This window comes from Taudactylus pleione, unplaced genomic scaffold (genome assembly GCF_031769625.1).
Source record: "Taudactylus pleione unplaced genomic scaffold, aTauple2 ptg000178l, whole genome shotgun sequence".
Taxonomy (NCBI): domain Eukaryota; kingdom Metazoa; phylum Chordata; class Amphibia; order Anura; family Myobatrachidae; genus Taudactylus; species Taudactylus pleione.
Genome location: NW_028284580.1, coordinates 596,446 through 740,624, shown reverse-complemented (window position 1 = coordinate 740,624; position 144,179 = coordinate 596,446). Strand labels below are relative to the sequence as shown.

Genomic DNA, 144,179 nt, shown 5'->3' with positions numbered 1-144,179 from the left:
GCTGCTACGTAAGGTATTAACAACTTCCTCTATGGGTACAGAGGAAGATGGCGGCACCACTCGTGATTGTGGTGATGCAGCATCTATCATTTGCACAGCATGGGAAATGGCAGACATTACAATAGGCTCATCATCCACATCATAAACATTTTCTTTATGGTTGCTTAGGAGAGGGTACAAATTGCTTGTTACATTTTTATGGGTATTTTGGGTAACTGTACTTGCACCTCCATCCACATAAGGTGGGGGTGGTGAGCGTGAACTGCTGGCAATACTCTCCACAATGCTACCTTGCTGCACGTGCGCGCCATTTTGCGGCTCGCCCGGATTGCAGTTAAGCGTCGTGGATGTATTCTCTGGCAATGCGCTCGCAATGCTAGTTTGCGTCGCTTGCACATGTTTAAGCCACGCATCCCCTTCATGCTGCCACCACTTTAAACATTCATAATATTTTACCTTTTTCTCTTGGGAGCGCATCAGACTGATGTGATCCCGGACATTGGGCCTGATTCAGAGCTGAACGCTCTGACCAGAGAGCTCGCTCTGAATCAGGGCCCTCCTACCTTTTTTTGGAGCGTCCTCATGGACGCTCGCATAGCTATGGGTTATCACCCACAGTTATAGCGAGCGTCCATGATGATGGTCGCGATGGTCTTGACCATCGCGACCATCCGGCTTGCAACAGAGACCCTGAGGTAGGGTCTCGCTGCCGCAAGCCCTGGAGTGATTTTGGCTCTATCAGAGCCAAAATCACTCCCACTGACATCACTAGTGATGTCAGTGGGGCCGACTTGAGACGGTAGGCGTTCCCATGGGGACGCCTCCGTCTGGCAGGCATGCCCCCGGCACGCCCACCAAAGGGGGCGTGCTGTCAATCAACATCGACAGCACACCCCCTTTGGTGCAAGACCCGGAGCGACAGCTTGGCTGTCACAGTCCGGGTCTCGCGCATGCGCACGACGGAGCTCCCTCCGTCGTGCGCATGCGCAGTGGGGCAACATTGACCCGTTTGCGAGCGTCCTTTGCTCGCGAACGGGTCTGAATGACCCCAATTGTCTAGTACATTTTTATCAAAACTACCAATTCTGGGAAACGGTCTAACACTCTTCGTCGTCATTTTAAACCATACATCACAATAACTTATCGCATAAGTACCATACTTAGTATGCATGATACATCGGGCCGATCCAAACGGCGCTTCCACTAGCAGCACATCATTGTCTAACATCTCTATTGTTTGCATGGCCCCCATTCTGAGACAACTGCTATGCTTTTCAATAAAGATTTAAACTGGTGAAAGACAATCAAGATACTTTCACTTACCTGTGCACGATTTAAATTTAAACGGCAGCGCCCACACACCTGGATAAGATTTGAAAAAGACAACTTCCACACCCGGATAAGATTTAGTAAGGCAAATTCCACACCTATGGAAGTTTAGGTCGGCTACTTCCACGCACCTCTCTACAACAAAGACAACATGTACACCAGCTACTGTGTATAGAACGGTAAGCTGCTTACCGAGCAACTAGCACTTAGCCCTTAAAGGTCATACGGTACCTCTAACTGTAGCGAACAAGTTACCCCTACCAACAAATACTCACTGTTACACACTTTTTCCTGCGCAGAAAAATACATGTTAACCCAGATATTGATAACAATTGAAAAATGTAAACCTCAACGGCTTTAAACACATGGCAGCACAACCGGAAGTACGTATACGCTATTGTGCGACCAGTCACATACACAATAATGCGACTACCACACAACCGTATGACAACTTTTTAGCTGCGTATGCAAAAGTGCGTCTTTACTGTGCGCAAAACTGCGACTCAGCCACATGCTCAATACTGCGGCACCCCTTTAAACGTTAGGTTCTATCAACAAAGGAAAACAAACTTTTTCCTCTCTTGTCCCTGGATTCTAGTCAGCTTCCTTGGCTCACAGGAAAATGGATAGCGATCTTTCAGCACAAAGTGTTTGCAGGTAAACCCTGCATGTGGCCACTCCACCCTTTGCTGAGATATCGATAACCGTTTGTGCCGTGTGAGTAGGTAAGTGACTTCACGATGAACCCCCAACTAAGGATACTGCCTTTGAACCTCTATATACCCCTGCCTATACCTTCTAATATCCTACCTATAAACCTCTAAGGATGATGCTAATTTGTGTACACAGTCATACAGTAAATAAAGACTCCAGACCTAGAATCTGTGGTTCCAAAGCACAAAGTATTATTCAAGTAAAAGTACAGCAGTTACATGCTATGATCCTCATATAATCTTAGCGCAAAGAGATTATACAGACCCAAGTACAGTTATACATATGCAGCGCTCTCTGGTCCAGATGTTAGGCATCAGCAAGAAACCCCTCGTCAATCAGCATTCAGTACAAAAAAACTAGGAACCCAGGGTCAGCACACATATTTATACCCCCCAGAAATAAACAACACAATAGAGAAGTTTGTTGCTAATACCATTGGTCCTAAAGGAGAGGGCATATGTTACAAAGCAATTAACAGGTAGATTCAAATAGACACAACCCAGCCTCTAACAACTGGGGGTCTCTGGTTTCCTGCCTCATGCTACATCCTAACAGTTGTTCATATAATGTACATTTTGTTGTTTGAAGTCTCTGCGGTCCATAAGTTGAGAATGCATGATGCGATCTCCACACCGATGGTACCGGAATACTGTGGAAAGAGTACGCATCAGAACAATACCAATCACGGCTTACTTATCATGTATAAAACCTTAGCTACCAAATAATCTTTATTTCACAGCATTTATGCTAAATGAACAAACTTAAATCTTATACTTTAAAGCTTATTAAACCTTTTATGTGAATATGTAATGTGTCAGTATACGGGGTGTGATGTAAAGATGCTAGTTAACTTGGGGAAGATGCATGTGCATGGAGCTAATATTCAGCGTTTTCATACAGGGTCTTATGCATTCGCTAATATGCGACTAGTTAACAGCGCAATTGTGCGTATTTCTGTGTGTATGAGAAATGGTGCATTTAAATCTCACTTAAACTAAGTGAACACCTAGCAGTGTGGAATGCTGAGCCTTATAGTTCCATGACTTGCTCATGTCCCAGCAGCCCCCACCCTTTTCAGGTTCCAAAATACTGGTCTTTGTTCTCCCAGGGCCTGTGTGGATGCAAATTAGCACAGCTACAAGACCCAAACCTCAGATAACACTCTTGGCTTTGAAGGTATTTTGTTGTAGGAAGCCTGCTAATGTAAGGTGCTACAAATGACCCTCTTGCTGTATCCTAGCAGGGCCACCTGGAGTGAGAGCAGACGTTATGTCTATGAAGCTTGTCTACACAGGCTAGTTGTCACGTGGCCATTTGCTCTGTTTAGCTAATGCAATCCAATTTTGACATACTGTACAGCCATTTCTGAAATATATCCTTTAGGGGAATTATAATAATATACACACTTTATCCAGAGCACTCAAACTATGTAAAGTCATGAAATGGGCTTTTGATGAATCGCCGTAACTTATGGCGATGGTCACAGATGCAATCGCATGATGCTAATAGTAATATCGCCACATGTATTAAAGTGTGAGTTTATCTAAAATGGCGCTTAGGCGGCCATTCGCAAAATTCCAGCTTTGACACCATGAGCATCACAGTAGAGATCGGGGACTTTGAAGGGGTTGTGGGACCTGGCCATCAACTGTGTTCAGCCTGCACAAATAATTGTTGTTTTTCAATGAAAAATGTGGTTATTAGTAGATTTTAGCTTTCAAAAATAAAATGTGGCTCTTGAAGATGTCTAATTTTTCTCAAGTGACTCCCACCCATATCAAGGTTGGAGACCACTGATGTAAAGCATGGGTTGGCTAAAAAATCCCAGCTGTCAGTATGCCACTGGTCAGAATACTGGCAGCGGCATCCCGACAGCCAGAATACTGACACACACAGAGAACAGCGGTGAGTATTTTTCTAACCCCAACCCTAACCCTAACTCTGCCTCCCCAGTGCCTAACCGTTTCCTCCCCTCCCAGTGCCTAAACCTAACCTCACCCTCCCTGCACCCTAATCATAACACTCCCTACCAGGTGCCTAACCCTAGCCTTCCCCCTAATGCCTAACCCTAACCCTGCTTTCTAACCCTAACCTTCCTCTAACACCCTGATTCTTACCTTCTGGATGCCTGTGTTCAGGATACTGGTGCCAGGATCCCAACCTGTCAGGATTTCAACACCGGTGTTCAGACCATTGGCATCCAAAATTCCGGGATGTCAACTACATCCCATAAAGCATATACTCATATCCCTAAACAAAGAAGGCACACATTAGATCCCAAGTCTCTCATGTATTATGTTTGGATATTGTCAATAGAGGAAAAGATACAGATTCTGGGACAATGTCAATCAAAAGCTCATGAAGTCAAGAGACATAGGGGCATACTCATTATGTAAATTTTTAGGAGGTGGGCGGCCTATGATAATTAATGTTCTGACTTGGATCTGCCTCCACAAATCTTTTCAAAGCTACTTTCATAGCAGTGAAAATTTTTCTTGCTGAGTATGACTTGGCAGTGCTAGTACACCCTAGTTCACGCAGGTGCACAAAGCTCTGGCATCTGGTGAAAGGAGCCAGATGGGCAGAGGGATCTTAAAGGCTCCATATTTGCAACCCACGATTTCTTCCTATAGGGAAGGAGCAGGGAGCAGAAGCAAACACCATCTGAAGATGGCAAATGTTCTTACAGTCAAGCTCTGAAAATGTTGTATTTTCGGAGCTTGTTGAATTTAGGTCCCCATACACTAGTGTATGGGTATGCCAGGCCAGAATGGGAATGAAAGGCAAGCAGGAGATATCTGTGATATCTCTTGCGTTACCTTTATGATGAATGACCCCAAAAGTAAATTTTTACAAAAGTAGGTGAAAATGTTAAAAATTATGATGTATATGGCCCATAATCTTTCTTTACAACTTCAAACAAAAGTAAGCTGAATGTTGCAACACCACAAGGGTTTGTGATTCTAGACATGCCAAAAGCTGGAAGTATCTCAGAAATTGAGACTACAGATACCAATGATTAACCATAGAGCTGTTTCAGCCTTATAACTGATGGCATCTTTAAATTTAGCCACAATCTCTCAGAAAAAAAGAGATGGCTCTGTAAAATTGGAATCTATTAAATAACCCCATAGGTCTGAGAATCAAGCAAAACTTAAATGCTCGAACTGTTACTATTGACCAAAAGGGTAGATTGAGGCAATGCTCAACAAATTTGGTATGGCAGATGCTAAACCTGTCAGCACACCAATTGACTAAAGCACAATGATATCAAAAGGAATGTGTCCAACTCTATAGGCAGAGATAGAGGAAATGAGAGAAGTTCCTTATCAAAGTGTCATTGGCATTGTAATGTATGCAAGCAATGACACATGTCCAGACATTATTCAGTCGGTCATGTCAGTCAATTCGCTATCAATCATGGAAATGATCATTGGATTGCTATTAAGCGCATTTTGAAATACCTGAAAGGTACAGGTTGCTTGAAACTAAAGTTTGAGAAAATGGAAGTTTGGATCTACAGACTTTCAGTGATGTTGACTGGTGATTAGATGAGGATGACAGTCATTCATGTTTACCTTAGTGGACACAGCTGTCACCTGGGCTGGCAGAAAACAGCCTACTGTTGCTTTGTCTACTACCATAGTTGATTATATGGCACTCACAGCATCAATCGAAGAAGCATTGTGGCTGAAGGAGACTTTGGGCCTGATTCAGAGCCGTTCGCTATTTGCGGTCGTTCGTTCAAAAACAAGGGGTGGCTATTCAAATGATCAATTCGCAAATTGCAGTCTGTTCACACCTCTAAGTCTGAACGAGCGAGCAAAACATACGCTCGTTTATTTGTTAAAAACGCCCCCTGGCCGCTCGCACCATACGTCATGTCTGCTATTTATTAGATTAATCGAGTACATCGACCAGCGTATGAACTGCTCGCTATTCTTGTGGTTGGTTTTTGCTACCACAATCTTGCGAGCAGTTCTGGCTATAAAATAACCCAGTGACGTGGTCAATGACGCTGCTGTATTAATTATGCACACCCATAAAACGCCCGTTTTGACCTTTAAGCATGCCTGCGTTCGGATCTCCACTCCCCATTTTCAAGCACCTTCCCCTGTTACCACCCACATACGCCTCATTCTGTCACTCAAAATAGCAGGCATTCGCTATATTGCGAGCACATGAATTTCGGCCGCAGTGACTGGTTCGCGCATGCGTATAACGATCCGTACGCATGCGCAGATGTGCGAACATCGCTCGGAACGAGCGTACTGCCGCTAGCGAGTGGCTCTGAATGAGGGCCTTTGTGTGAATTGAGTATTCTGTCAGATAATACAATCAGCATTGTATGTGACAATAGCGATGTACCAAACACCATGGTCACTCTAAGCACATTGCTATAAGACACCATTTCTTAAGAGAGCTGGTAGATAGCATTGTGGTCAGTGTGAAATATGTAGTTAGTGGGGAGAATCTTGCTGATATGTTAACTAAAGGTTTGACGTCATATGTACTAAATACTTACCAAAATGAGGGCTGGAATGTATTTGAAATGTTGATGTGTTATGCTTGTTTATACCCTCTTGTGTTTTTAGTTACAGATGGAGCGTCCAAAATGTGGCATGTCTTGTGTTGTTAATGTAACCAGAGACAGCCTTCAGCGAGGAAGTGGAGGGTGTTAGGAGAGAGCACCAGGGCCGCCATCAGGGGGGAACTGCCGGGACTCCAGTACCGGGCCCGGAGAGAGGGGGCCCGGGTGGCTGCGGCAGCAGTGCGGCCGGCATTCAGGTAGAAATATCATTGGCAGCACTTCAACATAGGTCAGCGGCCGCGAGCCAATCAGAGCTTGCGGAACGGCAGCCAATCAGGAGCACCCGCTCCTGATTGGCTGCCGGCCCGCAAGCTGTGGATTGACTTGCAGCCGGCACCCCTCTCTCTCCGGCAGGGCCGGCGCTTGCGTTAAGCACCTGTAGGGTGGCCTGCTGAAGCTGTGTCGGTCTTGCCTCTCCTGGTGAAAATGTCCTTACCCCAGCGACCGCACCCGTACACACTGTGACAGCACCCAGCACCTGTTTACACTTGCCCCCCAGAGAAGGCTAGAAAAATAAAACAGTCTCACTGTCTCACACAGTGAGCTGCGGTGGATTCGGGGTCTGCAGCAGCTGGGCCCGGCGCCGGTGACATCACTATGTTACCGGCCGGCCTACTGCAGCTCCGCCTCCAATGCCGTCAAGACAAGCTCTGCAGCTGCTGGGCCTTGCGCGCGCCCTTCCTCTCTTCCAGTGCTCCCCTGCCCTGACCCCTGAACCATGGCACAGACCTGTTCCTTGAGGACATCACCCAGCGGTAAGTAGGCTGGGTGAAAATACAAGTCAAGAAGGTGCCATCTGTAACTAGAAGTGTACGTGTATATGTGTGTATATATATATATATATATATATATATATACATATATATATACACACACATATGTGTATAAATATATGTGTGTATACAATATATATGTATAATATGTTTATACATATATAATGTATAAATATGTGTTCTATCTATATCTCTTTATGGGCCTGATACAGGGGTGAAAAGTGTGTGTGTGTATATATATATATGTATATATATATATATATATATATATATATATCCAGTGGTCGAATTGGGAATTTTATAGTGGGGGTATGGAAAATTTAAGGTTGCACTCATGTGCGGACCGAAGGCTCGCTTGCACCGGAAAAGGGTGCGTGTCCTTACGACGCACTCTTTTTCAGTAGTATAGTGTGCCACACCATAGTACCCCTTATACACATTATGCCATACAATAGTAGTGCCCCCTATACAATGCCCACAGTAGTAGTGCCCTTTATGCAATGCCCACAGTAGTTGTGCCCTTATACAATGTCCACAGTTGTAGTGCCCTTATACAATGCCCCCTATGCAGTGCCCACAGTAGTAGTGCTCTTTATACAATGCCCACAGTAGTAGTGCTCCTTATAGTAGTGACCCCTATACATTGCCCCACAGTAGTAGTGCTCTTATACAATATACACAGTAGTAGTGCCCCTATGCAGTGTCCCTAGTAGTAGTGCCCCCTATACAATGCCCACAGTAATAGTGCTCTCTATACAATGCCCACAGTAGTAGTGCCACTATACATTGCCCACAATAGTAATAGTGTCCACTATACATTGCCAACAGTAGTAGTGCCCCCTGTAATAGTGCCCCTATACATTGCTCACAGTAGTAGTGCCCCTTGCAGTAGTGCCCCCTATTCATTGCTCACAGGAGTAACAGTGCCCCCAATACATTGGCCACAATAATAGTGCCCCTTGTATTAGTGCCCAAAGTATATAGTAGTAGTGCCCCTTGCAGTAGTGCCCCTTGTAGTAGTGCCCCTTGAAGTAGAGTAATAGTGCCCCTTGTAGTAGTGCCCCTTTGTAGTAGTGCCCATAGTACTGGTAGTGCCCACAGTAGTAGTAGCAGTAGCGCCCCTTGAAGTAGTGCCCATAGTAGTAGCAGTAGTGCCCCTTGAAGTAGTGCCCATAGTAGTAGCAGTAGTGCCCCTTGAAGTAGTGCCAATAGTAGTAGAAGTGCCCCTTGAAATAGTGGCAATAGTAGTAGCAGTAGTGCCCCTTGAAGTAGTGCCAATAGTAGTAGTAGTAGTGCCCCTTGAAGTAGACCCATAGTAGTAGTATTAGTGCCCCTTGAAGTAGTGCCCATAGTAGTAGTTCCCCTTGAAGTAGAGCCCCCTTACACATAAACACACATAAAAACATACTCACGTGAAGCCCCGCTCTGGTGCCTGCCGCCTTGCGCCACAGTACACAGTGCATAGTCCTCTCCCGTCAGCTCCGCGCTCTGCACTGTGGGAGAGGGAGAGACGTAATGGAGATGTCATGATGTCTCTCACGAACACGCACTGCAGGAGCTGGAGCTCAGGAGTGAGCTCCGTCCTCCAGCTGCAGGGAAGGAGGCGCCGGGGGGGAATGACTATTATGTCAGTACCGGGCCCCATAATTTCTGATGGCGGCCCTGGAGAGCTCCATGCATTGTCTCTGTCCAGTGTTTGAACCATGGACTACCGGAGGGGTGTCCTCTAACCTTGTGCTCTACTGTGCATACGCATTCATATAGCACGTCTTCAGCTCCATCCTCCATAATGAAAGGATGTACCCCTAAGAGTCCACAGTGGAGTGTATAAAACAGTGTTACAGTGACCCTGCTAGTTCCACTGCATCACACCGGCTATACTTTTACATGCAAATGAGCTAGTGTGCATACTCCAATGCCATATCTGTATGTATGTGGGAGATGTGTGCTCCCATTTGTCTGCACATCATCTGTGCTGCCCTATACATTCCTGGGTTGATCTGGTATATACATTATATGTGCACTGTTTACAAATTGTACTTACCTGCTTCATTAACCCTGTGTCATCTTTCAAATCTGTTCTACCTGGTTAATAAACCAAAGACCTGGTTAGGTTATCTACCATGTGGACTGACCTCCATCACACACCGTAGCGAACTATAGGGTCTGCCAATACCCTTCACCCTAACTAGATTTTGAGAGGAAGTAAACAAAATTTAAATTCATTGTTGCTAAAAAGTATAGTATATTCTCCATTGTTGGGTTAATCTCAGCCCCTTGTCCTTGGCATTGTGTCAAAATAAATAATTGTATGTATGTCATATGAATTGACTGGAAACTGATCTACACAAGGAGAGTTATAATGACTTGCTCCCTGATACAACAAAATTGCAACTTAAACATGGTTACAAGACACTGGCTGCAAGAAATCGGTACAGACTCTCAAACTCAATTAATCCCCAAAGTCTGACAATTTCCAAACTGTTCTCAGTCCATTTAAACCCTGGGTAAGACCTCTGAGTGATGTAATGCACAGAGGCCCTGATTCAGAGCCGGACGCTCTGACAGAGTGCTCGCTCTGAATCAGGGCCGTCCTTCTTCATTTTTAGAGCGGCCTCCTGGCCGCTCGTACAGCTGTGGTGACCACCCACAGCTATAGCGAGCGGCCAAGATGTTGGTCGCGATGGTCAAGACCATCGCAACCATCAGGCTTGCGACAAGACCCTTGTGGTAGGGTCTCATTGCCGCAAGCCCTGGTGTGCTTTCGGCTCTATCAGAGCTGAGAGCACTCCCACTGACACGTCATAAGTATACGCCCACCCATGTGATGTGTTCCAAATAAGTGGAACGCATCATGAAACTACAAGTCCCCGCTGTTAACAGGAAGTCAGGTGATGCTCTCCACGCGGTGGAACGCACCACGAGGAAGCGCTACTGACATACAAGATTGAATGGAGCTGTCCAATCTTGCAGGAGCTAAGGGAATATGAAGTAAGTGGGAATTATTTTAAAGAAGTTGCAGTGTTCAATTTACCACAGCCACACCCATGACTTGGAGGAGGGGCATATTGGGACCCTATTTAAGTTCTCGTTATTTGATTCATCACACACCTTGACAAAGACCTGATTGAGGGGTTGAAACGCGTTGGTGTTTTCTCTGATGGTGACTGCTGACTGATAAGTACCTGCATTGGGAAAGGTAGTGCTCTATAGGGGGAGCCAAATACCCCTATATGCTCTACATTGTACCTTTCTTAAAAGGTCTATAACGGTACGCGGCCATCTGTTTTATCTGTATTATTTTAAATAAATGTTTATGGTTTTATGCTATGTTGGCATCCCTTCTTTTATATCTTCTATATATTGGGACTGAGAACCTATATGAAGGGAAGGAGAGCCATAGCGAGGAGCCATTACAGTGAGAAGTGAAATAACCAGACACTTTTGAAGAATACAGCATTTGGAGTACTACTATCCATAAAGACTGAGTATTTTTGGAACTTTCATACAGTTACCTTTGTGAAAAAAGAGAACTATATTGGGATCATTACCATTCCATAGAGGCTGAACATTTTTTATTTTTGTCTATTGAGACGGATTATATATTATATATGTTAACTACTATTGGCCACATAATATTGGTACAATCCCTGATACTTGGAGCGCTTGAGACTTTGTTTGTATTTTGTTATTTGTAAGTAATTTGTGAAGATTACCATTCTGTCTTGAGCTGCCCGAGGTGGCGTGGATCGCATTTGTTTTTTATCTGCTCTACTCTCACTGACATCACTTGTGATGTCAGTGGGGCCGGCCCCAGAAAGTAGGTGTTCCCATGGGAATGCCTCCATCTGGGCAGCCATGCCCCCGGCACGCCCACCAAAGGGGGCATGCTGTCACTCACCATAAACAGCATGCCCCCTTTGTAGCGAGACCTGAAGTGACGGCTTGCCCATCGCTGTCCGGGTCTCACGCATGCACACAATGGAGCCACCTCCATCGTGCGCATGCGCACTGGGCCAACATCGACCCGCTTGCAAGCGCTCAGCGCTCGCGAGCGGGTCTGAATTAGGCCCAGAGCTCTGTGAGCGGCTGACTGGACTTCTGACCAAGTTTTATGGTCCTTTCTTTAACTGTTACTTAACTGTTAACTGTTACTTTTTATTTATTATATGCTAGCTGAAGCACCCAACATCGTATAAATCTTCAAGTTATTGCATTTTATTATGTGATGTCATCCAAATCCATCCAGTGGAAGGTCCAGAACAGGCTCCCTGGGTCAAAGTTCTGCCTGCGCACTCCACTGTGATATCCGACCAAGACTCCAACCACTTCAATAGTAATCCAAGACCAATTGCCAGCCCTCTGTTAAGTTTTCATCCAAATCCATCCAATGGAAGGCCCAGAGTAGGCTCTCCTGGTCAAAGTTCTGCCAAGCATACACAAACAGGAGGGCCGACCAGGACCTCAATTCCCTAATATGTTTTCTGGGATCCAATGTTACCACTCAGTGAAGTTTTCAGCCAAATTATGTGATGTCATCCAAATTCATCCAGTTGAAGACCCAGAACTGGCTCCCTGGGTCAAAGTTCTGACCAGCGCACTCGCAGTGAGGTCCTCCTGAGACCATAAGAAACTCCATTTGGCACCCCAGACCATTTGTCACCCCTCTGAAGTTTTTTCATCCAAATCCATCCAGTGAAATGCCCAGAACAGGCTCCCTGAGTCAAAGTTCTGCCCAATGTACACCAAGGGAAGGTCTGATTGGGACCTCAACCCCCTAATATGTATTCTGGGATCCAATATGACCACTCTGTGAAGTTTTCATCCAAATAATTTGATGTAGTCCAAATCCATTCAGTGGAAGGCCCAGAACAGGCTCTCTGGGTCAAAGTTCTGCCTGGTGCACTGCTCTGTGAGGTCCGACCAGGACCTCAACCACTCTATTAGGCATCCCAGGCCAACTGCCATCCCTCTGTGAAGTTTTAATACAAATTCAAGTGGAAGGCCCAGAACAGGCTCCCTGGGTCAAAATTCTTGCCAGCATCCCCGGGTCAAAGTTCTGCCCTGCATACACCAACGAATGATCTGAACAGGACCTCAACTCCCTAGTATGTCTTCTGGGATCCAATGTTACCACTCTGTGAAGTTTTCATCCAAACTATGTGATGTTGTCCAAATCCATCCAGTAGAAGGCCCAGTACAGGCTCCCAGGGTCAAAGTTCTGCCCGCCACACTCTGCCATGAGGTCCGACCAGGACCCCAATTACTCCATAAGCATCCCAGACCAATTTCCACCCCTCTTTTAAGTTTTCATCCAAATCCAGCGGATGGTCCAGAACAGGCTCCCCGGGTCAAAGTTCTGCCCAGCATCCCTGGGTCAATGTTTTGCTCACCTTACATAAACAGGAGGTCCGACTGGAACCTCAACCCCCTAGTATGTCTTCTGGAATCTAATGTTACCACTCTGTGAAGTTTTCATCCAAATCCATCCAAACCTGACCCTCTTAAAACCTTGCCATGATCCAACTTGCGTTGGTTTCATCCCAATCAGTGCAGGGGTGTTCGAATTCATAACCAGACAGATAAACAAATAAACAAACAGACCAATTAATTTTATATATAAGATTGATTCACCTGAACATTAAAGAAACATAATGATACTCTTGATGGATCAGCTATCAAGTTACCTTGCATAGTTATCACACATCACCCTCTCCTGGTATTCAGTATGAGAAATAAGAACTGCCATGATTATTAATATTCCATATCGGGATGGATATTTAAATTTTTAATGAAAATATCCCTGATATGTACCAAGAGGAACTCGCAGGGACAGTGGTTGGATACACTTCTGAGGAAGCCGCTGAGTGTATAAGAAGGCGGAGAAACATGTAAAGGACTGTGTTATTTGAAAACGAGTTGATATATACACCATTTATATCTCCTGGGAGAATTGTGAGTACAGGGTCGATTAAGAGCTAGAGGATCTATTTACTATCTGTATATTGAACATTTTGAGATAACTATCAGCTCTTGAACAAGTACTGATAACAATGAAAGTTCCATTGCTTAAAATGCATTTATGTTTTTTGGAATCCTACTAATGCTCTCTGCAAATGCTAACAGCTTTCTGCAAAAATGTAACAAGAGCTTCTTTTTCCTCTGCGAACAACAACACTGTTGCTTTTATGCCTCTTAATAAGCTGCTTGCCTGTCTTGAACTCCATCTGAAAGTAATTTCAATCATAACAGCTATATGCTATTGAAACAGGAGTTTTTGGACTGATTTAATCCCTAAAGTGGAAGAGCTATAAGTGTTTTTATGGGAATAAAAATCCAAAAATACTCACATACTCTGAATTATTGAAACAGCAGAGTATAGTTCGGGACTGTTTTTATCAATTTTTCTAAAGCTTTTTTATGCTATAATAAGTGGATATACCGGCCAGTGAAATATCAGCATTTATTATGTTGTTATATTATTATTTTTTATTATTTGAATATTAGTTTTTAATATAATTTAAATAAATTCTCTTGTCTATTAGCACTGTCTATATTTTTATATATGTTGTGGTAACCATTGTTACTGCGAGTTATATCCCCAGCTGTCCCTGCAAATTGTATCCCCAGTATTATGTTAAAGGGAGAAGCTGATGCTGCTCATGTGCATAAAGACAGCTTCCACCACCGTCTGGAGGCTGCGGGAGAAAGATTGGAAGATCTCTCTCTTACTCCTAAGCCTCCATAGGCATAGAGCAGTTTATACCATGTGAAGATGGTATAAACCAACAGGGCCAAACTCCGAAAAGCTTCACTTTTTGGAGTTTGGTACATAGGGCTGAGATTGTAGTTCCCATTGATAATTATGGGGACTGTGATCTGCAGTGCTAATTAGCACTCTGCCTGAGATTTTGCATTGTGCTATTAGTACATAATTTTACATATTTTATGAAAAAATAGCTTGATACATAGGCCCCTAAATCATATGGTTTTTGTATATGCTAAATGTGTCTATTTGGCATATGACTAGGCCCTGGTCTCTAGATAAGAAATATACTGTACATGTTGCTAATATAAAAATAGACCAGAATTAGTGCATTCTATGAAGTTAGTAGTTTTAGCTTTGTACTAATGCTAAAACGTGGATATTGAAGCATCTGGCAGTCCTCCATCCCTTTAGTGTCTGATTACTGTAACTGGTCTCCCTACTGAGAGATACCTGTAGTCACTTGGGTTAGAGATATATCAAAATCATCTCTAAAAGGATAATACCTAGCCAGGACTCGAGGATTGCTGCATGGGGAAAAGCTCCTGGTTTCACGCCTAGAGCTATTCCATAAAACTTCCTTTTCCCTGCAGTTTTATTGAATCCAAAAAGGTGCAGGGATTGCCGCACGGGTAGAAGCTCTGGGTTTCACGCCTGGAGCTATTCCATAAAACTGCCTTTTCCCAGCTAATGCATGTTAAACCCCATGAGGGAGCTTTTTATCTTGGACTTTTTCTTGCAGCTTGTGAAGCTGTGAGGAATAGCCCACCTCTGGGTCTTAACGCACATGGTAAACCCCGCTAATTGAATTGGCCGGCTTGGGTAATTAGCTACGGGGTAAACCCAGCAGTTAATTGAATCTCCCCCTTGGGTATAATTTTAAAATGGGTTCCCTGATGAAAAGACAGATGCTATGACAGTAATGAACTCAACTCTTGACTAGTAATTACTTTTTTCATTTATTATAATAATAATAATAATAACAACAACGTATCTATATAAACATTTCACATTAGGGAAAAGCCAAATTGGTATTAGTGAAGGACAATTTTCATGATTGGCTATGTTCTAATCGTTACAGATGTTATGACCTGATTCAGAAGTGGATGGAGATGCGGACACTGCTGCGTCTTTTGACAGTCACCCATCTGCGACTTTATGCAAATGCCACTACAAAATCCTTCCCTGGTGTACATCTGTGCATATGATTGTGTAAAGACTGAGATCCCCACTGTCAGCGTGGTATGCTGTGATGATATTAAAAAGAACCTCTATATACCCTGACTGTACCTTCTAAAATCCTTCCTATAAACCTCTAAGGATGACGCCAATTTGCGTACGCAGTCATACAGTAAATAAAGACTTAGACCTGGAATCTGTGGTTCCAAAGCACAAGTGTTATTCAAGTAAAAGTTCAGACAGTTATACGCAATTGATCCAGACACAATTTAGGCGCAAAAGGAATTATACAGACCCAAGTACAGTATACATATGCAGCGCTTCTGGGACCAGATGTTAGGCATCAGCAAGAAACCCCTCAGTCAGCATTCAGCAAGAAGACTAAAGACCCAGTGTTGGAGCACACATATTTATACCCCCCCAGAGTAGACAGGACAATAGAGAAGTTTGCTGCTGATGTCATTGGTTCCCAGGGGAGAAGCATCTGTTGCAAAGCATTTAACAGGCTGGTTCAAATAGACTCTCCCTGCCTCTAACAGCTGGGTGTCTTTCCCTTCCCGCCCCCTGTAACATCCTAACCGTTGTTCATGAAATATACATTTTGTTGCTTGTAGCCTCTGCGATCCATAACTCGAGAATGCATGATGCGACCTCCCCACCGATAACACCGGAATACTGTAAAAAGAGTACGCATCAGTACAAAACCAAACACGACTTGTTTAGCATGTATAAAACCTTAGTTATCAAATATCTTTATTTGACAGCATTTATATTAACTGAATAAACTTAAATCTTATATCTTAAAGCTAATGGAACCTTGTAAGTGAATATGTAATGTGTGAGTGTACGGGGTTTCAAATGAAGATGCTAGTTAACTGGGGACAGATGCATGGGCATTTAGCTACTAAACGGTATTTTCATTCGAGGTCTTAAGCATAATGGGCCTCATTCAGAGGCGGTCGGAGGATGCAAGCAGTCGCTCAGAAACTGGGTGGCCACTTGCATCCTGACCGCCCGCCTCTGTTGCGGTCGTTAGGCTGTGTGTTAACACCCACAGCTCTAACGACCGCTCGGGTGATGGTCGCGATGGTCAGAGACCATCGCGACCATCGGGGCTTATGACGAGACCCTAGGGTAGGGTCTCACTTGTCGTAAGTCCCGAAGAGCTTCTGGCTCTGTCTGAGCTGGAAGCTCTCCACTGACATCACTAGTGATGTCAGTGGGACCTCCCCCAAACGGCAGGCGTTCCCATAGGAATGCCTCCGTTTGGGCTGCCACCCCCCCGGCCCGCCTTCCAAATCAACATCGACAGCTCGCCCCCTTTGGAAAGAGACCAGCTACGACCAGCGCTGTTGGTCGTAGCGGGTCTCACGCATGTGCACGAGGGAGCTGGCTCCCTCGTGCGCATGCGCACTGGCAAAACATCAAGGCTCTGAATAAGCTCCAATGTGTGTATGTAAAATGGTGAAAGATGCAATCGCATGATGCTAATAATTGTGCATTCGCTACTGGGCGTCATGTTAGCAGCTCAATTGTGCGTAATGTGCGGTGTTTATGTATGAGATTCCATCTATGATGGACTTAACATATATATATATATATATATATATACATACACACACATATCATTCCTCATTCACAGTTTCAGACTGCAATGCAAATGTGACTTCCAGCTGTGAAACTAAACCATCCTGTCTGGGTATGAAACTAAAACCTGTTTGGATTCAGACAAATCCAATTGTGTAGATCAATGCCTGGATTATATTACAATTGCCAACAGGGATTCCCAATTTGTATGTAAATCACTCACAGTTTCTGGTGCATTGTCTATTCTATTTAGATTATCAAAAACATTGCCATCTGTTCTTAGCTTGTGAATTGTAGCTTAAAGTGATGCTGGTCGCAAAATGGCGTCTTGCAGATTCTTGTTTCTAAAATGGAGTCTAGCTGCCATTCGCAAGATGGCGTCGTGCACGCTTCAGTTTTAAACTGATCTTGTCTCAGCCAATTATCCAGCTTTGACAGTCCACCCTTTGATAGCAAACAACATGCTATCACAATCTGCTATTAGAATTTAATTTAGGCTTACATTTACATATTATTTAGTGTTATTATGAGATGGCACAAGGTGGTTCTTAATCCATCAATAATGTGTCTCTGGGTGGGGACATAAAACTACTATTATACGCACACCGCGGATCTTGGAAGATCATGTGAAAGGTGTGGGAATGTACCAGTCTTATAAAAGCAGTCTTGAAGGGGAATTGAGACTTTACATTATCTGAGGTGTTCTTATAAATAACATTTCAATAATACATTCTATGCATGGCTAAATATAATACATTAAATGATGGTATTTCCTAGCTCAGGGTTGTAATGCAGTTCTGTATTTACCTCGGTATTCATACTGGTCACCATCATAATTTCATTCTTTCATTTTACTCTATTTTTACATTTTCCACACTTCAACACAATAGGAACACACCGGACGCATATGCCAATTATTATGATGACAATCAGTATAAGGATCAAGAATTTGCCTATGCTGGCGATCACTTCCTGGACATATTCCCCTAGACCTGAGAACCATTTCACTGGGTTCAGCCATGACACCCATCCTTCTATCTTTTCCCCTACTTCAGCCACTGAAGCATTATGGTTCTTACGAAATTCCCATTTTAGCTGCAGAATTTCATCCATCCTCCGGTCTATCACCTCCTTAGGGTTGCTGGTATCATTGGTGACATAGGTGCAACATTTTACTCCGAACTGGGTGGCTAACATTACGCAATACCCTCCAGTAACAGCAGTTAAATAATTCAGCACTAGTCTGTGTTGCACCAGTTCTTTCTTGCACGCTTGCAATTCTCTCCCTGTATACCTGAATGTGTCATCGGTCATCTCGGTGATATTACCTATCAATTTAGCAAGTTCCTGAATATATCTAAAATTTAATGTACCCCGAGCAATCCTGGTGGGATCCAATGCGACTAAAACTTGAAAGGGGGTTGTGTCACTGATTAACTGAGCGGCTTTATGCACATCACCAGGTATCATGTTTCTTTTGCCTCTGTGTTCATATTGCGTGTGAAGATATGGTGATGGTATGTTTTGTTTTTTTTACGTATACCAAGCATTTCAACATGTGTGAGGGTCATAAGTTCTGGAAGTATTCTTCCCAAATAACATAACAATTACAATACTAAGACTGGTCAGACACTCCCCTGGTTTGGTATAGCACTCCTCCTCCTGACTCCACTCCATCAGCTCTGCCATCAGCTCACATTTCCTTTATCGGTCCTCCATCACAGACACTGGGTATACCCAAACAGATCATCACGACAGAAACTCTGGAAAAACAGAACTAGGATGACCACAGCAGACCACTCCATTGCTGGAAGCACTGATCTACACATTTCTTTAGCTCAGATATCTCACCGTCACCTTTTTAATCCTTCCGGCACAAGCTCGCAATCGACAGGTCCACGTTACTGGCCTTGTCTCCGCCTTGTATCTCCACCGGTTGGTTAACCTCCCTATAGTGAGTGGAATGGACTCACGTATCTTCCTCGGCCACCCTTTGTGGATGTTGTATCGTCAGATACGGACCTTTCCACCGATCAGTCAAACAACCTGAGCTAAAAAAATTTGGTTTATAACATATTCTCCAGATTTGACATCATGACAGCTTGCATTAAATATGTTAGTTAATAACACTTTCAATTTCTGTTATTCGCATTAATCTTCGTGAGACCAAACCTCAATATCATATTTTCACATGAGGCTGCCTGTTTGAACAGTATCTCAAAGGGGGGCAAATAATGGAAAAGACAGTCTGGGATAATCTTAGTGTTGTTACCCATCACCTTACACATGTTCTTGGAAACGTCACCTGTAAAATAAGTCCCCCTATCATTTTTAATAATTCTAGGGATATAGTATCTGCATACAGGTTCCTGCAATTAAATTTTGTTATTATGAGCTACTGCTCTAAATAATGCCTGGGCCACTGGGTTGGATAATATTCCGAGTAGTCAACCTTAGCCTGGCATGGCTGCCGTTTATCCTTATCAACCTTGTGTCCTGTGAGTGGGAGACAAAGCACAACAGTTTAATATAATTTAAACATGACCTAAATACAACAATAAATCGTCCACATTCTACACTAGAACAGATCCATCGGCAGTTGAAAAGATTGTAAACAGTCATATAAGGCCTGGGAGAAGATACTGGGGTTGCCTATGAACCCATGGGAAACGCGTGTTCCTTTGTGGTGTTCTTTACTTTGCAGTACTTACTTATGTGTCCCACTTGGTTGCAGTTAAAACATGTTTTTGAATGGGTTGGATGAAAGGATTGTTGTGGGAGTTGAGCAAGAGGGAAAGGTGGTGGGTATGTGTAAGGATGTGGAGGATAAGGGTATGGTGGGAGGTATGAAGTTTGTGGTTAGTATGAGGCCTGTGGTTGTGTATGATATGTGGGGTACGGATGTGTTTGCTGTGGTGTGGGATTGGTGAGGACGTGTAACTGTTCAGGTGCAGGTGTGTGTGTGGGTGCAGGTGTGTCTGTTGGCTGTGATGTTATTGTCATTCCCTCCAGAGCTTGGATACTGACAGCCATTAGTTTTTCACTCTGGGTCTCTCTCTCTTCTTTGTGATATTTTTATCATGCTCTATGGCAGATTCTATGAGTGTATATATTGTGACTCCCCTCCAGCCAGGTTGTGAGGTCTGAACCCGGGTTTTTAAACTCTCCTTCTGCTTAATGGTGAAAATTTTGTTCCAGTTAACTACTACTGGAAAATATATACCCAATTGAGTTACAATGCGGGAAATGTTACCTTGGTTTACTTGGTCTGTTATGGGAACGTCACCATCCAATACACAATCCGTGATAAATTTTGTCACATCGGTATTGCGTGGCAGACAGGCCCTTAACACCACACGCCAATCTTTATTAGTGGGTTCATGTGAACTACCCAAATTTCTCAAAAATCTTTGACATTTGGCTAATTCCTTTTTGGGATCGGGGAAATAATTTATGATGGAATTTAGTTCTGCTCTTGTCCGAGGACAATGAATTACTACTTCCCTCGTGGGCACTATACCGTTCGCATCTGCATTTCCATTCGGAACAGTTATTGTCCGAATGGGATGCAGACCGGTAACGCTGCTACCTTTGACCTGGTTACCTGGCTGGGGGTTTAGTCTGCTGCTGCGTATGGTATGAACAACTTCCTCTACGGGTGCAGAGGGCATTAACACTTCCCTTGCTGTTACTGATGGAGATGGCGGCACCACTCGTGATTGTGGTGATGCAGCATCTATCATTTGTACAGCATGGGAAATGGCAGACATTACAATAGGCTCATCATCCACATCATGAACATTTTTTTTATAGTTGCTTAAGAGAGGGTACAAGTTGCTTGCTACATTTTTATGGGTATTTTGGGTAACTGTACTTGCACCTCCATCCACTTAAGGTGGGGGAGGTGAGCGTGAACTGCTGGCAATACTCTCCACGACGCTACCTTGCTGCACGTGTGTGCCATTTTGCGGCTCGCCCATATTGCAATTCAGCGTCGCGGATGTATATTCTGGCAATGTGCTCACAACGCTAGTTTGCGTCGTTTGCACATTCTTAAGCCACGCATCCCCTTCATGCTGCCACAGTTTTAAACATTCAAAATATTTAACCTTTTTCTCTCGGGAGCGCATCAGACTGATGTGATCCCGGACATTATCTAATACATCTTTATCAAAACCACCAATTCTGGGAAATGGTCTAACACTCTTCATCGTCATTTTAAACCATACATCACAATACCTTATTGCATAAGTACCGTACTTAGTATGCATAATACGACGGGCTGATCCAATCGGAGCTTTCATTAGCAGCACATCATTGTCTAACATCTTCTACTGTTTGCATGGCTCCCATTCTGAGACAAAATCCTATGCTTTTCAATAAAGATTTAAACTGGTGAAAGACAATCAAGATACTTTCACTTACCTGTGGACGATTTAAGTCGGCGGCACCCACACACCTAGATAAGATTTGAAAAAGGCAACTTCCACACCCGGATAAGATTTAGTAAGGCAACTTCCACACCTATGAGAGTTTATATGTCGGCTACTCCCATGCAGTTCTCTACAACAAAGACAACATGTACACCTGCTACTGTGTATAGAATGGTAAAGCTACTTACCGAGCGGCTAGACTAACCCTTGCACCTAGCCCTTAAGGATCATACGATACCCTTAACTTTGTTCAACAAATATTCACTGTTACACACTTTTTTCCTGCGCAGAAAAATAAATGTTAACCCAGATATTGGTAACAATTGAAAAAATGTAAACCTAAACGGCTTTGTTTAAACACCATGGCAGCACAACCGGAAGTACGTATACGCTATTGTGCGACCAGCCACATAAAATAATGCGACTACCACACAACCGTATAATGACTTTTTAACTGCGCACGCAAAAGTGCGTCTTTTCTGTGCGCAAAACTGCAACTCAGCCGCATACTCAATACTGTGGCACCCCTTTAAACGCTAGGTTCTATCAACAAAGGAAAACAAACTTTTTCCTTTCCATTCCCTGGATTCTAGTCAGCTTCCTTTGCTCATACGAAAATGGATAGCGATTGTTCAGCACAAAGCGGTTGCAGGAAAACCCTGCATGTGGCCCATCTGATGATATTAAAAAGAACCTCTATATACCCTGCCTGTACCTTCTAAAATCCTTCCTATAAACCTCTAAGGATGATGCTAATTTGCGTACGCAGTCATACAGTAAATAAAGACTTAGACCTGGAATCTGTGGTTCCAAAGCACAAGTGTTATTCAAGTAAAAGTTCAGACAGTTACACGCAATTGATCCAGACACAATTTAGGCGCTAAAGGAATTACAGACCCAAGTACAGTATACATACGCAGCGCTTCCAGTACCAGATGTTAGGCATCAGCAAGAAACCCCTCAGTCAGCATTCAGCAAGAAGACTAAAGACCCAGTGTTGGAGCACACATATTTATACCCCCCCAGAATAAACAGGACAATAGAGAAGTTTGTTGCTGATGTCATTGGTTCCCAGGTGAGAAGCATCTGTTACAGGGCATTTAACAGGCTGGTTCAAATAGACTCTCCCTGCCTCTAACAGCTGGGTGTCTTTTCCTTCCCGCCCCCTGTAACATCCTAACAGTTGTTCATGAAATATACATTTTGTTGCTTGTAGCCTCTGCGATCCATAACTCGAGAATGCATGATGCGACCTCCCCACCGATAACACCGGAATACTGTAAAAAGAGTACGCATCAGTACAAAACCATACACGGCTTACTTCGCATGTATAAAACCTTAGTTATCAAATATCTTTATTTCACAGCATTTATATTAACTGAATAAACTTAAATCTTATATCTTAAAACTAATGGAACCTTGTAAGTGAATATGTAATGTGTGAGTGTACGGGGTTTGATATGAAGACGCTAGTTAACTGGGGACAGATGCGTGCGCATTTAGCTACTAAACGGTATTTTCATTCGGGGTCTTAAGCATAATGGGCCTCATTCAGAGGCGGTCGGAGGATGCAAGCAGTCGCTCAGAAACTGGGTGGCCACTTGCATCCTGACCGCCCGCCTCTGTTGCGGTCGTTAGGCTGTGTGTTAACACCCACAGCTCTAACGACCGCTCGGGTGATGGTCGCGATGGTCAGAGACCATCGCGACCATCGGGGCTTATGACGAGACCCTAGGGTAGGGTCTCACTTGTCGTAAGTCCCGAAGAGCTTCTGGCTCTGTCTGAGCTGGAAGCTCTCCACTGACATCACTGGCTCCCTCGTGCGCATGCGCACTGGCAAAACATCAAGGCTCTGAATAAGCTCCAATGTGTGTATGTAAAATGGTGAAAGATGCAATCGCATGATGCTAATAATTGTGCATTCACTACTGGGCGTCATGTTAGCAGCTCAATTGTGCGTAATGTGCGGTGTTTATGCATGAGATTCCATCTATGATGGACTTAACATATATATATATATATATATATATATATACATACATACACACACACACATATCATTCCTCACTCACAGTTTCAGACTGCAATGCAAATGTGACTTCCAGCTGTGAAACTAAACCATCCTGTCTGGGTATGAAACTAAAACCTGTTTGGATTTAGACAAATCCAATTGTGTAGATCAATGCCTGGATTATATTACAATTGCCAACAGGGATTCCCAATTTGTATGTAAATCACTCACAGTTTCTGGTGCATTGTCTATTCTATTTAGATTATCAAAAACATTGCCATCTGTTCTTAGCTCGTGAATTGTAGCTTAAAGTGACGCTGGTTGCAAAATGGCGTCTTGCAGATTCTTGTTTCTAAAATGGAGTCTAGCTGCCATTCGCAAGATGGCATCACGCACGCTTCAATTTTAAACTGATCTTGTCTCAGCCAATTATCCAGCTTTGACAGTTGTTATACCTCCTGGTGCAAAGAAGGAGGTTTGATGATTTCCACATCAATTATTAATTACACTTACCACTATTAAAGTATTGGTCAGATACATGTTTATCTGGTAAAATTTAGATAGTGGTGGTGCTTCCCAGGACCAATAATATTATACTTAGTCAAAGTAGAGAAAAAAAGGGACTCTAATTGAATTCTAGTAATTAAAATGTAGCTTTTATTAGTTATTCCAATAATATGTATTTACATAGACAACATACATTGTGAAAGTATTAGTGCTGAAAAGCGTGCAGGGTGTCACATGTACCCAGCCTGATAGGCGTGGTCATGTGCAAAAATGGATAGAAAATATAAGAAAAACATAAATATAATATCCAATATAAATATTAAGAAGCATATAATAAAATACACCAGGTACAATAATGAGGCACTGTCCTCAAAATGAATTGCTTTGTTGTGTATCAAAAAGCAATATTGCTGCAATCTCAGTAGTAATCAGAGATTTAGTGATTATGTCAATTGTACTGCCTGTTTGAACAAAGGAGTATAGTAGTATGATGTTAGTTGCGTTCCGCATTCTGCTTCTTGTTGTGTGCCAAATGCAGTAAACAACAAGTGAGAGATCTGTACAGGCCACCATTCATAGAAACAAAAGATTGACTAAAGTTTACCAATCCTATGGATTCTGCTGTCGGCTGTTGCTGGGGTAGTGGCGGATCTACAGTTTTGGGGCCCTGAAGCTTGAACTGTTATCAGAGCCCCTTTGAAAACAGCAACCATAAGGCAAGGTCCAAAGGGCCTTGCTGCCCTTGCAAGGACCTAGATGGCCAAATGACAGAGATGTAGAACCCCCCCAGACAGTGAGAGATTGTAGATAGATATATGTAGAAACCCCCCAGAGAATGAAAAACTGTAGATAGAGCAACGTCCAGCAAGGTCCAAAGGGCTTTTCTGCCCTTGCCAGGACTTAGATGACCAAATGGCGGAGATGTAGAAACCCCCCAGAGAGTGAGAGATTGTAAATGGATAGATAGATAAATGTAGAAACCCCCAGAGAGTGAGACACTGTAGATAGATAGATGTAGAAACCCCCCAGAGAGTGAGAGACTGTAGATAGATAGATAGAAAGATAGATAGATGTAGAAACCTGCCAGAGAGTAAGAGACTAGAGATAGATAGATGGATGGATGAAGAAACCTGCCAGAGAGTGAGAGACTGTAGATATACAGATAGCTAGACAGATGTAGAAACACCCCAGAGAGTGAGAGATTGTAGATTGATGGACAGATAGATACATGTAGAAACCCCCCAGAGACTGAGAGACTGTAGATAAAAAGATAGATAGATGTAGAAACTCCCAGAGAGTGTGAGACTGTAGATAGATATATTTAGAAACCCGCCAGAGAGTGAGAGACTGTAGACAGATAGATAGATGTGGAAACCAACCAGAGAGTTAGAGACTAAAGATAGATAAAGAAACCCACCAGAGAGTGAGAGACTGTAGATAAATAGATAGATGTAAAACCCCCCCAGATTGAGAGACTATACATAGATAAATGTAGAACCCCCCCGAGAGAGTGAGACACTATAGATAGATAGATAAATAGAAAGATAGATGTAGAAACACCCCAGAGAGTGAGAGGCTGAAGATAGATGTAGAAACATCCAGAGAGTGAGAGACTGTAGATACATAGCTAGATAGATGTAGAAACCCCCCAGAGAATGACACTGACAGCAGCTCTCTATTCTGCACCCGGCCAGCTCATAGGAGCCATCCTCTGGTCGGAGCTGTAAATAGAGTGTCTGCTGGCCAGTACTGATCAAGGTGGGGGGGGGATTTCTGGGTACTCAGAAACCCCCCCTACATGCACTACTGTAGAGCATATTCTAATGTCAATATTAAGTACTTCAACCCATTGGCTTATGATTCTAACACTAAAAATAGTGATAACTACACACACTTAAAAAACTCCATTGATTTTGCTGAAAAATTCACTCATTTAAAAAAAATTGCTTCAGGGACCCTCCGGGGTTAAGGGCCCTGAAGCTTAAGCTTCATTAGTTTCACAGCAGATTTGTCTCTGCTCTGGGGTATTGAACAGCTGATGAGAGATCTACACAGGTGGTCGTACTATAGTCAAGAATGTAAGGTAGGTGTCCAGACTCTAAATAAATGCTATATGATACATACCTTGTACACATCTCATTTAGCAGCTCAGCACATATTTTGAATTACCATTGTAATTGAGTACAAAGAGAGAATTCTGAACAGAGAGGTTATGAATAAATACACTGAGAACAATAAATGATTATAATATAGAGGAGGGAGATCACATCCAATGGATGGAGGAATTAATATTTTGTGAATCACTGATACCTGATATATATCGCAGTTATTATTAAATATGCTATACCTGCTAAGCTTAGCACCATTGTTCAGGGTATTTATAATTACAGTAAGTAGGTTAATTATGTTACATAAACAATATTGTCTTGATGTTATGATAGCAATTTAAACATAGTCCCACCAAAGGAATTATACCACATATAAATAGATGGCATGCATGATGTAGTTATACATTTGAAATTGCTTTGTTTTTAATACAAGTGTTTATGCATATAATTCACTAAAATAAGCCAACAGTGCCTAATAATTCAAGGTGTGGTATCAGAATCTCCTTGTGAGTATGATTCCTGATCAATCAACATAACAATAACATCATATATAATTCAATAAGTAAAGACTAATCAAGTAAATGTCAGGATTAATCTCCCAAAGTAAAATTGTGCCAAATAGATTTATACAAGAAGATAAAAAAGAAATAAACACATAATAAGTTTTCATCAATCTGGTTTGTAATATAATTGTTATTTAAATACTCTAATGAAATATGGATATATGATCACAGGTGGTAAAAAAAACTATAAAGTGCATTTAGTGCAAAAGTGGACCTAAGTGTATACATGCGTTAAAATGTAACTAGTGGTAAAAGTGGATAATGATTGATGTCCAAAAAAATTGATAACTGGTTGTACATAGTGTGACCTAAATAGTGCAAAAACAAATTATGAAATTTAGACTAAACGTGCAAATGTGGTAAAAAGAAAGAAAAGATAAAGTGCTTGATAGTAAAAAAACATTTTTATAAAAAATTTGTTTGGCTATTCTCAAATTATTACAGTATGTAATGCGTATAAATATGAAATGTATTAAAGTATATCACTGTAATTAAAGAAAGCAGAAATTGAAGGTGTATTTTGGAGAGTATACTAATGTAGGATTATTTAACCTAATATAATAACATCATACTTTACATAAAAAAATAAAAAATAAAATGTAGCCTCCGTAGATTTAATGTTACATATGTCACAAATCATTAGGATATTATAAATGGACCATAGTTATGAGCTTCATTTAGGCTATAAGGCAGTGGTTCATAAATTGGGTGCCTCAGGTTGATGGTCCAGTACCAAATAAAATAATTTTTAGTCAGTGTGATAGGCAAAACCAGTGCTAATGGCTGTCAATTAAAAAATATGTGGTAAAAAAAAGTCCTGTCAACCACCACATAACTGAACCCAAGAGTGACATATAAGCACAATTTACTTCATTTTATATTGCTGAATTTCTCAATTAGAAACTTTTGGCCCAAGGGTGCCGTGGAGAAAATGCTGATACTCTAGGGCGCCTTGATTTGGAAAGTTTGGGAACCACTGCAATAAGATGTTAGGGTATTAAGTTTAAAAACTGATTTATCAGATGCCCTCCCCTAATACCTAGCTTAACTTGTTCCAAGCCGAATGCTCTCAAGTTCTGTGGTTCTCATGTTTGAGTAAAAAAAATGTCTCGCGACAGAAGTTCATTTCTTAATTTTAGAAAGATGTGAGCGAGTGTTTCTAATGTTCCCAATGCGTTGTTTTAGGGAACTTGTGGTCATCCCTAGGTACCTAAAGTTGCAATCACCATTGTATTGCAATTGATGAACTCCCTCATCTTTATAATGTTACCATATCTGTCCTGTATTCGGTCTACTTTCTTGATATGATTGCAGGCTTTACATGTCCCACATGAATATGTGCCTTTTGTTTTTGGTGGTTTCTGAGGTACAAGATGGTCTCTAAGGTTCTTCGCTCTTCTCCAGCTCATAGACACCTCCTGGTGCGCCTTCAGATGCTACCATACATCGCATCATTGAAACTTGCACCAGCCCTGTGACCATCTGAGTATGGCCCCCAGTGTACATAAACACTTACAGGGCAATACAAACTATACTCCACATCTAAGCTATATAAATAACTACATATAAGCACAATTAGAGCTCTCAGGGAGCGCTAATAAGAATCATTTGTATAATCATTTAATAATTAAACATACATATAAACAAATAACACTATAAAAAAACATAATTAAGCTGAATAATTAAAATAAATACATAAAAAATGTATAAAACATATCTCAGTTGTAAAATAATCTCCACTTTAGCTATTATGCTCAAATATGATCAAGATAATCCTCTTTATATTAAATTGTAGAAAACGTCCCAGTGGTTTGAATACTAATACCAGTATATGCGTCCAAATACTGGTGTTGAGCTCTGGGTACTTCATTATGAGGAAAAAGTCTCTTTAGACCGGCTGATGAAGAGAAATTGTTTCCAATAATGGAGCAATGTAGCAAAAAAGCATCTTTGGGTATAATATTCTGCTTAGCCTCCCTGCAGTCGATTGAACTTATTAAGCCAATATAGAGAGTCAATCACACATTCCAATAATTGTACAGCAGTGATAAGATAGTAATTCCTCTGTGGTTTGCACTCCCCGTGGATATGGTAAGCACCCATCTGTAATAATAATGGGGCAGCGTCCTTGGGAACAACACTGCGTCCAATCCCAGTGGCAGTAGATAGCTGTTCCACAGTGAATTACACTCCCAGTGGATGTTAAAGTAGCCCACCTGATATAATGATGGCGCTTTGTCCGTGGGAGCAACACTGCGTCAGGATGGTATAATGGTAAAACTTCGTCCGTGGGAGCAATACTGCATCAGGGTGGTGAAGGAAGATGCTATCCGGTACTCAATTGTGAGACTTATTAATCCAAAGTTCAAATCGATCACCAGAGCAATTTAACAAATTTGTGGAGAAGCCTGTCAGAAGTCCTTTAACGTGTTTCTCAGTTGTGGCAGTATAACGGTTTCATCAGAAGGTTATATAAATAACTGTTAATAATAAATATAATGACATTGTGTGCTATATAAATAACTAGTAATAAATAAATAAACAATAAATCTAAGGACATGTAAAACTAGGTTATTTGCTAGGTTAAGGATGCTCTGTGATCACACGCTAAAGGCCTGATTCAGAGGTGCATGCAGTCACATCACAAGAGCAATAATATGCAAATACTAGTGTTAGCCTTCCTCTTGTGTACTAGCATGCGCCGGAATGTGTTAGCTCTGAGACGCCTACATTCAGTGCCCATGCACACTTTAACACCGCCGGTGGTTCTGGACATGCCACCATCAGTGCACCATTGTGTGCACCATTGACACTTGCACCTGCCCCATGGCTTGGACTTGGTTTAGATTCCCAGCAAGACTGCAACTTTGTGGAGTTTGTATGTTCTCCTCATGTTAACGGGGGTTTCCGGTAAGTACTCTGGTTTTCTCCCAAAATTCAAAAACAGACTGGTAGGTTAATAGAATTTGGGCAAATAATTACCCCTAGTTTTTATTTGTGTCTTTGTGATAGAGAATATAGGGGTCTATGTACCCTTGGATAGAGTGGATGGAGATAAAGTACCAGCTCCTAACTGTCACTTTGCAGGCTGTGTTTAAAAAATGACAGTTAGGAGCTGATTGGTTGATACTTTATCTACATTTACTTTATCTGTTTCCAAGGCATAGTACATATACCCCATAGATTGTAAGCTCCTCTATGGCAGGAACTGATGTGAACTGCCAAATACTCTCTGTAAAGCACTGCATAGTATGTGTGCGCTATATAAATAAATTGTTACTTTCTTTTATAATGTGCCACAGGGACTCTGCAGCACCGTACAGGGATTAAACAACATTGTATTAGCAATTCCAGGAAATATCAACTCAACTAGAAGAAACAAGAAATAAAATAGACAGAGAGAGAGAGAGAGAGAGAGTTATCTATGTAACCTTACAGTTCAAAAGAATTGACACTATTACAAGATTTCCATATACAGTATCACATAGGAAGCAGCAATGTCATCTGGACAAGGTTGCTCCCCCGCACAGCCGAGCACTCATTGAACACTTGACAGGACCCATTGCATTAGCCCATGCTTGCTGCTTGTTTTGGTCCAATGTACTTTCTTTCCATAATCACAGTGTTGTTTACTTTCCTGACAGTGAGAGCTTGCACGCTTCTTACAGACGTCAGCATTTGTGGGGATTTTTTCCATAGTTCAAAAGTCTCTCTCTCTCTTTATACTTCTATGAGCTCCTGTTCTGATAATCAACGTCTCCTCCTCCAGCTCCTGCACAAGTTACTTCCAGGATGTTCTCAGAGCCAGAGAGAAAGGTAAAACATATTTATCACGTTTCTCCTGGTCTATCTCGTGTGGTCAGTAATGTATACTTCTCTATCATGGCAAGATTTATTTCCATTAAGCTTTTAGTTTATGTTATACTAGTGATAATTTCTGGTTACCCTATTTTATTTTAAATAGTCTGTAATTTAATATATTACATTCATTTTCGGTAGCCACACATTTCCTTATCTTTTGCTGTGGTAATAATTAGTTTGCTGATATGGTATGCATGATAACATACAGAATTATAGATGTAGCTATGCTTTTTCTAAATGCTACATTGCTGAAGTGAAAATTAAAATTTTTTAGTATGTACAATACATTTTATCTATGGAAGGGGAAAATATACAATTTTATAAGAAAGATAGCACTAGTGTTTAATCACTTAGTGTAGTGCTTCAGCATCATAATAATAGTAAAGTTTACCTCCTATTCAAACTTATCTAGTCCTGGACAATCTGGGAATCTCCCGAGTTTCGGAGGACTATCCTGGACTCCCGAGACCATAGGCCAGCCTCCCACATGAGTAGTGATGATGTTGCAGTGCCACGCCCCCTTCTTGCACCTCCCACTTGGTCACCCTCCTGTGTGGATTCTCCCGGAGTGATAAGGTTCAAAGTCGGTAAATATGCACCAACATGAAGAACTTTTGTAGATGTACAAATGTGTATAATTTTACGTCACTTGGCAAAATTGTAGACATTACTGTTATTTTCAAGAGAATAGAGCATTTTCCCTAACATCTCAGAATTGTTCTAAAGCTGCTAATTGTGCTATTTATAAGGAGTTTTATGAATTAGCCCATTGGTGGGAGTTATATGGCACTGTTGTTGGCTGCAGGCGTCATGGGGTTTACTTTTGTCTTCCTGTCTAATTACAGGATATTCCCCCTCATATACCCTCATATGCCCTTTCTCTAGTAACCTTATTCCTCTAATGCCCTTTCTCTAGTAACCTTATTCCTGTATAGCCTAGCATCAATCAGTCATGTATTAATCTATGAGTAGTAGGAGAAGGGAGAGTGTCTCCGCAGAGGTAATTAGATACATAAATTATAGCCAGAATGCAGTAACTTACATTATAGATATGACACAGTAAAGCTGGCCACACACTAGACCAACTTTCATCCAACCAGCCAACTAGTTGATTGGTTGGAATGAAAATCTGGTAAGGTATGAAAGCAAATGACAATCAGCAATTTGCTCCCAAATGCCGGAAAATGGACAAAAACTGTTGTTTGAACAAATTGTTTAGATCAAACATTTAACAAATTTGTCTGAAGACCATTTTCACCTGTTTTCTGGCATTTAGGAGCAAATTGCTGATCATCATTTACTCCCATACATTACCAGATTTTCATTCCAACCAATCAACTAGTTGGTTGGTTGGATGTAAGTTGGTCTAATGTGGGGCCAGCTTAAGTGTATTAAGTTAAGAATATCATCACCATATAAAACTGACAGTGCTCCCCTAGAGTTTGGATACAATATCACAAAAAAGGAGAGAAAGAAACTCTTTTTTCTGGGGGCACAAACTTAATCATATCTGTTAAAAACATTTTTTATTATGTTTCATTAAAAATAAATTCATATAAACTTTACATTTTGGCACATAGAATGTCTCACAACTGAGAAATAGTTTATCAGCATATACTCATCATACCAATTTTTCAAGGCAATGTTTACGTCAGACATGAATATTATTAATATATAAATGCTTGCCTCTGGAAGTATTGTACTCGTGATCAGTCAGTTGTCAGATGGCGAAAAATAAATTTTGTGAATACATTAATAATATAGTATATTTGATATACCACAGTAGAAATGCATATAAGAAATTAACATTTACTTACATTTTATGTTTGTTCATCGTACGGTGTAATTTCAACATGTTATTAAGGCTGGTATATTGGAAGCATGCTTATACCTCTCTCATACACAAAGGTAAAAAGAACAGCATGGTATAAAAGAACTGCTCATTCAGAGGAATTAAATTCTGCTTTCCATCATCTTCAATAGGGCATCAAATGATGAATGAGTGCTCTCACTCCTAGGTGGCAGTTATAACAGTAGAAAAATAACAGTGAGTAGTAGATAATCAGGAAAAGAAAGAAGTGGAAGAGTCATGCATCTGCTTTCAAATCTCTTGCGTGCAGAGGAGATATGATGAGAGTACATTAAAGGACTCAACAGTTCAATTTAATGAGTGTTTTTGCTGTCAGTAAAACTGTATCTGGCTCCTGCAGACCAGTACCGTTGAGAGTAAACAGAAAATAAAGAGTACCTTTGTATATGTCATATAACAAGAGGGAAATAAGTGGTTACAACACTGTACAGCATGCAGATCTCTTGCCTCTAATTGAACAAATAATTGAAACCTTTTTGGTATAACACATTGCAGTCCACATATCACATATTACTTAAGGGTGGCTGATTGTACTGTCTAATAATCTGGGTGTATTCACTATCAACACCAGGTATTCCGCATTTAGGGCTTGTTTCAATATTTTTCATCACAGCATAGTATTTGCAACAATGTATTCTTGACAAGACACAGTATCCAGAAGTAATGTAGTACATCTAAGAGCATAGAATAGTTACATTGTTTTAGAGATCAAATAGGAATCACCTATACAACATAAATATGTCATATGCATTCCATGAACGATGACAGAGGTATTTGCTACATTTTTCCCGGGCACCTTCAGTTGCACCGGCTGAACAAACCAGGTACAAGGGATGCCGTGGAGAAAATGCTGATACTCTAGGGCGCCTTGATTTGGAAAGTTTGGGAACCACTGCCATAAGATGTTAGGGTATTAAGTTTAAAAACTGATTTATCAGATGCCCTCCCCTAATACCTAGCTTAACTTGTTCCAAGCCGAATGCTCTCAAGTTCTGTGGTTCTCATGTTTGAGTAAAAAAAATGTCTCGCGACAGAAGTTCATTTCTTAATTTTAGAAAGATGTGAGCGAGTGTTTCTAATGTTCCCAATGCGTTGTTTTAGAGAACTTGTGGTCATCCCTAGGTACCTAAAGTTGCAATCACCATTGTATTGCAATTGATGAACTCCCTCATCTTTATAATGTTACCATATCTGTCCTGTATTCGGTCTACTTTCTTGATATGATTGCAGGCTTTACATGTCCCACATGAATATGTGCCTTTTATTTTTGGTGGTTTCCGAGGTACTCTTTCGAAATCACTATGTACAAGATGGTCTCTAAGGTTCTTCGCTCTTCTCCAGCTCATAGACACCTCCTGGTGCGCCTTCGGATGCTACCATCCATCGCACCATTGAAACTTGCACCAGCCCTGTGACCATCTGAGTATGGCCCCCATTTGAGTATGGCCCCCAGTGTACATAAACACTTATAGGGCAATACAAACTATACTCCACATCTAAGCTATATAAATAACTACATATAAGCACAATTAGAGCTCTTAGGGAGCGCTAATAAGAATAATTTGTATAGTCATTTAATAATTAAACATACATATAAACAAATAACACTATAAAAAAACATAATTAAGCTGAATAATTAAAATAAATACATAAAAAATGTATAAAACATATCTCAGTTGTAAAATAATCTCCACTTTAGCTATTATGCTCAAATATGATCAAGATAATCCTCTTTATATTAAATCGTAGAAAACGTCCCAGTGGTTTGAATACTAATACCAGTATATGCGTCCAAATACTGGTGTTGAGCTCTGGGTACTTCATTATGAGGAAAACGTCTCTTTAGACCGGCTGATGAAGAGAAATTGTTTCCAATAATGGAGCAATGTAGCAAAAAAGCATCTTTGGGTATAATATTATACTTAGCCTCCCTGCCGTCGATTGAACTTATTAAGCCAATATAGAGAGTCAATCACACATTCCAATAATTGTACAGCAGTGATAAGATAGTAATTCCTCTGTGGATTGCACTCCCCGTGGATATGGTAAGCACCCATCTGTAATAATAACATCTGTAATAATAATGGGGCTGCGTCCTTGGGAACAACACTGCGTCCAATCCCAGTGACAGTAGATAGCTGTTTCACAGTGAATTACACTCCCAGTGGATGTTAAAGTAGCCCACCTGATATAATGATGGCGCTTTGTCCGTGGGAGCAACACTGCGTCACGATGGTATAATGGTAAAACTTCGCCCGTGAGAGCAATACTGCATCAGGGTGGTGAAGGAAGATGCTATCCGGTACTCAATTGTGAGACTTATTAATCCAAAGTTCAAAACGATCACCAGAGCAATTTAACGAATTTGTGGAGAAGCCTGTCAGAAGTCCTTTAACGCATTTCTCCGCTGTGGCAGTATAACGGTTTCATCAGAAGGTTATATAAATAACTGTTAATAATAAATATAATGACATTGTGTGCTATATAAATAACTAGTAATAAATAAATAAACAATAAATCTATAGACATGTAAAACTAGGTTAATTAGGGCTTGTTTCAATATTTTTCATCACAGCATAGTATTTGCAACAATGTATTCTTGACAAGACACAGTATCCAGAAGTAATGTAGTACATCTAAGAGCATAGAATAGTTACATTGTTTTAGAGATCAAATAGAATCACCTATACAACATAAATATGTCATACGCATTCCATGAACGATGACAGAGGTATTTGCTACATTTTTCCCGGGCACCTTCACTGGCACCGGCTGAACAAACCAGGTACAACAGAGCAAGGGATTGGTTGTAACCTTTACATTATTGCAGGGGACCTCCTCATAGTGCCCTAATCTTCCCTTTCTGATACGATCCACAGGAGGGAGGTTCATGAGATTAGATGATTAACCCTTGCCATATGTGTGGTATACATTTTTTCAGCTATGCCTTCTGACTGAATCTAATTGTGTAACCAGAGGTATATGTTTAAGTAATTGTATTTAGATATATTTATGTTGTATAGGTGATTCCCATTTGATCTCTAAAACAATAGAACTATTATATGCTCCTAGATGTACTATATTACCTCTAGATACTGTGTCTTGTTAAGAATACACTGCTCCAAATATTATGTTGTGATGAAAAATATTGAAACAAGCCGTAGATCCAGAATACCTGGTGTTGATGGTGAATACACCCAGATTATTAGCCAGTTTAATCAGCCACATTTAAGTGATATGTGATGTGTGGACTGCAACGTGTTCTACTAAAAAGGTTTAAATTATTTGTTCAATTAGAGGCAAGAGATCTGCATGCTGTACAGTGTTGTAACCACTTATTTCCCTCTTGTTATATGACATATAAAAAGGTACTCTTTATTTTGCACTCTCAATGGTACAGATCTGCAGGAGCCAGATACAGTTTTACCAACAGCAAAAGCAATCAATAAATTGAACTGGGGAGTCCTTCAATGTACTCTCATCATATCTCCTCTGCACGCACATCTGAAGCAAGAGATTTGATAGCAGATGCATGACTCTTCCACTACTTTCTTTTCCTGATTATCTACTACTCACTGTGATTTCCCTACTGTTATAACTGCCACCTAGGAGTGAGAGCACTCATTCATCATTTGATGCCCTAAAGCGGATGATGGAAAGCAGTATTTCACTTCTCTGAATGAGCAGTTCTTTTAGACCATGCTGTTCTTTTTATCTTTGTGTATGAGCGAGGTATAAGAGTGCTTCCAACACACCAGCCTCAATAACATGTTGAAATTACACCGTATGATGAACAAACATAAAATGTAAGAAATGTTCATTTCTTATATGCATTTCTACTGTGGTATATTAAATATACTATATTATGTATTGACAAAACTTATTTTTCACAATCTAACAACTGACTGATCATGAGTACAATATTTCCAGAGGCAAGCATTTATATATTAATAATACTCATGACTGATGTAAACATTGCCCTGAAAAATCAGTACGATGAGTATATACTGACAAACTATTTCTCAGTTGTGAGACATTCTATGTACCAAAATGTAAAGTTTATATGTATTTATTTTTAATGAAACATAATAAACATTGTTTTCAACAGATATGATTAAGTTTGTGCCCCCAGAAAAAATTGTTTCTTTCCTTTTTTTGTGATATTAATCCATGAGTACGCTGAACTGGTTTAGAGGGTGCTACACCAAAGAGCAGCAGTGGTGGATACTAAAACACTGGAGCAATTCTACTTTGCTCTGGTGCAGGGACAGCTGATCTGAAAATCACCGATCTCTATCACCACAGTTAGCACTGCCAAGTCTGACTTGGGTTCACGCATGCACACAATGATCCAGGCATCCTACAGAGGGATCCAATCGGGACCCATCTTCGCAAACCCGAAAGGTGTGGGGTTGTGGGAAACAGCACCATCTTCAAATTTCAGGTTCCCCTAGGCAAAGTTTACTGAATACTAAAATAATGAATACATGAATAATGAAAAGGCCAGTTACTTAAACCATGCAGAAATTCTGCATGTGTAACATGCCCATTAGTGATAATAAATAGGCCCCTAAGCATGCAATTAATGTTAGAAATATATCTAAAAGAAGGAATGAATTACAGGCACCATTTTAGACCGGGACTTCACACACAGAGCCATTGTCATCACTTTCTTCATCATAATGCAAATTTATTAAAGTTTCCTCACATCATCTGGCAAAGGGTGAAATGGTGGCACAGGAGAGGATCTAAGCAATAAAGACAATGGGCCAGATTCAGAGGTAGACGCAATGTCAATGTTTGAATGGTTTAGCAACTAGTGCTAGTGTAAGCATTCTCCTGAGTGTATGAAAAGTCCGCTATGTGTCCGGAGGTGTTGGCATTAGAAGCGATGAGGCAAACACAAGGGCATTCCTGGATGGTGACTGGGAGATATGCAAAAAATATGGTTATCTCATGGGTGTGTTATGGTAGTGCCGTGGGCATGTCAATAAACCTGGCTGCATTCTCAGAAGCAGAGACACTGCCACATGTTTGGCTGGAGTTCTGAAGAAAATATTGCACCTGCCATAGGCTGTTGCAAGTGTTGATGGTGGACGTGATGGTGCGCCAATGGTGGAGTGTTTGGAACCACCAACGGATTTGCACTGTCCATGGGCATTGGAAGCGGGTGTCTCAGGGTGTGCATTGTCCAGCACATGCCAGTGCATAAGGGGAAGGCTGAAACTAGCATTCGCAAATTACTGCCGCTGCGACTTTGCAAGAAATCGCAACTGCGCATGCATTAGCAATTAGCATGCACTTCTGAATCAGGTCCAATGTCATTTCAGTTGTCTCAATTCTCAATGATCAATAAACTTAATAGGGGGCTAGCAATATGGGTGGAAATCTGAATAGTCAGCCAAACATTCCTCTACTGCTAACTCGCTTACTCTTATAAACTTCTGTATTCAAAGTGTCCTAGCACCATAGCAGGCCATTATTGCCCTCCAGACATAAAGTTAAACCAGGGTATAATCCACTTTGACCAAGGTACATACGGGGGCCATATTCAATTAGTGACGAACAGCCGTTTTTTTGTGAAAAAGTTTTGCCAGTGATGTCATTTTGCCAGCGGAAACTTATCCCCGTATTCAATTGTTGCAACTTTCCGCCGGTGCGAGAACGCAATGCAATGTACCCGGCGGAAAATTTTGCCTATGAATAGCTGTCGAAAAAAACTGCAGAATTGCGGTTTTGGGGTGCAAAGGTGGGGAAACCAACCTGCACTCTTAGGACAGGTCCCCAAAGGTAAACTGAGTAAAAAAAATCCAAAAAAAAGCACCCCAAAAAAAGACTTTGAAAAAGGGGGTGAAAAAGTTCAAAGTTGGGGTACAAACTTAAAAACTAGCGAAATAGACTTGGGGGGGGTCTGAAAGTATGAGGGAGGTGTTTTTTTGATTGCAGATGCTTGCTGAAGGTGCGTTTTAAATTCTTTTTAAGACTTCACTTTAGCAATTTTTAACCATGCTTCCACCCATTTTTATGTACCCCAAATTTGCTGGGACTACTTATTTTTGCCAAGAAAAAATGCAAAATGCTATTTTTCACCACTTGTGCAAACATGCAAAATAGCACCAATTGAGAGCATTTAAGCACCCCAAATACCTCCAGCAGGGCTATTCGGAGGTATCCATAGTGATCCCCCATGTCAGTGCATCTTTTGGGGGGTGTCAAGCTGATCTCCCCATATCTGACAGCACTTTTTGCCTGTTTGAGTTATGCCAGGACGCGTTTTCGTCCTTTGGAATTGAATATGGGGATAAGCGGGGATGCAGGCAATACTTTTTTTGCATGCAAAACCAGCGATGTCAGTGAAAAGTCCAGCATGCGAAAAGTACAGGACTTTGCTTCTAATTGAATATGCCCCATGGTATTAAACATGTAACAACAAGTATCATATGACACAGGGATAACATAGGTCTATCAGCGGTATGCAGAATATATATATCAACTCCCGGCTGCTTATTGTGAGTTCTTTAATCGCTATTCCAGCAATGTATATAAATTGTGTCATTGTCCTGCACTGTAACGTACTGTAAGTTACTTGTTTCTTATTCACCTATTAGTGCTATGTACTATATAAGGCGCTGCGGAACACTTGTGGCGCCATATAAATAAAGGATAATAATAATAATATATAAGAGCAGCATTGAACTTAGAGTGTTGGTGGGCGTGATTGCGGTAAATACAACTGCGGATATTAATACTAGTGGTTTTATATTGTGGCTCTGTATGGCTGTATATGCTGTGAGTACCCTGGTTTCGAATGTGGAGGCAGCGCATGCGCATTAGCGCATGTCAGGTTTGTCTGATTCCGACAGGTCCCAGTGACTGCCAAGTCAGCCTATCTTGTTAGGGTACTGGGAAAAGACTACGCAGGAGCACACTCCTTCCAACACCTTCCCTACCTCACTTAAGACTACTGTCCATCACAGGATACAATATGAGCATCACAAATATCTAACATCTCTGTCCTTTTAATGAAAAACATTGAGGGTTAGGTAAAGACATTCAACATATCAAACATCAACAAATACGTTCTAGTCTACATTCCTGCCAGAAAAGATACTGAGCATGAAAAATCAGACTTTTGGTCAACATTTCACTGGATGCATAAATTGCACTTACTAAAGCATTCCCCAATCAGATCCCTGATAAAGTGGTGTTTAGTAGCAAAGTTGATGACCCTCTCTAAACTAGACTCAAATTAGTCCCACAAGTGAGAAAAGCAACTACACAGCACATGATGTTCTCATGCTCCTTGAACACTCGCATTGGAATTCAGGACCTATAGTAGAATTTAAGTCTTGTCAATCATAGCTTGGTTTAGGATCATGAAGTATCTGAGGTATACAGCAAACAAGTCCAGCAAACTCCTCACTAAACTTTCTTGGAGGTTCCCCCTTATTGCTCCTCATGGAACTCCTGTTCTCCGAATACTTGTTTGCTTTTGTTATTTCACTTTCTGACATGCTTTCAGCTGCAGGCATATCCAGCAACACAGGTCCATGTGGCTGTTAAATTTAAATAAAGTAGTCTTGTTAAACACAAAGTCCTTTGACAGTATAAACTCTCTGTTGTTAGGGTCCCAAAGATGATAACCTTTACTCTGATTACAGTATCCTAGCATGATGCACTCAATGGACTTAAAATCAAGTTTGCTTCTTTTGTTTCTTTTCTCCTTGTGTTCGTGAGCATAAACTCTACTTTGGAATAGATGTAAGTGGCTGATATTTGGCTTTTTACCACTGCATGCTTACAATGGTGTCATCTCCTTGACTGCCACTGTAGTTGATCAATTTTTTAGGTAAACATCTGTTCTCACTGCTTCAGCCCAACATTTCTTGTTGAGAATTGCATCATTCAGCATAGCTTTTGTTCTCTCAACTATTGTTCTATTTGCTATTTCACTGACATTATTTTGTTCTGGTGTATAGGCAATAGTTAGCTGATGCTGTATGCCATTTTCTTTCAGATACTTACAGTAGTTAACTCTCTTTTCTCGTATTCTGAACCATTGTCAGATCTTAGAACTTTCAGCTTCTGTCTTGTTTGGTTTTCAACTAGATTCTTGTACAGTTTGATCTAACTTGTTACTTCCCTTTTGCAGCAGTAGCAATCTTTTAGTAAGCAAAACCAGGTTGATTTTGTCTATTAAAAGACAGCTACTTTAAAACATTGGCAGTCATGCACGGAAGTCGTCGATGTCTCAAAGCCGCAGCCTATTACATTTACCCCCATATAGTTTCATTTGAAGTAGCATTTTTTGCTCTAATATATTTTAAGGGCATTCTGCTTTATAAAATTGCTTTTGCAATTAGCTGTTTGCCCTAACAGCATGATCTGCTCTTGTTTAATGCATTCATTTCATTACACGTAGCACTAGTAAAATTGTAGCACCATAGGTGCTCTGGCAGCACATAGCTAACTGGTTCCAACCAATATCACTGTAACTAAATAAATGTCTTATAATTAGGCAATCATAAATACACAATATTGAAAAACAGCTCAGGTGGTTTGCAAGTTTTGTTTTCACGTGTAATAATAATTATAACAACAATAATAATAGTAATAATAATAAGTATACAGTAGTTTGCTAAACAAGAATGCTAATACTTGAAATAATAAATAGTTCACATAAAACATAATACGTCCTTGACAAATGTATTTACAGCCCATATTAAACATTGATCCTCAATCACAGGCATAGAAGGAATTAACAGATTGCTTGCATATTTTGTGATCCATGTTCTGAGACGTTTGGACACAAAGCTTCTCATGTTCTCCCTTGTAGTATACCAATGTCCTGTCAATGAAGGTTGGTTTCCAGGAGGGCCGTCACTAAGAGATGGTTGAGGGCCTTGGTGTCATGCACTGACGTGAGATGTAGAAGAAGGGGTTGTCATGGCAACTTACCTGAACAAATATTGGACAATCTGCTTGGCCTCTGTTTGCCTGTCACAGGAAGTATGAAAGGCTCACCTGGATGGATAAAATTATTTTAATAAACATATTGTAGCATCTAACAACAAAAACAGCATGCATATTGAAAGTATTAATAATTCTACTGCTGATTATAATGAGGATGACTGAATGTCTTTACAGCAGCTGACCATATATCATAAAGTCAGTTCTGATATAAACATAACTAAGTACATTGGTCTGCTGACCGGGAGGATATTTTACTTATTTTAGTCTCCATATGTAGATTATATTTGTAGAGAAGGCGAGATCCTGTCAAAAGCACAAAAACAATATAAAACTATTTTTAAATTAAAATCTGTTCTGTAAATCCAAAATGTAAGTATATTATTTTGCTTTTACTCCAGGAACTGAACATATGGATTTTTACCATTCGGAGAGGGAGCTGTTTCAAGCCTTAAAGAGAGATAGAGATGTTGTAAAATCACCTTATAATGTGAGAGAAACAGACGTCTCTGTTATCTCTTCTGAAGTATTTTGACATCATAACTCAATAGAATAGTATAGATCTATACATAAATAAGAAGTATAGGCAGCAAAACCAGTGGCGCCACAAGGAGGATGTGGGCCACACCCTGGTGTCTCCCTAAGAGACACCAGGAGCCGTGTGCTGCACTGTAGCTTTACATGCGGCACTCGGCTCCTGACACAGTGAGGGAGCTGGAACTGCAAACAAACTGGTTTCCAGGGTAGCCCACATCTCTGGACCCCCAGAGTGACTAAAACTGGGGTTTGAGCTGCAAGGTCACGCCCCTACCCACGAGGCCATGCCCTACCCACAAGGCCATACCCCCTACCAACGAGATTACGTCCCTTTTTTGCCATGCACACTATAAGCATACCTTACCATAACCACACTGGGTGTCCCCAGAGGAAGGGGATGCCACTGAGCAAAACCTGCGTACTTGCTCTGTCTCACTGCTGTGTGCAAATTGCAGTGAACAGCTGTGTTATACCCCTTTCACATCACAATGTTGGGTCGCACCCAGGATTTTGTACACGGTTCCATCCCGGGTGTGACCCTGCTGAGACCCCTTTCAGACTGGCGGCCCAGCCCGGCTTATTGCCGAGTCGATGACATCATAGCCATCACAAACTGAGACGGCACTTGGAGATGAGGTCATCTCCAAGCGCCAGCTCTTCCTCGCTGTGAATGGGACCCGCATCGACCCGGGTTACTCATTCACACTGCATCACAAGCCGGGTTGAAAACTCTACACAGTAATGATGTCGCCAGCTGCACATGAGCGGTGATGTAATCAGGTCGGAGGTTGCACCTTGATCTGACTCTGGGTTCTAGTGTATACTATAGAGAGGAAACAGTCCTGGAGCCCACTGCTCTCTAACAATTTAAAGATGGTGTAATGTGGGCCACACATCTATGGCCCCGATTCTCCGTTTTGTTGATCCGATCTGCCGATCCACGATCCGTTTCGCCAATCGGCATTCATCAATAATCTGCAATCCGTCACCAGATCTGGGAAATTCAACATTTTAAAAATCCCTGACTTGCAGTTTCTGACCATTTTTGGGTAGGATTTAGAGAATTGAGATTGTTCAACATGCTGACTTTCCCCGATTCCCTGACCATGGCAGAATGGGTAATACAGGACAATGCATCTCAGATGTATGGGCCCCATTAGCTAACGGGGGGGCCAAGCTGCAAAAGGCTATGCTATTTGGATCTTGTTAAATTCTTTCAGAATGTGGTCCCTATTGAGAATGGGAACTGCAGAATCCTGCATTACTTAGTAGGAAGCAGGAGATGTCTCTGATATATGCTGTGTTCAGTCTTTGCTAAATTGCAGGGGTACTAAAACCATGATGTTTACTCATGGTTGTTGCCTTAGCAAATAGGCCCCTTCATCACAAACATGTAGATGAGGACTTCTTCTTGTGGGCATTTGTGATTAGTGCGATCCTTAGATAGCAGCAGTACTTGCACTTGATAGATCTCCCCACAGGTATTAGTCATGGCTGTCTATGAGTCAGTCACAGCGGTGTCCGTGTCTGCGTCTTTTGCCAGTCACATGTCTGCAACTTTATGACAATGTTGCTACCAGTCCTTCCCCGGTGTACAACCGTTGCCAGTCCTTCCCCGGTGTACAGCCGTGTGTCTGCATTAGCAAGGATGAGATGCCCACTGAATGTCTTTAGATGTTGAAATACTGCTTTGTGCATTTTTAGGCGCAACCATCAGTTGCACCATCCAAACTTGCTGCAGCCCCATGCTAGATGCAGATTATCCGTCAGAGTACACGCCCACAACACTCCCATAAAATGGACCATCCCCTCGTGTCTGCCTGGCCACCTCCCTGTCACCGCCCAGGAAAGTCCAATACATTAACAAGACATTTCTGAAATCGTTCGTCTCGATCACAACTGCAACTCTGTGCGCACAAGCTATGGACGCATGCGCAGGATGACTTATAATAAAAATGCTCAACTGTGTCCGACATCGGAAGTGTCTCCCACTTGTGGTTAACCCCATAGTGTTCACCACCAGGGGGTAGTTTAATAAATAGGCAGAAGCCCTTAATCCAGCGAAAATTGTTCAGTTTCTGCAAGATTTATGCCTTTTTACCTGTAGGTCTATCATGTTATGGGTTGAGGTTATTTTTCTTTTTTATTTATTTATATTGCCTCAAAAGGAGCAGGATTTCATTGGATAACAGTAGCAACTGGAGACAACTCTTTAAAGGAAGAATGACTTGGTTTACTATGGTAGCAGAGTACTAAAATAGAAGCTATTTCCCAAATACACTGGCCTGCGCTACGGTGTAAATCTAGTTATTTATGTTATGCTAACATCCGTATTCAGCTTTTTACGGCTCAGACTATATTATTGTAATAAATGTTTCTTTCTTGATGAAGTTGATGCTGTCAGCCTTTTTCCCACAGTCTCAATGGCTCAACATGCTACCAAACAATAGGCAATTGTGTTACTACTGTATGATTTAGCTTATAGTTTATAGCTTAGCTAGCTTAGGACAGGCTAATTGAGTGAATGGAACAAGAAATATCAGTGAGATAAGACCTCAATAGAATAGAGACACAGTGGGCTGAGAGTCACAATGATTCCAAATGAATAAAATAATGAGAAAATACAATTTTGCAAAAGTAATTACAGAACACTACCTTACATTTATGACATGACATGATAATGTCTCCCCAAAAATGCCTAGTAATGTTCTTGAACTGTAGAACTTATAATGAGTCTGTATAAATGGCTTTTCATACTGCCAGTGCCTGTTTGGACAAAATCCGTTCCAGAGAAGCCGCTGGCAACAGTGTATCTGTGCTGGTGCCAATATAAGCAGCTTATAATCATATTGTCAGGTGCTGAAGTGTTGAGCATCTATTCACCTGCTGCATGCAGAGCAATAGTGAAAGTGCCCCCCTCCATCCTTAGCTACCTGCGGGACACTGCGGCCTGCGGGTGGATTGGCAGGACGGTGCCTGAAATGCTGACTGCCCCGCCAAAATGGGCAAAGTTGGGGTGTATGCATTTAAGGAAGGTACTATTTTTTTCAGTCCCAGTCAGTATTCAGAGACCATCAACCTAATAGTAATCTTCCATCAGATATTGTCACATAATGTACAATGTTAATTGTGGTATGTCTAACAATGATCCTCTCTTCTCATATGTAGCGCTCCCTTCAGTTCCTGGAGTTCTCTTTCTGGGAGGTCAGAAATACAAAAAGTCGTCTGTCCACACTGAGAAAAAAGTTTAGAGCTTCTAAATCATTCTACATCAGCCGCTCACTGGAGAAGAGGGAGGTGAGAAATCACTTTAACTCAATACCAAGAAGTGTTTGATCTGCACTTTGCATAGCACACAGGGTTATCTATTAATACTGAAGCTAATGAAGGCACCAGTTTCAAATATTTTAGACATAAAGGGCTGTGTTGAGAGCAAAGCAAAAGAAGCAAGTAACTTTGTAAAAAAAAGGACAAAATAAATAAATATATATAAGTGGGCGCTAGTCTATTTCAATAATTAATTTCACAGACTAGTATAGCAGCCCCCACAAATGTGGATATGGAATTCCACCTCAAAATAAATAATAAAGAAAATAATGGGAGCACTTATACACAGCTGCTGGTTTGAAAAGCAATAAACAATTTATTCAACAATCAATAAAATACAATAACATACTTCTATATTATGGTACGCAGATGGAAATAATGTATAAGGCCTATGGCCACAATAGTATTTATACAATATTGCACGGATCCAGCTAAAAGCATAAACATTAATAATAAAAATGCTAGTATTAACAGGTTAGCACAATTGACCAGTCTTGTAAGCATAAAATTTGCAGCAGAGCATGAACCTAGGTCTTTGTACAAAAGTCCAGTGACAGCAGGTGTTAATGCAAATAAGCAGGTTCTAATTGTTGATGTTAATTAGCAGCAAAGCTTGGAGGTTAGTAGTATCATATACAGAAAGTTCAGTCAATATAATTGCACGCTATGCAGCTGCTGCTTCTCACATCCGTAATACCTCGCAGTCCTGCATATACATCAGTACCATCAGAGCACATTGGCCTGTAACTCCCAATTACAGCAGGTCTTACCTGTCGCAGAGTATGCCGAAGTCTCGTCTCACGCAGAGGGCTCTCAAGCTGCGTATGCAATTGCAGTGCCTAATTTATGTATGCCCATGTAATGGTGTTCAAACAGACAGGCACGCCTGTATTTCTCCAACCACTCCCCCTTCACCACCCCCAACGCGCTCATAGCCAGCGGTGCATACACATGCGCAGTGCTAAACAATCGGCTGATCAGCGTAGCAGTTGCGTCCGCTGCTGAATCAGGCCCTAATGCCGGCCATACACGGAGCGATTGCACTGTGCGAGGCAACAGGGGATCCGACGTCCGACATATCGGGTGGTCCGCATGCACGGTTCGATCGGGTGGCCGATCGCCCGATATGCCGGTTCCCCCCTCCCTCACCTACATAGTAATGCATGGGATAGCACTTCGCATCCCCTGATCGACTGATCCTGCAGTAAGATCAGGGGGTGCGATGTACGACCCCATGGGAGTGCGCTTTGTCCGATATCATGGCCATACCCGGTGCGATATAGCAGCCGAATCGTACCAATCAGTCGGATCGGCTGCTTTATCGCACCATGTATGGGGGCCTTAAGTGTGACATTGAAGGAGGTTGCATCACCCATGTTTATTCAGATGCAGTTTGTAATCAGGTCCTAATTTGCCACCAAATGTTTGCAAGCATTCAATCTGCTAAAACAAATATTACTTTGCTTTGAACGTAATCATTCAGGATCTTTGTACTCAGCAAGTAATATTGGAGACCACCAGTTATGTAAACATATTAAGCTGCAATGTTATGTGTGTGTGATATCACAGGCTGGTATGTGTTTCCTCCAACTGTTTCTTCTTTCTAAATGAACATTGAGCACATGTTGGAATTCTTTAAAACACATTCTAGGCTGCAGGGGCCTGGAGTCATTTTATGTTCTCCTGCTCTTCACTGAAATGAGCTGTTGCAGCATAATTCCCTCTTCACCAGGTCCCTTTATTGGCCATTCTATTAAGTGATGCATCTACAGCAATCACATATCTTGCTCCTTTAGATGGATTAATTCACTGTTCCTTACGGTGTATATAATAGTTATTTACTACTGAGGGGCTGATGCAGTGACGGGCATAGTGGCGATACAAATCGCTGGTGTAAAATGTGTTTACTAAAAAGGCCAAAATTTCCGTTACTGTAGCAAGATGTGTGCAGGTCAGCAACCGGGTTGGGTAAGTGATGGAGAACTGAATGTGACAAAATAAATAATCCTGTACCGATACAAATGTTTGTTTGTTAACCTCTTCGGTCCTACACTTTTCTCATCAATAGGGTTTTTAAACCTTTCTTAGATGTTTCTTAGACCCTAGATGAGGTGCTACCCACTACACCACTGAGACCATAAACATCAACACAAAAAAGAGAGTACTTGTGTAGGTGCACGAAAGACCTTACTAATATTAAAAATTAATGAATCTTTATTGATATACTTTAACATATATATATATATATATATATATATATACACACAGTCAGGTGCAAAATATTGGGACATTGACAGAATTGTCATATTTTGGCCTCTATTCACCACCACAATGGCTTTGAAATGAAACAAACAAGATGTGCTTTAACTGCAGACTTTCAGATTTAATTTGAGGGTAATTACATCCAAATCAGGTGAACGGTGTAGGAATTACAACGGTTTCTATATGTGCCTCCCACTTTTTAAGGGGCCAGAAGTAATGGGACTATCAACTCAAAAGCTATTTCATGGACAGGTGTGGGCTATTCCCTCGTTATTTCATTATCAATTAAGCAGGTAAAAGGTCTGGAGTTGATTCTAGGTGTGACATTTGCATTTGGAATCAGTTGCTGTCGACTCTCAAAAGAGCTGTCACTATCAGTGAAGCAAGCCATCATTAGGCTGAAAAATCAAAACAAACCCATCAGAGAGATAGCAAAAACATTAGGTGTGGCCAAATCAACTGTTTGGAACATTCTAAAAAGAAAGAACGCACCGGAGAGATCATCAACACCAAAAGACCAGGAAGACCACGGAAAACAACTGTGGGGGATGACAGAAGAATTATTTCCCTGGTGAAGAAAAACCCCTTCACAACAGTTGGCCAAATCAAGAACACTCTCCAGGAGGTAGGTGTATATGTGTCAAAGTCAACAATCAAGAGAAGACTTCACAAGAGTGAATATAGAGGGTTCACCACAAGATGTAAACCATTGGTGAGCCACAAAAACAGGAAGACCAGATTAGAGTTTGCCAAACAACATCTAAAAAAGCCATTACAGTTCTGGAACAACATCCTATGGACAGATGAGATAAAGATCAACTTGTACCAGAGTGATGGGAAGAGAAGAGTATGGAGAAGGAAAGGAACTGCTCATGATCCAAAACATACCACCTCATCAGTGAAGCATGGTGGTGGTAGTGTCATGGCGTGGGCATGTATGGCTGCCAATGGAACTGGTTCCCTTGTATTTATTGATGATGTGACTGCTGACAAAAGCAGCAGAATGAATTCTGAAGTGTTTTGGGCAATATTATATGCTCATATTCAGTGAAATGCTTCAGAACTCATTGGATGGCGCTTCACAGTGCAGATGGACAATGACCCGAAGCATACTGCAAAAGCAACCAAAGAGTTTTTTAAGGCTAAAAAGTGGAATGTTATGCAATGGCCAAGTCAATCCCCTGACCTGAATCCGATTGAGCATGCATTTCACTTGATGAAGACAAAACTGAAGGGAAAATGCCCCAAGAACAAGCAGGAACTGAAGACATTTGCAGTAGAGGCCTGGCAGAGCATCACCTGGGATGAAACCCAGCGTCTGGTGATGTCTATGCGTTCCAGACTTCAGGCTGTAATTGCCTGCAAAGGATTTGCAACAAAGTATTAAAAAGTGAAAGTTAGATTTAGGATTGTTTAGTTTGTCCCATTACTTTTGGCCCCTTAAAAAGTGGGAGGCACATATAGAAACCGTTGTAATTCCTACACCGTTCACCTGATTTGGATGTAATTACCCTCAAATTAAATCTGAAAGTATGCAGTTAAAGCACATCTTGTTTGTTTCATTTCAAAGCCATTGTGGTGGTGAATAGAGGCCAAAATATGAAAATTCAGTCAATGTCCCAATATTTATGCACCTGACTGTATATATATATATATATATATATATATATATTGAGTTACAGAAATACAAGAATACTGGCGCAGAAGTTTTGAGTTCCTTCTGTGAATAGTCTTATGGCAAATTGTCATAAATTGTTTCTTTATGACACTCGTGAACAAAAATGAGAAAGGGGGGAAAAAACACACTCCTGATGATAATAGGTGGCTGCAATCTTCTAATGGTCCGTGTGGCAACGGGAAAAATGGGTGCTGAAAAATAAAAGACATGCGCCTAATAGTGCAGTATTTAAAGTAAAGCAATCTGTGCTCAAATTAAGTAATGTGCGTACCAAAAAATAAAATTCAAAACGCTTATCTGATGTCCGGGTCACACTTCTATGGTCGCGAAGCAAGTAGTGCCAATAAATTCTGGATATTAATCCAAGGAAAGGTAACCTCTTAAATGGACCTTGAAAGAGAGAGCTCCAGCCAAGTCCATAAACACAATATAGTGTAGTATTTCCTTATGCAATTATAGTGGATAAAAAACGTAAATGATTCTGCGTACCAGACGATGCAATATATAATGCATATAGAGATATCACTCCTTCCTGTTTCCCATGTTTCAAAGGATCACTCTCACCTTCATAAACCAGGTGTACCAGGCCTCAAACCATAAAAAGGAGAGTGATCTCCCTAAATAATATTTTATTAACCAAAAACATGTACACAGACAAACTGATAACAGGAATAATAAAAATTAATGACTTTTTATTGATATACTTTAAAATTATTTATATATAGTATATCAAAATTGAGTAAGGTTAAGCAGAAAAGAGTCCACTATGTTGGAGGTGCAGGAGAACCAGTTTCAACGCGTTTCGTCCTATTTGGACTTCCTCAGGGGTGATGCCCAGAATTTGGTTCCAACACCTTTTCAATCAAACATTTCATGAATAGCAACACTTGCTCCATGATTTATAGATTAGAGTGTACATGTGGTTTAAAATATGTTGGTCAGACGAAAAGAAATTTGAAACTTCGTATTCATGAGCATGTGAGGAATATTAAGAATAAGGTTGAAAGTCATTCTATCTCAAGACATTTTAAATTACATCATGAGTCTAATCCAGACTTAAACACATTCAAATGAATTTAACTTGTCATCTTAGGACCTAGGGGAGGTGATTTAGCCATCAAATTATCACAGAGAGAAATGTATTGGATATTTGAGCTCAATACTATGTTGCCTAATGGCTTAAATGATTATTATGAAGTAGCTCCAGGAAGGAGTGATATCTCTATATGCATTATATATTGCATTGTCTGGTACGCAGAAACATTTACATTTTTTATACACTATAATTGCATAAGGAAATACTACACTATATTGTGTTTATGGGCTTGGCTGGAGCCCTCTCTTTCAAGGTCCATTTAAGAGGTTACCTTTCCTTGGATTAATATCCGGAATTTATTGGCACTACTTGCATCCCGACCATAGGAGTGTGACCTGGACATCAGATAAGCTTTTTGAATTTTATTTTTTGGTACACACATTACTTAATTTGAGCACAGATTGCTTTACTTTAAATACTACACTATTAGGCGCACATATTTTATTTTTCAGCATATATATATATATATAATCAATATGGTGAAATATTAAAATATAGAAAGTGTAGAAAAAATAGAATATGTATATTAAAATATATTGTAAATCCTGTGGATGCTGCCTTTTTATCTGTTATTCTTTTATAATAAAGGCTTAATAGCTCTTAATGTTTAATATTGTCTTGTCATTCACGTTATATATATCCGAGCACTGCTATTTCTCAATGAGGAAAAATAATTTTAGTTTCAGTAGGCATATTTACTTAAGTGTGGGTTTTTGGAAGTGGAGATGTTGCCCATAGCAACCAATCAGATTCTAGCTATTATCTTCTAGAAGGTGCTAGATAAATGTTAATTAGAATCTGATTGGCTGCTATGGGCAACATCTCTACTTCTAAAAGCTTGCACTTTAGTAAAACCTCCTAGTTGGTCATGTGTTATATTCAGGATATTTGTTATAATAATATCTTAATGGTTTAAATATGATATCCAAGACTCTAGAATACATAATATTATTATCCTCTGATCTTAACAGAGCAGTGTAATTATAAAGATACACTGAATTGTATCAATGCAGTGCTAGTTGTAAACACTACCTAAAAGATTTCAGCCCACTTATTATTTATAGAAAGAGAAATCTGGTATTACTTGTCCATTGAATTTGTTCCTTATAGTAATTTCAATAAATGTTTCTCTTTGTTATTTATGTTGCTTATATTCATCAAACATAATTAGATGGTAATTCCCTTTGTGGGTCCTGAATTCTAATAGGACCTATCCTTAGATTATAATTGAGCCACAATGTAGTGTTTATTCACATAATTTCTATAATAATAAACAACAAGAAGCAAAATCTATTTTGTATACGTGTATTATGAGCTTCTATTATGTTAGTAAGATGTACATAATCATTCCATAATCTTAGGTACACTGCAGTATGAGTGTATCACTGCAGTGTGCAATTTCTGGCTGAAGCTATCTTTTTAACTCGTGTTATTAGCTTCTATTTACTGCTGGTCTGTATATAGCGAAATGGGTATGTAATGCCGGCTGTCGGGATGCCTCACTGTCAGAATACCGACAGTGGGATCCCGATGGTTGGTATCCTGACGGTTGGTATCCCGACAAGGGTCGGGTAAGTATACTTACCCTCCCCCTTCTCCCTCTAACCCTCCCTTCTTGTAGACTAACCCTAATCCTCCCCATCCCGCACTCTAACCCTCCCTCCTTTCTGCCTAAACCTAGCCCTCCCCATTAGTGCCTAACCTTGACGCCCCCCCCCAGTGGTGCCTAACCCTAACCCTCCCCCCTAGGGGTGCCTAACCCTAACCCCCCAAAACCTAACCCTAACCCGCCCCAGTGGTACCTAACCCTAACCCTCCCCCCTAGGGGTGCCTAACCCTAACCCCCCCAAAATCTAACCCCACTACGCTCCCTAAACTTAACCCTCTCTTCCCCTGGGCTAATGCTAAGGGCATCCCAAACTTACCTCGTTCGACCTGGCATCCTTCAGCGTTCCGGCGTCGGGATTAAGATAGGTATCGGTATTTCAACGCCTATCTTAAGTCCCTTGTCGGGAATCCCCTGACGTTATTGAGACGGCAGCATCGTGGCCACGGTCTCATAACTACATCCCGTATATAGCCATTACATGATCTTGGCAGTGCTGTAATACAGATGTATATATGCGACGTACAGTCTAACTGAAGCTCTCACTGCTGTGCTGTAATATCTATGCTGTTGCTGGCGGTCAGTGTAAACACTCGGTGTGTGGCTGCTAGCTCAGTGTTTCCCAACCTCGGTCCTCAGGGCACACTAACTGTCCTGGTATTAGTGACATCCATGCTTGAGCACAGATGGTTAAATCAAAATAACCGAGGTACTAATGAAGACACTTGCGGTCAAGTATGGCTATCCTTAAAACCTGGACTGTTAGTGTGCCATATCTAGATGAAGCTTTCACAGCTATGTTATGTTACCTCTGCCGCTATACACTGTATATAAATATATTTTAATACACATATTCTATTTTTTCCATACTTTATATATTTTAATAGTTCACAATTTTGATATACTATATAAATAATTTTAAAGTATATCAATAAAGAGTCATTAATTTTTATTATTTTGAAGGTCTTTACTGCACCTACACAAATCTTCTCTTTCTCTGATGTTGGTATATGTGACTGTTTTATTGCCCACTTTTTACTGTTAAACATATAAACAAGAGAATAAGGTGCTGATTTGGAGTTTCATGCAAAATGTCTGCAGATGCGGGCAGCCATGTTAGCCTCATGCATTGCCTTATGCTAACACCAGTATCTCTTTAACCCATGCAGAGCGTGCATGTGCAAGCAGAAAGCTGTGTTGTCGATTGCCACAACCGTTTATGCACTTGCAGCAGGCTAGGTGCAGGAGATACATCAGATACATCCCTATGCAGGACTCACAATCACACAGAGCTTGGGTACATGCCCAATACACTCTCATGAGACTCCCACAAGTAAGGGTGATTATGGGCGATCACATTGTCACCGCCCAGTTTCACAGAAACGCTGATCCGGCCAAGTTGCATCCGACTCAGAATAGGACGGACATACGCAAAGTTTGTATCTGCGCAAGCACTCTATGCATAAACTCACCATCACGTCCGTTAAGTAATGTTCATGTGACTTATGCTGCATACACACGACCAGATTTTCTTAAAAATATGATTGATAACGATTGTAAAAATTGTTCATATCGTTGACATGTAGGGCATGCATCAACCAGCGATGCGCGTTCCCGAATGTCAGATAACGATATCTGACATCGACTGTGTTTGCAGACAGATTTGGACGATTTCATTCATTTTAACACTGTCAGCAAGCTTGGGAGCATTGCATTTAGTACAAGGATTATACTTTAAACTAAATGCCTTTATTAATAATGCTATCCTAAACTAGCGTTATATTAATACTCTGGCACTTGAATACTCTGATGTTGTAGTAGTAAGTGTAATTTGCTAAACTAGTTTTAAAACATACTGTATACTGTAAAATATACTGTAATATAGGTTTTAGCCGGCAAGAATCTCTATAGTGGACCTCATTTACAAAGAGCCCTGGTAGAGTATTGCAGATCCATTGCAGGAAGCGCTGTATCAGGATGGCAATGCGCCCTGTGCCGCACTGCAGCCGTCACCCCCTCTCCCCGAGCGCATACCATTACCGTCATAAATTCTCGCCCAGGCGGTGGGTGGAGAGGGAGAAATGGCGGTACCCACCCTGTGCGGCAGCACCATCCATCCTATGGCCCTGTCAACGCTTTCTTCCCTGGTGATGCCCCTGCAAACCAAAAGAGAGCCTTAAAGGAGAAGAAGCAGGAAAGTATGACAAGGTGCCATCTGCAAAGTGTAAAAGTCACATCAGAGTCTAACCCACGACCACTTTAGGAGCACTATTTTTATACATTAAGCTTGTTTTTTTATTAGCACTGCTTGGTTTAAATAAATCATGACAGTTAGAGGATATCTTGGTTGTCTTTATTATATGTGACCTATAAAACATTGTGGCATTGGCAAGTAACTGGATGAGTATAAGAAGGGGTGGAAGGTTTATTGCTGGTGTTACCCTATAGAAGCCTACGGGCTTCTACCGCATCGCGGTGGTATGAGGGATCCGATTGGATCCCACCCAGCATGCCCCCCGGCCACCGCGTCACTCTGTGCATGCATAGATGGACTCACGGGTCATAAATCCGGAAGTCCAGGGTGCAGCGCTGATCGCAAAGGACAGCTCTTATCAGAAAAGCTGTCCTTTACGGTACTGATCGCAGTACTGATCGCAGATGTTAGTGCATATGTGATCAGTACGAATGCGATGTCTGGCAGTATGTACTCTGCAAGGTTAGTACATCCCACCCCGGATTTGCTAATCAGTTTTATTGGTTGGCACTTATGGCAAACAGACAAATTCAAACTAAAATGTAAATACAATTGTGGCCGGAGCTCTCGCTCCGGTGGTCAAGATGGCAGGTTATGCCTTGCACTGCAGCCCCATTTTCATATGAGCCATCAATGCTAGGCGTCATGTAAGTGTATATTTATGTTTTGGTCAAGTGCGCGCAGCAGCGCCGAACTACGTCTCGCAGCTCTTATGCGTGGTATGTTAACCCCCAGGCTGTTCCTCAATTTTGCATCATACATCGGTTATAGTTTTCTAGGTACTAAGGATTACTGTTTTGGCGAAAAGCTATTTGGTGCGACTTGAGGATCGGTGTATGTGGACACATCTGTACTTCCTGGACTTTTATTAGATTTAGGTGGTGATTAAGAGGCCATTTATCAAGATTGTAATAAATGCCCAAAACCTAACGTTCCTATTCACATCGATTTTAGAATGGGTTTCAGGGTTATTTATCATTGCCCCCACAAGCTGTTCCAATAACTGTGCTGATGAAGCTTAAAAGCTATACTTTCACCACTAATAAAAGAGCAAAAGCTTACACTGCCTGGTTCTGTTCCAGCAGTGTTACTGCACATACATAGTGTGATAGACAAAGGCCCTCATTCAGAGCCACTCGCTAGCGGCAGTACGCTCGTTCCGAGTGATGTTCGCACATCTGCGCATGCGTACGGTTTTTAGTACGCATGCGCGAACCAGTCAGTGCGGCCGAAAATCATTTGTACGCAATATAGCGAGTGCCTGCTATTTTGAGTTACAGAATGAGGCGTATGTGGGTGGTAACAGGGGAAGGTGCTTGAAAACGGGGAGTGGAGATCCGTTCGCAGGCGTGCTTAAAGGTCAAAACGGGCGTTTTAAGGGAGTGCATAATTAATACAGCAGCGTCATTGACCACGTCACTTGGTTTTTTTTAACTCAGAACTGCTCGCAAAATAGCGGTTGAAAACACCAACCACAAGAATAGCGAGCAGTTCATACGCTGTACGATGTACTCGATTAATCTAATAAATAGCGGACATGACGTATGGTGCGTGCGGCCAGGGGGCGTTTTTATCAAATAAACGAGCGTATGTTTTGCTCGCTTGTTCAGACTTAGAGGTGTGAACAGACTGCAATTTGCGAACGGATCATTTGAATAGCCACCCCTTGTTTTTGAACAAACGACCGCAAATAGCGAACGGCTCTGAATCAGGCCCAAAGAGGCTGAAGTATTTAAATACAGGAAACTCCCAATTTTTCAGGTAGTCCCACAAAGACTGGGTGGATCTCCTGCATCTCCTAGTGAAGTGCACAGGATGGGGAGATAATACCAGGGATCAAAGGTCTGTTGAAAAGGGGCGGGGCCAATATGATGCAATTATAGAAGACCTGGGGCAGGATGCACTAAAGCAAGAAATGCGGTCAAACCGCCTAAAATACAATGCAATGTATTCCAGGGCTTGGATGCAGTGGGTAACGTCATCTTTAGATGACACTACCCTATAGAAGTCTATGGGCTTCTCTTTGCAGAGTGATGTGAGAGGGGTCCAATCGGATACCTCCCAGCACCCCCTGCGGCACATGTGTCATTCTGCGCAAGTATGATCTAAATGGATCCCTCTACATGCTCTGGACCTTCTTCCCATAGGTAAGAGCTGTTGGATGAGGAGCTCTCTGGTGCTGCCTCAATCCATAAGCAAGCAGACAGGCTTATTCAGCTGTAAGTAGGGGATGTAGTTATGAGACCGGTGGCCGCAATACCGAAATACAGATGCCGGAATGCCCTTAGCGTTAGCCGCGGGTGAGGTGGGCTAGGTATAGGGACCATAGCTGGGTTAGGTTTTTTAAGGGGGAGGTTAGGGTTAGGCACCCCTAGGGGGGAGGGTTAGGCTTAGGGAGCGGTAAGGGGGAGTTAGGGTTAGGCACCCCCGGGGGGAGGTTAGGGTTAGGCACCCCTAGGGGGAGGTTAGGGTTAGGCAATAGGGGGGGGAGGTTAGGAAATAGGCACCACTAAGGTAGAGTTAGGGTTGGGGGGGGAGAGGGGTAGGGATAGAGTCATTAGCTGCCCTGTCCGATCTTCTCCCTTCAGGCTGCTGGCGTCGGGATATGGGACTTCATACCCATTCCGTAAGTAGGACCTGCCAGGACGCAGCCAGTAGGCTCGACCTCTGACATGTGGTACTGTGCGGTGTTTCCATGCATTTTTCTCCCTGGCATCCATACTGAGTGGAACCCTTGCATTTCCTTGTCTGTATATTGACACACACTTAAGATATGATAAATTTTAGAATCTAACAATTAGATGACAAAGTTATCTGTAAGTGGTGGGCATATTTTGCATCTACACCCCATTACTGGACTACACTATAAATGATCACCCCTGTTGTGTCTCTCCAAGTGTGAGGGGTTGCATGTGTGCAGTGTAGCAAATTATACATGAACCATAAAATGATGCTGTGCAAATGCATCTCCTATTCACCCAAAATGTGTCAACCTTAGTGCAAGAGAAAGTGAGATGCACACTGGTGTGTAGACCACCTGTTGCTCACATAACATAATTATGTTATTCATGAAAAAAGGAATATCTTTTTCATGTGAGAACACGCCTTCCTGCTGTGGTTAGGTTGCCATAACAACACTTCCTGTGGCTTTGATGGAAAGCGGTAGTGCGGATTTTGAGGATGTTCTGGGCTCAGTTGGGTGGTGCTATTTTCACCTAGCCCATCAACACTTTAGAAATTAGAAACATTGTAAATAGGGTATGAGTGGATGCTGGGGAAAATGAAATATCTGGAAGTATCTAATGGCAGATTGGTAAGTGAATCCCATCAGTTCAGGTGTAGTTGGATTTTGTCACTATGAAATGTCCAGCCACTCAGCCTTGGTCTATGCTCACACAAGGTTGCAGCTCAGTTCCAAGGTTACAGCTCAGTTAATGCGGGATACATGTGAATTACACAGGTTCTGTGGCTGATTAAAAACAGGAGAAATTGAAACTTTAAGTCTGTCAGATACAGAACCATGTAATTCATATGTGTTCCAAATTAAAGGGATGATATAGTGAATCTATATACAGTATATATGTGTGTGTGTATGTGTTCATTTACCTTTCATGGAATAAAATGATTGTAGTTTGTTGTGTTCTAAGTAATATAGGGATATAGGGACTTAAAATCAAATATTTTCTAAGAAACTAGAGGGCTTTGTTTTATCACTGATAATATATATTTGTGTATGTATTCGGTGTACACTTTTGTATTACTATTGATTATGTTAGTAATACATTTTCAAGTTTTATAGTATGAATTAATAGAGACACTGCTGTGTGGTTTTATCAGAATTTAAAGAATATACTGTACAGCTAACCTGTGTGTCTAGTAGATAAAAGCTGTTAGTGAAATGTTGTTGTTATGTACTGATTGCTTCAACATTGTTATTCCAGACAACCAATTACATACACATCCACTGTTTGCAATCTGATTATTCTTATCTACTCAAATTTATGTGCAATTTAGATTTTTCAAATGATGATAATTATTTTAGGACCTGATTCAGATAGGAACGCAGTTGGTAATGCGCACGCAATCGGCCGATAGTTGCATACTGCGCATGCGTATGCATCGTAGTGCGGGTACTAGTCATTGCAATCGGACTGCGATCACAGTGACTACGCAGACCCATCACAGAGTGATTGACAAGAAGTGCCGTTTGTGGGTGGTAATGGGGGGTGGTTGGCCAAACGCAGGCGTGCCAGTGCGTTTGAACGCTGTTGCAGGAGCATGCATAAATTAGCCACTGCGATGCCCTACGCAGCCTGAGGCCTCATAGCATGTGTGGAAGTTAGCAATTTCTGAGTAAGGTCTGACCTTGTGCAAGTGTGCATGCGTGTGGCTGTGATGGTACTCGACTGTACCAATGTTTTCGCAGTCATTACGGCTGTGTGTAAGGTAAAGTGGGCGTCCTTATGTAGTGCTGTGTCGGCATTGCAATCACAATGAATTAGTATACCATCGCATACCTCCCAACTGTCCCGCTTTCAGTGGGACAGTCCAGTTTTTCTGGGACTGTCCTGTTGACCCACCTGTGGGCCGCAGTGTCCCGCGGTGGGGGGAGTTGGGGGAAGCATACACCGCTGCTCTGCATAGCTGAACAGTGGGTAAGTGAAGGAGAATAGATGCCGTGTGCATGTACACAGCATCTGTTCTCTAGTGTAGGGAGAGGTTGGGGACTGCCCAGCATCTAAAAGAGTGCTGGGCACGCCTCCACCGTGATGTAAACAGGGAGGGGGGCGCGATGCTCCGCCCTATTTCCCTTTTCGGCGTGTGCGCCTCTGGCGCGCCACCTGACCCCCCTTGCAAGATGAGACTGTTGGGAAGTATGCTATCGCAGTTGAACTGAGTGCATAATCGCTATTGCATCTGCAGTTGCGTTCCGTTGTGATTTAGGCCCAACTGCATGCTGGTGTTTTCGTGCATTAAAGTAAAGCCATTATTGACATTGCTATATCTATATAAAAGACAACCTGTTCTCTATAATACAATAACAACAAACAATTTAGATACAATCAATAATATTTGTGGTGTTTCCACCACACCTCCTGGAAGATTGTCTGAATGACAGAGACCCTGATTTAGAGCCGAATGCTCTGACAGAGCGCTCGCTCTGAATCAGGGTTTCCTTTTTTTTTTAATGGAGCGGCCTCCTGACTGCTGTCATTGCTGTGGGTTGCCACCCACAGCTAATGCGAGCGGCCAGGATGATGGTCGTGATGGTCAAGACCATCGCGACCATCGGGCTTGTGACGAGACCCTTGAAAGCTCTCATGTGAACGCCTCCGTCTGGGCAGCCACCCCCCTGGCCCGCCCACCAAAGGGGGCGTGCTGTCACTCAACATCGACAGCACGCCCCCTTTGGTGCGAGACCCGGAGTGACGGATTGCCCGTCGCTATCCGGGTCTCGTGCATGCGCACGATGGAGCCGGCTCCGTCGTGCGCATGCGCTCTGTGCCACCATCGACTCGGTTGTCCGACTGTGCATGCCGTAATGCGCACATGCAGCGATTGAATTGCGAATTTGCTAGCCCAGAGCAATTATTAGCAAATGATTGACAGGCAGGGTTTATTTTGTGGGAGATGAGGGGGAGTGGGGAGAAACGTACCAGCCATCAACTGCACGCAGGAAGCATGGCTCCGGCATCTCAGTTACGGTGCCCATTCTGAGTGACCATAGACTCACTCAGGAAGTCGATGCTTGCATGATCTGCATCTGGTGCGGTGTATGTGTGCACAGTTGAGGACACCTGTAATGGCTCAGGTGGGCGTCTCAGTATATGTCTCGGGCGCTGTTGCATTAGTATATTTTCCCCCCAAAAAAATCACAGCTGCAGTGTTAGCGTGATTCAGAGGTGGAAATAAACTTTGTGCGACTACATCCTCTTATGCAATGCATCTGCATCTTTATGTTAATGTTGCAGCTGGTGGTATTCATACAGAGACGCCCATCCATCAGATTCACATCGGTTGCACCATTGGATATTAGCCCTATGGTTGCCTAGAATATCTGTTGGAACATGGCCGCGTGTACCAGTGCATCTGCAAAAAAGACGCAGTCGCTGGCTGTGACACGTCTGCGTCTAGCTAGTTACCCCACTGTTACCACGGAGGAATGCCTTCACAGTGCCACTCAGACACATGCACAGAACATCAACTAAAATCAAAACTGCTTCCACCTCTGAATTAGGCCCTATATGCCCTTCCCTGGGAAAGCTGTGAAGACAACAAACCATGTTGGGTGACTGGCTGGACTGGACCCCGCGAAGGACTAAGTACCTACGTGTCGGACTGCCAAATCCATCTGTTTCCATAGAGGTCTTGTTACATGTTTATGAAAGTTGTTTTATATAAGGGTTTTTAAACCTATATATTTTTAATAAAAACTTGAAATACTAAACTATGAAAGTCCTTGGGCCTCTTTTGTTTGGTACTTATAGGTGTACAGCTGTTATACATTCCACCGTGTTCCCTTTCACTGTCTGCTCTAGGTTTCCATTTTAAGAGATAGTAGAGGTACTTTTTGATCTATGCCAACAGAGTGTGAGTGTGGGGGACAGTCTCGTATCCCCGCTCCAGAAAAATATGCTGGGTTGATTGATGGATTGGCAGAGACAGGGACAGGGATATCACAGCAGCTTTACTGACTGAATGTAAGGAGCATTTTAGAAAACTATTTTTGGAATAAAATATTTTGATAAAAGAGGATGTGGGGCATGGTGACAAGAGTCACATTATCATGGTCCTGCCCTCAGCAGTGCAGGGGCACAAATCATGGCACCAAGCAGCAGGGACAGGACCGTGATAAAACATTTTGTAGTGAATTACATTATCAAGCCCCTGCACAGATCTCTAGGAGGGTTCCCTATTCTCCCAGGAGTCAAAGAGTAAATGCTGGAGTCTCTTACACCTTCCGGGAGACAATGTAAGTATGGATTACATTCCTGTTGCTCAGAGCAAAATAAATAGGGAACATTTTAAAATGCGTCAGCAGCAACTTTTACACAACGATTCACGCAATTATGGCACTAATCAGTGGTGGCTCCTACTTTTATGAAGGAGGGGGGCTCTCTGGGTGCAGATTTAGTTGGCCTGAGACTCGTATGCATTAGACATGCATGAAAAAATCTAGCAGGGAAAAGAAATTGATGCAGTAGGGACTGCATCAGTTGCAGCCCCTTGAAGCCAGATTAGGCAGCGGAGTAGCATCCTATTGGAAGGACTCTATGCTACTTTTCAGTCTGGTCTGTCAGTCCCAGAGGGAGAAAACACATCCCCCTGGAATTGGATGAGGCTCTGACAAAGCATCAGGTCTTACTGCTGTCTTTTACCTCTTTTCCATAAGATCGCTGGGTCGCACCCAGGATTAAATTCACGCTCCCATCCCGACTGAGACCCCAGACAGGATAGGTGACCCAGGCTACCCGTTCACACTGCTTCACGAGCATGGTTGAACACATGTTCAACCCTTCTCGTGACCAGGGTTGAAATGCTGGGTCACTCAACCTGGCTTATTTCTAACCAGTCCTTTCACACAGGACAATAACTTGGTTTGCTGCGCGCTCACGTGCAGTGGAAAAGGGCTAATAGTGAGAGGCTTCAGGAGTATTCTGTTCATCTGTTGCAGTAACAGGTAGAGCACTCCAGCTAAAGGATACAGCTTGTGTATGCTCTCTGCTGCACTATACAACCGACGCTGCTGCCGTCCTTTCACTACCCAATGCAGGAGCACTAGTTGCGGCTGGAATATATAGGGCATAGGGCTGCACATCATCACCACTACCATTGCCGCATGGAGCATTATACATATTTACCATCATATTGTACCCTCACCACTGTTTCTCCAGCCCTGTGGAGTTTTCTAATCGGTTTACAAGCTGTTTGGAGATCCATCATCTGCTAATTTCACCTTTGCTAATTGGAACTCTGGCTTGTAAGAACTATATATTGGCTGGTAAAGTAACTTTTTATAATTGGTGGTAAGGGCGGGATGTACTAACATTGTGCGGTACATTCCGTCAGACATCGCATCCCTACTGATCGCATATGTACTAACATATGTGATCACTACCACAAAGGACAGCTCTTCTGATAAGAGCTGTCATTTGCAATCAGCGCGGCGCCCTGGACTTCCGTGGTTATGACCCGGGAGTCCATCTGCACATGCGGAGTGAAGCGGCGGCCGCAGGGCATGCCAGTGCGATGCAGTAGAGCCCATAGACTTCCATAGGGTAACGCCAGCAAAAGCTGGCATTACCGCTGGCGTTGCCCTCTGCATTGGAGCCCCAGCGACCACCCAATAGTAAATATGGAAAATACAGTAAAACCCCAAAAACTGGGTTTTTATTGCTTTTTCCATTTAGTACATCCCGCTGTAAGGAGCATATTTATTGTTAAGATTCTGTACATACTAATGAGATGCAATTTTTAATTTAATGATTGGATGACATTTATGTCCAGTTGCCATTTCGATGCCATTAATTTTTTACTTATTTTAAAGAATACTAAACTGTGTTTTCACTACCAGCAAGTTTCCATTTACTATTTAAATTTTATTAATATAAACCAGCGCTGCGTTTATATACTTTGCTATAACCCCTGGAATTGCCTGTCCGGAGTGTGAATAGCAAAGAGTGGTTTAATAGAAAACCTCAAGCCTGCCACTGCTTGGGCTGCGGCACACTGGGGGTGGTGGATTTTACTGGGGTAAAATCCGTCACTGGCACTAAAATCCGCCACTGGCACTAAGTATCGCCATGTCAGGCCTGATTTAAGACAAGCACAAGGCCCTAGTTCATTGTTTCCCAACTGAAGAAACACTAACAGTCCAAGTGTTAGTGATATCCATGCTTCAGCACAGATGGTTAAATCCAAATAACTGAGGTACTAATTAATTCACCTGTGCTCAAGTATGGCTATCCTTAAAACCTAGACTGTTAGTGTGCCTTGAGAACCAAGGTTGGGAAACACTGCCTCAGCTAATTAACATTTTATAAACTGTTTTTTAAATGTTGAACATTTTTGGCTTACATATAGCACACAAAACAATGTATTTTTCCTGGCATTTGTCGGCTGATTAGTGGTGAAAATCTAAAGCGGCACTCGCATTCAGTGTAAAGCACTCCAAGCTTTACACTGAATTTTTCAAACACAGCCTGTGAGATGTCAGTTGGGAGCTGATTGGCTGGTTCCTTATCACTTTTCACTCTGTCTCCTAACACTGCTTAGTAAATAGAGCCCTAAGCTCCAACCTAACGAGAAGCGGTGATTTGCAAAAAACGCCACTTTGTAAATATAGCCCTTTGTCTTTTGATTTGGAACTGGTATTTTATCACCTGTTCTGTTTTGTGTATTGCTGACATATAATAAATGGTGATGATAATTGTGCGAAAAAGTTTCAACAAATATCTTTTGGTGTATTGATTACAATGTAAGAGGAGCACGAATGGGGTGCAAGTCTGCTGCCATGCAGGTGTAGTCAGCTGCCTACCTTGCTTCTTACCCTTGCCGTGTATGTAGCAGACAGGCTTGGAATGCAGGTCGGGCACGAATAATGGAGAAAAAATTCCGAGCTCTAGCTCCTGCAATATTAAACAGATTCCTACTGTAAGCCTGGATGACCTCCAAAGAAAAATTAAAAGACATGGGAATCAAGAAGGTCCCTGCTTGATACCGTGGGAACACCTTGCTTTAGTGAGAATCCCTCCTCAGGGTATAGTGGAGGATCATCACTGACACTTTTGGCCTCAGATCCCAAATTTCACCAATGGGTGAAGAGGGACTACACAAACACAAAGTATTTCATCAAAACAACTCTTGGGGCTTTCACTCGTTGATTAATAATCTGATTGTTGATCTCTTCCAAGGCCCTGTAAGAGAAGATAACCTCACAGGAGCTCTCTCTCTATCCTACACGTGTACCACACAAAACTAACTAACTGAACAAACCAAACCCTAAGCTCACAGGCCTAATGAAACATACAGCAATCTAGAACCTGAACGCTTTCTTTCTTTTTTACTCTCTTGCGCAGACACACAAAGACAAATACACAAACATACACAATCTACATTAATAGTCTGAATCAAAGATAGTATTTGGCAAATACTCCTTCCTACTGCCGGCTGGCCCTTTCTTACCCTAGGGCCTAGTGCCCTATTGTCTCCTCCGTGGGTAATTCAGGTAAAGGATATCGATTTGGTTGGAAAATTGTTTTGTTTGTGTGGGGCCTGCAAGCCCTCATACCCTTTTTGGATGATTCCACATCATGGCCTAGTGCCCGAATCTATTATGGCCACGGGTCTAACACCCAAATCTATTAGGGTGCCTTTTCTTGGGCCTAATACCCAAGTTCACCAGGGGTGCTTAGCTACTTGACCTTGTCCTAATGCTCAGGTTTACTTAACATGGATTCAGGCCTTGTGCCCACCTAATTGACACACAGTGGCCAGAGGCCTAATGTCCAGGGTCACTTACAGGGGCTTGGGCCTTGTGCTCACCTAAGTGTTTCTGGTGCCACAGGCATAATGACGGTATTTATACCAATGCCCTACGGGCCATTTCCCTGAATTTATCAAGTGCCCATGGCTCACCACCTGCCTAACAGATTCCACAGGCCCAAGGTCTGACTTTGCTCACGGGCCTCGTTACCAACAACCATTGTGGTCTAGGAGGATTATATCGAGGTAGTAGTGGCCCAAGGCAGCCTACCGGTATCGCAGGGAGAGGCTGCAGAGAGGAACTTTGTGTAGCTCTTTTGATTCCCACCACTGCAAGCCCCTCCAGTCCTCAGCTTTACTCTTTTTCTCTTCATCCAGTTGCCGTCATTCATTTTCGATCTTCTTTGACCAGCTCTTCTGTCTACATTTCTTCAGGAGGTCTTCTCACCTCCCTCTCCCCCGGCAATTTTTTTCATGCCACTCTCGACTGTAAAATACAACCGGCACAAGTGGGTGGAGTGATGACACAGCGAGATGTGATTTGCTTGCTGCAGCCATTGCTGATTGGCTTCTGGTCCACTAGCTGCAATTGGCCTGCAACTGTGCTCTATCTCAGAGAGATTACCACTGTTTCAGGGAGAGTAGGCTAGTGTGCTATTTGCTATACAGTATCTTTCCTTTTGTTTAATACAGCAGAATTTGTTGATGCTTTTTAAGTAAATTACACTAATAGGTACAACTTGTGTCTTTTATGTTCCAATGTTTACACCATTTTTTTTCCCCCCAATTTTTTTTTGTTGAAGTACCATAAGCATGACAAAGCAGTATCATGACAATACAAGTGGTTAAAAGAGAAATGTTGTAAAACATAGATTATGGTAATGTTACAAGTAACAACATTAAATCGACAGTATAAAGAAAATGATGTCTTTCAAACTATTATTTTTGTCACAGAATATAATAGTAGTCATTACAGCAAATGATGATTCTATAAGAGGATAATACATAAACTCAAAGGAAAAAAAACCCCCAGAAATAAACACAAACTCTTTCTCCATTACACTACTTTGATAACAGTGAAATCATAATTAGCATATTGAAATAACATGGTAGAAAAATTCAGGTAGAAAAGACAGAGCTGAACAGAAGTTCATATTCTCTCACTGTCATCTGAATCGCTGTGCCATGATGACAAAGGTGGCACATAGATGGATGTAGCCTCTAAACATTTCACCTCTGCCCCTGAACATCTACATTATGTATTGTGTGCAAAAATATAATTTAGGACCCAAAGTAAACTACAGCAGCACAAAAGGTCTATCATATTCCAGCAAACATGCTTCACACATATACAATGATTATTATTTTTTAAATCTGTTGTTTTCCTGTTTCAGGTGCTTGCTGTGTCTGATGGAGGTGAGTCACAACTTTGATTCAGTCTTGATATTTTTAAACAATATGGAATTGATCATATAAGAAACTATATATAGGGGAAGAATAGGGAGTGTTAGGAGGAATAGGAGAGATGGGAGTAATAGGGGGAAGAATAGGAGGAGACAAGAGGAATAAGGGTAATTATAGGGGGAGATGGGAGGAATAGGGGAGACAGGAGAAATATGGGGAATATAGGGGGAGATAAGAGGAACAGGGGGGAAGTATAGAGGGAGATGGGAGGAATAGGAGAGATAGGAGGAACAGGCCAGGGGGAAGTACAGGGAGGAGATGGGAGAAATAAGCGAAGAGAGATGGGAAGATGGGGAAAAAGTGAGGTAGAAACCCTGCAAAATAGCTAGCGACCCAGCAATATTCTTATACAGGGCCGTAGCTAGGGCAGTGCGGTCAGTGCCATCGCACAGGGCACCACAGGTCAGGGGACACTGTTTGGGCCTGTCAAATTTCTGTTTATTATGATTATTACTTGTAGCTTACTCTTATTTCATCCCCAGCATCTCCTATCTCTTCCCTGGCCCTTCCCCATGAAGCCATGGCCCTTTTTTGGGTGCATTATGTCCTTTTGAAAATGAGGGGGGTGCCAATGCTCTTTCTGGCACAGGGCACCAAAAAGTCTAGTTACGGCTCTGTTCTTATATAAACTTAAAATGCTCACTTCAGGGCTATGGACTTGAAGGTTGGTGCAAAGCATACACTGAAGTGCCAAAAGTCATGGGATAGATGCCTAGTATCGTGGATTACCCCCTATAGCCTGGCAAAGTGCAGCAAGTTGACGTGGCATCAATTTCACAAATGGATAGAAGACCTATGGAGAGATGTTGACCCATGAGATCTGGTTAGCTTCCGACAGCTCCCTGATTTGTAGGTGCAGGCTCTTGAGAGTGAATGGACCTCTCCACCACATCCCATAAATGCTTGATTGGGTTAATGTCCGGCAAACATGGTGACCACGCCATTCTTTAGAATTATCGAGAATACTCCTCAAACCAATTCTGGACAAATTGGAACTGATGACACAGTGTGTTATCCTGCTGGAATATTCCATCATTGTGGGGGTACATGAAGTCTATGAAGGGCTGCAAAGGATCATCAAGCAACGCAACATAGTGGTTATTGGTCAATGACGTGTTCAGGTGGACCCAACCCATGCCACGTAAACACACCACACACCATTATGGAACCACCACCAGTCTGCACAGTGCCTTGTTGGCCCATGGCCTCAGGGGGTCTGCATCACACGCGAACCCTACCATCAGCCTGAAACAACTGGAAACCTGACTCATTGGATCACACCACATGTGTTCTCCAGGGTCCAATTAGCGACATCATAAGCCCAGGAGAGGTGCTGTGTTTGGTGATGTAGTCTTAACAGGGGTACTCTGGTGGGTCTTCTGCTCCCATATCCCATGGAAGCTAAAAAACATTGCACTGACCTGTTCGATATGCATTTGGTACCCCCTGCATTGAATGTGGATGTGATTTGAGCCAGTGTCGCTTATCTGTTTTCACGGACAATTCTGGACAGATGCCGCTGGTCATGATCATTAAACACCCGTCCACGGTGGGTGGTATTGTGTTCCATTAGGTATTCCTGGTACACACTGTAGAATGAGGAATGTTGAATATCCACACAACTTCAGAAATTGAATGTCCCATCCGTTGAGCATCCACTATCAAACCCCGTTTAAACTCCGATAATTCAGGTCACCTTGCCATGAGCAGCCTAGCCGGTGTTCAAATTGACTCGCGAGATGTCAGGTTACAACTGATGCAGGTCTGGGCATTTCCAAGAAGTCACAGTACGATGCGCCACCTACCATTACCTTTACATATAGCAATCCCATGACTTTTGGAACTTCAGTGTAGACTGAAAACACAAAGACTCCAAATACTCAAATTAAAGTAAAAATGAATGAAATATAGTTTCAAATATGTATTGTAGAAATATATCATTTGTTCTGGAATTTACTGAAAGATGTTGTATTAAGGCTTGTGACCAATAGCAAGTCATGGAAAATAAATGAATACATTAATTGACCACAGGTAACTTGCCTAAGGTCAAATTCTTACTAGTCAACTTACAGCAATTTATGTCTCTAAACACAGAAACTATTGTTTCTGCCATTGTCCTGACAGTGTTTTGGAGATAAGAAGTAACAAACAGGTCTTTCTCAAATGCGAGTCCTCATGTATTCTTCTGCCTGATTTCAATGGGTCTTACTGAGATTTGACTGTTCATATCGTCACTTGCTTCCAGAACCTGCTTTCTAGAATAATGGATGGCATCTATTATATTTGATCAATAGTACAAAGTGAAACATGATTCCATCATTTCTTATGTGTTTAGTGGGTTTTTGGAAATTATCTTTAGTGCATAACCATAAGAAGCATGTAGGTAAGTAGGTGACCATACCTTGTTTATATCCTTAGCAATGTTAGATTTTGAAAAATGTTTAGGAATAAAAGAGAGCTGTAATATGTGTCTTGTGATACATTTAAATTTGTTTTGTAGAACTGAATAAGACTCATTTAGACGGACGGGGCAGTGATCAAAGCATTAACAGCTTGCCCAGTGTCCAGAGTGCTGGACTTACATCAGAGCGATCGGTCGCCAGCTGGGCTGTATCATTTGATAGACTTCTTAAAGACAAACTTGGAATTGAGTATTTTACGGTATGTTAAACGAACTTAGAAATGTAATTAAATAAAAAAGGAGATAAATGTTTAAAGCATACAGTATGCATGTTTCTTAGTATGTATAGTACATGTGTATAATTATGAGATCATTTGCTACTGCAGGTCATACTTACCAACTCTCCCTCATTCTAAAAAGGAAATGAGTAGTATTACAGTGCACTAGTCGGAAAAATATCAATGTAATATAAAAAATAACCTTAATTAGATATTCATTAAAAATATATGTATGTTCCCCTCCGAAGGTAGAAGTAACGGCGAAGTAATTAAAAATTATAGATCAAAGAGATGAGAATAAAGATTAAAATAATATGCCAAGGGTGCTTGCACACACTTAACTCAGAAATATACTCCTTCAATTATCAATGTGTAAGGGGTATTATCTTCCCATATGCAAAAGACACAAACAGAGTAGAGTCAATAAATATGTATAAATCAATCAAAGCTTATTGTTCTATTATGAGATTATGAATTGCAGAAAAAAATCTTATATCTGAAAAACTGTGTATTGAGTGTTGTTTATATAATTTTAAAATGAAAGAGTAACCAGATTAATATCAATTTGATGACTGGAATTAAAACACACTTTAAGGGGTAATCCTGTTATCAATATCTCAGGAGTGAGTCATAAGCACACCTAAAACTATGTACTGTGATAAATCGATAGGATGAGCTATTGCAGTTTTGTCTGGCTGACAATCCAACAGAGAATAATCGGACTGATATCAGTTTGATGACTGAGATTAGACCACAATTAAGAGGGTAATTCTGTTATCAATCTCTCAGAATTAAGTCATAAGCAGACATAAGCAGACATGTCTTGATAAAAGCATTTGTTTGCTGAAACGTCGGCAGAGACACCGGCTCCGTCTGGTTCATTTTATCTAAAGCTGTGCAAGTCCCGCTGAGTGCCCCCGATTATCTCTATATATCTCTCCCGTTTGGAGTGGCACCAGGGCAGTTATTATATTTAAGGAGAGTGCCAGACTTTATTTCTTTGGTGTGTGTATATATATATATATGTATATATATATATATATATATATATATATATATACTGTAATGATTAAATATAACAAACTACTACAATGTTGTCTAGTTGAAAATCAAATATTTTTATCCTAATGGTAAACTAAGTAATGAATATTTAGACCATTAAATGTTGTTTCTGTCATCAAGTAGTAGACTATAAACAGTATCAATTCTGCTTTAGACACAGTATGTTCAATTGAGATGTTGAAAATACGATAGTTCACAGTTAATAGCAGCTTATGATCAATTCTTCAGTATTGGAATGACACCCTTTATACCAATGATTATTGTATATTCAGAGAGGTATGCTCTATGTGGTATACCTCAATTGTGTGAGAAAAGGATAATTTAGATGAATAAGTGCAATTAATCTTAAGCACTCATAACCATTTTATTATTAATGGCAGTATTTGTATCACTCCAATTAAATTAGTGAAGTAATATAGTGTGGCTTTCAGATGGCATATGTATTAATCCATATATAATTTATAAATATAATATGTGACCCTGTTTAGCTAAGACAAGTAACAATACAACTCTATGGGGCCAATCCAATTAGCAAAGGGGGCGAATTGGTGCGTTATAGAAACACCCGCAACGGCACGGTACATTTTTTCTCGCAGCCCTATTGCAAACAGAAATGTGCGAGTCCGGAGGTAGAGTAAGTGTAGCATATAGTCGCACTTACTTGCAGAGTGAGAACATCGCCCCTAATTGGATTGACCCCTATGCATTATTTTTCATCCTTTTATGGTGTAAACTTAAAAGTATTTGTAATTGGATATTCTGTTGCACTGTCTGCTTTACTGTATAATACTTTCAAAGGTGATTTCCTGTAGGACTTTTCAGCTCCACTGAAATCAAGTATTTTGTTACATTGTATTCACAGAGGTATATTTACTAAAGTGAGTTTTTAGAAGTTGAAATGTTGCCCATAGCAACCAATCAGATTCTAGCTATTATCTTCTAGAAGGTGCTAGTTAAATGTTAAGTAGAATCTGATTGGTTGCTATGGGCAACGTTTCCACTTCTACAAACTCTCACTATAGTTAGATATGTGGTTGATCTATTTTTAAAATATTTTTAAGATTATTTTAAGGGTATAAAATGCAACTAGTAAATAAAAACAACTAAATGCTGTAGCATGTAAGTAATTTGTGGACGTGGGAGAGACTTTCACAGAAATAATGCAATGTACATACTGTGATACTATGCTCCTATTAAAAAGCTGCATTCAAAAAAAGGCTAGGCAAACTAGTTCACCTCTCTCTACAAAATATTAAAATAGGTATGACTTTAATAAAAGGGTGTACAAGTTAATGTCATATTTCCACTGCCAATATGGGTTGCCAAGGCAATATTCTAGGTGAGATACATTAGTTCCTGTAATCCATGTCTTACTGATATCAAATTATTGCTTATTTGCCAGAACACGTGAGGGCCTGGGTCAGTATAGACTACTTACACACACTTTACCAGCACTCATGCCTGCAGCTTTTCTTATATCCAAAAGTGAAACCTCTGGCCAAGAAGCTTGGAATGAGAGAGACAATGCCTGCTATATATTTTGCACATGACTGTATGGTTGTTAACCTGAGTAAAACGAGCACTAACCTCCAGTGTTGGAGCTGAAACTTGGGAAGATGTCACCCCTCTTACTAGCTTCTAGGGTGCTATCTAGAGGAAATAACACAGAACAGGAACCGCATACCTATCTGGAGTTACGTGTGTGCAGTATGATGCTTTCAGATGTTCCACTCCTGGCTTAAAGTAATGGACAAGTTGTGACAAGTAAATGCTAAGCAAATGCTATATTGAATTTACCTTTTTTCATTACGAGTTCCTATGAAATGCCTACCCCTACCATAGAGGGCACTAATGTCACTAAGCAGAGACCCTGGTTCCCAAAGTCAGGACTATGAGTTCTTCTTCTGTAGGTGTTTGTACGTTGCTCTGTCAATACATAATTAGTTGGGATTCTTACTGACAGGTCATCGCCAAGTTTTCTCAATCAAATTGCTCTTCTGCTGCAGGAATTTCTAAAGAAAGAATACAGTGCTGAGAATATATATTTTTGGAAATCTTGTGAAAAGTTCCAGGCCATTTCACCAGATGATACAGAGCAGGTAACTAAAATATGAGAAATATATGTTTAGATATCTAATCTATACACCTGACTTAAATATCTACTTTGACAGTTGTATTGAATTTATTTTAGCTGTTATACTAGCTGTTTACACTAGCTGTTGCTTCTGCCAACATTTTTTTATTTTTTATTTCAGGTGCTCTAGTTGTATTGCTTTGCATAGGGACCCTGTCATAGGAAAGGCCCATGTGACCAGCAGCTCTATACAGATTGGTGGCAGCAGCTCTTTCACCCACCACTCACGCCAATGTCACTGTGTACCCTGTGCACAGATGGTGATGTAGCCTATCCTATTCACCCACCACTCACGCCAATGTCACTGTGTACCCTGTGCACAGATGGTGATGTAGCCTATCCTATTCACCCACCACTCACGCCAATGTCACTGTGTACTCTGTGCACAGACGGCCTATCCTATTCAAGTGCACACAGGCCCAATACACCTCTCCCCCCCACTCCTTACTGGCTTCGCACATGATGGCACACCTATGTCTTGCATTGATGATGTTAATACATTTTGTTTTTGTTATTGCTCGTGTTTTAACTTGACGGATTGAGATGAAACAAAGTGCAGGTTATTTCTAGGAGTTTCCACTACAAAATCATGAAACAAAAGCTAACACTAGTAATACCACTTGTAAGTCAATACTAAACATGGAGCGAGGGAAGTGCAATAGTGCAATATATTTATATCTGAACACGTCTATTACTTCTATTTTTGTTTTTAGATATAGTCAGTAAAAGGTGGAGGCTGGACAAATGTAGAGATTCGAACTTACAGTAATTTTCCCACATTATCTATTCAATAACCTGTATGACGCTGTGCCCTAAATGGTGATATGATGGTCTCAATCCCGACATCGGTATCCTAGCAAGGGATTTAACATAGGCGTCTAAATACCGACGCCTATGTTAATCCCGACGCCGGAACGCCGAGGAAGCCAGCGCGAACGAAGGTAAATCCGGGCGCCCTTAGCGTTAGCTGCAGGGTGGGGGATAGGATTAGGGAGTCTAGTGGGGTTAGGGTTAGGTTTGGGGGGGAGATTAGGGTTAGGCACCCCTAGGGGGGAGGGTTATGGTTTGGCACCCCCAGGGAGGGATTAGGGTTAGGTACCCCCCCGGGAGGGTTAGTTTTAGGGAATGGTAAGATGGGGTTAGGGTCAGGCACTAGGAGGGGAGGTTAGGGTTAGCACCACTAAGGGAGGGTTGGTGGGGGGGCAGGGGAGGGTTAGGGTACTTACCTGCCCCAATCAGGATCTTCATTCTGTCAGCATTTTTCAATCCCATTCCGATTATTGAAGGTGTGACAAGTGACTATAATGTAAGTTAATGTCATACTTGCCTATTCTCCCGGAATGGCCGGGAGGATCCAGAAAATCGTGTGGCACTCCCGGCCGCCCGCAAGAGAGGGCAAGTCTCCCAGACCGGCCGCCACCCACGCAACCACCCTCCAAAACACCCCTGCACCCTCCCACTTACTGAGTAAAAGTGGGAGGTCCGGGGGGGGGGGGGGCAGATAACGTGTCTTCGTAATCACACCCCATGCTTTATTATGCTGGTAATCTCAGCATTTTATAGCAGGAGGCTGGGCCGCAATTACATGATTGTGCTGCCATGCCGCCCATTGCCGCTGTAATGCCCCCTGCTGCCTTTAAATGGCAGTAAGTATGGTTAATGTTTATACTAATATGTGTGTGGGGGGGGGGGTCAGGGTGCAATCTTAAATATAAAAATTTAGGCGCAGAAAAAAAGGTAAAAACTTTATCACCTATGCCATGTAATAAAGAAAAGGGTGCCAGAAGAAAAAACATATGGGCACATTCTTTAATTCCTCCAATACTCTATGGGTTTTTATTTTTTTGCTCATTTTATGACCCTTTGACAGGCTATAAAAGATAGGGACAATCGGCACTCTGCAGTTATGTTAATGTTGACTTTAGCAAATGTCTTTTATTTTCTTTATTGGCACATGTGTGGTTACCCCCCTGTGTGAATGACCCCACGGAGACATAAAAGGTTTTCATGGCATTTGTCATGTCTGTCTAGTTTCCTGATTATAGAAGTACAGTAGGATACACAGCTGACATAGCTGTGCTTTATTTGCATTCATCAACTTTATACAGAGATCAAATTGAATGGTTTCCTATTCCTAATTATCCTCTCTTGCATATCCTTTGTAATAACGTATATAATGTAAGATTCTCTATTTAATGATACTTTGAACCCTGGGCAGGAAAGACCTAAGGCCCTGATTCAGAGCCGCTCGCTCTGACCAGAGCTCTCGCTCTGAATCAGGGCCCTCCTCCATTAAAATGGAGCGTCCTCCTGGATGCTCGTATAGCTGTGGGTGACCACCCACAGCATATACGAGCGTCCAAAAAGATGGTCGCGATGGTCTTGACCATCGCGACCATCGGACTTGCGAGGGAAACCCTGCGGTAGGGTTTCCCAGCCACAAGCCGTGGAGTGATTTTGGCTCTATCAGAGCCAAAATCACTCCCACTGACATCACGAGTGATGTCAGTGGGGCCGGCTTCAGACGGTAGGTGTTCCCATGGGAACGCCTCCGTCTGGCAGGCACGCCCCTGGCCCCTGGCACGCCCACCAAAAGGGGCGTGCTGTCAGTCACCATCGACAGCACGCCCCCTTTGGTGCGAGACCCGGAGCGACAGCTTGGCTGTCGCAGTCCGGGTCTCGCACATGCGCACGACGGAGCTCCCTCCGTCGTGCGCATGCGCAGTGGGGAACATCGACCCACTTGCGAGCGTACTGCCGCTTGCGAGTGGGTCTGAATGACCCCCTAAGGTTGCAGCAGTAATATTATGTTATCAGACATGAAGTACAGTAGTTTTACATGAAGTTTCTACTACGTTAGAGGAAGTGGTAGTATTTCACAAGACAGGATGTGTACAATTACTTTTGTCAGTTTTTTTGGAACTCTTGTTATTTATTACTGAATGAGCTTGTATGCTGAAGTTTAGGATCAGTGTATCCTTATATAGCCTAACTGGCGGTACTAGTGTACATAGGGCCTGATTCAGCTTTGGGAATAGAGGGCCTGATTCAGACCCGTTCGGAAGCACCGTGTGCTTGCAACCGGGTCGATGGTGCGCATGCGCGAGACCCGGATAGCGACGGGCACTCCGTTGCTCCGGGTCTAGCAACAAAGGGGGCGAGCTGTCGATGTTGAGTGACAGCTCGCCCCCTTTGGTGGGCGGGCCGGAGGGGTGGCTGCCCAAACGGAGGTGTTCCCATGAGAACGCCTGTCGTTTGGGGGTGGCCCCACTGACATCACAAGTGATGTTAGTGGAGATTTTCCGGCTCTGTTAGAGCCGAAAGCTCTCTGGGGCTTGCCGCCATGAGACCCTACCACAAGGGTCTTGTCGCAAGCCCGATGGTCGCGATGGTCTTGACCATCGCGACCATCATCATGGCCACTCGCTGTAGCTGTGGGTGGTCTCCCACAGCTATGCGAGCAGCCAGGAGGCCGTTCTAAAAAAAAAAGCCCGGCCCTGATTCAGAGCGAGCGCTCTGTCAGAGCGACCGGGTCTGAATCAGGGCCATAGTGGAAACAGCAAGTAACTGATCATCTTGGTGAAACCATGCTGCACTGCAGGTGGGTCAGATGTAAAATGTGCAGAGAGATTTAGATTTGGGAGGAATGTGTCCAAACTGACATCTAAATTGCAGTGGAATAATAAAGCTGTGCAGTACTTGTGGGCTACATGTAAAAGCAGCCAGTATTTACCCTACATGCAAAATAAAATGTATGTATTTGCACCCCTTGCATTGCTAAATGGTTTGTCCTTGTTCAGTTTCAGTACGTGCTCATTCTCACTCTGGGCCTGATTCAGAGCCGGACGCTATTTGCGCTCACTCGTTCAGAAAAAGGGGCCGGCTATTTAAATTGAGCGCTCGCTCTTTGCGGTCTGTTGACGCGTCTATGTCTGAGTGAGCGAACGAAACATGCGCTCGCTATTTTGTAAAGACGCCCCCTGGCCGCTCGCATCCAACGTCATCTCCGCTATTTATTAGATTAATCGAGTACATCGAAAGGCGTCTGAACTGCTCGCAGTGCTTGTGGTTGGATTTTCCTACAGCAATCATGCGAACAGTTCAGGCTAAGAAACAACCAAGTGACGTGGTCGATGACGCTGCTTTGTTAATTATGCACACCCATAAAATGCCCGTTTGGCACGCTTGCGCTCGGATCTCCACTCCCCATTTTCAAACACCTTCCCCTGTTACCACCCACAAACGCCTCATCCTGTCACTCAAATTAGCAGGCACTCGCTATTTTGCGAGCGCTCGATTTCCGACCACAATGACTGGTTTGCGCATGTGCATTACGACCCATGCGCATGCACAGTTGTGCGAACATCGCTCGGAGCGAATGAGCGGCCGCTTACGAGCCGCTCTGAATCAGGCCCTCTATTCCCAAAGCTGAATCAGGCCCATAGTGTACAAGGATAATGGCAGGTACAGAATTTATTTGCTGTAGCTCACAGATTATTGATGATTTATTCACTTGAATTTAAGCAAAGTATATTATACTGTACTATTGATATTTCTTTGTGCCGCTTTCACTATTACTAATTTAGCATTTATTGTATCTGTCTCTACAATTCTGAATGCGAAAATTTATTGGAACATATATAGTTTACAGTTCTTGAAATAATTTTGTTTGCCTATCAGAAGCTCCTAATTTCACTATGATATTTCAACTACCTATCCTGGAAGAGTTATTGCTACTACATGAGTCAGTAAAACAGCCAGCACAAATGCTTTTTGCTTAATCTAGCATCATTTACTAGAAATAGCAAGAATGAATGCATCAATATGGCGATGACTCTGGCATACATCATATGATTACTATGATAAGAGGGATTTGACAGAGGAAAGCCTGGTGGAAATATGCCCTGATGGTGATGACAGTTACTTCTCAGAGGATTGGAGTAGTGCAGTCCTATAGATGCAGCAAAGTTTTTTTCATGAGCATCCGAAAAAGTGGGTGTGGTCACATGTAACTAGGGACGTGGTCACTGGAAATGAGGGCGTGGCAACATGACACACCTTCATTTCTCATCACTCTGGGAATGTTCCTTCCCAATCCATATGCACCTTAATGCCCTAAGTAGTAGTGCCCCTCTTCCAATGCCCACTGTAGTAGTGCCCCTTATGCAGTGCCCCCTGTAGTAGTGCACCCTTATACAGTGCCCCCAGTAATGAACCCTTGTACAGTGCCCCTTATGCAATGCCCCCAGTAGTGTCAATTATACAGTGCCCCTTATACAGTGCCCCCAGTATTGCTCATTATATAGTGCCCCCAGTATTGCCCTTATACAGTGCTCCAGTAGTGCCCCTTATATAGTGCCCCCAGTAGTACAACGTATACAGTGCCCCAGTAATACCCCGTATACAGTGCCGCTAGTAGTGGTCCCCCTATGCAGTGCCAACAGTAGTGGTCTCATCTATGCAGTGCCCCCAGTAGTACCACTTATACAGTGCCCCCCAGTAATGCCCCTTATACAGTGCTGCTAGTAGTGGTCCCCCTATGCAGTGCCCCCAGTAGTGGTCCCCCCTATGCTGTGCTCCCAGTAGTGCCCCCAGTAGTGGTTCCCAGTATGCAGTCCCCCTTATACAGTACCCCAGTAGTAGTTCCCCCTATGCAGTGCCCCCAGGAGTTGTCCCCCTATGCAGTGTTCCCAGTAGTACCCCCGGTAGTGGTCCCCCCTATGCAGTGCCCCCATTAGTGGTCCCACCTATGCAGTGTTCCCAGTAGTGCCCCTTATACAGCTCCCCCAGTAGTGGTCCCCCCTATGCAGTCCCCTTTATACAGTGCCCCAGTAGTAGTCCCCCCTATGCAGTGCCCGAAGTAGTGGTCCCCCTATGCAGTGCTCCCAGTAGTGCCCCCAGTAGTGGTACCCCTATGCAGTGCCCCCAGTAGTGCCCCTTATACAGTGCCCCCAGTAGTGGACCCCCTTATGCAGTGCTGGTGCACCTTATACTGTGCCCCCAGTAGTGGCCCCTCCATGCAGTGCCCCTTATATAGTACCCCTGTAGTAGTAGTAGTTGTAATATTTGTAAAAAAAAAAAAGAAAATCTTTTTTTATTTTGGAACATCGGAACACCACCAACACCCTGTTTATCTGACTGGTCGAAATATTGCGACCAGATCAGATAAAGCACAGCCTGGTGTGGTCACAAAAATGTGACCATATCAGGCAAGTGGTTAATTCCCTTATCAATATTGTAATGAGTAAGCAACAAACAAAGTTTCTCTCGGCAATTAAACACGCTGTTAACTTTAGCTGCTGTAGTAACTCTTGGCTATTACTAAATAGAAAATGCAATTGTTCAATTACTTCAACATGTTATACACTGAATATATATATTTACAGGAACATTCACATAAACACATATAATGAAATACCAAATTATATTATCATACAACAGACTGCTCAGTCATTTACTTGTATATGAACACAGAATTATTTTGTTGGAGTACTCTCTTGCTAGGTGGTCACTGTCCTATTACATACATGTATTTGTAATCCACAATAGGCACATTTAGCATCTAATGCTGATCATCATTGTTTCACAGAAAACAACAGCTACTCTCTGGTAATAATGTATATATAGCAATAATTATCTTCAGCACTTAGTAATAATTATATCTCAGTCTTTAGTGCACTCTCCGCTAACTAGTTTTATATCTCTCTAAATAGTTCACTCTCAGGAGATTAGTGTCTCAGGGGTCTATTTACTGAGCAGTGTTAGGAGACAGAGTGAAAAGTGATAAGGTGCCAGGCAATCAGCTCCCAACTGTCATGTCACAGGCTGTGTTTGAAAAATGACAGTTAGGAGCTGATTGGCTGGCACCTTATCACTTTTCACTTTGTCTCCTAACACTGCTTAGTAAATAGACCCCTCAGTCTTTCGGTTTAAGCATAACTCAGTCGGCACATGTATCACACTGTAGGCATATATATATATATATATATAATATATATATATATAACTCAGTCTCTGGCAAATATATCACTCTTAGATTGCAGCTCACTTACAATATCAACATCTCCCTTGCTCAGCACAACTCATTGTCATCCTCCACAGATCCTGCTGCAGTCCTCATGGCTGCCACGCTGCCTGCACATTGTTTCTCTCACACTGCTGGGACTCTGCTGTTTTCAGCAGGGACTTAGGGGCCCATGTATTAATGATCGCATTTTGCAATGCGATCAGGGCATCCAGTACCGCCCATGATCGCATTGCAAAATGCGATCATACCGGCTGAATGTATGTACCGGCACATGCAGGGAGACGGGCTCCAAAAGGAGCCCGTCCCTGCGATGTGGCCGGAGTGCATGTGGGACTGCTGCCCATGCGCAGTCCCGTGGACTGCACATGAGCGGCGCCCATTGCCGGCGGAGGGATCTGGGGGATCCCTCTGCTGGCTGAAATGCGGTAAGTCCCCATAGACTACAGCGGCTAACGCTATCTTCAGATAGCGTTAGCTGCTGGGGCCAATATCGGGAATGTTTTGCATTCCCAATGTTGATACATTTGGCAGCATCGCATCCCCCATAGAAACCTATGGGGGAGGCGGCTGCCGGCGGCAATGGAGGTCCCTCCTTCATACATCCAGGGGATACTTAGTATTTGAGGTAAACCCCCGAAAACAGGTGTTTTCGGGGAATTTACCTCAAATTAACTTTGATAAATTTAATCCTTAGTGGCTCAGACTCTCAGCACCATTTCAGAGATGTTGCTTGCCCGGTACCTCACCCCGCTTTCCAACTTCACTCCTCTGTGCATGTGCAACAACCAAGTCATTTTTTGTCAGCACGCCTCACCTGAACTCTACAGCTCCACCAAGCATCGACCTCCGAATTACAATGTCCATAGGTTTCTATGGAAGCCAAGGGCATCACATATACACTGAATGTGCATTGTGGTGAAAAGGAGTGCATTCACTTCACATTCACAGGTTTGCAGCTTCATATATGACCCTCAATTACCACTTATTCTAGAACCTCTTTCAGTCACTGGGTATAGAGCAGGGGCGTTTCTAGAGAGGAGGGGGCCCATGTGCAGTCTCCAACACGGGCTCCCTCCTCTCCGCCCGGCGGCCAGCAGCGCACTAAGCTGTGCGCGGCCACCACCGGAGTTATAGACTCTGAGCACACTAGAGTGTGCCCAGAGTCGATAGTGTCTGCACAGGTCACCGAGAAAATGGCCGCGACGGCCATTTTCCCTGTACTGCGCATGCGCAAATGATGGGAAAATGGCCACCGCAGCCATTTTCTAGTCGTTTTACAGCGCCGGACCACGCGCCGATGTGAGACTCCGGAGAGGTAAGTAAGATTATGGGTGCAGGGTGTGCGGTGCGGGGCCCCCCTGGACCCAGGGGCCTGTGTTCCCCGCACACCCTGCACCCATTATAGATACGCCCCTTGTATAGAGATCCTGATCCAGAGTTGGGAATAGAGTAAGATATAATAAGTAACTGTGCATCTTTGTAATACCATGCTGCACTGCAGGGGTGACAGATGTAACATGTGCAGAGAGAGTTAGATTTGGGAAGGATGTGTTAAAATTGCAGTGTAAAAATAACACTGCCCAGCATTTGTGGGCTACATGCAAAAGCAGCCAGTATTTACCCCTCATGCAAAAAAGCTGTATGTATATGCACCATTTGCATTGCAGCATGGTTTGTCCAGGTACAGAGTTACTTGCTCTATCTTACTCTATTACCCACTCTGAATCAGGCCCACAGTCTGCCTATGCCCATGAATGTTCCCCGCGTTATTACTACATTGCTTACCTGCTTTATAGTTATTGTGAGATCATCACAACCTAGTCATCCTCGGTGCTGCATTTCCAGCACAGTACCCTGGCTGAAGATTTTTTCTCAAGTTATATTACACCTAGATACAATGTTAAACTGCTCATCCCTGCTGTGTCCACTCCTCAGTAACTCCTCAGTAACATTGTTTGTGAGCAGACCAGTAACATAATGTTGTAAAGTAGTAAAAGCAGATCATGGAAATGTCATGTGGTAATTTAACTGTTTGTCAGCTTTTGCAGGAGTCTCGGTGGATCTACAATGAATATCTCTCAAGTAGCTCCCTGTGTCCTGTCAATGTGGATCATCAGGCCCTTATCACAGCAGAGATGCTGGAAAAGCCATCACCTAATCTTTTCAAAGCACAGCAACAACAGGTAACAATATCTGCATTTATATAACTCAGGAATAAATTACAAATTCATCAGGGTCATGTTTAAAGCCGTGCCTACTTACTCATCCTTGTGTTTTTGTTTTCATTCAATAATTTACAAAAAGAATTAATAATAGAAAATCTAAATATAATAAATAGAGCAGAATAAAAGCTAATATAAATAATAGACAAGGTCTCCCAATACAACACTGTGCGTAAGGTGAATGGCAGCTACATGTAATTCTGAAAACAGAAATCAGTAAGACGCACATGCAAAGGGAACATATTATAAATGATATATCTTAGGAGTGATATCTAGCTCTTTAATGATCAGGCACCGCCTACAGATGTGTCCTCCTCATACACCTGTGCTCTAATCGTGCCAAATAGCTCAGATTGATGGGATCCAGTCATAATCCTGAGAGTCGGGATACCGGTACTTAGAATCCCAGCGACGGCATCCCGAAGGCAAGTACTGGGATTAGGGGTAGGGGTAGGTCTTAGGGGAAGGGTTAGGCACTAAGGGGGAGGGTTAGGTTTAGGGTTTGGGGAGGGAGAGTTAGAGGTAGAGGTAGGGAGAAGGGGGTAGGCTGGGATACTGACCGACAAGTATCTATATCCTAATCCTGTTGGGATGGCGGTATAGGGATTATGACCGCCGGGAACCCAAGCGCTGGCATCCCTTACGTTTGGCACGCCACAGAGTTTGCGACTTTGCCACGACACATTGTTTTTTATAAAATGTGCATTATATTCGCATCGCTAAAGTAACAGTACCACACTATAAGAGTACACTGACCACCGGGGCTTGAAACTTGTACTTTTGGGGCTGGAAACTTGTACTTTTGTGTGCAGATCTGTGTAACAGAAGGTTCCAATACGAGCAGCAGCGGCTTTTCTTCAGGCCACGTTTCGTTACACTTAATCTGTGATTTAATACACGTTACACTAATTCCTTTCTGACAAAGGTCATTACCTATCATGCCTGGTGCAGCGTGAGCGGTTGCGTATGTGGCTACGACTAATGTAGGAAAAAGTAGAATTCGCTACCCGTGGCAGAGCGTCTAAGTTGCGTGAAGTGTCTCACGCCATATGGTGAAAAGATGCTAGGTGTATCAGGACACATCTGTAGGTAGCATAGCTGCTTTGCTGGTGGGTTCTAAAATGCTGTACAGTGTGTAATGTGGGAAGTTAATATTTAATAAAGAAATCTAAAATTACTTACACACATTAATACAACGAATTACAAATGAAATGCAATCAGCCCCTAATTCTAAATATTAAATTACCATTATTTATTTTTGTACATAGGAGCCTGTTGCCAAATGTCATGTTTATCTCATCCGTTGAGACAGGTCCAGGTATTCACCACTTTATATCTACAGTATTTGATTGATGGTTTCTGGTACAATATTTAAATATTGTGTGGGTTTTTTTTTTGCTATAATAATTATCTTTATCATTACACAAACGTTTTACCTTGTTTTAGTATTCACATACTTATCCTTATCGCATATTGCCACAAGGAAAGCACTTGTCACTTTGGGCCTGATTCTGAAGTGGATGGTAGCAGGGAAGCGGCTATGCAATACCTTATACCGTACAACTAAAATTCAAATGCAGTGGGAGGCGTCTGTGGAAAATAGACCCCTCCTTCATGCATCTGTGATCTGAGTGCTCCGGCCTAAGGCGCAGTATCGGATCACCATCACAGCTCTCCGCCAGTCTGCCTAAGCCGAAACTGGTCGGCCGGGTCCAGGAAGTCTGCGTCTGACGACATAGACCCTGGGCTCTGCACGCCTACAAAACAGGGGTGACGAGTCTGTTTTTAGAACGGTCCTGATCTCCACCCCCCAAACGCCTCAGAATGCCAATCATACTGCGGCTTATGGGGTACTGTAAGCGATCATGCAGGACCTCATCTGCACATGCGCAGATCCCAAAACATCAGATTTGTACGTAAACCATTGGGATCAGGCCCTTTCTTCACTTATCTTTCTTTTCTGTATACAGTATTTTATCCATATATAGGGCAACACAGCTCATTTTATGTGTGAGCTCCTTCCTGATTTTCATTTAAATCAGGTTAAATTAATTAGGAGTCCTCATATACAAAACTTTCTTACCTTATCCTCCTGGAATATTTATGTTTGTTTTGTTTGTATATGGCATTCACTATAGATTGTAGCAAATGTAAGTGTACAGTAGTTTCTCTCTGCACTGGTACTAATGATAGTGTAAGCCAGAATATCAGGACATCATAAAGCCCATACAGGAAGATATATCTTTATGTATTAACAATCAAACGTAATAGATTTCTTTGGTGGTGCTCCCACAGAGTTTAAATCAGGGATGGAGAACCTCAGGCCTGGGGGCAGTATAAGGCCTGTAGAGTCATTGGTCTGGACCTCTGAGCTTATCTCTGCTAGCCCCATCTGGCTAGCAGGGTGTCTATAATGGCACCCTGCAGCCAGAATCTATGCAGCAGTGCTGCCAGGAGCATCCTTAGGATGCTTCAGACGGTCACAGCGCTGCCCTTACAGCTCCCCGTAGCATCCTCAGGATGCTCCAGGCTTTGCTGTAATCACTGGCGATTGTGGCCCCGCCCCCATGTGATGTCAAATGGAGGGTCGTGGCCGCAAATAATGTTATATATATCAAAATGGCCCTCGGCAGAAAAAGGTTCCCCACCCCTGGTTTAAATTAATACAATTGCACAAAGAAGAGGGAAATAAACTCTTATTGTGGGGGTATTTCTTAATTATATACAGTTAAAATCAATCTTTATTATATTCCATTAAAACTCGAAATCAACACACAACAAAGAAAATGCAAACCGCATGAAAAACTTTCTGTGATTAAAACATATTCAAGACAAGAGAAGTGTATAGCCAGTCCTCAGGCTTCATAAAGCATATGTTTACAAATATATTTCTACCAGATCTGTTGCCCAACAGGATACAATGTTAGATGTAATATCTCTTTTCTTTGTGCAATCATATTTGATTTCAATATTAAAATGTAATATTTAATAAAATAATACCATAGGGTACCCTATCCTACAATTACCCCCCATAAGTCATTTGTCTCTTGATAACTTTACAGCTCTATGGAGCTCCCCAAGTGACTCAGGGATCTATTTAGTAAGCAGTGTTAGGAGACAGAGTGAAAAGTGATAAGAAAGTGATAAGGTGCCAGCCAATCACCTCCTAACTGCCATCTCACAGGCTGTGTTTGAAAAATTACAGTTAGGAGCTGATTGGCTGGCACCTTATCACTTTTCACTCTCCTAACACTGCTTAGTAAATAGACCCCTGGAACTCCTGAGGCATTCTGTAGAAATGATTATTCCTATAATTAGGTGGTAACAACAATTGCATAAAATTGTTGGTGTAATTAATCCTGTACGATAGATGACCACCTTCTTCCCTCTCGTATTTTGGGAAGTGTACATTTTCAGGTTTAAATAATGTGTAAACAGACATGATCTGTATGCTTACCAATGTAGGTGGCTGTGCAGCTAAATGTTTACATTATGTACATGCTTCAGTAAATTGACTGCTTTCCCTACTTTCTGCAGAGGCCCAGGGCAAAACACTGTGGGTCGCAAATCCTAGATCATTTTATATGTATTTGTTTATTTAATTGTTTATTATTTGCTTATTTCCTAAAATTAGAATCCAAAATGCTTACATTAATATATGTGATGTAGTTAGTAAACCGGTGGACTAAATGCTGCCGGCTATATCCTGACTGCTAAAGCCCAACAGGGGACTTAAGATAGGCTTAGAAATACCAAAGCCGATCATAATCCCGACGCTGGAAGACAGACAGACGCTGGACCGAACAAGGTAAGTCCGGGGCATCTTAGCACTTAGCCGCCGGGGGAGGTAGGTTTAGGGACTCCCAGGGGGGACTTAGGCTTAGGCACCTCCCAAGGAGGGTAAGGGTTAGGCTAGGGGAAGGGGGGTTAGGGTTAGGCGCCACTGGGGGGGAGGTTAGGGTTAGGCACTCCCATGGGAGGGTTAGGTTTAGGGTGCGGGAACGGGGGGTTAAGTTTAGGCAACCCCATGGGGGACTTACTTAGGGTTAGGCACCACCCCGGGGAGTTTTAGGGTTAGGCACCACTAAAGGAGGGTTAGGGGTGGGGAGGGTTAGGGTACTTACCAGCGCTAGTCGTCATCTTGTCCTGTTGGGCTTCTCCTGTTCGGATTTCAACAGGCAGCTAAAACAGCCGCCATTATTTCTTATCCATTACGTTTCAAAGTCTGTATATAACATACATGAAAATCTGAAGTACTTATACTTAACTTAATATTGTCCATTAAGCTTCCTTTCACCCATCCTCTGAACATTACCATGTTATTAGGTGCTTCTCTAGCCGAGCAGGTAGACAGTATCTAACAGGTTTGCACCCTTGTCCTGCATATACACACTGTTGGTAGATTCAAACTCAGGTAGGGCTATCATAGCAGTTCTGCAGACATTATTTTCAGCTTTTGCAGTGGAATGTTAGGCTGAAACTATTTATATTAACTCATTAATGTCATGGTTCTTATATAAATATTTCCGTTTTGGGGTTCGGTGTTACTTTATGTGTATACGGTAGTTTACATTACTACACCGTGATGAGAAGTGAACTTGATAAACTTAACTCTTTGCTCATTTAAAAAGTTTAAAGCATCTATCTTTGCTCTCTAGAAATTCTGCCTCTAACAACAGATGTATGTGCTAGACATGGATAAGTTGGAAGGTAGATGTATGTGCTAGACATGGACATCAAATTGGAAGGTCAAGTCTAGGTTAGATGAGGATGTATTTAGTCAGTGTCATGAGATGGTTAGAGACTTGGGGCTTTGGCTTGGAAAGCCTATCAGGGGGGCTGTAGAGATTAGAAATGCTGTTAGAACCGCGTTTTTGGTATTTGAATAAAATTTGTCTGTGTGAAATACAAACAAAATGTGCTAACAATATGTTTTAATAAAATTGTATGAATGTTCACTCTATAATTTTATCCCAATAGATATACAACTTGATGAAGTTTGACAGCTATGCTCGCTTTGTGAAGTCCCCTCTATATCAAGAATGCATGTTATCAGAGGTGGAAGGACGCCCTTTGCCAAATCTTACCTCCGATCCTACTGGCTCCAGCTGCTCTGCCGTTAGCTCTGGAGCAGTGAGGGTAAGCAGGGAGCCATGTCAAAAGTATTGTTGCAATTTTATCTACTACATTATTACATCCATTTAACCGATATCACCTGGGGTAGGCCACTTTCAGTAGGTGGATATGGTTGGAAGTCTAAACAATATTATCTATGTATAGTGCCATGAAAGTTCTTAGCCCTATTAGAGTATAAACACCAAATTTGTGTTTATTTAATATTGTATTTGTAATGTAACACTTCCCACGTATTGAATGCAACACAGTTGGAGCAATGATTATGGGCTGTAGTTGCTGTTTATCAGATTGAAAAGGTTTCAGAACTCTCCACTGTCAGTCAGAATATCCACATGAAGATGGTGAAGAACAGGAGTCAATATTCCCAGGAATTTTGCCTTTATAGGCACATTTTGAACGATATAATAAAAACATAAAAACCACCAAACACACAAGTGACATGTAAAAATGTCCTATCACTTTAATACAGGGTGTCCTGCATGGCACCCCCAACCTTTTTTGAAGTGGTGCACTTTCCCCACTTTGAATGAATGTGTTCTCCCCCAGAGGTGGAGCCCACCATGCTGCATATTGCTTTTGTAGGCAGGGGATGGCATACTCTGCTTCTGACAGTGGGATTGTGACAACATAGCTAAGAGCAACACTCCCAACATAATACTGACAGCTGGTAGTTGTTTCGCATGAAGTCAGAGGGGGAGTCGGAGGTTCCACATGGGGGAATGAAGGGGACCACAGTGGCATACAAAAACAGGATGAGTGACATTATGTTACCGCCTAGATAGGGCCAACATTAGCCCTGAGTGTCCCATCCCATGAGTAATGTTTTGGGATATACTTGCAAAAGTTGTAATTAATTGGGGGTGGGTCCTAAAATAGTAGATAGATGGATTTTAATAAGTCATTTATACTGTTTCCACCATCAATAGTTCCTTCTAAATTCATAAACCAGCTTTTCATTTGTTCCAAAATTTGGAATACATGCTATTGTGAACAAGCTCTCTGTTATGTGTGCTGCAGACATTTATTTGCATTTTCACACATGGGTATGTACCGCACCCCTACAAATTTTGTGATTCATATCCATTATTCGGTTTAATTACTTTGTCACACAGGGCGATTCATATATCTCATTAATAAATAATAAATAAGCAATAAATCCTCAGTTATTTGTTCACTCTTTTTAGACAATATAACTTTGATTACAACGTTGAAAATAATGTTTTGATTGGAAATCCGATACTTCCAATGTACACTAGGAAAAAAATACTCAGCAATGTAGTTCTTGGCTATACTGTAATTAAATACACCTCTCTTAAGAAAAAGAAGCTGAGACTGGGGAAGTCCCTGCCCATTGATGTTGAGGCAACTGGAATGGACAACTTAATGGATGGCCCCAAACACAACAGGAGATCTTTCAAGAAGAAGGATAGGAAAGAAAACATCACAGGTGAAATTTGTTTATCTAATTGTATTTTAAAGGAGATATTTTGAAAACTAACATCTCTCATTGGGTAAAAAGCATAGCATATAAGATGATATACGAACATAGAAACATAGAATTTGACAGCAGACAAGAACCACTTGGCCCATCTAGCCTGCCCTTTTTTACCTTTTGGTAACCTCAACCCTATGTGATCCTCAGTTCTTTGTATGGATATTCTTATGCCTATCCCAAGCATGTTTAAATTGTTCTACTGTCTTAGCCTCTATCACCTCTGATGGGAGGCTATTCCACTTACTTATTACCCTTTCTGTGAAGTAATTTTTCCTCGAATTTCCTTTGAATCTACCTCCCTCCAGTTTCAGTGCATATCCTCGTGTTTTAGTAATGTCTCCCTCCTGCACCTTGTTAAAACCCATGATATATTTGACATAAGGGCTTCCTTACTGTACTATCATATCATGTTGATGTGTGTGTATATACTGATTATATAGGTAACAATTAGCACCAAAATTCTCAGTACACAATACAGCTGGGAAGATGAAGGCTGTCATAGAAGTGCTAGAGAAGAGGGCTCTGATAACAGGAGGGAGGAGGACCCTGCTCCTAGGAGCTTACAATCTAGGGGACAACAGCTTCTCTGCACCACTAATGGTTGAATGTTTTGCAAAAATCTGCAATATTGTTGCAACAAACTCAAAAACTAATAGTGGTTATATTGCTGATGTTAGAATTAGGGATGAAAGATAAAGTGAGAACACAGATGACCAACCATATTCTATAATTCATAGTTATATAGAAATACCTAAAATCTGCATCTTACAAGTAAATAGGTTAGAATCAATAATAAATATATACTTATTTTGATTTAGAAAAGAACTGCAATGGTAATAGTTTGCATATTATGTTATTTGGGCTATGATTCTTGAATATAAAAATGGGTGAAGATCCTTTTTAAGTAACAGCTCACATTGGACCTCATTCAGAGCCGCTTGCAAAAAGCGAGTGCTCGCTCTGAAAGAGTGCGGCCGTTTTTATTTTTTAGCCGGCCTCCTGGCCGCTCGCTAAGCTGTGGGTGACCACCCACAGCTTTTGCGAGCGGCCAGATGATGGTCGCGATGGTCGCGACCAACGGGCTTGTGACGAGACCCTTGTGGTAGGGTCTCGTCTGCTGCAAGCCCCAGTGAGCTTCCTGCTCTAATAGAGCAGGAAGCTCACTACTGACATCACGAGTGATGTCAGTAGGGCCGCCCACAAACAGCAGGCATTCCTTCAGGAACGCCTCTGTTTGTCCAGCCACCCCCCCTCCCCACCTACAAAACGGGGCGAGCTGTCGATCAACATCGACAGCCGCCCCATTTGTAGCAAGCCCTGGAGCGAGTGAATTTCTCACTTGCTCCAGGGCTTGCCCATGTGCGCGGCGCGTACGCAATGCCCCACCATCGACCCGCTTGCGAGCTCATAGCACTTGCGAGCGGGTCTGAATGAGGGCCATTGTCCAACAACAGCATCTGCCTGTGTGACCATTTTATACTAGCTAAAACACACACATGATAATTCATATAAAAACAATTACCAGAAGTATTCTGCAGTAACAAACTAATATCTACTCTTCTGTCTTTGGCAACAAGTAATCAATTTAGACATGTAGATATATATCTGTGGCCATTTTTTTTTATTACTGTCAGCAAAACTAACACTAATGAGAGTTACAGCAACAACTGCTAATGACACAATAGCACATAGGCATACAGTACCATCAACATTTCCTAATAATGAATATGGGGATAGTTTTGTTATGAGCTATAGAAGTATTCATTGTATAAGAAGAAGACGGCAGTTGCTGACAAACTGACAGATATGAACTGCCCAATGGTCATTCTGGGTCTTAGCAGCCACAAAATCTGCATTATGACCATTCATTGTAACTAAAGCGATATCTGACTTTGGCTCCATTTACTAACGAGTTTGAGTTGTTCAAATGCGTTAGTGAGGAAATTTAACAGTTATAGAAATTCATTAAAAAGTATGGAATGATATTGGTTAGAATAGTGCTATTTAGTAGCGCATCACCCATGACATGAGATCGATACCTTTATTTAGTAATGAGCAGTAAAGCTAACTTACCGTTCATATATGTTAAATCAATTCTCCAGCCACTGGCCTCAGTTACAAAAAGCGCATAAGCGCTGAGGTCCCGACAGACAGCTCCGGCATCATAACACAAGGGGGGCTGGGGCAGAGGCACACAGTGGAGAGGAGGCAGAGGCACACAAGGAGGGCTGGGGCAGAGGCACACAGTGGAGAGGAGGCAGAGGCACACAAGGGGGGCTGGGGCAGAGGCACACAGTGGAGAGGGGGCAGAGGCACTGAAGGGGGGCTGCGGCAGGGGCACACAAGGGGAGCTAGCAAGGACATCCTCTGATGCGCATGTGCAGGACAACTTATATGAAAAAAAAATTGTCTGCGTTATCTGGATAGGAAATAGCGCCGAGAAGGACTTTGTTCACTAGCAGTGGCAGTTCTAGGGGCGGGTTAACAGGGCCATCGCCCGGAGCGCCTGCCCCTAGAGGGCGCCACTGAGTCCCCTAAAGGTAAAAGAAAGAAAAAATCCCACAAAAAACGAAAAAAAAAAGCGCCGGTCTCTGAACCCCACCCGCTAGCCACCGCAGGGAGGCTCCATTTGCCGGATGCCCACTGATTTTTGTTATCAGTGGGCATCCGGCTCCCTCCCTGCAGCAGCAGCCGAAAGCCGGCGCTCACTCCTGAGCTCCGGCTCCCGCAGAGAGCACTATGGGAGGGACGTCATGACGTCATGATGTCTCTCCCATAGATCCGTGGTGGAGCCGCTGTTGGACAGAACGGCTATAGTGGGCATTACTACTGGAGGTACTACTCTAGGGGGCATTACTATTAGCGGCACTACTATAGGGACATTCCTACTGTGGTCACTACTATTGTGGGCATTACCAATGGGGGCACTACTATAGGGGACATTACCAATGGGGGCATTAACACTGTGGGCATTACCAATGGGGGCATTACCAATGGGGGCATTACCACTGCGGGCACTACTAATGAGAGTACTGCATGGGGAGTACCACTACCGGGGCCATTGTGTAAGGGGCACAACTGCTGTGGGCATTGTATAAGGGGCACTACTACTGTGGGCATTGTATTAGGGGCACTACTACTGTGGGCATTGTATTAGGGGCACTACTACTGCGGGCCTTGTGTATAAGGGGCACTAATTTGGGCATTGTGTAAAAAGGGCACCACTTTGTGTCATAACATGAACAAGGGACTACTGTGTGGCGTAATTTGAATTGGGGATAATGTATTATAAAGGGAATTACTGTGTGTGGCACAATGTATTATATAGGGCATTACTGCATGTGGCATAATGTGTTATACAGGGCATTACCGCGTGTGGCATAATGTGTTATACAGGGCATTACTGCATGTGGCACAATGTGTTATACAGGACATTACTGCGTGTGGCATCAGAGCCGCCATCAGGGGGGGACTGTCGGGACTTCAGTCCTGGGCCCGGAGAGAGAGGGGGCCCAGGTAGCAGCGTGGAGGTCTCTGTAATGATCACATGCTCCGGCGCCAGCAGCATTTTCTGAGAGAAAAGGGACACGGGTGGCAGCAGGGAGGAATATACGGGCGGCAGGCAAAAGGAACATTGGCGCAAGACGGCAGCTGCATTTAAAATAGGGATTCAGCCGCGAGCCAATCACAGCTCGCGGAACAGCAGCCAATCAGGAGCGGCCGCTCCTGATTAGCTGCTGTTCCGCAAGCTGTGATTGGCTCTCAGCCAGCTCCATACTGCTCCTGATAGGCATGTTTCAAATGCCGCTGATGCGTTGATGGTCTGTCTCTCTCCTAGTGCCTGCCACCCGTATATTCCCCACCCGCCGCCACCCAGGCCACTTTTCTCTCAGGAAATGCCGCTGGCGCCGGAGCCTGTGATCATTACAGAGAAACAAGGTAATCTAACTTTTCCCTGTCCAGCCAGTATTTCCTGCCCCCCCCACCAGTCCGTCCAGACAGCCTGCCTTCCCTTTTAACTACACCTGCCCAGTCCAGCCAGCCTTCCTTGCGTCCCCCTAGTACAGCCAGCCTATTTTCCCTGCCCTGACACAGTCCAGCCAACCTTCCCTGAGCCCTCCTAGTCCAGCCAGTCTACATTCCCTGCCCTGCCCCCTGGTCCACCCAGCCTTCCCTGTGCCCCCCTAGTCCAGCCAGTCTGCCTTCCCTGCCCCTTCCCTAGTTCAGCCAGTCTGCATTCCCTGCCCTGCCCCCTTGTCCAACCAGCCTTCCCTGCATCCCCCTAGTCCAGCCAGTCTGCCTTCCCTGCGTCTCCCCCAGTCCAGCCAGCCTTCCCTGCGTCTCCCTAGTCCAGCCAGCCTTCCCTGCGTCTCCCTAGTCGTTTTACCTGCCCTACCCCAGTCCAGCCAGCCTTTCCTGTGCCCCCTAATCCAGCCAGCCTATCTGCCTTGCCCCTCGCCCAGTCCAGCCGGCCTTCCCTGCCCTTTTTCCCCCCTAGTCCAACCAGCCTTTCCTAACAACTGCCCCCACAGCCCAAACTTTGAGAATATTTAAACTGGTGTACACAACACAATTGATGTCCTGCTCCCAAAGTAGCTCCATCACAGCTCCGTCCACCTCTGGGGGGCCTACCAATTTGTCAGTACTGGGCCCCGCAATTTCTGATGGCAGCCCTGTGTGGCATAATGTGTTATACAGGGCATTACTGCATGTGGCATAATGTGTTATACAGGGCATTACTGCATGTGGCACAATGTGTTATACAGGGCATTACTGCGTGTGGCATAATGTGTTATACAGGGCATTACTGCGTGTGGCATAATGTGTTATACAGGGCATTACTGCGTGTGGCATAATGTGTTATACAGGGCATTACTGCGTGTGGCATAATGTATTATACAGGGCGTTACTGCGTGTAGCATAATATGTTATACAGGGCATTACTGCATGTGGCATAATGTGTTATAAAGGGCATTACTGTGTAAGAGATACTGTGTAAGGTGCATTACTGCACATGGCAATCATTCGCCACGAGGGGACAGCTTGGGGGAAGTCCAGCACCTTTGTAAGTGCTGGGCATGCCCCACAGCGTGATGAATTAGGGGTGTTCCGCAAGGATACACCCCCTTTACGGAATCGCTCGCGCTTGCAGCATGCGCAGAGGAACAGAAATGTTCTTTCTTTTTTTGGGGGGGGGGGTCGCTACTTGGAACTTTCACCCTGAGCTCCACAAAGTCTAGAACCAGCCCTGTTCATTAGCGCTCGTACCGGTTATATGTTTTAATAAATACAATACTCAATAAAAAATAACACAGGGAACCATAAAGAAAAATATCACTGCAAGTGTAACGCGTTAGTAAATGGAGCCCAGGTTTCAAAATAGGCAGGGCCTCCCTGGAGGGGAGCACAGGGCAGGGAAGACTGAACCTTAATGGGAGGAAAGGGGCACGGGGCAGGGAAGGCTGGAGTAGGGGGGAGGCACAAGGTAGGGAAGGCTGGCTGAAGTATGGGAGAGGCACAGGGCAGGGAAGCGCAGTGAAAGGCTAGGTGCACCTAAGACCCATGTACTTACCAGGCTACCTTCAGCTTGTCCTGAGAGAGTGTGGACCCGGGTGGCAGCAAGTACAGATATGCACAGGCAGCCAGGTAGAAATAGTGCCGGCAGCATTTCAAATATGGCATCGGCTTCGAACCAATCACAGCTCATGGTCCAGCAGCCAATGAGGAGTGGGCATTCCTGATTGGCTGCCGGTCCACGAACTGTGATTGGCTTTCAGCGCCGCCGGCTGCGCTGTTTTTCCTTGACTGCCGGTGCATATCTGTACCATTGCCACCCGGGCCCCCGTGGTCTCTGTCCCCAGGACTACGGGCCCGGCAGTACACCCTGATGGCGACCCAGGTTATACCACTCTAGAGAATGGGGGAGAAGGCTATTGTGAAAATTGGTACCTAGAACAAATGTGTGGTACTCATAGCAAACATTCATACAGTCATACAATCATTTTCTCAATTAGTGCATATAGAAAATGAAATGAAACATCAGATTAGTTGCTACTGGCAGCACCATCCCCTTCATTTGCATCAACTTTTTATCAGTCACCCAAAGGTGACATAAGTAATGCTACATTTTCAATTTGTTGCTCTAATTGCACCGTATAGAAAGCATTTACATGCACTCAGCTGCAGAGACTGCCTTGTATTTTATGCAGATCAGCTGTTATTAAAACCTGTTATGAGTATCTCTGTGTGAGATTATAATGTTTCCTAGGACACAGCACTATCAACCTTAAAACTTTTTTTTATTTTATGAACACAATTTAAAAATAGCTTTTTCTATCTTCCAACTGGTCTCCAATAACTGACATAACCGGTTCACTTACTTGTTGCATTAAGACAACCACTTCCGTGGAAAGAGTAAACACATAGCAGAGAATTGGAGAAGTCAGATTATTGCAGTTTTATTTACACACCTATATTACACACTGTAGAAATGTTATATTCTGCTGTTACTATGCTCTTGTCTAAAATAATGTTATTGTAGGTCTAGCAGAGAGTGTTTTTTTTACCTCACAGGTTCAGGTGACAATGCACAGCCTCAGAAATCACTAATAGCAGCAATGTACAGTATGGTGTGATGTGTGACCGGGCACATCACAGCTAATTAGGGTACTCTATGGGGGTGCACAGAAAGCAAAAACAATTGACCCACAGCTTTGTGTCCTTATATGGTTACAGAATTCCTTAGTAACTTGTAATGCCATTATAATTTACACTAGGGAGTACATTATTATATTTACTTTTCTAATATAAAACACATTTCACTGGCTGAGGGAAAGCACAGTTTGACTTCTTGCATTGTATCCTAATACAAGTAGAATGTACAACATGGCTTTCTGAGACAAATTGTTGGTATGGTTTGGGAAAACGTCTATCCCACCTGAATGCAACTTACTGGATAAGTTAACAAATGTTGTGACTTTGTTTATGTATTTGTGAATGTTACAAATCTCTTGTTCATATTGTGACAACAATTGCAATGTGTTCAGGCATATCTGAGTTGAACATGAAAAATGACTATTAGTTTTCTCTCTGTCAGTGTCATGTATAAAAAAAATGCTTGTTGTTAAACAGGCCATAGTATTAAAATGGTTCAGCGTCCACGGCTGTGGGTCAGAAGTCACTAGCCAGAGTACCTTTTTATATTATTTTGACTGCTAAGGTTTAAAACCTACATTACCTCTAAATTGAACAATGTGCTGATCTGCTATGTATTAGGGATTTGATATAGGCACCACCTAGGCACTTATCACAGAATGGGATTGAATTGCCGGCGGCTGGGGTGCCCTAAACCTAGCCTCCTCCCCCGCACGGCTAAGAGGACGGGCACCCGTACATCGTTAGGGCCAGTGTCGTTCTGCATTCCGGCATCGGAATTATGACAGGCGTCGGTATCTTGACGCCTGTCATAAATCCCTAGCCGGCATTCCGTCATTCACATGACTACATCCCCTTATCACATAGCGTATATGGCCAGCATAACCCATGCACATGCAGAAGGATTTGTACCCATTCTGTAGCTTTCTTAAAATGTTTGATAACCACAAACTAGCATGGTCATATCCAACTGTATCAAATCTGGCAAACCTAATTCCTGCTCTAAAATAAATATACTAATCAGAATAAATAACTATATCCGAATGGATAACCCTTCTATAAACCTCCTACATTTATATTTACAGACTCTGTAAACAGCAATGAGCTCTTATCTCGACGTAAATCTGAAGCATCTTTGAACTCTTCAACTAGCCTGGACTTAAGCACCATCTCTTCATTCTCTGGCAAAGAGGTATACAGTATGTTACTAGTCTTAGCTACATCCCCGTTACTGTGCCTATGTGTCTATAATAGTTGGTGGAAAGTTGGTGGTACTGTATATTGGAGATTGGTGGAAATAGTGAAACATCAAAGACCAATAAATTTAATGTTGCAAAACTACATTTTAGCAATAACATCTACATAAGTTTTAAGACAGTAATCATGAAACTGGACAAATAAATATTTGAGACAGAAAAATAAAATAAATAAATATGGTAGTTAGTAGTGTGCTGGGAGGAGGGTGGTGCCAAGGTGACAATTGAAGGGGGCTCTGCACTGTACTGAGTAAAGAGACTGGCAGACAATTAGTATACTCTTGGCCTGCCCGATCACACTCCTCCTAGGCTATGTGCATAATGAAGGCTTTTGTCAAACTAGTGCGCACTGCTCTTAGGGCCCCAGTATTACTCTCAATGCCTCTAACTCTACTGCAGTTGCAACATTTGTAGAAAACCTCTTTCTTTTGCATTTGCTGCCATCAGTCAGGATACATTGATAGCAGTTAATAGGATTTATGTCACACATGTACCAAGTAGTCAGGAAACTTTCTTACACCATTGTAATACAAGATGAAATGTGATAGCTCTCGGTGGTAAGGGAAGACATCCCTACAAATAGATCTATGGTAAGGGAAAGAAAAGAATGCCATTTATTTGTGACGCAATGCAATGTCCATCTCTTGTGCAGGATTTTTCTGCTAATGTGATTGGTCTGTGCAGAGCCGTAACTAGACTTTTTGGTGCCCTGTGCCAGAAAGAGCATTGGCGCCCCCCTCATTTTTCGAAGGGACATAATGCACCCAAGAAAGGGCCATGGCTTCATGGGGAAGGGTCAGGGAAGAGATAGGGGAGGCCAGGAGATGCTGGGGATGAAATAAGAGGAAGCTACAAGTGAGAATGATAATAAACAGAAATTTGACAGGCCCAAACAGCAACCCCCTGCCCTGTGGTGCCCTGTGCGATGGCACCGGCAGCACTACCCTAGCTACGGCCCTGGGTCTGTGAAACGATGGAAGTGATGAAACCATTTCTAATGTGTTATGTTTGTTTTAAGGAGAAATTCTACAGTAAAGTTGTATGGGGCCCCTGTGGCTCATACTGCAGTATGCATGTTGTAGGGCACACTTCAGAGACTGAATTGTGGGCATGTTAACACACATGATTAGATGGCATATAATAGGATATGAGCAGATCATGTGAAGCGTCCTCTGGTTTAGATGAAATCACGCCCCATCCTATTGTCCATTAGCACCACACTGTTACAGGTCTATGAAGTCTGCCAGCCTGATCGTTGTACAACAAAATAGTGTGCTTACTCTATCCAGCGGCTACTCTATCTGGTTTAAATACAGTTGTAAAATATCTGCTCACCCCTACTCATGCCTTACATCTTGTTTTCACATTTTTTTTTATACATTTCACCAGCAGTTTATGCCTTGTCGTTTTCCTTTCAGAATGACAGCTGCAGCCTAAGTAACATGGAACATGAGGCAGAAAGCAAGCAAATCAAATACTGCTGTGTCTATCTCCCAGATGGCACTGCCTCGCTCACAGCTGTCAGACCAGGCCTAACCATACGGGAAATGCTGACTGGAGTCTGTGAGAAGCGAGGATACAGTCCTGCAGATGTGAAAGTATATCTAGCGGGAAATGAACAGGTATTTCTAAACTTAAGTGGGCATTATGTAATTATACAGCACAAAAGAGAGTTACATCAATACCTAAAACAAGCAATGGTGCTGCCTGTATCATTATACAACATTCATTATATATGAAAACTGATAAGTGTGCAACAGGGCCAGATGGGCAACACCAGAGCCGTAACTAGACTTTTTGGTGCCCTGTGCCAGAAAGAGCATTGGCGCCCCCCTCATTTTTTGAAGGGACATAATGCACCCAAAAAAGGGGAATTGCCTCATGAGAAAGGGTCAGGGAAGAGATAGGAGAGGCCAGGAGATGCTGGGGATGAAATAAGAGGAAGCTACAAGCGAGAATGACAATAAACAGAAATTTGACAGGCCCAAACAGTGCCCCCTGCCCTGTGGTGCCCTGTGCGATGGCACCGGCCGTACTACCCTAGCTAAAGCCCTGGGCAACACTATAGTTTTCAGTATCCTCCTTCACTCCTGTATCCCTTATGGACCACTACAATAGTGAGAACTGGCCAAGAGTTGTCAAGTGCTTGGAGCATCCACCCACAGTAAGATGATACAGGATGAAATGCACGTAAAATGAGGGCGAAGGTGGTACATGGTTTCCATCAGGTACAGTCTTTCATTCATCACCATCATAATGCCATGGGCAGTAAAGTTGTTACATTTCTGCTGATGAATACTGTTCAGGGGTTCCTGGAAGAAAACTTCCTCTCGTTAGCTGTAGGGGTCCCTGAGGAAGTACCCTGGCTGATCTGCCTATGACAGTGGTTCCAAAACTTTTTTGAATCACGGCACCTTAGAGTATCAGAATTGTTTTCATGGCACCCCTAAGCCAAAAGCTTGTTATTGAGAAATTCAGAAACAAATGGAGTGAAGTAGTACAGTGAAGTAAATTGTGCTATCTGTCATCCTTAGGTTCGGTTATGTGGTGGTGGACAGGTTTGTTCTTCTGTTTGTCCATATATCTACATTACATTGACCATAAATAATTTGATTTGGTGCTGGACCACCAACCTGAGGCACCCTTGCAAGTGTCCCGAGTCACCCCAGGGTGCCATGGTGCATAGTTTGGGAACCACTGGTCTATGGGAAGAAGAGTTAAGGGGGGAAACTCTGAAAAATCTCTTTTAAGAGCCATGACGAGTATATACTTGTGCTTAAAAAGGGGTAGTAGAATACTGTAAATACTGCTTAGATCCCTGGAGAATTTATGAATATGTGATCTACAAATTCTATAAGAAAAAGGAAGAATGTTAGCTGGAAATGATAAAAATCTACATGGTAAAATCGTACAAAATATAACTAAGTATCCATTACATGGATTTTGTCCTACTATAGTGTTCCAGATTAAGCAACTTTGGCCCTCATTCAGAGCCGTTCGCTATTTGCGTTCGTTCAAAAACAAGGGGTGGCTATTCAAATGATCCGTTCGCACATTGCAGTCTGTTCACACCTCTAAGTCTGAACGAGCGAACAAAACATACGCTCGTTTATTTGTTAAAAACGCCCCCTGGCCGCTCGCACCATACGTCATGTCCGCTATTTATTAGATTAATCGAGTACATCGAACAGGATATGAACTGCTCGCTATTCTTGTGGTTGGTTTTTTCAACCGCTATTTTGCGAGCAGTTCTGAGTTAAAAAAAACCAAGTGACGTGGTCAATGACGCTGTTATATTAATTATGCACACCCATAAAACGCCTGTTTTGACCTTTAAGCACGCCTGCGTTCTGATCTCCACTCCCCGTTTTCAAGCACCTTCCCCTGTTACCACCCACATACGCCTCCTTCTGTCACTCAAAATAGCAGGCACTCACTATATTGCGTACAAACGATTTTCAGCCGCACTGACTGGTTCGCGCATGCGTACTAAAAACCGTACGCATGCGCAGATGTGCGAACATCGCTCGGAACGAGCGTACTGCCGCTAGCGAGTGGCTCTGAATGAGGGCCTTTGTTCCTGGTTATAAAGCAATATATAAATGTCTGCAAGTGTAGCTTCCATTGCGAATACAGACAGCATTCTGTAATATGTGATCTGACCACTAGATGTCCCTTTTGGGCTATGTTTGAACCTAACTATTACACCTTATTTAAATACAAAGTACTTCAAGCATTCTTTATTTCTACTCTAGAATCTTAGTTGCTGTCATACTGTATGTTTTCAGTTTCCAGGGACACTTTACTGCTGCTGGGCATGAATACTGTATGTGCAAAGGTTATGTTTTATAGATATTATGTGGGTTTGGGAGTTTGTACATCTAATAAACTGTGGATATATGATCACCAGAAAATTTTCAAATTTTCATTACATAATGCAGTAAACAATAGAAGGGTCATTATTAAACGAGATTGAAAGGGGCAATTAATTCTATGGATAAATTGTTAAAACAATGTTTTCCATAGACAGACAAACTAGAAGAAATAAAATCCAATGCCGTTTATGAGCACATCTGTAAAAGTGTAAATATAAACCCATCCTGGTTTATTCAAGCAAAGTATTAAGCATGATAGAGCCATAGTTTCCTTGATTACAGATACATAGATTGGGGGATTTAAAGAATCATACCTACATAAAAACTTCACTCAGCACATGAACTCTGCAGCTCATTCAGACCCGCTCGCTAAGATGCATACTCGCTGCTGCCGATGGTACGCAGTGTGTATGCATTGTGAGCATGCGCATACCTTAGCTAAAGTACACAATGCATTAGCTCGCTGCGCATAGACAGCCCAGCAGAGTGAGTGACAGGGGAAGCCGTTTATAGGTGATAACAGGGGCTGGCCATTAAAAACGGGGGAGTGGAGGTGGAAACGCAGGCGTGCCTGAGCATCTCAACTGCGTTATAGAGGTGTGAATACTTATAATACAGCATCATAGTACACGTCACCTGGCTTGTTTTTACACTGAAGTGCTCGCAGTGCTTGAGGCAGGGTATGGTCAACCTCAAGTGCTGCGATAGCATCCGTTGTTAACCGAAGTACCGATGGTTGCATACACTTCCTGGACATGACTTGCACAAGTGGGCGTCTTAAAACAGGCTGGGTGTCTGCATACACTATGTGATCGCTCTCTAAGAAATACTGGGCGTGCTAATGCATTGCCTACGCAATTTGCATACACAGTGTGCGAGTGGCTCTGAATCAGGCCCTGTGTTCTATAAAGTTACATATACAGTCAGGTGCATAAATATTGGGACATTGACCGAATTTTCATATTTTGGCATCTATTCACCACCACAATGGCTTTGAAATGAAACAAACAAGATGTGCTTGAACTGCAGACTTTCAGATTTAATTTGAGGGTAATTACATCCAAATCAGGTGAACGGTGTAGGAATTACAATGGTTTCTATATGTGCCTCGCACTTTTTAAGGGGCCAAAAGTAATGGGACAAACTAAACAATCCTAAATCTAACTTTCACTTTTTAAAACTTTGTTGCAAATCCTTTGCAGGCAATTACAGCCTGGAATGCATAGACATCACCAGACACTGGGTTTCATCCCTGGTGATGCTCTGCCAGGCCTCTACTGCAAATGTCTTCAGTTCCTGCTTGTTCTTGGGGCATTTTCCCTTCAGTTTTGTCTTCATCAAGTGAAATGCATGCTCAATCGGATTCAGGTCAGGGGATTGACTTGGCCATTGCATAACATTCCACTTTTTAGCCTTAAAAAAGTCTTTGGTTGCTGTTGCAGTATGCTTCGGGTCATTGTCCATCTGCACTGTGAAGCGCCGTTCAATGAGTTCTGAAGCATTTCACTGAATATGAGAATATAATATTGCCCAAAACACTTCAGAATTCATTCTGCTGCTTTTGTCAGCAGTCACATCATCAATAAATACAAGGGAACCAGTTCCTTTGGCAGCCATACATGCCCACGCCATGACACTACCACCACCATGATTCAGTGATGAGGTGGTATGTTTTGGATCATGAGCAGTTCCTTTCCTTCTCCATACTCTTCTCTTCCCATCACTCTGGTACAAGTTGATCTTTGTCTCATCTGTCCAAAGGATATTGGCCCTCATTCAGAGCCGCTCGCTATTTGCGTTCGTTCGTTCTAAAACAAGGGGTGGCTATTCAAATGAACCGTTCGCTAATTGCGGTCTGTTCACACCTCTAAGTCTGAATGAGCGAGCAAAACTTGCGGTTGTAATTTTGAAAAATACGCCCCCTTGCCGCTCGCACCATACGTCATGTCCGCTATTTATTAGATTAATCGAGTACATCGAACAGCATATGAACTGCTCGCTATTCTTGTGGCTGGTTTTTTCAATCGCTATTTTGCGAGCAGTTCTGAGTAAAAAAAACCCAAGTGACGTGGTCAATGACGCTGCTGTATTAATTATGCACTCCCTTAAAACGCCCGTTTTGACCTTTAAGCACGCCTGCGTTCGAATTCCACACTCCCGTTTTCAAGCACCTTCCCCTGTTACCACCCACATACGCCTCCTTCTGTCACTCAAAATAGCAGGCATTCGCTATATAGCGAACAAACGATTTTCGGCCGCACTGACTGGTTCGCGCATGCGTATTAAAATCCGTACGCATGCACAGATGTGCGAACATCGGTCAGAACGGCTCTGAATCAGGGCCATTGTTCCAGACCTGTAATGGCTTTTTTTAGATGTTGTTTGGCAAAATCTAATCTGGTCTTCCTGTTTTTGTGGCTCACCAATGGTTTACATCTTGTGGTGAACCCTCTATATTCACTCTTGTGAGGTCTTCTCTTGATTGTTGACTTTGACACATATACACCTACCTCCTGGAGAGAGTTCTTGATTTGGCCAACTGTTGTGAAGGGTTTTTCTTCACCAGGGAAATAATTCTTCTATCATCCACCACAGTTGTTTTCCGTGGTCTTCCGGGTCTTTTGGTGTTGCTGAGCTCTCCGGTGCGTTCTTTCTTTTTAAGAATGTTCCAAACAGTTGATTTGGCCACACCTAATGTTTTTGCTATCTCTCTGATGGGTTTGTTTTGATTTTTCAGCCTAATGATGGCTTGCTTCACTGATAGTGACAGCTCTTTGGATCTCATATTGAGAGTCAACAGCAACTGATTCCAAATGCGTATGTCACACCTATAATCAACTCCAGACCCTTTACCTGCTTAATTGATAATGAAATAATGAGGGAATAGCCCACACCTGTCCATGAAATAGCTTTTGAGTTGATAGTCCCATTACTTTTGGCCCCTTAAAAAGTGGGAGGCACATATAGAAACCGTTGTAATTCCTACACCGTTCACCTGATTTGGATGTAATTACCCTCAAATTAAATCTGAAAGTCTGCAGTTAAAGCACATCTTGTTTGTTTCATTTCAAAGCCATTGTGCTGGTGAATAGAGGCCAAAATATGAAAATTCTGTCAATGTCCCAATATTTATGGACCTGACTGTATGTGTAAAGTACCTCTGTATGAGAGTTCATACATAGATCTTGTAATGATGCCAAATGCACAGCACCAAAATACCTTTTTATATGCTAACCTCAGGATCTGTCTTTTCTGGATGAACAGTTACTGAAAGTAAGGCATTAAACTACTATAGTATTATACTGTAATTATGTCCAGGGGACATGTGCTATGGAAAAGTATGTTGTTCTATGTCCTTGAAAGAATAATGCATGTTATATTTGTACAGCATAATGTTGGTCCAGCATCATAGTGAAAAGGGTCCGTGAAAATGCTAAATGTTCGCTGCTCTAAATACGAAGGTCGCATTTACCATGTAGAATACAATTAAATACTGGTACGAATACAAAAATAAGTACAAGTTCAATTAAATGCACACGAGTTGTCTTCCTTTTAAAAACCAAATTAGCATTTTCTATCCTGCTGCAGTCCGAATGCAAATGCAAATATCAAGTAATGTGAATAGATGGCCACAACTTCATATAAAATAGCAGCTACTCTAATTTTTAATATACTATCAATGACAGGCGTCCATATGCAAATAGCCAATCATAAGCAGGTGCTTATCACCATCATCTTCCTCAGGATCAGACCCTAAGGGTATATTTACTAAAGTGCCGGTTTTTAGAAGTAGAGTTGTTGCCCATAGCAATCAATCAGATTCTACTTATCATTTATCTGGCACCTTCTCTGATTGGTTGCTATGGTCAACAACTCAACAACTCAACTTCTAACAAGCACTTTAGTAAATATACCCCCAGGGGAGGTTTTCCCGGTGGCTATTTTGGGGCCGCTGAAAACAATGTAATTTTTCCTCCTTTTTTTTTAAATATGTGACCAGACCTACCCAACGGGAGTCGGCCCTGGCATATTAATGGCTGAAGCCAACCTGATTTGTTCATGGTGGTGGACCTCTCCCCAGGGACCAGCCACCTATGGCTGTGCTTCGCAGATCAGCCCACCCCTTCCTGATCCACTACTCACCCTCCCTGTGAGGTGAGCGGCACAGGCAGTGTCTCAAAGCCAGGGTCACACACACACACACACACACACACACACACACACACACACACACACACACACACACACACACACACACACACACACACACACACACACACACACACACAGTCTGCCTGTGGTTCTATTCTGTAGATGCAGGGATTGGTGGCTGCTGCTGCCCTTCCCGGTTGCTGCAGAAGATGTCACCTAACACTCCCCCTCCCCTGCCTGCATACCCCCGAAGACCATCTTCTCATTCATCATTGGGCATGAGTTAGTCAGCAGAGGACACCAAGCATTTCCTGCCGCTGGATGAGTGTCCCCGTGGAATTTCTGGGGTGTGCATGCACCTGGGGGCTGCTGCAGGTTGTTTACCCACCTGGTTGTCTGTGGGGGCTGCAGCATCTTTCATAGCATTGCATTGCAGGCCCCTGGAAGTACGCCAGGGTATATAGGCAGGCAGACTGGAAGTATGGTTGGGTATAAGCTAGCGATGTATGTGTTCCCATCTCTGCCCTTAGAGGACTTGGTCAAACTTTGAGGCACCTCTGGAGTTGGGTTCCCTCTACTCCTGGGTATCCAACTCCTATAGTGCCTGCAAACACACGTGTGCATAAGTTGCGACTCTTGTTAGTGCAACTGGGGGCAGCCCTATGGGCACTCACTGCTGAGGGGGTACCTATAGTGGGGTCAGACACCTGGGCACTCACTACTGAGGGGGTACCTATACTGCATTTGGGCCACTGGGCACTGACTGCTAAAGGGGATACCTACACTGGGGCCAGCTCCTTGGGCGCTCACTGCTAAAGAGGGTACCTACACTGGGGCCAGCAAACGTTCAATTGATCGGCCAATATATCTGCTGGCCGTCGGCAGTGTTTTACAGACTATATGTCTGTTTAACGCCCGTACACACACAGTGACAGCCACGGGGAGGGAGGCGACCCCAACCCCTGACAGCGGGATCTGTGGCTGCCATATAGATGATGGCCGTTCAGTGTGTATGAATGACTAATATCTAAAGATATATCTGCAGATCACTCGATCTGCAGATATATCTTTCAGGTGTGTACCCACCTTAACTGCTGAGGTAGTAACTACACTACTGGGGTTAGGCCCCTGTACACTCTCTGCTGAGGGCATGAAAGGATTGGCCATAGCTTCACCAGTATTTCCCAGTGGACTGCTTTGTGTTTTTATTTTGTATATGGTGTAAATCATATTTTTATGCTGCCCAGTGTTGTAAATCCCCTGTGTGTAGCCATTCAATTAGGCTGCATAACACAGTCTGCACTTATTGTGTACTGTAAATGTCTCTGCCCCCTCCAGGCACCCCAGCTGAATTTCCACCACTTGCCCAGCCCCTTTGAAGAATGAGCAGCCGAAACAGCTTTGCTTCTCCTAACCATGGCTGACAGGCAGGGATGCATTAAGGTCTACATGGGCCTGGGGTTGTAAATGTTCAATGGCCTATATTGAAAAGGAGAGAATCTGTGACCAGTGCTGTGTGGGTGTGGCTGGAGCCATGTGGGTGTGGCCATACCCTACAGTCTCAGGGCCTGATTCAGAGCCGGACGCTATTTGCGAACGGTCATTCAGAAAAAGGGGCCGGCTATTCAAATTTAGCGCTCGCTCTTTGCTGTCTATTGACGCCTCTATGTCTGAGCGAGCGAATATTTTGTAAAGATGCCAACTGGCCGTTCGCATCATACGTCATCTCCACTATTTATTAGATTAATTGAGTACATCGAAAGGCGTCTGAACTGCTCGCAGTGCTTGTGGTAGGTTTTACTTCCCGCAATCACTGTGAGCAGTTCAGGCTAAAAGACAACCAAGTGACGTGGTCAATGACGCTGATTTGTTAATTATGCACACCCATTAAACGCCCGTTTTGACTGTTTGGCACGCCTGCGTTCGGATCTCCACTCCCCGTTTTCAAGCACCTTCCCCTGTTACCACCCACAAACGCCTCATTCTGTCACTCAAATTAGCAGGCCCTCGCTGTTTTGCGAGCGCACGATTTCCGACTGCACTGACTGGTTGGCGCATGCGCATTACGACCCATACGCATGTGCAGATGTGCGAACTTCGCTCGGAGCGAACGAGCGGCTGCTTACGAGCGGTTCTGAATCAGGGCCTCAATCCCACTTTCTCCCTAAGTACATAAAAATAGAAAAATTGCAGAATTCTGTGAAAACTATAGCAATACCATTTTAATAGTTACGATTTATGGGCAACTATTTGATGCAACTGGTCATCACTATGCTGCCTTGATGATAGGCCTATTTTTATGTGGAGGCCTGGATCTGTAGCTCCATCCACCCCAACATTAATCCCGCCCTGCTGACAGGAGGAGAACAACTGCCCCAAATCCAGCAGCTGGGAAACTCCCTCACAGAGAGGAAAGTCCTGTCTACTCTGTTACCAACCAACTAGAGGATTTACCTCTGGGGATTAAATGAGTGGGTCCCAGCCAACAAGATCTCCCCTTCTCATCATTTAATTGGCTCCTCTGCTTTCAAATATTACATAAGTCATCGAAACATACAGTGCACATATGAAGATCCCTTTATCAAACTAACAGAAACACACACTATTTAGATTGACAGCAATCAAAATACAATTGTGATAAAACCAACTTAATTTGGCATTCTCGTACTTTTCCAATTTCCGGGCATGGGTCCGGCGGTAAATCATACTGATTCCTACTGTAGACTAGAATCACTATGAGCACCTAAACAGCATGGTGTGTTGGTCATAGGCTTCACTGATAGTTGTATGTAATTTGTTTTGTCCAACATGTAACAGGAATTGGGCAGCAAGCGTGGAAGTCCACAGACACTCAAGCATTGTGGTTTCCCATGCTGTCATCACACAGTCTGTGGGACACGGGCTATAACCAGAGTCCTGTTCCATGAGCTTTTCATCCAGAGGTCATCAAGCTACAAGTCTAGGGTGCTATGTGCATTATGATGTACTGTATGGCATCACATTGATGCTCATATGTACTGTATGACATTCAATGGAATGCTGTCAGTCCATTATGGTAGTCACTGTGATACTGTCAGTGCTGTATGGTGATCATAGGATACAATCTTTGCTGTGTGGTGGTAACTAGGATGATGTTTGTGTTGTATTGTCACAATTTAATATGTGTCATTCTCTGGAATGATCTCTGTACTTTATGGTGGTAACCAAGCTGGTCTCCATACTTGTGGCGGTGATTGAGATACTCTCCCTTCTGTATAATGATCACTGGGATCAGGGGCATAGCAAGACCTATGGGGGCCCCATAGCAAAGTTTCCAAAGCCCCCCTCCCTCCCTCGGTGCATATTATTTAGCAGTTTATCCATTTTGTAAATGATCTAATAATATATATATATATATATATATATATATATATATATATATATATATATATATATATATATTAGGGGTGAGCGGGTTCGGATTTCTGAAATCCGAACCCCCCCGAGCCCCCCCGATCCGAGTCCGATCCGAGTCAGGCTCGACTTTTCCCGCCTGACTCGGATCTGAAATCGAGGCAAAACGTCATCTTCCCGCCTTCCGAGTCTCGCGGGTTTTGGATCCTATATAAGGTACACACGTCGGCGCCATTTTCTCACTCGGCTGTGGACAGTGAAGAGGGAGGGTGGGAGTTAGGGCTGTGTAGTGTAGTGTAGTGTAGTGCTGCTGTTGTCCACTACTTCAAAGTCCATAGGGGCTGGCTGTGTTGTGCTGTGCTGCTGTTGTTAATAGGGGCTGTGTCCACTACTTCAAAGTCCATAGGGGCTGGCTGGACTGTGTTGTGCAGTCAGTTCTCCATAGGGGCTGTGTCCACTCCAAAGTCCTGTGCAGTGTCCCAGTCCTAAAGGAGTGCTGTAGTGTTGTCCAGGGGGTGCTCTGTCCATCAGGGGTGCTCCCCCCAAGTGCTAAAAAAATAATATATTTTCTGTGTTTGTGAATTGTGTGCGCAGTAGCCGCACGTGCATCAACAAAGTAGTGCCAAGCGTGCGCCTGTGTCATAAGTAAAGGGCCGGCTGGCTTGACCGTTAAGGGTGCTGTAACCCCCGAAAGTACACTCCAGTCCAAACCAAAAAAAAAATTATTTTCTGTGTTTGTGAATTGTGTGCGCAGTAGCCGCACGTGCATCAACAAAGTAGTGCCAAGCGTGCGCCTGTGTCATAAGTAAAGGGCCGGCTGGCTTGACCGTTAAGGGTGCTGTAACCCCCGAAAGTACACTCCAGTCCAAACCAAAAAAAAAATTATTTTCTGTGTTTGTGAATTGTGTGCGCAGTAGCCGCACGTGCATCAACAAAGTAGTGCCAAGCGTGCGCCTGTGTCATAAGTAAAGGGCCGGCTGGCTTGACCGTTAAGGGTGCTGTAACCCCCGAAAGTACACTCCAGTCCAAACCAAAAAAAATATTATTTTCTGTGTTTGTGAATTGTGTGCGCAGTAGTCGCACGTGCATCAACAAAGTAGTGCCAAGCGTGCGCCTGTGTCATAAGTAAAGGGCCGGCTGGCTTGACCGTTAAAGGGTGCTGTAACCCCCAAAGTACACTCCAGTCCAAACCAAAAAAAAAATTATTTTCTGTGTTTGTGAATTGTGTGCGCAGTAGCCGCACGTGCATCAACAAAGTAGTGCCAAGCGTGCGCCTGTGTCATAAGTAAAGGGCCGGCTGGCTTGACCGTTAAGGGTGCTGTAACCCCCGAAAGTACACTCCAGTCCAAACCAAAAAAAAAATTATTTTCTGTGTTTGTGAATTGTGTGCGCAGTAGCCGCACGTGCATCAACAAAGTAGTGCCAAGCGTGCGCCTGTGTCATAAGTAAAGGGCCGGCTGGCTTGACCGTTAAAGGGTGCTGTAACCCCCGAAAGTACACTCCAGTCCTAACCAAAAAAAAATTATTTTCTGTGTTTGTGAATTGTGTGCGCAGTAGCCGCACGTGCATCAACAAAGTAGTGCCAAGAGTGCGCCTGTGTCATAAGTAAAGGGCCGGCTGGCTTGACCGTTAAGGGTGCTGTAACCCCCGAAAGTACACTCCAGTCCAAACCAAAAAAAAAATTATTTTCTGTGTTTGTGAATTGTGTGCGCAGTAGCCGCACGTGCATCAACAAAGTAGTGCCAAGCGTGCGCCTGTGTCATAAGTAAAGGGCCGGCTGGCTTGACCGTTAAGGGTGCTGTAACCCCCGAAAGTACACTCCAGTCCAAACCAAAAAAAAAATTATTTTCTGTGTTTGTGAATTGTGTGCGCAGTAGCCGCACGTGCATCAACAAAGTAGTGCCAAGCGTGCGCCTGTGTCATAAGTAAAGGGCCGGCTGGCTTGACCGTTAAGGGTGCTGTAACCCCCGAAAGTACACTCCAGTCCAAACCAAAAAAAAAATTATTTTCTGTGTTTGTGAATTGTGTGCGCAGTAGCCGCACGTGCATCAACAAAGTAGTGCCAAGCGTGCGCCTGTGTCATAAGTAAAGGGCCGGCTGGCTTGACCGTTAAAGGGTGCTGTAACCCCCAAAGTACACTCCAGTCCAAACCAAAAAAAAATTATTTTCTGTGTTTGTGAATTGTGTGCGCAGTAGCCGCACGTGCATCAACAAAGTAGTGCCAAGCGTGCGCCTGTGTCATAAGTAAAGGGCCGGCTGGCTTGACCGTTAAGGGTGCTGTAACCCCCGAAAGTACACTCCAGTCCAAACCAAAAAAAAAATTATTTTCTGTGTTTGTGAATTGTGTGCGCAGTAGCCACACGTGCATCAACAAAGTAGTGCCAAGCGTGCGCCTGTGTCATAAGTAAAGGGCCGGCTGGCTTGACCGTTAAGGGTGCTGTAACCCCCGAAAGTACACTCCAGTCCAAACCAAAAAAAAAATTATTTTCTGTGTTTGTGAATTGTGTGCGCAGTAGCCGCACGTGCATCAACAAAGTAGTGCCAAGCGTGTGCCTGTGTCATAAGTAAAGGGCCGGCTGGCTTGACCGTTAAGGGTGCTGTAACCCCCGAAAGTACACTCCAGTCCAAACCAAAAAAAAAATTATTTTCTGTGTTTGTGAATTGTGTGCGCAGTAGCCACACGTGCATCAACAAAGTAGTGCCAAGCGTGCGCCTGTGTCATAAGTAAAGGGCCGGCTGGCTTGACCGTTAAGGGTGCTGTAACCCCCGAAAGTACACTCCAGTCCAAACCAAAAAAAAAATTATTTTCTGTGTTTGTGAATTGTGTGCGCAGTAGCCGCACGTGCATCAACAAAGTAGTGCCAAGCGTGCGCCTGTGTCATAAGTAAAGGGCCGGCTGGCTTGACCGTTAAGGGTGCTGTAACCCCCGAAAGTACACTCCAGTCCAAACCAAAAAAAAAATTATTTTCTGTGTTTGTGAATTGTGTGCGCAGTAGCCACACGTGCATCAACAAAGTAGTGCCAAGCGTGCGCCTGTGTCATAAGTAAAGGGCCGGCTGGCTTGACCGTTAAAGGGTGCTGTAACCCCCGAAAGTACACTCCAGTCCAAACCAAAAAAAAATTATTTTCTGTGTTTGTGAATTGTGTGCGCAGTAGCCGCACGTGCATCAACAAAGTAGTGCCAAGAGTGCGCCTGTGTCATAAGTAAAGGGCCGGCTGGCTTGACCGTTAAAGGGTGCTGTAACCCCCGAAAGTACACTCCAGGCCAAACCAAAAAAAAATTATTTTCTGTGTTTGTGAATTGTGTGCGCAGTAGCCGCACGTGCATCAACAAAGTAGTGCCAAGAGTGCGCCTGTGTCATAAGTAAAGGGCCGGCTGGCTTGACCGTTAAAGGGTGCTGTAACCCACAAAGTACACTCCAGTCCAAACCAAAAAAAAAATTATTTTCTGTGTTTAGCCGCACGTATATATCAAATCGATATAACATAAATGGAGGACCAAACTTTCTCCGATAAAAATAAAATAGAGAAAGATCAAGAACCACTTCCTCCTAGTGCTGAAGCTGCTGCCACTAGTCATGACATAGACGATAACATGCCACCAACGTCGTCTGCCAAGGCCGATGCCCAATGTCATAGTAGAGGGCACATACAATCCCAAATGGCAAAGTTCAGGAAAATGACCTTGAAAAAGACATTTAAATCAGCTGAAGAGAAACGTAAACTTGCCAATATGCCATTTACGACACGGAGTGGCAAGGAACGGCTAAGGTCGATCCCTAGTATGTTCATGACTAGTGGTTCAGCTTCACATGACGATGGAAGCCCTCCTCCCACTAATAAAATCAAAAGAGTTAAGCTGGCAAAAGCACAGCGAAGAACTGTGCTTTCTAAGAAGATATCACAAATCCCCAAGGAGAGTCCAAGTGTGGTGGTGGTTGCGATGCCTGACCTTCCCAGCACTGGACGGGAAGAGGTGGCTCTTTCCACCATTTGCATGCCCCCTGCAAGTGCTGAAAGGAGCACCCACAGTCCACTTGCTGATATGCAAATTGAAGATGTCACTGTTGAAGTACAACAGGATGAGGATACTGGTGTAGCTGGCGCTGAGGATGAAGTTGGCGAGGAGGATTCTGATGGTGATGTGGTTTGTTTAAATCAGGCTCCGGGGGAGACAGTTGTTGTCCGTGGGATGAAAAAGCCCATCACGGTCATGCCTGGGCAGAAGACCAAACATTCCACCTCTTTGGTCTGGCAATATTTCTATCCAAATCCGGACAACAACTGTCTTGCCATATGTACCATATGTAAAGGTGAAATAAGTAGGGGTAGGGACGTCAACCACCTAGGAACATCCTCCCTTATACGGCACCTGCAGCGCGTTCATAAAAAGTTACTGTCAAGTTCAGAAACTTTGGCTAAGACCGTAAGCAGTCCAGGGACACCTAAATCCCGTTGTCCTGTTGTATCCAAGCGCCTGCAAACCACACCGTCAACTCCCTCCTCGTCAATTTCCTCCTTAGTCAGGATCGGAAGTAGTCCTGCAGGCCATGTCACTGGCATGACTGACTCTCCTATCCGGGATTCCTCTGGAGGATCCTGCATTGCTACGCCTACTGCTGCCGCTGCTGCTGTTGCTGCTGCTGGGAGTCGTTCATCATCCCAGAGAGGAAGTAGGAACACCACTACTTTTACTAAACAATTGACCCTCCAACAGTCCTTAGCGAGGAGGATGAAGTACGACAGCAGTCATCCTGAAGCAAAACGTATAACTGAGGCCTTGACTGCTATGTTGGTGTTAGACGTGCGTCCGGTATCCGCCATTAGTGCAGTGGGATTTAGACAATTGATGGAGGTAGTGTGTCCCCGGTTCCAAATCCCGTCTAGATTCCACTTCACTAGGCAGGCGATACCGAGACTGTACAGAAACGTCAGAAAAAGTGTCCTCAGTGTCCTGAAAAATGCCGTTGTACACAATGTCCACTTAACCACGGACATGTGGACAAGTGGAACAGGGCAGACTAAGGACTATATGACTGTGACAGCCCACTGGGTAGATGTATCACCTTACGCAGCAACAGCAGCAGCGTCACCAGTAGCAGCATCTCAGAAACGCCAGCTCGTTACAAGGCAGGCTACGCTGTGTATCACCAGTTTCAGTAAGAGGCACACCGCCGACAACCTCTTAGAGAAACTGAGGGAAATCATCGCCCAGTGGCTTACCCCACTTAGACTCTCCTGGGGATTTGTGATATCTGACAACGCCACCAATATTGTGCGGGCATTACATCTGGGCAAATTCCAGCACGTCCCATGTTTTGCTCACACAATAAACTTGGTGGTGCAGAATTTTCTGAAAAGCGACAGGGGCGTGCAGGAGACGCTTTGGGTGGCCCGAAAAATTTCTGGCCACTTTCGCCATTCAGCGACTGCGTGCCGAAGACTGGAGCGCCAGCAAACACTCTTGAACCTGCCCCGCCATCACCTGAAGCAAGAGGTTGTGACACGGTGGAACTCAACCCTCTATATGCTTCAGAGGATGGAGGAGCAGCAAAAGGCCATACAAGCCTATACATCCACCTATGACATAGGCAAAGGAGGGGGTATGCATCTGACTCAAGCGCAGTGGAGAATGATTTCCGTGTTGTGCAAGGTTCTCCAGCCCTTCGAACTTGCCACACGTGAAGTCAGTTCAGACACTGCCAGCTTGAGTCAGGTCATTCCCCTCATCAGGCTTTTGCAGAAGCAGCTGGAGAAAGTGAAGGAGGAGCTAAGACGGAGCGATTCCGCTCGGCATGTGGGACTTGTGGATGAAGCCCTTCATTCGCTTTGCCAGGATTCCAGGGTGGTCAATCTGTTGAAATCAGACCACTACATTTTGGCCACCGTGCTCGATCCTAGGTTTAAAGCCTATGTGGTGTCTCTCTTTCCGGCCGACACAAGCCTGCAGAGGTGCAAAGACCTGCTGGTGAACACACTGTCAGCTGAAGCGGAACGTGACACGTCAACAGCTCCTTCTTCATTTTCTCCTGCAACTGGGGCTGCCAGGAAAAAACTTAGGTATCCTAAGCAACCCGCTGGCGGTGATGCAGGACAGGCAGGACCAAGTTTGGACATCTGGTCCGGACTGAAGGACCTGGCAACAATTTCTGACATGTCTACTGTCACTGCATATGATACTGTCACCATTGACAGAATGGTGGAGGATTACATCGGTGACAGCATCCAAGTAGGCATGGCAGACAGTCCATACCTGTACTGGCAGGAAAAAGAGGCAATTTGGAGGCCCCTGTACAAACTGGCTCTATTTTACCTGAGTTGCCCCCCCTCCAGTGTGTACTCCGAAAGAGTGTTTAGTGCAGCCGGGAACCTTGTCAGCGAAAGGCGTAGGAGGTTGCTTCCACAGAATGTGGAGAAGATGATGTTCATCAAAATGAATTATCAGCTCTTCCAGGGAGACCAGCCTCCAGAAGGTACAGAGGGACCTGTGGTGGTGGATTCAAGTGGGGACGAGTTAATACTTTGTGAGGATGAGGATGTACACACTGAAGAGGGTGAGGAATCGGTGGATGAGGAGGATGAGGATGACATCTTGCCTCCATAGAGCCAGTTTGTGCAGGGACACATTAATTGCCAGCTTGTTTTGTGGGGGCCCAAACGAACCAATCATTTCAGCCACAGTTGTGTGGCAGACCCTGGCGCTGAAATGATTGGTTTGTTAAAGTGTGCATGTCCTGTTTATACAACATAAGGGTGGGTGGGAGGGCCCAAGGACAATTCCATCTTGCACCTCTTTTTTTTCTTTGCATTATGTACAGTTTGGGGCCTAGTTTTTCAAACTGCCATCCTGTCTGCCACTGCAGTTTCACGCCTAGATGGGTCACGTGTTTGTGCCGCCCACTCGTGTCGCTTAGCATAGTCATCCAGCTACCTCGGTGCAACGTTTTGGACATAAAAACACTATTGTGAGGTGTGAGGTGTTCAGAATAGACTGGAAATGAGTGGAAATTAAGGTTATTGAGGTTAATAATAGCATAGGAGCAGAAAAACCTACAAATTCTGTGATTTTAGCTGTTTTTATGCTTTTTTAAAAAAAAATACAGATCCAAAACACAAAACCCAGAACCCAAAACACGGAAGGGTGGTTTTGGCAAAACCAATCCAGATCCAAAACACGAAGAAAGATCCAGATCCAAAACCAAAACACAAAACACGAAAAGTGGCCGGTGCACACCCCTAATATATATATATATTTGCCTAATTAGCTGACATATAGGATTAAATGAATGGTGATTAGCATATAGAAAATATATATAATTTTAAAATACTTAGTCTCCCTATCCTAAATGTTTACTATATAACATGGTATGCCCTTCAGCAACATTCAGAGGCGGCTTGCGCCCCATAGCAGCCCCATTCTCTGCACCTACTGTCTGAGATCTGCTGCAAAATTGGACAGGTGCGTAGGCATATATTGGGTGTTGAATCTGCATCCAGGTCTCCAGTAGGATTGTGTCTACACAGTTTGGTCTGGAGTTGGACCCTCAGAGGATTGGACAAGTGTGTATCCATCTTAATACATGCAATGTAATGTCAGATAAATAATTTGCATTATCCATTATTTCTAAATTAAAAACTGTGAGAAAATGGAAGGAGGTGCCTGAAGGGGTAAGGGTGACAGGCCACAATTTGTTATAAAGTCCTTACCTGGAGATGTTATTCAGATTCTTTTCCTGAAGATGTTGCTGTTCAGGATCTTATTGGATGATACAATCCAAAGTTCATATCAGTAGTTGTTATCCAAAGTAGCCTACATAAAGCAGGAACTACTCAGAGAGTATCAATGTAGGACAAAATGTCCCCACAAAATGGCTGCCTGTAGCTCGGCATCCTTTATATAGGGCTGTGACCTGCATTGTGACATCACAATGCATGCAGGCAGCAGCTAGAGATGGCTGTAGCTCAGATCAGCTCTGGGCCCAGATGCCCTGCAGCAGCACTCTGGTGAGAATAGAAAAGCCAGGTCTCAGGAGATGGCAGTGTAACTTGGTACAGGGAGAGGGTCGGACCCCAGAGGCGGCCACACTCTCTGCACCTTCTATAGCTAGCCCGTGATTGGGATGCTTTTTGTGCTGTATGGCAGGCACAAAGATGCTCTCTGTATTGTATGGCTGTCAAGGTGGCTGTTTGCTAGCCCCACTTACGTTTGTGTTGGGGTGCCTATAGTTTATATCTCAACGAGGCCACTCTCAGAATTTTTTCCAGGGCCACTTTAAGCTTCCAATCCACCCCTGTATACCCCTGTAGCGTGTATTTTGCATTGCTATTCAGGAATGATCACCTTTATGGTGTGAGGGGATCAAGGTAGAGCTGTCCTCTCCTGGGGTAGATGGGCACTTCTAAGCACACAGCAGCCAGGAAACAGCACACCAGTAAAGGGTTTCTGTGAAATTAGCCGAAGCTAGTTTATTGTGCAGTAAAAGAAAAACATAAAATAGAATCCTAACCCGTCTGGGCTCTTAAACACACAGGTTCCATCTCTAATATGCACAGTACTCACGGTCAGTAAATCACAATGATGTATTAAGCTCTGGAAAGTGATAAAGTGGAGAGTGATAAACGACCAACCAATCAGGTCCTAAATGTAATTTGTCAAATACAGCCTGTAACATGATAGTTAGGAGCTGAGTGGCTGGTCATTTATCACTCTCCACCTTATCACTTTCCAGAGTTTAATCCATCTGCTCCAATGGGGGGAATTCAATTCATTGCGAAGATGAATAGCCACGGAAGGGAGCTCCCGCAGCTATTCTATACACCACGCTGTTTACATGGTCAGGAATTGGTTAAGTCAGAGAATTCCAGTTCTCCCGACTTAACCTGGATGTTTAGTCTCGAGAACCGGCATTCTCCGACTAAAGTGCTGGCCGAGTGCCTGTTAGCACCGTGCTAAGCAGGAAAACAACACGCTAAGCAGGAAAACAGCTGTGCGCCCGTCACTTTTGTCGGATTTTATCTCGCATCCCCAGTTGGGTGCAAGAAGAAATCCTTTAGCCCACCCAAACAGCGCAGTGAATTTAATAGCTTCTGGAGCTCCCTCCCGGGGCTATTCATCATCGCATTGAATTTAATTCCCCCCAATGTCTCTTAACAAGCCTGCTGCCTGTTCCCTAGGTAGTGAGCAAAAACCCTGACACACCTATATCAGCCTCTTACAGGTGCAAGTATTAATTAGCCTGTTCTCAGACCCAAAATGGGCCTAATGGATGGTGTCCGTCCTCATTTTCCATCCATAACCCCAGGAACCCATAACCAGCTTTTACTAAAGCCCAAACATCTATCAAGTCTGTTTTGCAATCACAGATATTTTCTTGGGGTTTTAATAGATATAGGCCAGAAACTTGGGACAAATATATCTCCCGTGTATAACCTTACCATTTTGTCATAATATATGTATCTATATGTATCTTATGTTTCTAAACAATTGTTTAATCAGTGTATTCATGAATAGGGAAGACAGAGGTATATTTACAAAAATAGTAGTTATTACACTTACATTTATGTAGATACCTGTATGTTTTGAAAAGATTGTGCCAAGACCCATACAGCAGAACAGTTATTATATAAATTATCGTTCACATGAACATCCATAATGATCTGTGCTTGACTTTTCTTCCAGCGGAAGGCACTGGCTCTGGATCAGGAGTGTATGGTTCTTACAGACCAAGAGGTGATGCTGGAGAACAGGATCAGTTTTCAGTAAGTTGAGTTTCTTGCACTAAATATAATTTCGCTTCTGTACATTTTATTAGTTATAGACTATTTTCACATTGGATGTAAAAGCAGTCAGCCTGCTTACTTTACCTGAATGGCAGACATCTGGGACTTTTTCTATTCTGCTGAGGACAGCTCATGAAATTAATTATGCCACTACATAGTAGACTTGATTTGCAGATGATGTTGCACCTGAGCTTAATGTCAGATGTCAGGCAACCTCCTATCATGTTATTTCACAATTTTAGTGATTTTCAATCCCAAAGCTGATAGTTATTACACTCTGACTTTAAATCGTATTTCCTTTGATGGACTGCAAGGGTATTGTGATGGTATCTTGATGGAATATCTACAATGTCTAGTTAGACAGTCAATAGGCTGACACCAGTTGATCGACAGGCAATAGGTCGAGACGGTCAAATGGTCAACAGTTAAAGGTCAACATGGACTAAGGCTGGAAGGGTCAAAACGTTGATACACAAATGGTCAACACAGAAAAGGTTGACACATGGTTTTTCATGATTTTTAGGAATAGGGTTAGGTTTAGGATTAGGCACTTGGCAGATGGTTACGGTCAGGCTGCGGAAGGGGACAGCTAGGGTTAGGCACTGGGGGGAGGGTTAGGATTAGGCACTAGGCGGAGGGCTGTAGTGAGGATTAGGGTTAAAGTAACAAAAAAAATGTCAACCATTTGTGTTTCGACCATTGACCCTCTCTACCTTATTTAACGTCGGCATTTTAACTGTCGACCTGTTGCTTGTCGACCCTGTTGACCCTGTTGACCTGTTGCTTGTCGACCATCTAGTGTTGACATGCTGACTGTCTATCTAGACACTGTCAATCTTTTATACCACATCCATTGAGATGGGGTGGTAGGTGGCCTGTCATTTCATGCCACTGCTTTCCACTCTGCAACTCAAGCACTCCGGTCCTCCATTGCTTGTCATTTGGGTTACAAGAATAGGTAGATTAAGAGCAGGTAAGGCTAATGCTAAACATTAATAAACTAGTGCCCAGTGGCTAAAGTGGATATCTAGAAGTGGTGGTATGCAACCAAATGAATGTAATCGTTTTAATTTAAAATTTAGATGCTTTTTAACTGTCCAATAGACCTATATCCTCGCCATATTACAGGTCCCTACACTATGTACCTGATCTGATTGACACATCATGATTCTGAGTCAGAGCAGCTATGCATATAGTGTTCAGTTGATCTATTGGACAGGACATCTGACGGGCAAGGGAGGAGTGCTGGTATAATATTGTGCCCCTTATTGGCTCACTATTGTTTCCAATATACTACTATGCTGAAATCATAGTTGGCATCTCAGGAAGAGTCAGTTGTGTTAATGATGTGTTCCTGGAAATTTCCCAACTTTTCAACATTAACCGGCCGACCAGCAGACTTTCTGATTTGTTTACAGATTTGAAGCAATTCTTACATTGTTTCTTACTCTTTAGGATTTATAAGTCAATTATTTGTTGGAAAAGTTTATTTTAAATGTAAAAAAAGTCCATTATAATTACATCCTGTAAGCACTGCCTGATGGGGATTGCAGTGGTCCCACTCCTGCAGAGACAGTACCTTGCATTAGCTACTTCTACACTGCTGCTTCTAAATTCCACTTTGACCATGGGGCATTGGTATAGTGATGCTGAGTGCCGGGGCTCAGCAGTTAATGTCCATAAAAATGTTTTAAAATGTTGGCAACTACTATATCTCACATAACTTCCTAAGTCTCTCCTACTCTTTAGCTAATAGGTATTTACGGGATGTAACTACTCAATCATGCATCACTCTGGAATATGAAGGGGGAGGACAGGCAGCACATGGAATATTAAAGTTCAATAAGCCCGAGTGACTCACTCGCGGTATCTTATTTACAGACTCAATTCTCTCTAACTCCAACCCTCAACAAACACTTGTGCTCACAGGTGTTGTACAGGATAAAATACATGTACTTGGGTAATTGAAGAATGTGTAAATCCGCAAACAACTTTTCACAGTCACAGGGGTTAACAATACTCCATTATTTGGAGGTGTTTTTCTATAATGTATCAATACACAAGTCCACTTCTTGCCAGTTAGATGAACACTGCCCTATTCACAAGACATCTATTATTTTATTAAATGCTTTAAAACAGGGCTTGACAATTTTTTCTAAAATCTAGGAGCCAGGGCAAAAGTGTAGGAGCCAGACCACCCCAAGCCCACCCTCCCTACACCCAAAAAAAAAATAATTGGTCGGGGAGACTACAACGACAACACAACGCCAGCGATCACTGGCACTCTGTGTATGAAATGCCCACCACAATAATCTCTGCTGGGGCTGATAGATCTGCTTCTTCCCTCCCTGTAAATACTGGTCGCCAGGCAGCAAAATCTGGCCCCCGGGATTTGTCGAGCCCTGCTTTAAAAAATGTATATATAAAAAAAGGTTTGAAAAACAAATCATTTACGTTTACTCTTTGGTGTGTTCTCAGTTTACAGATTGAACCACTAAATAAAAGCTTACGCATTGTGGCAAAGCCCACGAAGACCATCAGAGAGGCTTTGCAGACCATTTTAAAGAAATATGGGCTGGATAACCAGCATTTTGTACTACAAAAGGTATGAACAGGACTCTGATGTGAGATGCTTTGTTTGGATCAGAGGTTAGCTTCAATAGCATGAACACTGAAATCTGCTGAATGCTAGCTGTGCATTATCATTCCATGTTTACTGTTAGACAATTAAGAAAAAACATTATAGCGAGTCTACACATCACACAGGTATGTAGTCAGGAAGCCGGCGGTCGAAATGCCGACTGCCGGCTTCCCGACTGTCAAGTCCCGGCATGGGACTAATGATAGACGTCGAAATCCCAACGCCTATCATTATCCATCTACAGCTGATGAACACCAATGAGATGCAGTGTTAGGGTCTGGACCAGCAATGGCATTTCTGGCTGCTTTCTGCAATTGGAAATCATATGCAAACAACTATCCCCCAGTCCTCCGGCCACGAGAGCATCCGTCATCACTAGGAACTTACACTTACCTCATGCTTGGTGCAGAAGGTCTGCTTATGTTCAATTCAGAATAGGTTACAATTCTGTCTATTCGCACATGACACCCTCTATGTGTTGCACCTAGTAATACCCATTCAGTTATCAGCAAGAACCGACTAAGGTCCGTATTCAATTTGAGCCGAGCTGCGATACTTTTTCGCGGCCCGGACTTTTTGCCTACTTCGCCTGTTTTGTAGGCGGAAAAGTATTGCGCTCGTGCCCACTTTACCCCGTATTCAATTTGAAAGTACATGAAAACGGGACCCGGCGAAACTTGAACAGGCGGAAAGTGTCAGTTTTGGGGAAATCAGCCTTAGACCCCAAAAGATGCTCTGGCAAGGGGGTTCCCTATGGTACCCCCCGATTTGGCTTGCTGAAGGTATTTGGTGTTTTTAAACGGGCTCAATAGCTGCTAAATAGCGTTTTTCTATACGTGGTGCAGAATAGTATTTTGGAGGTTTTTTCCCAGAAAATAAGTTATCCCAGCAAATTTGGGGTATTTCAAAATGGGGGTCAGCATATTTAAAAGTTGCTAAAGTGAAGTTGAAAAATCGTGAAAAATCCACCTGCCGCAAGCACCTGCAATAAAAAAAAAACACTTGGGGCATACTTGGGGACCCCCCAGAGTCAAGTTTGCTAGTTTTTAAGTTTGTACCCCAACATTTTTTTTTGCCCCCTTTTTCAAAGTAATTTTTTGGGGTGTCCTTAAGTAATTTTTAAATTTTTTTGACAATTTACCTTTGGGGGACTGTCTGAAGGCTGCACAGGGGTTCCCGCAAAGTTGCACCCCCAAACCCCAATTCTGCACTTTTTTCCGCCTCCCATTCATAGGCAAAACTTTTACGCCTATTACATTGCACTGACTTTCCGCCTAGGCAGAAAATCTTTCAAATTGAATACGGGGTAACAGTCAAACAGGCGAAAATGATGTCATCGGCGAAAAGTTTTCGCCAAATATACGCTGAAACTGACTTTTCGCCTTAAATTGAATACGGCCCTAAGATGCGTAAGATACAAAAACACTAGGGCATTCGCTAAGTTGCGTATGCAGACAGCTGGCTGTAATCACAAGATGCAGAATTGTGTGCGTCTCAGAATCAGGCTCAGCGATGCAGAATTGTGTGCGTCTCAGAATCAGGCTCAGCATCTCTTGTTTTCTTACTATTCTTTCTTACTTTTTCTTATGAATGGCGCTTAGGACATGGAAAGAGTAGAATCTTATAAAGCTTAACTGCGCAGGTCGATGGGTAATACAACCATTTGTGAGCTGATGTGCTATGTCAGCTACCTGAGAGCTGGAATACATTATAAGATGAACAATTCTGTTTTTGTTTTTGTAACAATTATATAAACATTTTCATTCAAATATTTTACTACTATTTAACTGGTGGTTACATACATTTGGATATTGCTCACATATTCTTAATCATTTCAGCACTTTAAAAATACATGTCGATTCATATATTTTTCAAATACTCACCTTCATAGTTCATACTCATTTAGGTTTCACTGTTTATTTTATTTACCACTGTTAATAGAAGCGCCATATAATATCATATCATATCATATATCATATCATATCGTATCATAGGATGGCTTATATTATCTATACTTAATATAGCAATTTACCCATCATTATTTCCTATGTGGAAATCTATATGCACATGTATTATATGGATGCTTATTAAATATAGTACTTTAATAAAGTAGAATTTTTTATGATTTATATTTAATTGTTTTAGTGCTATGTTGCTGGGTTTTCTTTTTGGTGAACAATGATGATAGCGTTACCTATTGGTGGCCTTATTTTATTTTGCACATGACTTTCACACAAGGGTGTTTACAGTATAATAATGCCCCATAGCATGACTCCCTACAGCTCTGTATTATCATAGCTGCAGGCTGTGGCACAACTACAAAGCAGAAATCCAACAAAAAGCATTTTCTATGGGCATTACGAATAGAATTTTTATGTTACTAACATAAATAAAAGTGTATGTAATGCACTAGTCTTCCATTCTGTTTCCAGTGTCTCAGCCGATTTAGTCCTAGTGCTCTGCGATACACAGAACTGAGGACCTCATTCAGAGTCGGTCGTTGCGGCAGCACGGTCGTATGCCACCGATGTTCGCTATACTGCGCATGAGTAAAGTTCGCAATGCGCGTGCGCAAACTAGCCGCTACGATCAGAAATTTCTCTCTCCTTGAACACAGCCAGGTCGGTAGTTTGAGTGACAGAATGAGGCGTTTGTGGGTGGTAACAGGGGAAGGTGCTTGAAAACGGGGGAGTGGAGATCCGAATGCAGGTGTGCCTAATTATGCGAACGGCGTTTTATGGGAGTGCATACGGTTTATGGGAGTGCATAATTAACAAAGTAGCGTCATGGCACATGTGACATGGGAGGTTTTTGCACTGACATGATCGTAGAGTTTAAGAGAGGGTATGGTCAACCTTAAGCTCTACGACCAGTTCCGATGGTTCCCGATGGTCTCGATTAATCCTTATATGCCCGGAGATGACGTGCAATGCGTACGAGAAGGGGGCGTATTTTTTTTAATTCCGACCGCTTCCTCCCCTTGGTCGGCCAGTTACCGATCTGAACTTAGGGACGCAACTTGCGAAGGAATCATTTGAATATCCGGCCCCTTTTCCCGTACGACCGTGCGGCCGCTTCGATCGACTCTGAATGAGGTCCTGAATCCTTGTTAAGAAAAAACTGCAGACAGTACTGTTATAAAACTAATTTAAAAAAAACCATGGGAATGCATGTTTTTCGGCATTGCAATGTATGCATTTTACTGCATTACCTTAGGGCAGTGGTTCCCAAACTGTGCACCGTGGCACCCTGGGGTGCCTTGGGACTAGGGATGTGCGCCAGAACATTTTTGCCGGATTTGGATTTGGTTCTAATTCGTCGTCTGGCTTTGGATTTAGATTTGCCAAACTGCGGTGACTGGCTTTGGATTTGGATTTGGATTTTTTTACAAAAATTTACAAAAAAAGCTAAAATCACATAAATTGGTCTTTTTTTTCTTCCTAGAGTATTATTAACCTCAATAACATTAATTTTCAGTCAATTTAGACCATATCACAGCTTATAATATTGTTTTCAACATTATTGGCCAAAGGTTGCAGTGAGCTGACTGGTTACTAAGCGACAAAGCAGCGGCGCAGCGGCACAGACACCACAGTATAAAGCACATCTATGAAACATTGCCACACAGCAATAGCAGAAATGAAAAGTAGTGCACCCACCCAGTGGGGTACGGCCAGCAGAGTCACAGTACTTGTTTACAAAGTGGGCTACGGCCCTAGGAGTCACAGTGCACAATCTTATTCACATTACACCGCACATAGTGCCCCTGATTCATATTACACCATAAAGTAGTGTCTCTTATTTATGTTATGACACACAGTAGTGACCCTTTTACACAATGCCCACAGTAGTGCCCCTTTTACACAATGCCCACAGTAGTGAACCTTTTACACAATGCCCACAGTAGTGACCCTTATACACAAAGCCCACAGTAGTAATGCCCCTTATACAATGCCCACAGTAGTAGTGCCACTTATACAATGCCCACAGCAATAGTGTCCCTTACACAGTGCCCCCAGCAGTGGTGTCCCTTACACAATGCCCCCAGTAGTGGTGCCCTCTATGCAGTCCCCTTAGTAGTAGGGCCCCCTATGCAGTGCCCCAGTAGTAGTATGCCCCCCAGTGGTATCCTCCCCAGTAGTATGCCCCCCAGTAGCAGGCCCCCCCAGTAGTATGCCCCCCTTTAGAAGGCCCCCAGTAGTATGCCCCCCCAGTAGCAGGCCCCTTGTAGTATGCCCCCCTTTAGTAGGCCTCCCAGTAGCAGGCCCCCTGTAGTATGCCCCCCCAGTAGTAGGCCCCCCCCAGTAGCAGGCCCCCTGTGGTATGCCCCCCAGTAGCAGGCCCCCAGTAGCAGGCCCCTTGTAGTATGCCCCCCAGTAGTAGGCCCCCCAGTAGCAGGCCCTCTGTAGTATGCCCCCCCTGTAATATGCCCCCCCAGTAGTAGGCCCCCCAGTTGCAGGCCCCCTGTAGTACGCCCCCCCAGTAGTAGGCCCCCCAGTAGCAGGCCCTCCTGTAGTATGCCCCCCCCAGTAGTAGGCCCCTCCATTAGCAGGCCCCCTGTAGTATGCCCCCCAGTAGTAGCCCCCCCCAGTAGTAGGCCCCTCCATTAGCAGGCCCCCATACACGCATAAAAAAAAACTTACCTGTATCCCCGCTCCAGCCGCCGTCCGCTCTGCTGGCGGCTGTGTGTTTGTTCTGTGTAGGGCAGACCGCTATCACAGCGGTCTGCCCTACACTCGAGGAGCCCTGATGTTGGATTCTCTAGTGAGAATCCGACATCAGGCGGCCGCCGTTCGGCCCCGAACGGGGATCCGAGTCAGGCTGGGAACACCCAAACAGGGTTCGGGTGGACTCAGATCCCCTATGTTCGGAGCGGTTCGGATTCCACAGAATTCGAACTGCTCATCTCTACTTGGGACACTTGCAGGGGTTCCTCAGGTTGGTGGTTTAGCACAAAATCAAATTATTTATGGTCAATGTAATGTAAATATGTGGACAAACAGAAGCTCAAACCTGTCCACCACCACATAACTGAGCCTAAATACAGATATGTAAGCACAATTTACTTCACTTTACTACTTTACTACATATTTCTGAATTTCTCAATAACAAATGTTAGGTTTAGGGGTGCGGTGAAAACAAGACTGATACTCTCGGCTCCGTGATTCAAAAATGTTTGAGAAGCTCTGCCTTAGGGGGTTTGGTGTAACCTAGTAACATAAACTGGAAACTGTTACATATAATATCAGTAACCATGCTGGATTACTCACATATGAGAAAGGGACTTGCTACTGTTATTTATTATCAGTTAATTTATGCCTCTTTTGTGGCTTAAATGGGATTTTCGGTTAAACAGTACCAGTAGATGAATGCTACAGTTCAAATCAAGTGCAGATATAAGGCTGGAATTTATTTCTTATTAAAATAGTTTCTAGCAATTTGGATGGTTGCAGAGCAGGAGAAGCTAACTTTAGTATGATTGAGCTACTCTCTCTTAAGCTGGCCATACACCAGACCAAATTTCCTCTAACCAACCAACCAACCAACCAACCAACCAACCAACCCACTAGTTGGTTGGTTGGAATGAAAATCAGGTAACGCATAGGAGCAAATGACAATCAGCCATTTGCTCCCAAACACTGGAAAACAGATGAAAACTGTTGATTAAATCACAATTTGCCTGAATTACCTCTTTCGTGTTTTCTAGTGTTTGGGAGCAAATTGCTGACTGTCATTTGCTCCCATGCATTACTGGATTTTCATTCCAAACAACCAACTAGTTGGATGGTTGGAGGAAAGTTGGTCTGGTGTATTGCCAGCTTTAGTAGGTCACATTTGACTATGAACATGAGAGTGAATGTTCTGATGCTCAGATTCTCATGGAGATACTTGATCCACAGAATTAACACCCAGGCGATAGTCCTTATAATGAGTTTACATTTTCTAATCTAATAGCCTGAGTGGTGACTTGGATTGGGAATGTCTTGACAAATCTATAAAGTTCCTGAATAGTCTAAGGATAAATGCAGTGTTTGGACTTCAGTAGTAATGATTCCATCAACAAAAAGTCTTCAAATAAAGGCGGTCAGGGGCGGATTGGGCCACAGGGACACTGGGCCGGTTCCCGCTGGGCCGGCCCCGTTGTCCCCTGAGTGGCCGTCTATCACCCCTCCGCCGGACCGCCTGCCGCGATCGGAGCTGAGAGAGCTCCGATCGCGTAGCATTAGCTGACAGGACAGCCACAGCGTTACCAGAAAGGCAGACGGGGGAGCTGCAGAAGCAGCTCCTCCCATAAGCTGTTGCGTAGCTAGTAAGTCACCACTGACGGCTCCGCCTTCAGGTCCTTCTCCAGCTCCATCAGGCAAGCAGCAGCTGCTGCCAGGATCATCCCCATCCAGGAACAAGAACTAGCGGGCGCGGCCAGACTAGTGTGGCTGAGCAGGTAAAGTGCAAACCATTGCGCTGCCTTTATAATATATCTGCCTGTCTTGTATGTATGTATATATATATATATATATATACACGATACACACTACACAATGTATATATGTGTATATATGTAAGTGTAAAAATATATATATACATGTATGATTGTATATATATATATATATATATATAGCTATATATACATGACTATAGCTATATACATATAGATATGGCTATAGATATATATACAGTCAGGTCCATAAATATCGGGACATTGACAGAATTTTCATATTTTGGCTTCTATTCACCACCACAATGGCTTTGAAATGAAACAAACAAGATGTGATTTAACTGCAGAATTTCAGATTTAATTTGAGGGTAATTACATCCAAATCAGGTGAACGGTGTAGGAATTACAACGGTTTCTATATGTGCCTCCCACTTTTTAAGGGGCCAAAAGTAATGGGACAAACTAAACAATTCTAAATCTAACTTTCACTTTTCAATACTGTGTTGCAAATCCTTTTCAGGCAATTACAGCCTGAAGTCTGGAATGCATAGACATCACCAGACGCTGGGTTTCATCCCTGGTGATGCTCTGCCAGGCCTCTACTGCAAATGTCTACAGTTCCTGCTTGTTCTTGGGGCTTTTTCCCTTCAGTTTTGTCTTCATCAAGTGAAATGCATGCTCAATCAGATTCAGGTCAGGGGATTGACTTGGCCATTGCATAACATTCCACTTTTTAGCCTTAAAAAACTCTTTGGTTGCTTTTGCAGTATGCTTCGGGTCATTGTCCATCTGCACTGTGAAGCACCGTCCAATGAGTTCTGAAGCATTTGACTGAATATGAGCAAATAATATTGCCTGAAACACTTCAGAATTAATTCTGCTGCTTTTGTCAGCAGTCACATTATCAATAAATACAAGACAACCAGTTCCATTGGCAGCCATACATGCCCACGCCATGACACTACCACCATCATGCTTCACTGATGAGGTGGTATGTTTTGGATCATGAGCAGTTCCTTTCCTTCTACATACTCTTCTCTTCCCATCACTCTGGTACAAGTTGATCTTTGTCTCATCTGTCCATAGGATGTTGTTCCAGAACTGTAATGGCTTTTTTAGATGTTGTTTGGCAAACTCTAATCTGGTCTTCCTGTTTTTGTGGCTCACCAATGGTTTGCATCTTGTGGTGAACCCTCTATATTAACTCTTGTGAAGTCTTCTCTTGATTGTTGACTTTGACACATATACACCTACCTCCTGGAGAGTGTTCTTGATTTGGCCAACTGTTGTGAAGGGGTTTTTCTTCACCAGGGAAATAATTCTTCTGTCATCCACCACAGTTGTTTTCTGTGGTCTTCCGGTTCTTTGGTGTTGCTGAGCTCTCCGGTGCGTTCTTTCTTTTTAAGAATGTTCCAAACAGTTGATTTGGCAACACCTAATGTTTTTGCTATCTCTCTGATGGGTTTGTTTTGATTTTTCAGCCTAATGATGGCTTGCTTCACTGATAGTGACAGCTCTTTGGATCTCAATTGAGAGTCGACAGCAACTGATTCCAAATGCAAATGTCACACCTAGAATCAACTCCAGACCTTTTACCTGCTTAATTGATAATGAAATAACGAGGGAATAGCCCACACCTGTCCATGAAATAGCTTTTGAGTTGATAGTCCCATTACTTTTGGCCCCTTAAAAAGTGGGAGGCACATATAGAAACCATTGTAATTCCTACACCGTTCACCCGATTTGGATGTAATTACCCTCAAATTAAATCTGAAAGTCTGCAGTTAAAGCACATCGTGTTTGTTTCATTTCAAAACCATTGTGGTGATGAATAGAGGCCAACATATGAAAATTCTGTCAATGTCCCAATATTTATGGACCTGACTGTATATATATATATATACACACACGTGTATATTATATAATATATATATATATATATATCAGTCCAAATTAGAACTGGCACTCAATGTAGATGGATTCTATATGCCAGGGTGCCATCTGGAAAATTCCAACAGCCAAAACAAACAGGCAGCGGCACTCCCTGACTTAGATAATTTTATATAGAATTTATTTCATGCCAAAGAGCTGACGTTTCATGGCCATGCAAGACCCTTTTCTCAAGGCTGGCAATGTAACATACGTATGTTATATTGCCAGCCTCGAGAAAAGGGTCTTGCATGGTCCTGAAACATTTGGCTATTTGGCATGAAATAAATTCTATTTAAAATTATCTAAGTCGGGGAGTGCCGCTGCCTGTTCGTTTTGGCTATATATATATATATATATATATATATATATGTATATATACACACACACACACATTTATATGCACATATACATATTATCTATGTATATTTATAGAGCAGGTGGATGGGTGGGACTCTAGGATGTCACAAAGGACTTCACAGGAGACTAACACAATGTGTCATGACAGATTATAATTAATCCAAGACACTGGAAAAGCAACACTGCATATGTTTATCTTTTATGAAGTGCTGCTGTCAGTGTTGCGGTGATGTGCTGCTGTCAGTGTGGCGGTGATGTGCTGCTGTCAGTGAGGAGGTGATGTGCTGCTGTCAGTGAGGAGGTGATGTGCTGCTGTCATGTGCTGCTGTGGCGGTGATGTGCTGCTGTCAATGAGGTGGTGATGTGCTGCTGTCAGTGAGGCGGTGACAGTGGCGGGCTGGGCCGTGGGGCAGGGTGCCATGTGCCCCCCGGGCCGCAGTGTCATGCGGGCCACGGGCAGTCTGTGTCACTGTGGCACAGACTTCACCACGTGTGTAGCGCTGACCGGACGGAGTTCGGTCAGCGCTACACAAGTGACAAACCACAGCCGCCGGCGCCGGCAGTTGTGTGTTTGTTTTGATCAGCAGCCAATGAGAGTCTGTCAGACTCTCATTAGCTGCTGCTGCGCCCACTGCAGGAGCCACTCCATCTTCCAGCTCCCACAGTGGGCAATGGGAGAGGCGTCATAACGACATATGACATCTCTCCCATAATGCAGAGCGGCTCGGCCCGGGAAGGACAGACAGAGGAGCGGATGGCGACGGCGGGAGCGGGGATTCAGGTAAGTGTTTTTTTTTTTACTACGTGTGTCTACTGGGGAGGGGGGAGGCTGGCACTACAAGGGGAGACCACTACTGGAGGCACTGCAAGGGAGGGACTACTACTAATGGGGCAATACAAGGGGGGGACTACTACTACTGGGGGCACTACAAGGGGGAGGACTACTGGGGGGCACTACAAAGGGGGAACCACTACTGGGGGCACTACAAGAGGGAGGGACTACTACTGGGGGCACTACAAAGGGGGAACCACTTTTGGGGGCACTACAAGAGGGAGGGACTACTACTGGGGGTACTACAAGGGGGAGATCACTACTGGGGGCACTACAAGGGGGGACCACTACTGGGGATTATAACTGGGGGCAGTTCAAGGGGGGGACTACTACTGGGGGCACTACAAGGGGGGGACTACTACTACAAGGGGGGACTACTACTGGTGGACTACAAGGGGGGACTACTACTACTATGGGCACTACAAGGGGAGGGGACAACTACTAGGGGCACTGCATACAGGGAGGGGACTACTACTAGGGGCACTACATAGGGGGGAGGGGACTGCATTGAGGGACCACTGCTGGGGGCTCTATAAAAAGGGCAATACTGGGGGTACTGCATAGGGGGGAGACTACAACTGGGGCCACTATTTAAGGGGCACTGCATAAGGGTTACCACTATTGGGGGCACTGCATGGGGTGTGGACTGCTACTGGGGGCACTATATAAGGAGCACTGCATAGGGGGTACCACTACTGGGGGCACTATATAAGGGGCTTACTACTGGGGGCACATGGGGCACTGCACAGGGGGGACCACTACTGGGGGCACTGTATAAGGGTCACTGCATAGGAGGGATCACTACTGGGGGCACTACTGGAGGCCTGCATAAGGGGGTCCTCTCCTAGGGCACAGGGGGGCACTGCATATGGGCACCACGACGGGGCTGTCCCTAATCTTTATTTTTACTTTACATTAATCCCATATGGACCTGCCTCCTCCCTGGAACACTTGAGGGGGGGCGCCGTAGCACGCACGTTCTTCGGGCACCCTGGCTACACGCTACTCCTCTGCCAGGTGCGCCTGCATGCATTTGTCCCCCAGGCTAAAAGTTGCCAGCCAGCCCCTGGGCGGTGATGTGCTGCTGTTAGTGAGGCGGTGATGTGCTGCTGCCAGTGAGGAGGTGATGTGCTGCTGTCAGTGAGGCGGTGATGTGCTGCTGTCAGTGTGGTGGTGATGTGCTGCTGTCAGTGAGGCGATGATGTGCTGCTGTCAGTGAGGCGGTGATGTCCTGCTGTCAGTGAGGAGGTGATGTGCTGCTGTCAGTGTGGAGGTGATGTGCTGCTGTCAGTGATGCGGTGATGTGCTGCTGTCAGAGAGGCGGTGATGTGCTGCTGTCAGTGAGGCGGTGATGTGCTGCTGTCAGTGAGGCGGTGATGTGCTGCTGTCAGTGTGGCGGTGATGTGCTGCTGTCAGTGAGGCGGTGATGTGCTGCTGTCAGTGAGGCGGTGATGTGCTGCTGTCAGTGAGGCGGTGATGTGCTGCTGTCAGTGTGGCGGTGATGTGCTGCTGTCAGTGAGGAAGTTGGCTAATCAGACACAAATGTAGCAGAGTATGGGCGTGTTATTGGGGATAACAACGTGTTGCTGAAAGTGCTTTCGTAAAGAGATGCTGAATCGCTCATACTGTGATTGGTGGGACTGATGATAGCGTCTAAAGACGCACCAAGATGTATAACAGCATCTGTAGATGCTAAAAGTAGGTATACTCAATCCTTGCACATTCACACACATGGCTGTGCACCATGCAAGGAGTTAGTATTTGCCGCAACTGCATCCAACTCAGGATCAGGCCCTATAAGGAGAGAGAATCCCATCCCCTCAACAGACCCCGCCCTCTCAACATACCCCGCCCCCAGGGCTGCTTCCAAAAATTTCCCGGGCTGGTTTTCCATCCCAATCCGCCCCTGAAGGTGGTAGTATTGTGTTAATAAATAAATATCTGTACAAAAGATATCATGGTGATAAATATCAGTACAAAAAGATGACCTTCAAGTTTCTAGCCGACAGTGACTGTTAATCTATTCTTGATAAGGATCCAACAGTGCAGTCTCAATTAGCATTAAAACCTTGACTGATACAATTATTAGTAGAAAGTGAAATCAGTTATTAATTCTGATATATTTGTGATACAGAATTTTGTGCACATTTTATATTGGATATTCATACCCTAGTGGAATAATATTATACTTGTCAACACATAATAATCTCTTGATGTAAAAGGAGACAATCAAACAGACACTCGATTGTTTAAATTTATATATTTCCTTTTCGTTTAAATCACATTTCTTATACTGTATACACAATGCTTTACTATATATTTCTTAACCATATTTCGCCTTGCTTTTGCTCCAATATGATATGTAATTTGTAAGTTAATTTACTAAAAGTTTAAATTTTAACTTCAGTGCACCCTGAAACGGACCAACTTTTTCTTTCTGCTAATTATATCCACTCTCTAAAGATCTGTGTTAGCACCCCAAGGTATACTGATAGAGACTGGTTACAAATAGGGGAATTTCTTGATAACATATAGGGTTATATATTTTTTCAAGTGCAACAGATATCCTCTCTCTTTCTATATCAAGCTGATACAATTATTACCAAATAGTAATTAGATTTTGTTGTACTGTACAAAATCCCATTATAGCGATATTTTCCTGTTTCACAAAACTCCACCAAAACAATATTTATCCTCCAGGGGGATCTATTGTGTCAGGCAGGAATTGTATACTGTTTTGACACTAGTATACTGTTTTGAGACTCTCTATTATGGTGTTATCATTGTACACAAGATACAGCATGGATATCTTCATAAGATTTGATGGAGTCATCTCTGAAAACACCCTTCTGGTCAGCCTGTGTGCTGAATCACCTTACAGCACTATTTGCCATGAATATGGAGCCCATGGGGTTCAGTTCAAAGGTGTCATTAGGGTTGGTGTTACCCGGTGCTGTAACTCATGGTGTCACACCCCCCCTCTCCACAAACACCAAAATTAAAAAAATTTAATAAAAATCATATATAGGGGAAAACTCAGGATTTTTTATGGGGGGGAAGGGGGTTTGACTCACAAACTACCACACACACACAAATATATACACAGGGCTGGCCCGAGCCCAATTTTTTTGGTATGCAAATATATATTTTGCTGCCGTCTAGCATGCTAATTAAGGGAGCGTGGTCTCATGGGAAAAGCCCAGTTGTAGAGCCACTTACACATTATGCCCACAGTAGTAATGCCGCTTATACATTGTGCCCACAGTAGTAATGCCGCTTACACATTATGGCCACAGTAGCATAGTTGCTTTTTCCCTTCTGCTCCACGGGAGGTTTCTGTCCTCCCTGAGCTCGCCTTAGTACACCTAGGTTACGGTTTGACAGGTGTACCGCCCCAGTCAAACTCCCCTCCTGCCACTGTCCCCGGAGCGTGCCGCTTACACATTATGCCCACAGTAGCAGTGCTGCTAACACATTATGCTCACATTAGTACTGTTCCTTACACATTATGCCCACAGTAGCAGTGCTGCTAACACATTATGCTCACATTAGTACTGTTCCTTACACATTATGCCCACAGCAGTACTGCATCATACACATTATGCCCACAGTAGTACTGCCCCGTACACATTATGCCTACAGTAGTAGTGCCCCTTACACGTTATGCACATAGTAGCAGTGCCGCTTACACATTATGCCCACAGTAGTAGTGTCCCGTCCACATTATGACTACAGTGTCAGGACCTGGGGGGTTTTTGGACCCGGGATGGAATCAGGAGTCAAGGCAGGAACGGTCTTGTTAAACTGAGAAGCAGCTGGTTTAATGAGAGTATTTAGATCCATGGAATAAAACAAATATATAAATACTGTAACAAAAGTCCATGGGTGAACTGAGGATAAATGTCTGGCAGAGAATAAAAGTCCAATTGCTGTGAAACTGTGAAACAAGTGTCTGATAATAAAACAAATCCAATAGTTGTGAAGCAGAGAAGCAGGTGTTGGGTAATGAACTGACAGAGAAGAAATCCCAATAGAGGTATGCTGAGGATCGGAATCGGTACGATTTACCGCCGGACCCATGCCCGGCGGTAGGATTCCCGACAGCGTCATCCCGGCAGAGGAGGAAATCCCGATCGTCAAAGGTAAGTATATACTAACCTATTTCTACCTCCTAACCCTAACCCTCCCTTAGGGGTGCCTAACCCTAACCTTTCCCCCCCGTGCCTAACCCTAATCCCCCCTCTAATTGCCTAAACCTAATCCCCCCTTCCCCTATCCTAAACATAACCTCCCAGGGGGGTGCCTAACCCTAAGTCCCTGCCTGGAACCCTAAACCTAAACCTCCACCTCCCCGTGGCTCTCCGCTCTCGGCGCCTGGCTGTCACGACCAGGGTTTCTCGGCATGCCGGCCGGCAGGTGATACCTGTGAGGATGCTATGGCGAGGAGTGTCTGGCGGTGGTGCTGGTGTCTGGCGTGGTGCATTGGCTGCGCGTAGTCCTGTGCGGGCATACTGTCACTCTGGTCTGGTTAGGCCTGGTGGTGTTTCCGTTCCGTTCTGGCATGGGTGCCGCCATCTTGCCTCCGGACATGTGACCTAGTTGCCCTATCCTGGTGTGTCACATGCTCTCTCTAGCCTGTCACAGTGTGGCACTGGGTATTTAAGGGAGTGCAGAGCTTCCTTTCATTGCCAGTGCAACGTGTTTCTCAGCGAGAGCTGAGAGAGAGTTCCTGTGCTTGTTCACCTGTCTGTTGGGATAATTACCTAGCCTGCTTCTCCCTGCCTGTTCCAGCCCACTGGATTCTCCGGCCTCCTCTATTACCTCTCCCTTAGCCTGAGTACCTGTGTCAGCTATTACCCTGCACCTTGGCTCCACTTGCATTCCTCTGGACATTATTTCTTCAGCCTGCACTTTCATTTCAGCCTCACAAAACCTGGAGTACTGGACTGCCTTCTGTTATCACTACCTGGACTTTTCCCCATTGCCTCACTACAGTTCCCAAGTGCACTTTAGTGCTATACCCGGACTTTCTGTTTTACCACATTCATGTCTGTTAAGTCACTCTTTAAAATTCCACGTTTATTTTTAAATCTGCTTCAGTGTCTGCTCCTATTATCACCCGGGCCCACAACAAAACCAGAACCTCACACTGGCGTCCCTTCGATCGGATACCGGGTGTCAGGCCCCCGGCGTATGTCTAATGACAGGCGTCGGCATATCGACGCCTGTCTTTAGACCCTTATCGGGATATGACAGTCGGGAGGTCGGCTGTCGGGTTTAGGTCCGCTGGCTTCCCGACTGCATACCTGAGGATCAGAGGTCTGTAAACTGCAGTGGGCTCTGAGTGCGTGCGGCTGGTCAGTAACAAATGAAGGGTGAGACATGGGGTATAGCTTATAGGTGCAGGATTCCTGGGAACTGCCTGGAAAGCTGACAGGAAGCAAGCGAGACACTGCTGGGACTGCAATATACCAAGGCTAGAGAGCACAGCAAGGCTGAGAACATGTTGCACTGACAACTACAGAGTGTGCTGAACACCCTTAAGTACCATGGGAAGGTGCAAGATAATCTGCTGAGAGCCACAAGCAGAGCTCCAACCTGATTGGCCCATTCAGATCAATGCCCAAAACTAAGATGGCAGCACCTAGCAGCCTGCAGCACGGAGAAGCTGCCAGTCTTAACTGTACCAGCATGGCCTGTTCCCCTGGGACCTCCTTGCGCCAATCTCCAGGAACCAGCACCCCCACTGGTAGGACCGCGCCAGAGCGCTCGCACAGGCAGAGCCCGCGAGCCAGCATGTAAAGATGCTCTGGTCGTGACACACAGTAGTACTGCCCCGTCCACATTATGCCCACAGTAGTACTGCCCCTTACATGTTATGCCCACAGTAGTAGTGCTCCTTACACATTATGCCCACAGTAGTAGAACCCCTTACACATTATGCCCTCAGTAGTAGTGCCCCTTATACACATTATGCCCACAGTAGTAGTGCTCCTTATATATTATACCTACAAACACTGTTAACTAAACTAGTGGTCTCAAATCAAATATTCATGCTGTGTAAAAAACCTTACTTATTTGAATTATTATAATGGGACAGGGAGTCTGGCCTGCTGACTCGAGGAGCACTGCTTGTTGTTGCGGCTAGCAGATGCATCCATGCAGGGAGCAGCAGAGTCCTCAGGTCTGTGACTCTTCAGTCCTCACAAACCGGCTGCCACAGCTCACTATCACGTTGCCCAGCAGCCGCTCATGCAAAGGAGCCGCAGCCCGCCCCAAACACAATGGCGTTGTGCAGGCAGCTGTGTCACAGTCTGACTGCCAACCACCAGAGTTTACTGCATGTAGCTGGCCGCGGCCAGGTCAGGGCGCCCTCCTCTATGCGGCACCCTACTCGGCCGCGTACCCAGCATGTATATAAAACCAGCCCTGTATATACATACACATGTAAATAGATATACACACACATACCTCACACACACTCACACACACGTCACATATATATTATACACAAATTTACCTTGCAGCAGATGTGATGGGGATAGGACCTGGCAGGCTGGCACCACCATCTAATTAGGCCCCTCCCCCTCATGGCAAAATGCCGTGATTAACTGGTCAATCGGGAGGAGGCGTGGCCAAATTACACGATTCTAATGGAGTCACACCATATTGGCTCCGCCTCCTCCATATTGACCAATTTGCCGTGAGGGGGGTGGGGTTTAAGAACATGGTGCTGCCCTGCACTACAGTCTGTCAGAGTGGGCTTTACAGGCATGAGTGTGTGGCTTTTGGTGTCACCCCCTTGGAGGGTAACACCTGGTGCTGGCCGCACCCACCGCATCCCACTAGTAATGCCACCGGATGCCCGGTGGTTAGCATACATCTCCTATGTTTAGGGGTCTGCGCATGTACAGGACCCGTTCTGAGCATGTGCAGAACAGATCCTGTGATCTTGCTCACAGTCCCCTCTTAGCCGCAGCATGGTTGACTTGCGGCGACATTTTGGGAGGTGTGACTGGCCACTGTTAATGGAAACGGGGACTTGTCACCCCCATTTTCTGGGAGGGATGAAGCCAGGGTCTGCGACATGTCAGTGGATGCAAATTTTCTGGACTCGCAAGTGACCAGGCACCGGCCAGGCTGAGGTAGGCTTCGGCTTGTGCCAAAGCAGCGGTCGCGATGGTTGTGATGGTGATCCGATACTGCACTCGGGTCGCAAATGCAATGCACCTCCTGCTGCATTTGTATTTATTTGGACAGTATTGCACAGCCGCTTCTGTGCAGCTGTGCAGTACTTACGGATTGCAGAGGCTCACTAGGGCACGCCCTAAACACAATCCCGACACACCTGCAATTTTCTAGTAACCCACCTTATCTCCCCCAAATGCTGACTACCTGTCACTCACTCTTCAAATAAATCCTGTGTGTGATTGTCGTTGCTAACCAATCATTGCGCGTGCGTAGTGTGACATGTGCAGTAGCAAAAATAGTTCCACTGCATACAAAACACCATGAGAGCATCTCTGAATCAGGCCCACTGTACTGTCCGATCTTATAATGTAGGTTATTCTCCAGGAGCCGAAAGTCAGGATGTGGGACAATCTGTTGTTATGTTTCTCCTGCAGGAAAGATTTACATGTCTCACTCTTTAGGAACAATGGGCCTGATTCAGACCCACTCGCGAGCGGCTGTCCGCTCGCAAGTGGGTCGATGTTATGGACTGAGCATGCGCACGACGGAGGGAGCTCCGTCGTGCGCATGCGCCAGACGCGACGAGCGAAGGAAAGTCCTTCGCTCGTTGTGTCCGATCAAAGGGGGCGTGCTGTCAATGTTGATTGACAGCACGCCCCCTTTGGTGGTGTGCCGGGGGCGTGCCTCCCTGACGGGGGCGTTCCCATGGGAACGCCTCCCATCAGAAGCCGGCCCACTGACATCACTAGTGATGTCAGTGGGAGTGATTTTGGCTCTGATAGAGCCAAAATCACTCCGGAGCTTGCGGTTGAAAACCTCAACCGCAGGCTCCGGCTCGCAAATTCGATGGTTGCGATGGTCTCGACCATCGCGACCATCACAATGCACGCTCGTATAGCCTGTGGGTGGTGACCCACAGCTATACGAGCGTCCAGGAGGACGCTCCATGAAAATGGAGCCCGGCCCTCATTCAGAGCGTGCGCTCTGCTCAGAGCGTACGGCTCTGAATGAGGGCCAATAATCAGAAAACATAAGTTACTGTTTGTGTGTCTGGCTACATACTTTGCTTGGTCTGTGCTGTCTTTCATTTTCTGATTTCTCCAATAGTCTCCTCATATTTTTTAAGATGTCTTTTTTTAAACAGGTCCTTATAAAACATCTATGAAATTTGGAATGTCATGTACAGTAGAATAGATACCAGCTGTAGATAAAAGACTCAATCACATCCTATGAATATCAAGCACCTTGTATAAAACAGATGTACTGCATATACAGTAACATGTAGTTTAAGGGGTCTATTTACTAAGCAGTGTTAGGAGACAGAGTGAAAAGTGATAATAAAGTGATAAGGTGCCAGCCAATCAGTTCCCAACGGTCATTTTTCAAACACAGCCTGTGCGATGGCAGTTGGGAGCTGATTGGCTGGCACCATATCACTTTCTTATCACTTTTCACTCTGTCTCCTAACACTGCTTAGTAAATAGACCCCTAAATCTTTTAATGTAAACCTTATGAAGAAATCACTGAGAAGTTTGCTTGAGTAACATTTCCATATTTAACTGTTAAGACATCAAGGATGAGATATTCCATTAAGAGGGCTTGATTGTGTCTGAAAATAAATTGGCATTAAGGTTTTGTCTATTATTGGCTTCAGTAAAAAATAACATCCTCCTCAAACATGAGATCCAGCAATATGTCAATATATCCATATGGCCTTAATTTGTGGCAAGTTTCCACAACCATGCACAAGACTTTACCATTATAAAACCTGCTAATACTGGCATGATGTCTCCGTCAGTCCTAATAGGACATGCGTCACTGGCTAGCAGCGGTCATGACTTATATATTGTGCACTTCATTTAATGTAGGGTGAGGAAAAAAAAGCAAACAACAAACACGGCAAAGGTGAATAATTATGTAAAGGATAAGTAAATGGACCTGTCACAGTAGGAGGCAGTAGGGTTATGTGTTTATTTTATTTGTTTTTCCTTATCTTCTAAAATTTAAGAGCAGCATTACTGTCCTACTAGGGATTCTAATACCGGACCTAGGGCGGTATTTACACCAAATCTGACTAGCCGCAGAAACTGCGTGTCTCCTCGCACGCACTGGGCTCTCAAGCTGCGTATGCAATCGCTGTGGCTAATTTATGTATGCCCAAGCAATGGCATTCAAACGGACAGGCACACCTGCGTTTTTCCGACCACTCCCCTGTCACCGTCCCCAAATGCTCACAACCTGTCACTCACTCTGCGATGGTTTCCTCTGTACGTACGTAATAGCAGTGCGATTGCAGTGTACATAGTTGCATTAGTGATCGCTACTGAATCAGGATCCCAGTTTGAAATCCCAGAAAATCTACTGGGACCCATTCTCGGGATCATGGGACTGTGTACGAACCAGTCCATGCAATCGTGAAGTGATCGCCCCTTCTACACAGATGCCTCACTAAACTGAGTGACAGGACAACAGGCGTGCATAATTAAGACGGAGCGTCATAGTACACGTCACATGGCTGAATTACACACTGAAGCACTCGCAGTGCTTGCGGTAGGGTAAGGTCAGCCACAAGTGCTGCGTACGGGTCCGATGGTACTCAATGTTACCAATGGTTGCATACACTTCCAGGAGAAGACATGTATTATTAAGAGAAAGTGAGCATCTTAAGACAGGCTGGTGGGCATCTAAATACACACCAAGATCGCACGGCAACGAATAGTGGAAGTGTTAATGCCTTGCAGTGCGATTATGAAATTTGCATACTTTGGCAGCTGATGGCTGCGTGCGAATGCATCTAGCGATCGGGTCTGAATCGGGCCCATAGCTCGATAAAATTTTTTTTTAAATCAGCATTGTGCAGTCTACTCCAAATAAACACAATTAGAGCAAAATGTAAAAAGCACAGCTAACAAATTGTATTGTTTACATCTCCACCTTATTTGTTTGCTAATTTAATCAGAAATGATAATTGAATCTAAAGGTGCATCTAAGTTTTTGCAACTTATTTTCTTTTTAAACAGATGGGGGAGTCACATGCTTTAGACCAAAGCAACTCTGTGAATCAGGTGGCAGGACAGACGCTGGTGTTGCAGCAAACCCTTACTGGTAAGACCATTCACCTCCTTAATTGGTGCTAGGATAGTTCATATTTGCCTTATAGGGTTTACTTCTTAATAATGCCCTCTGGGAGTTCACAAAGGGCAGGAGCAGGCACAGTGATATGCGGGGGCATGGAGCAGTCAGTCATATCAACGCAGCCCTTCCCCCTGCTCAATGCTTACATTTGAACTTCTGAAATTGCACAATTAGACTTAGTAAATGGAGTCATCTGCTTTTTTTCATACAACCAATAGTTTTCGTAATTCTTATCAGCTGACACTCAAGGATGGATTATGAAAGTATTTGAGTCCACAGACTGGTGCCTTCTGCATCTGGTGAGGCGATGATTCTCCCAGATCACTTTACTCCTCATAATTTCAGGTTTCACTTCCCCCATCTCCTCCAGGATCTCCAGTTGTGACTTTTATCCTGACCATGAAGAGTGTGTTTCCTTTGCCCCCTGCCCTTCTTCACCCCTTTCTTCTATTTTCTTTACTCTATTCCTTTCATCTCAGTATAATTACTGCATTGTCTGTGTCACTCTATTTTCCTGTTTGCCACCATATGTCCGATAGGTTAGACCAGTGGTTCCCAAACTGTGCACCGTGGCACCCTGGGGTGACTCGGGACACTTGCAGGGGTGCCTCAGGTTAGTGGTCCAGCACCAAATAAAATTATTTATAGTCAATGTAATATAAATATGTTGACAAACAAAGGCACAAACCTGTCCACCACCACATAACTGAGCCTAAAGCTGCGTACACACTGGGCGATAAAGTGGACGAATGAACGATAACGATATCGTTCAGTCATTCACTATATTGTCCATTTTTTACACCAAAACGATGAACGATAACGGCGATGCGCATTCCCGTGGGTCGTTCATCGGGTAAACATGCAGGCCAACCTGACGATATCGTCAGGTTGCTGCATGTTGAGAGAGCCGGGCGCTGAACGATATAGTTAATTATATCGTTCAGCGGGTGTGCTCAATGTCATGAACGACATTGAGCACACCCTGCTAGGGACACACTAGACGATATCGCTCAGGGAGCATATCGTCTAGTGTGTACGCTCCTTAAGTCTGACAGGTCAGCACAATTTACTTCACTTTACTGCTTACTACATTCATTTCTGAATTTTTTAATAAGAAACTTTTGGCCTAGGGGCACCGTGAAAACAATGCTGATTCTCTAGGGTGCCATGATTCAAAAAAGTTTGGGAACCACTGGGTTAGACTATTAAATTATTCAGTCCTTAATCTTGATCTTAGGCATCCATAATAATATTTTCTTGATTCAACTCTAAAAGCTCTATACATTTTACCTGCCTGTAATTTCTTTACTATTAGTACTGTTTGATTATATTATATACAATAAAAAAATTGTTTTGGGGGAAAAAAAAGATTGCGATATTTTTTAGCCAAGTGTTACAACCAGCAAGCTCATAGCAATTGGTTAAGAATCGCTACACATACATAATTTAGGAAATCACTGCTGTTGATAAAGGCAGGTAATCTTCTTTTCCTTTAACATGCAGAGATGAAAGATATTACAAGCACTGAAGGAAATACAGCTGAACCGCAAACTAAGGTAAAGTACAGTGAGCCTCATAAATGCAGTATGACTCATAACAGAAATGCCTTATTGTTCTGGAAATGGGGATTTTAAAATAATGGCCTTTATTGTTTTAAAACATGCACTTAAGACTGTATATGCTAGTCACTGGACAAGCCTATAATTGATTAGGAAATCAGGCTTATGCTAGTAAACCGGTTATGACATCATATGGTGTCTGTCACTCAATGTTTCTTTTATATTCCTCAAAAAATATGTTATTTTAATAATGAAGCCTTATTTGCTGCTCTCCCCCCTCCCCAAACAAATGCGTTATGAAGGTAAAAAGGATAAATCGCTGCCTATTGCCCAACACACTCTCACATTAAATCTAATGTTTGTTATTTTCTTCCATGGTATGTACATCTCATTTACATATTACCAGGCTAAGGAAGTAAGGTTTCTTTGGGGCTGCTATATGTATTACTTTAGTAATTTTAAATACAGTGGTCTACAGTCATAGACTGTGCACATAGTACCTTTCGTCCCCCATCATCCACAGCAGGAATTTGCCACTTTGCAAACGATTCAGTTTTTGTGTAAATGTTATTATAATTGTGCAGTGTTATGTAACCGTTTATATCAGACTTTTAATTTGCCATGGTTTTTTGCAAACATAACTATTTTTCAACAGTAACATTAGATTTGTGACTTGTACAATTTGTTTTTACTTTAGAATTTGATATTCAGAAGCAGTCCCTTTCAAAAATAATTTAACACCACTTCCAGCCAGCTACACATTTAAAGTCCTTGCAGATTGATCCACTTTCAAAATAACCTAAAAACATTTTTATTCACACTATTATCTATTTTGTGTTTCCACAATGGAGGGGTTGGGTATGGGATGCCGGTACTCGGGATCCCAGCGGTCAGAATCCTGATGCCGGCATCCCAACCAGGAGAGGTGAGTATGCTAACCTAACCCCTATCCCTGCCTCTAACCTTTCCTCCCTGGTGCCTAACCCTAACATCCCCCCCTAGTGCCTAACCCTAACCTCCCCCTCACCGGTGCCTAAACCTAACCCTCTGCCCTTAGTGCCTAATCCTAACCCTCCCCCTAGTGCCTAACCCCTATCCCTGCCTCTAACGTTCCCTCCCCGGTGCCTAACCCTAACCCCCCCTAGTGCCTCACCCTAACCTCCCTCTCCCTGGTGCCTAAACCTAACCCTCTGCCCTTAGTGCCCTTAGTGCCCCTAGTGCCTAACCCCTAACCCTGCTGCTTACCTTCAGGATCCCGGCGGTCAGGATCTCGGGATGCCGGCGCCAGTATTCCGATTAAGTGTCGGGATTCTGGAGTCAGCATTGTGAATATCGTATTCCCAGCTGTTGGGATCCTGAACGTTTCCCAGGAGGGGTGGGTAAATGGGAAAAGTATGGTTGGAGCACATACCCGTCCATAACAACAAAAATTCATAGCTACTTTGCACATATATTGCTAACAAAATCAGGAAACCTGGTTATTAATAACAGCGGAGATCCATTAGATATTGATCTTCAATAGTTTATTCCAAACTAAAGTCAACTACTGATTACATTTATACAGAAAGAACCTGTGAATGAAAAACCTGGAGAACATATGCCAAGTTTAGACTTTCAGCATCAGACACAAACGAAGTCTATTAGTGCTATTGACGGCTCACTGGCGAACAGGCCTAATAGACATCCACAAGGCAAACACAAAGTTTATCCGCACAACTATGACATTGAAGGTATGTTTAAAATGATTACTTTATGGATTAAAATATTATAAGGTGATTAAAGAATAATTTAGGACAACATTTTTGGATCTGATGCACTGTAGGATTGAAATGCTGTTACTAGTTCTCAGGACATCTGGGGATATAATACTACTCAGTGGTGGCCCCAGAGGTGGGGCTGTCTCAATTCAAATAGGGGAGCCACACCAACTGTCACCCCAAATGCTGCCAAACATCGCTGGCCGCAACTCACTGCCAGTCGGTGTGGCTCCCATATTTCAATTTTGGACTGCGCTGCAGCACTACCTCTGGAGCTCCTACTGATACTACTACACCTTAGCCAACCAAAACTGAACTTGTTACTGGTATTTCATTTCCCATAGGATTGGTAGAGATGCTAAATAGAGTCCAGTGCAGCCGGGCAGATGACCAGCGTGGGCTTCTGTGTAAGCAGCACCTTGTTCTACCTGACTTCTTGAAACTCCAGACAGATGACAAATGTGATCATTGCCACATGGCCTGCCAGGACAATGAGCTTCTGAAGACTGACTCGTCTTCTCCAGATGTTTCTGATGAAAACCACCTCAAGCAAATTCAAGAAATCAGCTTGCCATGTCTGGACACAGCATGTTCCCCATGTTTTCACACAGATGATACAAATAACTCCACACCTGAGTCCACTGCTAACAATGCCCCAGTTCCTACAGTGACAATTTCCAATATGAGCTCTGAGCCAACAGTCAGCAATGACCAAATTTGTACAGAGGATGAAAATTGTGTGTTGTAATTATTGACAGTGCTTTGTATTTATTATGTCATTTCACTCCCAGAAGAAGGGTGCTGGAAACAAACCAATCACATAGGCAAACGCAGGGGGGGTTTCCGTCTGCCTGGAAACCCCCCTCCCCAGCACACACCATGACCACAATAGAAATAGTAATATAATAGAATGTTACTAGTGCTGCATGTTCTTCTCAGTATCACAAATGAAATGATTAGCACCAACTTTCAAACTTTTAAAATGTGTCAGCCAGTAATAAATAAACCTGTGCACCAACTAGGAGATGTGGAAAACATGCACTGTTAGGGGTGCAATGCTATAGACCATCAACAGGGTTAATAATTAATACTGTATAATAATACACTATCCAGTACATAAGGAGACCAATATGTACATATATGTCCAGGGCAGTGCTAGGTTCTTCTGCCGCCCAGACTCCCGGACTTGCTCCAATGCTCTGGAATGATGCCCACATCTGAAAAAAACATTCTGCTCAGACAGGATGGACCTACTGCCGCATCTAATGGCTCACTGTGATCGCTAGTCCTGTATATGCTGGAATTATGCAACACAATATACTTTGTATGTAACATATTAAAGCTGGATAAGTGCTAATTATGCCCTCTTCATGGACAGGCCACTCTCACTCTAAAATCAAGCATTTGGAAACCCCCCTCTAGAAATCCTGCGTTTGCCAAACTCATATAAGTAATCCAGCAATAAACAGCAATTTGCTGTAGAAACCTGTTTTCTATGAACAA

General features: G+C 43.4%; 1 protein-coding gene across 1 annotated transcript; it reads left to right on the top strand.

Annotated features, from left to right (window-relative positions):
* Window positions 1-42,878: 42,878 nt before the first annotated feature.
* RGS14 (regulator of G protein signaling 14) lies at window positions 42,879-143,635 on the top strand. The gene is made up of 16 exons (XM_088475818.1): window positions 42,879-42,917; window positions 44,968-45,096; window positions 65,902-65,923; window positions 68,472-68,632; window positions 71,719-71,811; window positions 80,913-81,056; window positions 86,076-86,234; window positions 87,549-87,678; window positions 95,466-95,572; window positions 97,055-97,258; window positions 116,736-116,815; window positions 119,315-119,441; window positions 139,246-139,330; window positions 140,864-140,916; window positions 142,484-142,649; window positions 143,021-143,635. Exons 1-16 carry the CDS (start codon window positions 42,879-42,881, stop codon window positions 143,422-143,424), a joined length of 2,103 nt encoding a protein of 700 aa, XP_088331944.1. The 3' UTR covers window positions 143,425-143,635.
* Window positions 143,636-144,179: the final 544 nt, after the last annotated feature.

Bases quoted from the DNA above. Each gene is read 5' to 3' on its own strand.
- RGS14 (XM_088475818.1), top strand. From the start codon at position 42,879: ATGCTGACTTTCCCCGATTCCCTGACCATGGCAGAATGG. The intron at 95,573-97,054 runs GTATACAGTATG...TTTTCCTTTCAG, and splicing joins CTTCATTCTCTGGCAAAGAG to AATGACAGCTGCAGCCTAAG. The intron at 97,259-116,735 runs GTATTTCTAAAC...CTTTTCTTCCAG, and splicing joins ATCTAGCGGGAAATGAACAG to CGGAAGGCACTGGCTCTGGA.